Consider the following 143511-nt stretch of genomic DNA (forward strand, 5'->3'; position numbering starts at 1 on the left):
AGGAACAGAGGTTTTTCAAGTGTAAGATTTTTAAAGATTTTATTTATTTGAGAGTGAAAAAGAAAGCACAAGTTGAGGGGAGAGGGAGAAACAGGCTTCCCATGGAGCAAGGAGCCCAAGGTAGGGCTCAATCCCAGGACCCTGAGATCATGACCTGAGCCGAAGGCAGATGCTTAACCGACTGAGCCACCCAGGCATCCCTCAAATGTAGAATGTTTCAAATGGATTATGATCCCAAGTGAATTGTGGGTAAACTAGCAACTTTGACTGTAGGCAAAGTCCTATTTTCAGGAAAGACCTAGATTTTCCTCTAAGACAGGAAGAGCATGTGTGGTAAAAAGTGGGATATAGAATAGTTTCTGCCAAAACAGAGATAAGATAAACTAATGGGAGTTTAGGGGAAGAGGGATTACTTTTGTTCACCCTATCCCATCTGGGGAAATAAAAAGCTTCACAGAGACCTGGAGCCAAGCTTTAAATATGGATCCAATTTTGAGATGTAGAGAATATTCAAGACAGAGGGAAATGCAAGCAGTAAAAATGAAGAAAAGCAAGCAGTAAAAATTCTGAAGTACATTCATGGATATAGTGGCAAAGCTATATGTAAAAAGCTAATATGCAAAAGGAAGTAGGAAGAGTATTAAATTAGGTTGGAAAAGTTCATAAGGCTAATGATAGCTTTGATAAGAAAAGAAAGTTCACTTTTTATTTATAGGAGGTTTATCTAGCAGGATCTTAAAATGAGACCCATATTTTTTTTAAAAATATTTTTTGAGAGACAGTGAGAGGGCTATATTTCTTAAAATAAACTAGAGGATTTTTTAAAAATTGTTTGACAGTATAGAAACTTGAAGAGTTAAGACAAGCTAGTGAGCCAAATCAAATTCAGTAAACAGTGGTGAGTCATGAGTAGCCTTCCCTGATGGCAATGGGTCAGGTGCCTTAAGATGGAAGTGGAGCCCATGGAGAGATATTGGAGGTTACTTCTGCAGATCTTTTCCTGCAGCATTGAGTATCAGACCTAGGAGAGATCATAAAGTTCTGGCCCAACTCACTTATTGTACAGAAAATTTAGAGCCAAAATTGGTCCTTTGCACAAGATGATAGAACTTTTTAGTGCCAGATGGGCAATTAAAACTAAGGCTTCCTGATAGCTATTTCTGATTGGTGATTCTTCTGTATGTAATATTGGTGATTCTTCTGATGTTGGTGAAGATTATTTTTTAACTGAGACCAATAAGCATTTAATTAGACCAATAAACATGTTCTTCCCTTCTAAGATTACATGAAATTTGTAACATTAAGATGAGTTATAAAATGTGAAAATGGCATGAAAAACGAAAAATGAGAACTAGCCCTGAACAACTGTTCCACAGAGCATCCACAGAGGATGCTGTCATGTCAAGTTGCTGAAGAATTTTTCTTCTTCATAATTTTATATATTTTAAACACTATCTACAGGGAATATGTATGATACTTGTAGTTGAAAGCATTAAGTGTTTTCTTTTTACATCTTGATGAGACTACATTTGAAAAAAATTAGTGATTTAATATATAATTTCATCTTCTTAGGTGATCTATCTTTGCCGGAATGCCAAAGATGTAGTTGTTTCTTATTATTATTTCTTTCGAATGATAACTGCTCATCCAGACCCTGGATCTTTTCAAGAGTTTGTGGAAAAATTCATGGATGGACAAGGTAAAGGCAGCTTCTTTTCTCTCAATTCTTTATACAAGACAAATGACATTTCTGAGCAAAAATTTTTGTTGTCTGCTCTGATCTGTTATCTTCCCTGATCCTTAATTAAAACACAGAAATTCCCAAAGCCTTTGAACTCTAGAACAAGCATAAGGTTTCCAGATGTGGATGGCAAATTGCAGAATCTGGACACTTCAGTTCAGTGCCTAAAAATAAATATATAAAAGTGTGTTTGGAGGTTGGAATAAGAGATTTTCCTCTCTAAGACAGATTCAGTGTTCAATTCTTTCATTTCAGTTGGGAAAAAAAAAGGTGTTTCACAACTTTACAACTCTACTGAATAAGGGGGCAAGGAAATAGAGAAGAGAGAATGCTCACTTGTTTCCAAGGAAAGTTTCAAATGCTTTATGGGGTCAGAATTCACAAAGAAGTCTGAATATCTACAAAGTTCTTATTTTTTTTCCACTCAGGGTATAGTCTGAATGTTTCAACTAGATTTCTCAAAACCATACAAGAATTACTTGAGCAGAAATTCTGGGAAATTTTACCTTTTTATTTAACTCCAGACTAAGCAACTATTTAAAATTGAGGAAGAAAGTGTTCAGGAAAGTCCAGTATTATGTAAAGAAGGCCATTCTGATCCTGTAGCAATAATTGCAGGAAAATTGATAATAATATCATCTTTATATCCATACAAGATATTATTGACTCATAAAAGTAGAATATATGTACTTTATGTTTGTTGCATTTTGGAAAAAATTCTGCTAAAGGATCATGAATTAAACATATGCCTCAAGATCATCAAAATTCCCATCGTAAGGCAGAGAAAGATAATATTGCACCTCTGCAAAATGGATGAATAAGATCACTATAATTATCATTATCTCACTTTTTCTGTTAAGAACAATTGCCAATAGAGTCAAACAACAGAAGTGATAGTTAATGACAATACAAAGCAGAATACTTTGTCTCACATAGCATTACATTATTTTGTCAGCAAGTTATTGGGTGAAACACTGGGATATGCATGAGACAAGATAAGGGAAGAGAGATACAGCATTTCAGCTTATCACATCAACTTCAAAATCTTCTTTTTTGAAATGAGAATAACACTAAAGGCCCTGACAAAACATCCCTACTATATAAACTGCAAGTAGTATAACAAAAAATTACATAGTTACTAGCTTTAGTTGCCAAAGCTAATTTGTAAATGGTAAATTGGAGACCTAGACTGAATTCAGATTATAAAATTATTAATAATTCTACTAACTCAACTCTCTTCACTGACAACTTGATTTTACACACACACGCAAACACACATACTTCAAAAATGCTCCTATAAGCTCTGAATCAAGTTAATGGGACAGGGATTTCCTGCACTTTTTATGTGTCATAAACAATTTCAGAATGATGAAGGTTTAGAGTAGGTTCCTGCACATGGATTACTCAACAAACTTTGCCTCTCTTGCTGCAGAGAAATTCGCTTAAGATGTGTGACTGATCTCTGGGTTTCATTCCATGATCATTTATTTGTATTTATTTGTTGCTTCTGTTGTTTGAATACTCATTTTCAAGCTGTATAAGGATGATACTATGCCCTTATATTATTTTTATCTGACTTTAGTGCCATATGGTTCCTGGTATAAACATGCAAAATCTTGGTGGGAAAAGAGAAAAAATCCACATGTGCTATTTCTTTTCTATGAAGACATGAAGGAGGTGAGAAATTGAAAACATATGGGCTATTGTACATCTGAGACTAATATAACATTTTATGTTATTTAAATAAACATTTTACAAAAAGAAAACATATGGGCAATTTAGTGATTTCTAAAATATTAGCATTTGACAACACTCTAGATATAAAAATCTGTCTTTAAATAGATAATGCAGCCACCTCCAAATAGTATTTAACTTTAGTAATTACTTAATTACTAAAGTAATTAATTACTAATTAATTAGTAATTAGTTACTAATTAACTTAGTAATTATTTAAAATAATTAACTTTAAATACCTCCAAAATGTATTTAACTTTATTTATTTATTTATTTATTGGTATTTAACTTTAGTAATTAAGTCTTCAAAATATTTTTTCTTCTTAGGATATCAGAAAAGAGGTGATAAAAGTGATGCAATTTCTTGGAAGGCAGCCGACAGAGGAGCTTGTGGACAAGATTGTACAGCATACTTCATTCCAGGAGATGAAGAACAATCCATCTACCAATTATACAACAGTACCAGATGAAATCATGAACCAAAAGGTTTCTCCCTTCATGAGAAAGGGTGAGAAAGTCATGCAATTTGCCTCAGTTGCTATCAGAAGTTACAAGTTGAAATTGTTATAGGCAAACACCTATTAAAGTCTATTCTTGCCTTGTAGACCCAGTTGGTTTTCTTCAGAGCTGTTGCACATTTGACCAATCTTTTTACTGAGTTACCAGTTCTGTAGAGGCATTAAAATGGTACTACTACTACGGCTACTAAGCTGCTACTACTTCATGATTACTTATTATATGCAGCATATTAAGAATGGCCAGCAGCCACCCCAGCCTCAGCACTAATACCACACCCTACTAGCTATTATAAATAAAGCCTGTATGCCTTGGTGATGTACCGTGTATGTTATATAAATGCATATAATTTTAAAATTCTAATTCTCTTCAAATTAAAATCAGACACTCAAAGGAAAACTTCTATTATTATCTCATTTTGAAATGAGGAAGTAAGCCTAGAATAATTAGCTTTTCCTTGACCAAGTGGCAAATATTTTTCAAGACCAAGTGGCAAGACCCAAATTCATCAAATTGTACAAATATATACAGTTCTTTGTATATCAGTTAACCTCATTAAACCTGTTTTAAAAAGATTACATTTCAAAGCACTTGCTGGAAAATACAGCTTTGTTTAGCAAAATATCAAAATACAGTGAAGTGACATTCTATTGGAAGGAGGAATGGTCTGATGAGATGTGGTCAGTTTATAAATCCAAAGGCAGGTAGAATATGTAGAGTATTGGGGCATGGGTCTACTTGTAAGTGAAGCAGAAACAGAATAGAGAAAATCTTGCTCTTTAGACCAAACTTTTAGTGACAGTGTCAGAAATTTTTAAGATAGTAAGAATAACAAACCTGCCACTGGCACCAACAGAAAGCCCCTGAAAAGAGAGTTGGCATATGGATTATATTTTAATTGTTTAGTTTTCAGATGATCTCAGTCTTCTTTTTCATAATGTCCACATGTATTTTTAAGATGACATAATGGACTTAAAATAGTTATCCTTGTAAAGGGCTGCTTTGTGCTATGCCCTTAGACCCTACCCAATTCTCAACATACATTTTCTGTCTTTGGGGGTTATTTTACTGGGAAAGTTTAGAGCTCCTTGAACTAAGGGGAAGGGAACTACTAATTTAAAATACTCCTTCTGCTAGGGGAAGGTTAGATGTGATGGAAAACAAAAGAAAAGGACCTACTAGTCTTGCAGTAACACAAGGTGGAAAATGCTGAGAAACTTACATGTCAATGGCAGCAAAAATGGATAGAAAGCAATGGATAGGAAGAAAGTCTGAATATGAGTATAGAATTAGATGTAGTTGAGGACAACTTCCAAATTTATGCTTTGGATACCTGGTGCTGACTTTAAACAGGTTATGGAAAAGGACACAAAGAAAACACAATTTTGTGGGGAAGAAAATGAATTTAATTTTGAACTAAGTTGAACTTGAGCTAGTTGTATGGAATCCAGGTGGAAATATCATATAGACAGTTGGCCATGGAGACATAAGCCTGGATTTGAAGTTAGTATGAAGATGATAGTTGAAATTTGGAGAGCGTGGCTAAGCATGGACCTCATCTTAGGAGCTCTAGTATTTCAGGGACAATTAGAGAAGAAAAATTAAGTAGCATAAGAAGAAAGAATCAGAGAAAGAAATTTGCTGGGTCTTATTTGTTAAGAATCAGGACAAATCTTTCTTTGCAAGCTTGAATATACATATTTGTGCATATATATATGTATGTATGTAAACACACACTATTTATGGTATATATTTTATTTATAATTGAAGATTTAAAAATAGAATTTGATCAAGTATTAATGAAAGTAATGAGTATTAGAAAATTTCATAATTCTGGCTAGAAAACATGATTTTTTTACTGTTTGCTCTTCTGTTATAGGGATTGCTGGAGACTGGAAGAATCACTTTACTGTAGCCCTGAATGAGAAATTCGATATACATTATGAGCAGCAAATGAAGGGGTCTACACTGAAGTTAAGAACTGAGATTTAAAAAGGATTTTCTTAATATACCTAAAATTAAATATATCTAAGATTTCTTCTCATATTCTTCACTTTTTTTCAAATTTTAAATTGTTAGGTGCTTAGGTGGCTCAGTCGCTTAAGTGTCCCACTCTTGATTTTGGTTCAGGTCATGATCTCAGGGTAATGAGATCAAGCCTTGCATTGAGCTCTGCATTGAGTGTGGAACCTGCTTCAGAGTTTCTCTCTTTCTCCCTCTTCTCCTGTCCATCCCCCCACTTGTGCTCTCCCTCCCTCTTTCTCTTTCTCTACAAAAAAAAAAAAAAAAAAATTCGATTGGTAGAGAACTATATAAAGGATCATGATCAGATTCACATGATTATTAAGATGCTCATATAAAAACAAGAAGTTTTTTCCCTGTTATGATTTTTTTTCAAATATTACACAAATCTCTAATCTATAAATTATTACAAATCTCTGATTTATGTGTATGATGTAGGAACACACAGATAGTTTGAATTGTCAGAATCACACTCCAAATTATTTATTTTTGTAGTTACTTTTTTCCACTTAGTAACACATTTAGCATATGCATATATTTATATATACATATATGCACAAATATATATATTAATAACTGTGCCTGAACTTTGAAGACCTTGGGAGAAAAAATTAAAGAATAAATACATTTGGGGTAATAACTATACCTACTATTTCCTTCTTGATATCCTTTCATTTTCTGCAAACTGGCTCAATTTGGAATTTACCTTAGTCTAATATAAATTTGGACAGAACAGATTTCCAGATGTATATCAATAATCCTAGTGAGTACTATTTATGCTTGAATGTCTTGAGAAATATTTATGCTCCAGAGGTCCTTTTCTCCTATATGCAATGTAATGGATATAAGTTCGGTAAAGTTTTAAAGAACATGATATTTGCCTGTAAAACAAAGCAAAAACAAAAGTAAGAAGAGGAATTATTATTTTCTATTTAAGCACTGTTTTGGCTTGTGTCTCCTATTTTTCTGTATTTTATTGATGATTTTTTTCTATATTATGCTTATTATAACACTCAAAGCTTCCTTTGGAAGACACACAAGATCACAATTGTGAACACAATCACAATTGTGTCTTTAGAATATTACATCTTTTATTATTAAGCTAAAAGATAGAGATAAACTGATAGAATTTGTGCTCTTATTCCTTGAAGAAAAATTCAGGGATTTATCAGCACTCTGTTCAATAATTATAATTTTTCAGAATCAAAGCAATTTTAAAAAAAATGTATAACAGTTACACATAATGCAAAAATTGGAGAATCTCAAAAACTATTAAGATTTGGTTGGGGTGGGATGTGAGGTAGAATTTCAGTCTATAAAAGAAACAATTGTTATTATTTTTTAAATATCTATTCTGTCATGGTTGTTTTTCATTTATCATTATAGTTTATAATAACAGCTTTTTAACTGTGTAGTTTGTAAAACTAATTGTTGGTTTTGCCTACATATTAAAACTAAACAAGAATAAACTCATGTATCTTTCTGACTTTAGTTCTTTAGTGAACCAATGTATTCCAAATTGGCCTGACTGAAATTTGGACCAATCATATTTCCCCATAGCATGTCCAGAAATATTTGTAACTTTCTTGGAGAAAGAAAGAGACTAGGATCTGCTTAAAATTCAAATAGGAACTTAAAACCCTCTGAGTCCCTTTGTCGTCTTCCTTAACCTGGACTTAACGTCTGTGTGAGCTGGAGACAGTTTAGAGCCTTGGACAGCATCATGAGGTGAGGTTACAAGGGTAGCCATTGTAGCTTTGTTTCTGTGCCTCCAGGAAAGCTAGAAATGTCTGATTATCTTAGTCTTTAAGGCTTCCCAATAATTAAATCTCTAGAACAATATCTTCAGGACAAGTGCTAGATATTTAGAAACACAAAGGCTTGTTGACTGATTGATTAATACCATGTTGAGACCAGAAAGTGTTTAGTAAGCATTTACTTATGAGTATTTTAACTGCATATAACTTGAACCATACCACAGAGTTCCTTTATGTGACTAAAACACCTGAGAATTCAATTTGGACAACAAAATAAAAAATAGAATAGTACTAGATTATAATCCACATAGATATAAATATCTACAAATCCATACTGATATAAATTAATTGAATAAGTAATTAAGTGATATATATATATATATATATATCCATATAGAAGAATTCCAGCTATTGGACAACTCCCCATTCTATCCCTTAAGTGCAGGATTCAATAGTGACTTCCCTCAAAAGAGTATGGAAAGGATGAAGGATAGGATAGTGTAGAAAAAGTAACTTTACAGTGGAGAAACTTGACAAATACTATCTCAGCTCGTTGATCAAGGTTAAGATCTTCAATAATAAGATGTAATTATAGACATGTCCTTGGTATATGATGAAAATGGCTCTTAACTTTGTTGATCTTCCCTCTCCTCCAAACCTAAAACCATTGTATAACTATAGAAAAAAACATCAGATAAAATCAGGTTGAAGTAAGGACAATACAAAAAATACCTGACCAGTTCTTTTCAGTTTTATCAAGGCCATCAAAAACAGGGAAAATCTGAGAAACTGTCATAGTCAAGAGGAGTCTAAAGACATTACTCTTAAATGTAATGTGGTACCCTAGATGTAATCCTGAGACAAGAAAAGGAATTAGACTAACATTTATAAAATTCTAATAAAATATGGCCTTTAGGAAATAATAATGTGTCAACTTTGATTCATTAGTATGCAACAAATGTACCATAGAAGTATAAGAGGTTAATAATAGGGGAAAATGGATGCTGAACATACAGAAACTCTTTGGAGTTCTTTCTTTCCTATAACTTTTTTTTTTCTGTAAAATTCCAGATAGTAAATATTTCCAATTTAGCAGGGTATATGGTTATGTTACAAATATTCGACTCTGTCTTTGTAGCTTAAAGGCAGCCATAAACAACAACACATAAATGAATGAGTGCGTCACCTTTGTTAAAATAAAATTTAATTACAAAAACAAATGGAAATGCAGATTTGGCCTAAGGGTTATAGTTGCCAGCCTCTCCTCTAGATAATAACTTTTCTTTCTTCCATTTTTAGAAGTGAAGAGATATCTCCCATTTTTAGAAAGCCTAGGAATGCATCAAATGGTATATTTTATCTGGAACTTACTTGCTCTTTGTTGACTGTCTTTCAGAATATCTAGATAGCCACATTGCTAGAAGCAAGTGTCTTAGAGCTTATATTAAGTACATGAGTCTATTAAGACAAGTGTTGGGAGTTAAAACCTTTATCTTGACTTAATCTGTACCCATAATTAAACATCATATTTAAAAAAAAATTATAAGTATTAAAATTAGAATGAGTGCTACAGGGATTTTTGCTATTTCCTTTAACCACAAATGAAAGAAAAATAGCTCTTCCACCATCAACAAGAAATATGCTCTTTCCTTAAAATCTGAATTTCTTATACTATGGATGAATAGTCTTTGGTATCTGAGTAATGCCAACTCTCTACTTGTGCCCTAGATTCAACTGTCATCTACTCTAGCAATTAACATTTCTCTTCTGTATCCTCACTATCTTCTCCTCTTGCATGATCAATTCCCATCAACAAAAATGTTGGAATATCTTACAAATGAAAGCACAACAAATATTTGCATCTAATATTTTCCAGATATTCCTACATTTTTCTGTTCTTCTGTATGTTGGAAGCATTAAAGAATTCTCTATAATCACTGTATCTAGTTTTTCATTTTACTCTTATCCTACTCTTCTCCTACTGTATCTTTCTGAATGTTTCATTAAATCATTTTATTAAACATTTACAAATACAAAAGAATATACCTATTCATACAAACATATGCATTTGTCTAAATATATATGGTATAAAGAATAAAAGCAAAAAGAACATCACTGTGCCACTATCAGCCTAAGAAATGGAGCACTAATCAATACCAGTGAAGACCCTCTGCATGTCTTCCCAGTCCCATTCCTTTATATCTCCTGTGCATATGTAATATAACCACTATGTTTTTGTTTTTGTTTTTGTTTTTAAGATTTAATTTTTTTAAGTACCTCTACACTCAGTGTAGGGGCTTAAACTTAAACCCTAAGATCAAGAGTTGGATGCCCTATCTACTGAGCCAGCCAGGCACCCCACATAATCACTGTTTTGAATTTTGTATTTAATTTTCCTTGGATTTCCTTTATAGCTTAACACACTTGCATGTTAACCCATAGCCTTTTGCTGATTGGCAAATTTTAATTGCATATAAAGACTATCATATTCAGTGTGTTCTTTTGTGACTTGCTTTTATCATGGCTCAAGGTCATGTTATTAAGATTCTACTTATCTTAACATTTATTTGCACTATGTTTGTAGTACTATATTTACTCATTTTCATATTGATGGATATTTGATTAGTAGGAAACTTCCTTTTATGCAATAACATTTTGAATATTTATGTATATATGTTCTTAAAAAATGTCTTGTTTTTCCACATACAAGTCAATTGACTGGGTTGTCAGTTCTGTAGATTTTCATTGTTTTTTTTATTTATTTAAAGATTTTATTTATTTATTCATGAGACACACAGAGAGAGAGAGACAGAGGCAGAGACACAGGCAGAGGGAGAAACAGGTTCTATGCAGGGAGCCCAACACGGGACTCGATCCGGGGTGTCCAGGATCACACCCAGGGCCGAAGGCAGTGCTAAACCGCTGAGCCACCCGGGCTGCCCAATTTTCATTGTTCTTAATCCTGACTTATTTTCTCGTGGATGCTAACATTTATTGTTGTCATATTTTTAATATTTGCTATCTTCAGGGAATAAAATTACATTTCACTGTGGTGGTTTTATTTCATCTTTCCCTAATTAATTATGGCTATTCCAGAACACAGGAGTTCAAGTTCAAGGAGAAGTTCAAGGAGAAGGCTATACATATTGCTGGTGTCATGGCAAAGGGTAATTAGATGGCAGAAGCATGAGCTCTTAAAGCTTTGGTACAACAATGCTATCTCTCATTTTTATCACATTTTATAGGCCTAAATTCAAAATCTGTGATAATATTTTCTTCCTCTAGTGAAAAATATTCATTTATTTCTGCCATATGCCTAAGGAAATGCCTAAAATCATTTGACTTCTAGGGATTGAGATATTTCAAACATTTTTAAGTGGTTTATTTCCAATTTAGCCCTACTTCTTTTTTATAATAATTCATTGTAGCATAATTTCAAACTTAGAGAAATTAAAAGAGTGATATGAATATCCTACACCTGCTTCATGCATGTTTTTCAATTATTCGCATCTCACTACATGCATTCTCTCTCCTACTCTCTCTGTGTGTATACACACCCACCCTCACTCATTTGTTCACACACACACACACACACACACACACACACACACACACACACAGATATGTTCACAGCCATTCACTATCACTATTCTTTTCCTGAACTGAGATCAAGCTTTATATAATCACCCTCAAATATGTCAGCATGTAATTCCCCCAAAAAGGGGCATCCTTCTACATAACCATAGCTACCCAAATCAGGAAATCAACACTGATGTAATGCCATCATGCAATTCATATATCATATTCAGATCCATCCAAACTGTTCCATCCATTTTCTTTCTGTTCTAGGATCCAATCCAAAATGGTGTGCTCCATTTAATTGTTATATTTTTATTGTTTCGTTAAAGCCTCAGCCGTTACTCTGCATTTTCTGTGTCTCACAACTTTTGTCATTTTAGAATGTAGAGTTTTAATTTTGTTGAATATCTCTCAACCTTGTGCATCTCAACACTCAGGAGATACATTCCAGGCAGGAGTAGAAGAGAAAAGATATTGTGACTTTCTCCACATTGTATCAGGGGGTATGCAACACTGGCCTGTTCCATCACTGATGTTGCCAAACTTGATCATTTGGTTAAATTGGTGCCTGACCCATTTCTCTAGCACAGTGCCACCTTTTCTATCTTTAAAATTTTATTGATGGTTTCTATTTCTGTCATTCTTAATTTATTACAAGGCAATATAAGAAACAACTTTTCCTTTCTCCTCATTTATTCATTCATATCAACAAGTTCATGACTCCCTATTTAGTTCAAAGCTATAATATAGCATATCATGATTTATTTTGATACCCTATCCCAGATCTGTCCAGTGGGAGTCCCTTCAAGCTGGCTTTGTGTCTTTTTTATATTTCCCATTATCTTTTGAGAATTCCTTTATTTTATGGCTTATTATGTATTTTCCTTCACTCAACTCTGAAATCAGCTGTTTATTCAAGAAATTTGAGTTCCTTTTAATGGAGGATAAAATTTAGAAATCAAGACCTGGGTGATTTTTGTGCTCCTTGTTACTAAGTTACTGTTGCTTCTAGGCCATCATAGTGCATAGCTACCTGACACTGTTTCTCAATATTTCAATCTCTCTCTTTCTTCATATATATATATTGATTATATCAATATTTACAATATCAATCCAAAACCCCAAAGATATTGTCTAGCCCTCTTATTTTCTAAAATTGTAAATATGTTTCCACTATCTTTACTGTATTTATTTGTTTCCTCAATTCCCCCAACCCCATGATCATGCTGGCCACTTTCCCTATCCTCTTACTTGACTTCTGGCCTCACTGCCACTTTCTCATTCTACAGCACACTGTTGTCTGCAGGACCCCAGTACCTTCTTAGCCCTTAGCAATGCTACCACTTTCAAGGCGGGTGGGGGGTGGGGGTAGGAGATGAATTTACACTTACTTTTGTGACCTAAGGTTTTCAGGATTCATTTAAAAACATAGGGTTATACAAAACTTCCTCCTCAATCCCATCTTTTTCTGGGATCTGGAATCCAACTTTTATATTCCTAAGCCCACAAGGCTCTCAAAAGCTCTGTTCGATTTCTCAGTCATCTTTTAGAAAATCAGAAAAAGGCCTGTGGGAATAGCAGGGCTCAATTTTGTAGATTTTATTTCTTTTCTATTTTAGCCCAGGATTTTAAAATTTTATAATTAATTCACCAAAGTAAAATAAACTCAAAAGAAGCAGAAAAAAAAATTAAAATCACACAACATGAAATAACCTGAATAGTCCTTAACCAGTTCAAAAAATGAATTTTTAATTAAGAGACTCTTGAAAAGAAAATGCCTATTTTCAGATGGCGTCAGTGCAGTATTTTGCCATACATTTAAAGAAAAGTTAAGATCAATTTTACATAAACTTTTCCAAAATATAAAAGAAAGAATACTTTCCAACTCATATTATAAACCCAGCATAACTATGGTACAAAAAACAAAGACAGTACAAAGAAAGAAAACTATAGACCACTATCTCTCCTGAACTTACAAAATTTCTTAACAAAAATATTAGCAAACTGATTCTAATAATATAAAAAGTATTACACACTATGTCAAACTGGAATTTTAGTCACATATGTAAGGTTGTTTCAGTATAGCCCGCTATATTAATAAACTAGAGAAGAATTATCATAATGTCATAACAATTGATGCAGGAAAAGCGTTTGATAAAATTCAATGTTTGGTGATAAAACCTCAGCAATTTGGGAAAGAGGAGAACTACATCAACTTGATCCAGAATTTCTAAGAAAAAATAATCTATGGTTAACATCATACCTAATTGTTGAAGACAATTTCATCTTAAAACTAGGAACAAGGCAAGAATGGCTGTTTTGATCATTTAAGTTATTAAACTTAATAGAAGTTTTGGACACTGCAATAAGGCAAGAAAAAAAAGAAATAAAAATTGTACAAATTGTAAAAAAGGAAATAAGTCTGCCATGTTGATAAATGGTGTTGGAAAAACAACACAGCAACATGCAAAAGGATGAAACTGGACCACTATCTTACACCATACTAAAAAATTAACTTAAAGTCTATTAAAGACTTGAACATAAGATCTGAGATCATAAAACTCCCAGAAGAAAATGTAGGCAGTAAGCTCCATGACATCAATTTTGGTGATGATTTTATAGATTTAACTTTAAAGAAAATAAAAATATATATTCCAAAAGATATCTACACCCTCATGTTCATTGCAGCATTATTCTTAATAAGCAAGCTGTGGAAACAGTGTATGTATGGATGGATAAAGAAAATGAGTGGATATATATATATACATATATGCACACACACACATAGTGTGTGTAGTATTTATATATACATACATTATACATATACATATATGTAGTATTATTTATCCATAAAACATAAAGTTTTGCCATTTGGGGCAACATGGATTAAGTTTGAGGGCATTATGCTTAAGTGAAACAATTCAGACAAAGAAAGATAAACACCCTATGATCTCATTTATTTTGGAAACCTAAAAAAAAAAAAAAAGAACCTAAACACACAAAAAAACCCATAAGGTCATAGATCAGAGAACAGATTTGTGGTAACCAGAGGCAGAGCTGGGGATGAACAAAATGAGTGAAGATGGTCAAAAGGTACAAACCTCTAGTTATAAATAGTTATGGGATGTAATGTACAGCATGATGACTATAGTTAATAATACTGTATTGTATATTTGAAAGTTGCTAAGAGAGTACATTTTAAAAATTCTCATCATGAGAAATAAATTATTCCTATGTATGGTGACAGATGTTAAGTACACTTATAGTAGTGATTTTTGCAATAATACAAATATCAAATTATTATGTTGTATACCTAAAATCAATATAACGTAATATGTCAATTTTACTTCAACTAAATAAATTATCTTTTTAACATCTGAAAATAAAAACAGATTACAAATAAAGTTGCCATGTCTACTTTATTTGACATAAATATGAATGTCATATTTATGACATATAAATATGTCATATTTATATCTCTGTAGATAGACCCTAATGGCAAAGAAATGAAGTCATCTGTCATTGACTAGAATGGAACTGAGGCTTCTTGCCAACAATCAAGTCAAGAATCTTAGAATTGAATTCTCCAACACAAATGAAGCCTTAAAATTATTGGAGCACCAACCAACAATTTGACTATAAACTTGTGAGAGCCCTAAGAGAGAACCATCCTGCTAATCATTTCCAGGTTTCTAACTTTCTGAAACTGTGTAAGATAATAAATATTTCTTGTTTTAAGCCACTGTATTTTGGGGGTAATTTGTTACACTACAATATGTAACTAATCCAATGTGGAATAGGATATTGCAAATACTAAGTGTATCTCTCCAGAGAATACTAATTACAAAGAAAGAGAAATGTTAAAATTAAGATATAAAAAGCTGTCAGACTCTAGCTTGACCAAGCAATCAAGGACAACATTTACTTTGTCTCTCTCTAACCCAAATCAAGTTAAACTCCATAAAGGCAGAGAGTTTGTTTTATACAGTGATCAAAGCAAAGAGTATGGGAAGACTTATTCACTACAGTACTAATGAGTATTTGATGAATGAATGTCTACTCAGGTACATATGCATATCTATTATTAGCAAGAATTTAAAAAAATAAATTCCTTACTCATTTACCAGTGAAAATGTTATTTTTTTCATTTATGTCAATTTTTGAAACCATTGGACATAATTTTAACTGAATTATGTAGTACTTTTGTTCAAATCTCTAAATATCAAAGCCAAAATTGTCTATAAAAGGCCATATTTATTTCTTTTTCTTTTGTATTCGAGTTTTTATTTAAATTCCAGTTCATTGACATACAGTGTAATGTTAGTTACAGGTATAGAATTTAGGGATTCATCACTTATATCAATATACGCCCAGTGCTCATAACAAGTGCCCTTCTCTATATGTATTACCCATTTAACCCATCTCCCCACCCACTTTCCCTCCAATAACCCTCACTTTGTTCTCTATAGTTGAGTCTGTTTCTGATTAGTCCCTCTTACACCTCACCCCATGTTCATTTGTTTTGTTTCTTAAATTCTGCATATGAATGAAATCCTATGGTATTTGTCTTTCTCTGACTGGTCTATTTTGCTTACGATAATACTCACTAGCTCCATCCACATCATTGCAAATGGAAAGATTTCATTCTCATTCTTTTCAGTGACTAATATATATATATATTAATACATATATATTATATACACACATATATACATTATATTAACATATTAATTATATATAATATACATGATTATATATTATATAATTAATAATATAATAAAAGTAATATATATGTGTGTGTGTATATATATATGTATATATAACTTCTTTTTATCCATTTGAGTCTTCTGATAATTTGGCTACTGTTGGTATTGCTGCTATAAGCTTTGGGATGCATGTATCCCTTCGAATCAATATTTTTTTATCCTTTGGATAAATACCTAGTAGTGCAATTGCTGAATCATAGGGTAGCTCTGTTTTTAACTTTCTGAGGAATCTCCATCTTTCTTTCCAGAGTGGCTACACCAATTTGCATTCCTACCAACAGTGTGAGAAGATTCTCCTTTCTCTGCTTCCTCACAACCCCCTGTCATTGCCTATGTTGTTAATTTTGGCCATTCTGACTGGTGTGAGGTGATATCTTATTGTAGTTTTGGTTTATATTTCCCAGATTATAAGTAATGGTTTTTTTTGGGGGGGGGGGGCTGGCAGCAGCTTTATTTGGGAAAAGACACTTGAATTGGCTTTCAGTTGGGGGCATGGACAGAAGGGGTACCCAGAGCAGTAGACTCCCCCTAAGGGTAGGCTGAGGACTGGGACTGAGCCTTAGGTGGGTCTCTGGTAGGCAAGGCTCCCCTGCATAGCGCCTTCCCCCAAAGACTTTATGGGGGCCACAAGAGCAAGGAGGCTGGGAGGGCCCACGGTGGCTGTTCACTTGGGCAGGGCGTCAGATGACTCATACACCAGCTTGCCATCTGAGTCTTGATCTTTTTCACAACCACAGCCTTGCAGGAGCTGTTGCAGCTGAAGGAACCGCCAGAGCCAAAGCTGGACTGGAAGGAGCTCCGGCCATAGTTGAGGCCAGGGCTTGTGAGGCCCCCATAGGCCAAGTTCAGGCCACCTGAGTAGCTGCTGGTGGTCAACGTACGGATTCTCATGTTCTGCATCCCAGACTCCAGCCGGCTCTCCTCGCCCTCCAGCAGCTTGCGGGGGGTGGCGATCTCGATGTCCGGGGCCAGCTTGACATTCATGAGCTCCTGCTACTCGCAGCTGCTGGGCCATGTCCCGCTTGGCTCGCTGCAGGGCGGCTTCCAGCTCGGCCAGCTTGGCACTGGCGTCCTTGATGCCAGCTCCCCGCGCTGCTCGGCATCCGCGACGGCAGCCTCCTGGGCAGCCCCCTGGTTTTTGAGGGTTTCGATCTCAGCCCGAGCTGATGCTCCGGTTCGCCTCGGAATCTCTGCGTGCGGCCGAGGTCATCCCCGCGCTTCCCGGCCAATGTCTGCAGCTCCTCGTACTTGATCTGGTGCATGGTCTCGGCCTCCGCCCGGCTGCGGCTGGCGATGTCCTCACAGTGGGCCTTGACCTCGGCGGTGATGCCGTCCAGGTCCAGGGAGCAGCCGTTGTCCATGGGCAGCACCGCGGACGGGTCCGAGATCTGGGACTGCAGCTCCTGGATCTCCTCTTCGTACAGCTGCCGTAAGAGGTTGATCTCGTGGGTCAGCCCTTCCAGGCCGGACTCCAGTTCTATCTCGTGCATGTAAGCTCCATCCACATCCTCCTTGATGAGGACAAATTCATTCTCCCTGTCTGCACGCAATTTGATCTCATCCTTGTATTTATTCTTGAAGTCCTCCACGAGCCCCTGCGTGTTGCCAAGCTCCACTTCCAGCTTCAGCTTCCCCTGCCCCAGGGTGTCCAGCTGCCTCCAGAGGTTGTTGATGGAGCTCTCAGACACGTTGTCTGTGTTGTTCCGAGTGGTTTTCTGCTGCAGCAGGAGGCCCCACTTGGTCTCCAGGATTTTGTTCTGCTGCTCCAGGTGTCTGACCTTGTCGATGAAGGAGGCAAACTGGATGTTGAAGGCTCTTGATCTGCTCCCTCCTGGGTGCGCACCGCCTGAATGTTGGGGTCCCCCTCCAGCTTAAGGGGGCTCAGCAGGCTCTAATTCACTGAGACAGCCGTGATGCCCCCCATGCTCTGGGCCTGTCGTAGCCCCCGACCACACTCATGCTGCTGTTCAGGCCACCCCGGAAGCTGCCGCTGCTGCTGCCCACCCGGGAGAAGGTGGAGGAGCTGATGCGGGAGTCGGGCCCTGTCACGTAGGAGCGGCTGCTGAAGACCTGGGGAGCGGAGGTGGACACCTTGTAGGACTTCTGAGTCACCCTGATGGCCTGGTGGAGGCTGCTGCTGAGGCTGGTGTGGAGGCAAGGAGGCTGAACCTGGCAGAAGTTCCAGAAGGAGTGCGAGGAGCTGCTTCTAGGTGGGGATGATGAGTAATGTTGAGCATATTTTTATTTATCTGTTAGCCATCTGTATGCCTTCTTTGAAAAGATGTCTATTCCTGTCTTCTGCCCATCTTTTAACTAGATTATTTGCTTTTTTTGGATGTTTGGTTTTTTAAGTTCCTTGTATATTTTGGATACTAACCCTTTATCAGATATGTCATTTGCAAATATCATCTCCCATTCTGTAGGTTGCTTTTTAGTTTTGTTGATTGTTTCCTGTGCTGTGCATAAAATTTTATCGTAATAGTTCATTTTTGCTTTTATTTCCCTTGCCTCAGGAGACATATTTAGTAAGAAGTTGCTATGACCAATATCAAAGAAGTTATTGCCTGTGTTCTCTATGATTTTGATGATCTCCTGTCTCACTTTTAGGTCTTTCATACATCTTGAATTTATTTTTGTTGTCCAGTTTCATTCTTTTACACTTTGCTGTCCAATTTTTCCAACACCATTAATTTAAGAGACTATCTTTTTTCCATTGGATATTATTTCCTGCTTTGTTGAAGATTAGTTGGCCTTATAACTGTGGTTCATTTCTGGGTTTTCTACTCTGTTCCATTGATCTATAAGTCTGTTTTTGTGCCACTACTATACTGTCTTGATGACCACAACTTTGTAATATAACTTGAAGTCTGAAACTGTGATGCCTCCTATCTTTGCTTTTCTTTCACAAGATTAATTTTGTTTTCCGGAGTCTTTTGTGGTTCCATACAAATGTTAGGATTTTTTGTTCTAGCTCTGTGAAAAAATGTTGATGGTATTTTGATAAGGGTTGCATTATATGTGTAGACTGCCTTGGGTAGCATAGACATTTTAACAATACTTGTTGTTTTGATCCATGAGCATGGAATGTTTTTCCACTTTTTTGTGTCATCTTTGATTTCTTTCATTAGTGCGTTATAGTTTTCAGAGTACAGATCTTTTGCCTCTTTAGACTTATTCCTAGGTATCTTATGGTTTTTGGTATAATTGTAAATGGGATTGACTCCTTGATTTCTCTTTCCTCACTTCATTATTGGTATATAGAAATGAAACAGATTTCTGTACATTGATTTTGTATCCTGCAGCTTTACCGAACTCATGTATGAGTTCTCGTAATTTTTTTAGTGGAGTCTTTGGGTTTTCTATATAGAGTATCATGTCATCTGCAAATAGTGAAAAGTTTGACTTCTTCCTTGCTGATTCAATGCATTTGATTTCTTTTTGTTATCTGATTGCTAATTACTGTGGCTAGGACTTCCAGTACTGTGTTAAACATCAGTGGTGAGGAACACCTGGATAGCTCAGTAGTTGAGCATCTGCCTTTGCTCAGGACATGATCCCTGTCTGGGGATCAAGTCTTACATCGGCCTCTCTGTGAGGCTACTTCTCCCTCTGCCTATGTCTCTGCCTCTCATTGTGTCTCTCATGAATAAATAAATATTTTTTTAAAAAAATTTTAAAAATAAACACCAGTGGTGAGTGTAGACATCCCTGTCTTGTTCCTGACAGTAGAGGAAAAACTCTCAGTTATTCTTCATTGAGGATGATATCAACTGTGGGTCTTTCATATGTAACCTTGATAATGTTGAGGTATGTTCCCTCTATCGCTACTTTGTTGAGGGTTTTTTATTAAGAATGCTGTTGTACTTTGTCAAATGCTTTTTCTGCATCTATTGAGAAGATCATATGGCTCTTGTCCTTTCTTTTATTAATGTGATGTATCACACTGATTTGCAAATATTGAACCACACTTGTAGCCCAGGAATAAATCCTACTTGACTGTGGTGAATAATTCTTTTAATGAACTTTTGGATTCAACTGGCTAGAATTTTTGCAGCCATGTTCATCAGGGATATTGGCCTATAGTTATTTTTTTAGTGAATTCTCTGTCTGGTTTTGGAATCTGAGTAATGTTGGCCTCATAGAATAAGTTTGGAAGTTTTCCTTCCATTTCTATTTTTTGGAGTTGTTTGAGAAGAGTGGGTATTTACTTCTTTAAACATTTGGTAGAATTTACCTGTGAAGCCATCTGGCTCTGGACTTTTGTTTGTTGGGAGATTTTTGATTACCAATTTAATTTCTTAGCTGGTTGTGGGTCTTTTCAAGTTTTCTATTTCTTCCTATTTCAGTGTTGGTAGTTTATATGTTGCTAGGAATTTATCCATTTCTTCCAGATTGTCAAATTTGTCGGCATATAGTTTTTCATATATTCTTATATAATTGTATGTTGTTTAGTGTTTTTGGTTGTTATTTTTCTTCTCTCATTTGTGATTTTATTTATTTGGGTCCTTTTTCTTATCTTTTTGACAAGTCTGGCTAGGAGTTTATCAATTTTATTTACTTATTTTTATTTTTTGTGAAGAACCATTTCCTAGTTTCTTTGATCTGTTCTACTTTTTTTTTAGTTTCTAGATCATTTATTTCTGCTCTAATCTTAATTATTTCTCTTCTGTTGGCTTTGGTTTTGTTTATGTTCCTTTTCTAGCTCCTTTAGGTGTAAGGGAAGGTTGTGTATTTGAGATTTTTCTTTCTTCTTGAGGAAAGTATGTACTTCCCTCCTATGAACCCTTTGACTGCATCTCAAAGATTTTGGATTAGCATGTTTTCATTTTCATTTGCTTCCATGTATTTTTTTTTTTATTTCTTAATTTCCTGGTTGAGCCATTCATTCTTTAGTAGGATGTTCCTTAACCTCCATGTACTTGTGATCTTTCCAATATTTTTCTTGTGGTTGATTTCAAGTTTCATAGCATTGTGGTCAGAAAGGATGCATGGTATGACCTTAATCTTGTTGTGCTTATTGAGGCCTGATTTGTGACCCAATATATGATTTATTCTAGAGAATGTCCCATGTGCACTTGAAAAGAATGTGTATTCTGCTGCTTTAAGATGAAATGTTCTGAATATATCTGGTAAGTACATCTAGTCCAGTGTGTTATTCAAGCTATTGTTTCCTTGTTGATTTTCTGCTTAGATAATCTGTCTGTTGTGGGAGTGTGGTGTTAAAGTCCCCTACTATTATTATCAATGAGTTTCTTTTTGTTATTTAATTGCTTTATATATTTGGGTGCTCCCAAGATGGGGGCATAAATATTTACAATCATTAGATCTTGTTGGATAGTCCCCCTCTTTATGATATAGCGAAGGGTCATATTTATTGTAGACATTTTAGAGCAACTGCTCATAGAAAAAACATTAAACTAGTTTCCAACCTAGCAACTGCTTAGGGAAGTTCTATGAAAAGAGACTGTATTAGTCTGCTTTACTAGAGAAATGAAACAATCTCAAATTTCCCATTAACTGCAACAAAGGGTTATTCCTTGTTCATGGTGCTTTTACTCTGCCATGGTTCCAGACTTTAGACAGGCTGAAACTCTGACACATGTGTTTTTCATTTTAGGTCTCAGGCTGAAGGAGCAGCCCTTTTATGAACATGTTCATTCTCAAGGTAGACAAAAAATGAGAGAATCATAGTAAAATGCAATGTTTCTCAAAGTGTCTTTGGCATGTTCTGACTTCTATTCACATTTAATTGGTCAAAAAAATCATGACCTAAATCCAAAGTCATTCATTGGGCAGGAAAGTATTCTCCTTCCATAGGCAAAGTGGAAGACAGTAAATATTTGCACACATTAATATATCAACTCTCATGGTTTTCTCTCACATTTTTTTTACAGCCTTTTATTATCAAAATTGATGACATTGGGGATCCCTGGGTGGCGCAGCGGTTTGGCGCCTGCCTTTGGCCCAGGGCGCGATCCTGGAGACCCGGGATCGAATCCCACATCGGGCTCCCGGTGCATGGAGCCTGCTTCTCCCTCCGCCTGTGTCTCTGCCTCTCTCTCTCTCTGTGACTATCATAAATAAATAAAAATTAAAAAAAAAAAAAAAAAAAAATTGATGACATTGATTTGATATCCTACAGGAAGAATTTTACTATCAAGAGTTCAAGCATTCCCCAGTTCTGCTCTTAACCCTTGCCAATACCTAAAACTCAGTCAGTTATTTATTTTCTTCTGGTGAAAATGCTGGAATCATTACATAAGGCTCACACAAAGGCCTGTGAAATTCCCCATACCATACCTTACCATAGCATACCTTGCTCCATACCTTAAAGATTATTCAGAGTACATACTACATACATACTAACATGATTATAAGAAACCGGAGATTTAAGCTTGAGATATCTTGCCCTAAGGTTCAGTCTTGTCCAAAGATTTATGTGAGTACTATGTGATGAGTTGTTTAAAGAGGGTAGGGTTGATGAAATCCACTGTTGTGTTACCACCATCCCTCAAACACTTATAGTCTCATGCAATGTATAATTTATCTTTAAAGAATATCTTTCCACTTATTACAATAATGATTTATGTCTGTGCATTTTAAAAAATATTTTATTTATTATTCATGAGAGTCAGAGAGAGAGAGAGAGAGAGAGAGATAGGCAGAAACACAGGCAGATGGAAAAGCAGGCTCCATGCAAGGAGCCTGATGCAGAACTCAATCCCAGGACTCCAGGATCACGCCTGGGCCAAAGGCAGGCACTAAACGGCTGAGCCACCAAGGGATCCCTCTGTGCATGTTTTGTGTATAGTCACACATGTTCCGCATTCACAAAGTTCTGCAAATTTGTAAAATTTATTCCTAAATAATATTTATTTATGAAATGTATCCCTACAAGAAAAGAATATTTAAAATATTGTTTCAGTGATCTAATTGAAATGCTTTTTTAGACAAATAACAATTAATAACAATTAGAGTTTGGGAAAGTAGACCCTCTGAAAAGTGGGGCAAGTTTACTATGCTGGATACCTTTAGTTTAGCCCTCCAGATTCCATCCTGCTTTCTGCCCTGCAAGGCTATTGTGTATGGATTACATCAACAGGATGCTAGGCTCTCCAGTTTCTATTTGGCAGGAGATCTGAAGGAGAGAGGAGAATAGTGTTAAGTTGATTATTTCCCTGGGTCTTTCTCATGAGGTCAAATTAAGTGGGCTATATTCTTCTATCAAACTAACTTGAAGGGCCTCTCATCACTTAATTATCTTTTCATTAATGACACATTTTCCTCAGCAGCATCTAGTGACGCTAAATCCTGAATCCTAGAATTGCAATTATTCTAGAACATAAATCTCCAATATCCTTCAAGGAACATAACTGGAGGCATGATAAAATCCTGAGGATCATTTTCTAGGTGCAAAGCCTGAAGGGGAGGCACACTAGAAATATTTCCCCCTTTTTTCAGATTAATCTGTAAAAAGTATCCAATTGTCTCCAGGTATTTTGCCTTCCTGAAATTCCATAGCAATGTGACATTCAGGCTGTTTCTTAGTTTCTTCCCTAAGCAGACTACAAGATAAAATCTTAACAAAGCTTTTTCCACTAGTGTCAAAGGCACTCTTTGAGATGTTCACAGAGGATGATAATATATCTTTATACTTAATCACATCTTTATATTTTGTTGAATGATAGGCTTCAACTTCAAATTCCATTTTTGTGCAGATTGATAAACTCATAGATTTAAATAACTTTGACTTTTGTTAGCAGCATAATTTCAAGACCTAGAGACAAAAAGGAACCATGTCATAGGTAATATTTTGATCATATGCAAAATGACAAGAGTTTCAAACTATTTTTTCCTATTTTGAAACAGAGTTTTTACCACAATCACCACTATTACTAGGTGGCTAAAAAAAGTAATATATAGATCTGCCTCTGAATATTACAGGCATCATTTAAAGAACAGAATATATTACAACTTTCTTGGCCTCACAGCCTTCTCCCTTTGCTCCTATACAGGGAACATGTTCTTGCTGGTCTAACTTGCCCATGCAGTTCTAGAGGTACAGATAAATCACCTTTAAGTGAGGGTTTCTAGTAAGAGCACTTGAGTCATGAAACAGCATCTGTGTTTTGTGTGGATTTTACAGTTGAAATGAGAAGCAAAAGTAAAAGTAAAGGGCTTCATTTACTATACATAATTATTGAATAGCAGTTAATTCCAGAGGCCAGGCTTAGATATCCAAGGGCTCTTTGTTTCTTTCTACCACCACAAGTAGCAACAAAAAGCCTCCCTTAACCATTTACCACTTAAACCAATAGCAGTCTTTGTAAAGTTAATCATTAATCTCATACAGCTCTACAGACTTCTTTTGCCTTCTTAATGCTTAAAACAGATTATCTTGGCTGACTGAACAATATAGAGAGGGAAATTTCCAGTAACCAATTTGTAGAAACAAAATCTGGACCTCTAGTTCTTCAAGACAGGCATCTGGTAAGTAATTCATCAACTTTAAAGTGCCCATATTTTGTATAAAACTAAATTTAACAACTGAAAAATTAGAAAATGAGAAATGGAAAATTCTAGTGTGGATGTTTTGTTATAAAAAAAGAAATATTCAGAAATTCTTAGGTCCAGATTTTCTATAATAAATTCACAGGATTATTTTTCATATTTAAGATTGTGTGAGGTAGTCTGCTAATTTTAGCTTCATAAAGCTAAAAATATTTTTAAAGGTTATTTATTAGTCTTCCATCTTCTCAGTATTTCTGTTTAGTTCAAAGAAATATTCTTGTATGGTTCACTGCTAGGTTAAATTCTTTAAAAATCTTTATGTAACAATATGAAGATCAGATCTATATACAATCAGATACAAGTCAGCTTTGGTTTACTTCTTGAGATTACCAAAGAATTGTATTGTATAGATAGATGTTAGATAAATGCATTTTCCATTGATAACTACCTTATTTTCTTTTTTCAAAAGTAATGTGATTATGTGGCATGTTTTTCACTACAATACATATGTGATCTTTTTTATCTTTAGAGAACCACTACAGTAATGTGTTCTTCAATTTCTAGAAATTTATTACTTTCTTAAAGGTATCTTTCTTTTTTTTTTTTAAAGATTTATTTATTTATTCATGAGAGACACACACACACACACATAGAGAGAGAGAGAGAGAGAGAGAGGCAGAGACACAGGCAGAGGGAGAAGTATGCTTCATGCACAGATCCTGATGTGGGACTCGATCTCGGGACTCCAAGATCACGCCCTGGGCGGAAGGCAGACACTAAACTGCTGAGCCACCCAGAGATTCCCTCTTAAAAGTTTTGAAACAAAATTTGAGATATGTTATTTTTTTTTAAAATGCACCCTTCTATAACCACTTCAGAATGGTCTTTTCTATATCTATTTGATTTATTATCAAAGCAATATTCTAAGAACCCCACATCAGTAGAGAAGTTATTTTACATCATTAAATTGTAGTAATAAGAATATTTAGCATTATATTTTAATAACAGATAAAAAGCCAAATATTTTAAATTGAAGCAATTCTAGTAAGTCAGATTAATTTATTTAGGCTAATTCCTGTGACCACTCAATACAAGTTTTTAAGTGGATAAATGTTTACAGTCACTTTCATTTTTCTAAAAAGATAGAAATATTTTCCTCAGGTGCATGAACATTTATAAGCCCAAGTGTTCTGAAAATGTGCCAAAATTATATTTTTACTTTTTGGTATGTAGATTTTTAGTTATCAATATTTATAAAACTATATTGAACTTCACTTTTATTATATCCCCCACTGAATATGGGGACAAGTAGTTGAAGCCTGTGATATTATATGACACCTAAATTTCCAGATATACTAAAAGACAAAAAGAAGCATTTTATGTGGTTAAAAAAAAGTTCACTTGGGGTCGCATGACTCACTTACAATTTTGTGATAGCTCAGAGTACGCAGAGGGTATTTTTCAACAACAATTGGACTCTGTTTTCTTTGGAATGTTGGCAAATTTATATCTTTCTTCATTGCATCTAAGAGCAACTTCCTCTTGTGTTCTGAAACTTGATAGAAATAAACTTGAAAGAGTTTGAAATTGATTTCAAAAGTCATTAGGAAGTAGCTTTCCAAAGCTTTTATAAATTTGTAGAATACTTTCAAGGATCTGTGTCCAGGCAGAACCTAATATGTTCCAGTCTAAGATGCACAAGTAAGACAAAGTCATCTACTTCTATGAAGGACTGAAGCTTTACTAAGCTTCACAATGTACACATCTCATCAAATCTCATAGTACCACATCCTGAGAATAGACTTTAGAGAGGAGGAGGAGGAGGAGTGGAGAAAACACTAATCTTCCTTAGAGAAAAGAAACTCAATGTTTTGGAAAAGATTTATTGATAAGGGATCTGACATTGCCCAGGTAATTTTCTTTAGGTCTCATCCAGCTCACTATGGACAACTGTGCTCTTGGCAATGTGGATTTAAGGCTTGATATAACTCCAGTCTTCTCAAGTTAGCAGAAATCAATGCTTTCAGCCTGTATAAATGTCATTATTTCTCAAAGACTGGGAATTTTGTATCCTAGCCTCCAAAGAATGTTTTGCTACAAAAATTACATTTCTCATGGAAGTTGTAGACAGACAAGGAAGAAGGAAACATTTTAAAGGAGAATGATGAAATGCTTCTGTTAACAGAAGTGCTTGAATTGGTTTAACATTCAGACAGAATAAATATATGTGTGTATATATCATACACATATCATATATCAATTTTTATTTTGTATTTTTATTGATTGATTGATTTAAGACACACAGAGAGAGAGATAGAGAGAGAGGCAGAGACACAGGCAGAGGGAGAAGCAGGCTCCATGCAGGGAACCCTACATGGGACTTGATCCTGGGTCTCCAGGATCACACCCTGGGCAGAAAGCGGTGCTAAACCACTTAGCCACCCAGGCTGCCCCATATATCAATTTTTAAAGGATGGGTTTAGAAACAGAAAACAAATAGAGGCCAAAAAAATAACAATGCTATTATCTCATAAGATAGGAGTCAAAACAAAAACGATGAAGTAAGGGGAGAGGCAAGATGGTGGAAGAGTAGGGGGTCCTCCTTTTCTCTGGTCCCCCAAACCTACCTAGATAACTCTCAGACCATCCTGAACATCAATGAATTCAACCTGAGATGTAAAGTGAGAACAGCTGGAATGCTACAGAGAGAAAAGTGATCACTTCTGATAAAGTAGGAATGTGGAGAAGAGAAACAGAGGGGATATATCAGAAGATAAATGTAGGGGAGGAGGGTAAAGAGCCTCTATAAGCTGCTGCAGGAAAGAAGTGCAGCATATAATCAGGACCTTTAGAATCTGCTCCTGAGAAAGTCTCCCCTGCCTGAAAAGTGCTCAGTAGGGAAATAGGGAAGAATCACAGGAGGTCAGTGAAGTCTCAATATCTCAGAGACACAGTAAGAATAGGGGCGCCAGGAAGAAAACTCAACTAGTGTCATAAACTGCAAACCGAGGTCAGGTTGTGGGACTGATGATGTCCTAGGTCCTGGTAAAGGACTGGAACACAGCAACCCTCCCAGGTCATCTGGAAGAGGTGTACCGGATGCACAGTCCATAGTCTAACAGCTGAGCACTCTCTACTCCCAGGGCTTGGCAACAAACAGAATTGTGCTATCCTCTGTTCCCTCCAGGAGAGGCAGAACCAGGGAGTGCACAGGATGATGAAAGTTCTCCCACTGTTAGCTTCCCTCCAATTTGTATGAATCAGGGCCCCCACGCCTGCCCCCAGGAGGATCTGAGCCAGTGTGCACTGAGAAACTGCAGTTCAGTACACATGGGGAGCTCTTGGCTCTGGGGCTAGAGATCTGGCCACCACCATTTTAATTTTTTTCTTTTCACATTTCATCTGGGAGAGGTGTGGCCTCTAGGGAACAAAGGTCTCACAGGATAAACAGCTCACACTGAGCCCAAAAAGAGATGGGATATCTCTACCCAGGCACAGACACCTGAGAGTCAGTATAGCAGGCCCCTCCTCAAGAAGGCCAGATGGAAAAACAAGGGATGAGCAAGTTTACTGACCAAGCAGCCCTGGAAACTCCAGGACTGAGGAAAAATAGTATATAGAGATCTCAAGGTTTCTTCCTTATGATTTATCTTTTAGGTTAAAAATTTCCAATATTCTTTCATGCAGCCAAGAATACTTTACCTGGCAAGGCTGTCATTTAGAATAGAAGGAGAGATAAAGAGCTTTCAGGATAAACAGAAACTGAAACAATATGTGACCACCAAACCAGCTATGCAAGAAATATTAAGGGGGACCCTGTAAGCAAAGGAGGGAACCCAAGGAAACAATCCTCAGAAACAGGGACTATATAGGTAATGCTATGACACTAAATTCATAACTTTTTAAATAGTTACTCTGAATGTGAATGGGCTAAATGATCCCATCAAAAGACACAGGGTATCAGACTGGATAAAAAAGCAAGATCCATCTATATGCTGTCGACAAGAGATTCATTTTAGACCTAAGGACATCTCTAGACCGAAAATGAGGCAGTGAAGAACAATTTTTACCATGTATATGGTCCTCAAAAGAAAATTGAAGTAGCAATCCTCATATTGGATAAATTAGATTTTAAACCAAAGATTGTAGAAAGAGATGAAGGGGGACACTAAACCATACTTAAAAGGCCTATCCAACAAGGAGACCTAACAATTATGAATATTTATGCCCCTAATGTGGGATCAGCCAATTATATCAATCAATTGATTACCAAAGTAAAGAGATACATAGATAATAATACGCTAATAGTAGGAGACTTCAACACAGCACTCTCCACAAAGGACAGATATTCTAAGCAGAGGATCACCAAAGAAACAAGAGCCTTGAATAACACACTGAACCAAATGGAATTCACAGATATATACAGAACATTCCATCCTAATACAACTGAATACACATTCTTCTTCAGTGCACATGGAATTTTCTCCAGAATAGACCACATACTGGGTCACAAACCACATCCTAACTGATACCAAAAGATTGGGATTATCCCCTGCATATTTTCAGACCACAATGCTTTGAAACTAGAATCAATCACAAGAAGAAATTTGGAAGGAACTCAAACACTTGGAGATTAAAGAGCATCTACTAAAATATGAATAGGTCAACCAAGAAATTAGAAAAGAATTAAAAAGTTTCATGGACACAAATGAAAATGAAAGCATAACTGTTCAAAATATTTGGGATACAGCAAAGGCAGTTCAAAGAGGGAAATACATCTCAATAGAAGCCTCCCTCAAAAAATTGGAAAAATCTCAAATACACAAGCTAACCTTACCCCTAAAGGAACTGGAGAAAGAATAGCAAATAAAGCCTAAATCGAACAGCAGAAGAGAGATAATAAAGAATAGAGTAGAACTCAATGAAATAGAGACCAGAAGAACTGTAGAACAGATTAATGAAACCAGGTAGGAGCATGGTCTTTGAAAGAATTAATAAGATAGATAAACCCCTAGTCAAAAAAGATCAAGTATTAGGTGAATCTATGATAATAAATATTATATTACATAATAAGCACAATCACCATTTTATATTTCAGAGAGCATATATTCAAAGTAAAAAAAAAAACTCACATACTGTGGATGTTAAAAGTTTTGAGAGAAATTGACAGAAATGTACAGAGGGAAGTCTTACACAATATTAATCTGAGAGATTAAATTTTAAAAATATTTTGAAAATTTAAAAATATGATATTGAATTCATTTGTATATATACATATATAAACACACACATTTATGCTTATACTACAATAAATAATACAACTTGCAGCAAAATGACCATGTATTAACATGAAATCACAATCGCATATAAAATACACAATTTATGATGTTTACATTCTCTAGACCAACAAATAGAGAATCTAATTAAAAATTGTAAAATAAAACAAATTAAATTAACAATTTAAAGCTGAATTAAATACATTTTCCTTAAAATGCTCTATTGGGTTAGTAATCATCATATAATTAAATACAAATTATATAGTAAATAAAAAAAACTGGAAATATTAAAGTCTCTGGGATTTGGCCAAAACTGACCAGGGATAAATTCAGAAATTTAAATGCTTTCATATTAAATTAAAGAAAAAAAACCCTGATTACTCATTGAAAACTAACAACAACAACAAAAACAAAAAAGGAACAGGATGGTCTTCAGAATCCATGAAACTGGTTATGATTGGTTTTGAGTATAGATAATATACAGTGTTACGTTAATTTCAGGAGTACAACTCAGTGATTTGACAAGTTTAGACACTATGCTATGTTCACCACAAGTGTAGATACCATCTGTCTTATTACATCACGATTAAAATATCATTGCCTATTCCTTATGCTATACATTTTATTCCCATGATATATTCATTTCATATCTAGAAGCCCATATCTCCTTCACTCTTTCACCATTTTGCCCACCCCTACCCCCCTCCCTTCTGGTAACCATCAATTTGTTCTCTGTATTTATAGTTCTGATTTGCTTTTTGTTTGTTTATTCTTTTTTAAAAAAATTTTAGATTTGAATCATGTGGTATTCTCCAACTTATTTCACTTAGCATAATACACACTAAGTCCATCCATATTGTGTCAAATGGCACAATCTCGTCTTTTTTTTTATGGCTGAGAAATATTCTACATCCTCTTTATCCATTTGTCTATTGATGTACACTTAAGTTGTTTCCATATCTTGGCTATTGTAGATAATGTTACAATAAACATAGGATAAGCATTTAGCTTTTCAAACTGGTGTTTTTGTTTTCTTTGGGAAAATACCCAATTTTGGAGTTATTGGATCATATGGTATTTCTATTTTTAATTTTTTGAAGAAACTCCATACGTTTTTCTGCACTGGCTGCACAAATAATACATTCCCACCAACAATGTACATGGATTCCTTTTTCTCCACATCCTCACCAACACTTGTTTCTTGTCATTTTGATTTTAGCCATTCTAAGTATTGTAAAGTGATAGCTCATTGTGGCTTTGATTTGAATTTGCCTGATGATTAGTGAGGTTGAGCATCATTTCATGAGTCTGTTGGGCATCTGTATGTTCTGTTTGGAAAAATGTTTATTCAAGTCCTCTGCCTATTTTTTAAACAGCTGGCTTAGGGTTGTTTTTTGTTTTTTGTTTGGTATTGTGTTGTATAAATCCTTTTATATTTTGGATATTAACCTCTTATTGTATGTATCATTTGCAAATTTCTTCTCCTATTCAATAGGTTGTTTTTTTGTTGTTGTTGTTGGTTTCTTTTGCTGTTCAACAGCTTTTTATTTTGATGTAGTCCTAATAGTTTATTTTTGTTTTGTTTCCCTTGCCTTAGAAGGCATACCTAGAAAAATGGTGCTATGGCTGATGTCAGAGAAATTACTGTCTGTGGTTATGATTCCTTTTTTTTTAAAAATTTTTTAAAGATTTTATTTATTTATTCATGAGAGACACACACACACACAGAGAGAAGGAGAGAGAGAGAGAGAGAGAGGCAGAGACACAGGCAGAGGGAGAAGCAGGCTCCATGCAGGGAGCCCGATGTGGGACTCGATCCCAGGATCCCAGGATCCCAGGATCATGCCCTGGGCTGAAGGCAGGCAGGCGTTAAACCGTTGAGCCATCCAGGGATCTCCCTGTGGTTATGATTCCTTATGTCACTATGTACATGTTGTTTGACTTTAGGAATTGCTCATAACATCTCTAAGCTTCAGTTTCCTTTTCTTAAGAGAAGGGTAAATAATATCTATCTCAAATATTACTAAAAGGTAAATTATTATTATAGTTACTTTTTTATTGTTAATATTTTATTGATCTTTACTTTGTCAAGCATATTGACATGTTTCAAGTACTTTACTCATTTAATTCTTACAACTATCCAATGTGATGGGACATAAAATAATTCCCATTTTACAGATGAGGACAATATGACAAATAAAATTTACATAAATTATTCAAAATCACACTTGAAAGATCCTTTTGAAAAATGGCTCCAATCCATTTTATGTGCTCCTTAAATGTTTATTTCTCTACTTTCTCCCATCTGCCCTTGCCTATTTTTTATCTTACAAAAATAGGAAAATTTGCTTAACTTTCTAACCAACTCTGCAGATATTGACTATTTCTCTACAGGAGAAATCCAAAACTCCTACTTTTCAGGTAAAATCATATAGCACCAAGGTGACAGAAAAATCAAATTTTAAAAAAGAAACAAAGACAAGCACACACATACACAATTATATTTTTAAGGAAGATACATTTGTTATCCTATTCCTAACACATATTTCACTTAGGTTTACAAACAAGCCAGCCCTATTATAAAGCAGAGTTGTTTATGCTTTCAGGGACTGAGATGATGACCTCACTGATCTTTTTCATTACTATGGTACTGAAGAGCTGTTTTCTGGATTTTATTAGGCCCCAGGGGATCCCAAATGGAGAAGAGTATAATTAACTCTTCACCATCAAATACTTACATTAAATGATCCTGGCAATAAAAGAGTGCCTGGTAGCAAATGGCATCCAGTACTTCCTGCCTAAGTACAAAGAATTGCCTGAGGATATCAAGTAATCGAGTACATTTATTTTGGGAAGATCTGTATGAGATGGAGGAGACAGGCAAGTGCAATTATCTCAAGTAGCAAGCACTTTTGAGGTTAATAACTTTTTCAAGACTGATTATAAAGCACAGATTAAATATAAAAACTTAAGCTCCTAATCTCTTTTTTGGGACTGAATCAAGTATGTAGAATTGTTCTCCAGGTGAAAGAGAATGTTTTTTTTTTTGTTTGTTTGTTTTTATGATTTGAATCAGGATTGAAATTTTAAAAAGAGGGTGAATTTTGAGAATTTGATGGTATAAATGGTGATAATATGATAACACTATTAGAAATACATGCCAGACAGCATGTTGCATTTCATACAATTAACTTGCTTCATTTATGAGATTTTTTCAAGTTTTATTTAAATTCCTGTTAGTTTCATTTATGAGATTATAATAATGACAATGACACAGTGACAATGATTCTGTGAAATGGGTAATATCTGGTCAGATAAAGAATTGGATGCTCAGAACTGTTCCCTTGCCCAAAGCCACATTGTTGGTAAGTTCTAGATTTTTCTAACAGTGGCCTTTCCAGCAACAAAGCTGAGTGTTTTCACACATTAGATGTGTTAATACCCAGGATTTGAAATCTGATTTTACTGAATATACATTTTGTATCATAGGGCAAGTTACTTAAACTCTGAAATTTCCAATGGTGATATGAATTTCAAAGCTATTATTAAGTTGGAGTGGAAATAAACAATATGGAAATTATAATGCCTACAAGTGCACATAAATCTTAATATTCTTCATACATTACGCCTTAATGTTAACCTATGTTACTTTAGCCATTTATTTTGATAATATAAACCAAGATCATTTGTAAGATATAATGTGTGGGAAAAGAACATGGCCTCATTTCTACATATACAGCAAACAAACTAAAAACAACCATCAAAAGGCACATAATTGGATAATTGATTACACAGATAAACGGCAAGGGTCATGTGAAAAATGCAGAATACTCTGTATTATTTTTGATATTTTATAAATGAGAAGCTTTTTTAAATGTGCACTTTGAGTTTTGATAAAAGCAAAGCATCATTTTACTTAGTAGTATCCTAACAGAATTTGTTGGTAATAGAGGAGTGTTCTGTTAAATAGCTCCCCCCTTTCTTGTTCCTACTGTTGTGACTTAAAGCATATATTTGGGCAAACAGAGAATGTTCATTTTACTTAGAAGTATCATGCTAGAGGTGAAACAAACTGGAGTCATCATTTTGACCATTAAGAGACTCACATATATAGTGTTTCCATTGTTAAAATAGTGAGTTTTTATACATTTAAAAAGGAGTTAATAAAATTTATCCCATTTAGGTGAAGAATTTGTTGAATATCAAAATATTATCACTTCCCAGGAGAATAATGTATTGACTATTATGAGTTTAATATTATATTTTTATGATTAAAGCACATCATATCCTCAGGTAAATATTTCATTATTTTAACTCAGTAATGGGCATGAAAGTCAATTGTTTTGTTCAGGTTAAGATAGGCTAAAATTGACTTTTATCAGTGTGAAGAATATTAAGGAGTTTCCAAGGGCTTATAATTACCTTCCAGAGGAAGTTATATTCCAAGGGACATTTTCAGAGAAGTAAACAAAAGAGACCTGAGGGAAACAACCATCTCCTTTCAACATATCCTGAGCTCTCACCAACTCAATTTCTCTCACATAGTAAGTTATATGCAACTCGAAGGTATTATTCTTTTAATGATTTTTTGGCTCTAATTCTTAACTTTAGGATACTCATTTAAAGCTCTTGAGAGTTTAAAGGTAAGTTAAATTTGACTGCATATTTTACACAAATACTTTAACTTGGGCTTTTTTAGGAGTCATAATGCTAATTTAGAATATTGAACTCATGCAAAATCTGAATCAGATTTAGGAGATATTAAAATACAGACATGTAATTAGTTCACCTTTATCTAAAATAACCAAATATTGTTAAAAACACAAATATTGCAAAAGTTACAAAAAAGTGTATATAAATTAAAACATTTCATTATGTAATTTTCACACATGAAACAAAGTTAAAAATGTACAATTTCTCCTGTTAGAAATGGTTCCAAATAAAATTTTATACAATCAGATAAAATATATGAGTAAATGAGGATAAACTATTAAATCATTAACATGATTCAGTTTTTCTAAAAATCATTTCATATGCATTTTAGTAAATAATATCTCTATGTACTTATAAAGTACTTTAGTGTGTGTGAGATATTGACCAAAAGGAATACTATTTTTTCCTCTTTTCTACCTAGAATATTCTTCTGTATCTTTAATTAGCTAAATCTCATGGTCAAAATCAAATCACACCATTTGTACTACAGATCTGGTGACCACTTCCACATTATTGGACACTTTTTAAATGTCATTTTATATTAGAATTTAAGTCTTCAGTGTTTATATTACAAGGTAGTATAGAATAGTGATTAAGATCACTGGTCCTACAGTCAAACTATCTGGGTTCAAACCCAGTCCTGCCACCACTTACAGTGTGCCCAGGGCAAGTTACTTAAGTTTCTCTGTGTTAATTTCCCCTTTGTAAATGGGTATAATAGGATTTAGAAGGTTTTTATGAGAAACAAATAACAAAATATGCGCACTAAAAGCAGGGCTGTGTGTCTGTGTACATGTGTGTAAATGGGTGCGCATTTTGAATAATGATTTAGAATGTAAGTTTCTTGTTGATTGAGTTTATGATCTACTGATACTTTTCAGCACATCCAAAGTGCTAGCTTAATAATTAAAATTACAGTGGTAAGATAAAAAAATAGTCTCTGATTATTCTACCTAGAATACTGCAGAAGCTTCATTTTATTTTAATATACATTTATTAACATCAATAAAGTGAAAACTTTAGAATTACAGAATCAAATATATGTTCCAATATTGGGACAATGAATCTAAAATTCTAACTAGGGAAACATACATTGTAAACACACTAAATATGTAAAATAGTATCAGTATATTAAGGATATGGAAATGGAGAAAAGACAGTAATTAATTTTTTCTTTAGGTCATGAGGAAGTCTTCTCAGAGGATGTGAAATTTGTGCAAGATTTTGAGGAATGAATGAGTTTCAGATACACAAGAGTATCAGCTCAAAGACAGAAAATGCAGGTGCAATAGCTAGATGTGGAGATATCTATACAGATGTAGGTATAGACATAGAGATAGAGATATTTCTTTTATTGCTTTGTTGCTAGAGGCTAATGTCCAAAAGAGGAAGAGATAAACAGAGGGTCACAGAGGTTGATGTGAAAACCGGGGAAAAGCTCTTTCAACTCTATCCTTTCGATTTTGGGGCCAGTTTTAGAGATCCCACTTGTAGTTGGCATGTGGAGGGGAGGAACTGAGCTTGGAGATAAGAAACTAAAACTAGTTTTAAGATCATTGCTACAGTACAGGGTGGATGATGAAAAGGACAAAATCAAGGCAAATTTGTAGGCAATTGTAATAATGATAAAATTAATAATGGCTACTACTTACCAAATATACCCCATGTCTTATCAATATACACATTATATCCATCCATCATCTCATTTCAACATCACAATAGCTCTATAAACTAAATAAATCATTACTTCTGTTTTAAGATTAGGAAATTGAAACTTGGGTTTATGATTTGCCCAGTGTCACAGTGGTAGTACATGACAGATCTGGCAAATGTATCTAGAGACCTTATAGTCTAAACCACTAAGCTAGTTCATAAAAAGATGATACTTTTCCTAGGAATACATGAAAGATAAAAATAATCAGATCTGTGAGACAGTTGGATTTAGGAGATTCAAGAAGAAGGTAGAATCTAAGACGACTTAATAGATTTTTTACATGAATGGTGGGATGAATGAGTTACACAAAGAATCCAGGATGAGAACTGGTTAGTGGAGAACAAGGCTAATGAGATAAACTGTGGTTACTGAATTTTGAAGAAGTTGAGGAACACTTGGATAAAAATGGGCAATGGCAGTTGAATAAATAGGTCTAGAGCTCAGAACAAAGGGGATCTCTGGGTGGCTCAGCGGTTTAGCGCTGCCTGCAGCCCAGGGCGTGATCCTGGAGACCCGGGATCGAGCCCCATGTCATGCTCCCTGCATGGAGCCTGCTTGTCCCTCTGCCTGTGTCTCTGCCTCTCTCTCTCTCTCTCTCTCTCTCTCTGTGTGTCTCTCATGAATAAATAAATAAAATCTTAAAAAAAAAGTTTGTTTAATAAAAAATTATTAAAAAGTTTTATGGCACTTCCCTAAATAGGATCACAAATTATTATGAAGCAGTACTTAAAAGATATTAAATAAACTTTTACTGGAGGCCAAAAGTCCAAGAAAATTTTGTCCATTAGCACAAAGAAAACTAAATTTTAATTTTGTACTAGCTTATTTTGATATTCAAACTCATTTTTAAATAAATTCATTTTAATCTTAGCTAGCTTAATATATTTATATTAACTGTAATATATGAAATATAATAATTATATTAGCTTTATATATTTATATTAAAATTTCCTCTCAGGTTCCTGGGTAGCTCAGTGGTTGAGTGTCTGCCTTTGGCTCAGGTCGTAATCCTGGGTCCTGGGATTGAGTCCTGGATTGGGCTCCTGCGGGGAGCCTGCTTCTCCCTCTGCCTATGTCTCTACCTCCCTCTGTGTCTCTCATGAATAAATAAATGAAATCTTTAAAAATAAAATAAAATAAAATAAATTCCCTCTCAAAATTCTTTCCCAAGACCTTCTACAACTTTTTTTTTTTTTTTAACATTATGATTTTTTCCTTTGTTTTCTCTTTAAACAACCAGCCTTGCTTTAGGATGAAATTACTTTCTTTTCCCTCAACAACAAAAAAATGCATTTCTTTTCTCAAACCTTATCTTACTAAAAATATATCATATTTTACTGGCAAAAAGAAACATGTTTCTTATTTCTAGTAGCTTTAATTATATATATTAATTAGAAATTTTAACCCTTAAAAACCATAATTTCTAGTGAAAACTAAGAAATAAGCAATTGTGAACTGTTTGCTATACCAGAATTCTTTAGATTGGCAAATTTATGAATATACTTCATAATTGCTAAAAGCATATGCCTTTTTCAGTTTCCCAATGTAGTATTAACACATCCAAATATCTTTTAGTTTTTGACAGAGAATGAGAGGGAGAGAGAGAGAAAGCACAAGCAAGGGGAGCCACCAAGGGAGAGGGAGAAGCAGGGAGCCTGACATGGGGCTACATGCAGGACCCTGGGATTATGACCTGAGTCAAAGGCAGCCGATTAACTGACTGAGCTACCCAGGTGCACCTAGTGCTGAGTGTTTTGTGTAAGTGATGAATCACTAAATTATACTCCTGAAACCAATATTACAGTATATGTTAGCTAACTAGAATTTAAATAAAAACTTGAAAAAAAAAAACTTAAGAAACTCAACACTCAAAACCAAATAATCCAGTCAAGAAATGGGCAGAAAACATGAGCAGATATTTCTCCAAAGAAGACATACAAATGGCCAACAAGCATGAAAAAATGCTTCACATCATTTGGCAGCAGGGTAGTACAAATCAAAACCGCAATGAGATACCACCTCACACCAGTAAAAATGGCTACAGTTAACAAGTCAGGAAACGACAGATGTTGGCAAGGATGTGGAGAAAGGGGAACCCTCTCACACTGCTGGTGGAAATGCAAGCTGGTACAGCCACTCCAGAAAACAATATGAGGATTCCTCAAAAAGTTAAAAAAAAAAAAAAAGCTACCCTACAACCCAGTAATTACAACTACTTGAGCACTTGCAACCTAATGTTTATAGCAGCAATGTCCACAATAGCCAAACTACGGAAAGAGCTGAGATGTCCATTGACAGATGAATGGATAAAGAAGACATACATACAATGGAATACTACTCAGCCATCAAAAAAAAGAAATCTTGCCATTTGCAACAACATGGATGGAACTAGAAGGTATTATGCTAAGCGCAATAAGTCAGAGAAAGACAGCTATCATATGATCCCACTCATATGTGAAATTTAAGAAACAAAACAGAGGATCATAGCGAAAGAGAAAAAAAAGATGAAATCAGAGAGGGAGACACACCATGAAAGACTCTTAATCATAGGAAACAAACTGAGGGTTGCTGGAGGAGCAGGGGGTAGGGAGATGTGGTGACTGGGTGATGGACATTAAGGAGGGCATGTGATATAATGAGCACTGGGTATTATATAAGCTTGATGAATCACTGAACTCTACCTATGAAACCAATAATACACTATATGTTAATTAATTGAATTTATTTTTTTTAACGAGAAAAAAAATTACATTTCACTGGCTTCTACTTCAACCTGTGCCCACTAATTTTTATATCTTTTTGGTCTCCAAAATCCCTCTAGCAAAGCCTTTATTTACACAAAACAAGACAAACAAACTTGTGCACCTTAACACACCTGCAGTAATCAAAACGTGTCATTGTGGACTGGCCAAGAGAAGTCCCCATGCACTACATCAGCAATCCCGAATGTGGACTGAACCAGCAGACTCCATTCAGGGAGACTTTGGGCAGGAAATGGGGAAAGGACCAAACCAGTAAGCTCCAGTAAATAAGGACTTTATTCTGGAACTGGGGAAGAGATTCCAACATGGACTTATGGACTGAATCAAGGGCTAGGGACGTGCTCCATTAAAGCCTCCTGTGAGTCTAGACTGACTTACTAACCCTGGACTGGAAAGCCAATTAGATCAATAGCTTGAATGCAAGAACAGAGCTGAAACCAAGAGGACTTACCAATAGCCCTCTGAAAGGGCAAGGGCAAGAAAAACAGTGAACTCAAAAGGGCTTTTGGATGTTATACCTGTGTTTCTCGTCCCTGAATGTCATTCACTTTGGCTCTCAAATCTGTTAAGAAACAAAATTCAACGGAATAAATTTTAAGATCTAATTTATTAAATGATTCATGTTTTGCATAGCTTCCCACCCAGCACTTAGAGAAGAGCTCTCTTGGCTTACAAAGCGATAAAGGTGTTGTGAATACATGGCATTTTCTCTGCCACAGCCTGGCAACAGTGTTTGGTACCCAGTACTTCCCAGCAAATACTATTTTTGAAAAAGAATGTTATTTATCAGCTGGGGGGAGGGGGCAATGTTTAACCATGAACTTTTAAAACTTTGTTTCTTATATTTCTTATGCTTTCTTTTTACAGGCAGATACCCTTGAAAAGTAACAATTTTTTTAAAAGATTTTATTTATTTATTCATGAGAGACACAGAGAAAGAGAGAGGCAGAGAGACAGGCAGAGAGTGAAGCAGGCTCCATGCAGGGAGCCTGATGTGGGACTCGATCCCGGGTGTCCAGGATCACGCCCTGGGCTGAAGGCAGGAGCTAAACCGCTGAGCCATCCAGGGATCCCAAAAGTAACAAATATTAACAGGAAATATGGTAGTACCAATACCATCAAATCATAACCCAGTGCTGTCATAAATTTACTTTTGAGGCCTGGCAAACCCAAGATCAACTTAAAATTTATTACCTATTGTATTGGAACTCTGTGGTATTTATAAATCCCAAGACTTTTGGTAAAAGCAAAATAATAATAATATTTAAATATATACTCCTTCCCAGTGATGCTCAGGAACATCCCAGAACCACTAATGTATTATTACCCTCTCATATTAGGACAAAACTATTGTTAAAATTATGCATGGTGGCAGGTCAGTGGACTCTCTTGTTTGGGTGGAGAAGAGCCAGAAACCTACTATATCTCAGACACGCTTAATTACACAGAAAAAAAATCCTGAAGTCTCTAGTTTCTTACCACATAATTTGGCAAAGTATTTACACACTCCTCATCAGCACTCCATGCTCATAGGCCTTATTTTTCTTTGTCAGCTTAAGGTGATTGCATGTGCTTTTTTCCTGGCTGGAAAGTTCGCCTCTTCTCCAGATTAATTCTCCCTTATTTCCCAGGGCAAACATTTCTAAGCAGCTTGACTCTGTCAAGTTCCTTCTATTTATAGATATATCCCTGCTTCATAGCACTTACCACCAATGAAAATTTCAACTTGTTGGTATGATTGTTTGGTCAGTATCTATCTTTTCCCCTCACTTCTAAGGACCATGAAGATAGCCACAAGTTTTAATATTCATTAGATTCCGCAGTGCACAGTGTCTGCCAGATATTCAATAAGTATTTTTGAATTAATTATTTTTGCCTTCACAACATTGTCCTTTATGTTAGTACGTACAAGTGTAATGAAAAACAAAGCAGAACAAATAACAAAATCAATAGCAGCAACACTTTGTTCTAGAAAACAAAAAGTTGGTAGCTAGCCAAGCAAGGACTTGCACATTTCCTCTTTTGTTCTATGATACATTTTGACATAGTGAAGAATATAGCTGGGATTAGTCTGGGTAGTATGGACATTTTAACAATATTAATTTTTACAATCTGTGAACACAGAATATCTTTCCATTTATTTGTGTCTTCTTCAATTTATTTCATTAATGTCGTATAGTTTTCAGTGTACAGTTCTTTTTACCTCTTTGTTAAATTTATTCTGAGGTATTATTTTTGATGCAATTATACATGGGTTGTCCTCTTAATTTTCCTGATAGTTTGTTAGTGTATAGAACACAAAAGATTTTTGTATATTGTTTTTGTATCCTGTACCTTTGTAACTTTTTAAAATAAAAAGTATTTTGCATGAGGCAGGATAGGGGTGGAGTTGGAAGACTTGAAAAGAAATAAAGGTAAGAAATCGCATATCAGAGAAGGTGCAGGTTAAATCGTGGCCACTGACTCCAGAGACTTCTGATTTTAATCTGTGAAGAGAGGTTCAGCAAGTGCTGGTGGGCCTCATGAAGCCTCATAAACCTGAGCTTCTTGGATAGTCTCTGTTTTTCTAGAACTACAGAGAAAGCAGAATAACTGCTTCGGTTCCTGTGAAATTGGGAAAACAACATCTTTTGAAGTAGGACTTAGGATATATACCCAAGCTCTAGCACTTCTTATAATGAGAGCTAAAGAGATATGAAAGTATCTTCATTAGAGCAATGCTCAGAATAGGAAATGACATGTCACCAGTGTTAAAGTTCATCAGAGCACTCTATCTCCTATACTTTACCTACCTCCAGTTTGTTTCTTTTACCCAGCCTTTGTGTCAGTTCCTCTTTCCCACCCTTCCTCTGTGGTCTCCTCCTTGTGGTCTGTTACATATAATTTAGATAGAATAATTTACCTGTCACAGCTAGTAACTTAAAGGAAGGAAGTACTGTGTGTTAAGCTACTCTTCAGTTTTCAGTTAAGAAGACCCAGTGCAGTTATGGGGCTTGTTTAAATCCCCCCTGCAATGAACGGGCAGCACGTTGGTTACACTCCCCTTACTCCAAAGTCCAATGCTTTTATTATCTATCCCAGCAATCTTTGCCTGAGGAAATGATGTGTATAATTCAATAGACCAATGGAAAGTGCTGATGATATTTAACATGTAAACAGCATATATGAAATAAATCCTGTGAGATCTTATTAATTTTGAGACTCTTCCTTCTTCCACTCTTTCTTAATGCCCAGGAATGTGATCTAGTGCTGTTGGACCTATAATAATAAAACTAATTTATTTAATAAAATATCTATTTTTTAATAGATATTTTTTTATTTGAGAGAAGAGAGAAGAAAGAGAGAGACAGCAGGAACAGGGGTGGGGAGTGACAGAGGGAATGGGAGAAACAGACTCCCCCGCTCAGCAGGGAGCCTTAGAGCTCTATCCCAGGACCCTGGGATCATGACCTGAGCCTAAAGCAGATGCTTAACTACCTGAGCCACCCAGGAGCCCCAATTTATTTTTACTTTTATTAATGTTATTAAAACAAAGACTTCTTAACATGCTTCCCTTTGTTTAAAATCTAGTTTCTGAAAAATGGACGAGAAGCCGGATATCTACCGGAGGGAGTTAGTGGATGTTCAGGGTGTCCCCCTCTTCTGGAGCATTGCTGAGGAGTGGTCCCAGGTGGAGTCATTTGAGGCCCGACCTGATGACCTTCTGATCTCAACCTACCCCAAATCTGGTATGATCTTTTTATTTATTTGTACTCACTGATGCGTACTTTTACACATAGACCCATATATATATATAAGCCCATTGATCTTCTAATCATTAGTCAAGGGAATGCAGTAGCAGTTGCTGGGAGAATTTTGTCTCAAATCAGATAAACTGACTATTCTAAAAGGCCTGCAAACGAATGGGGGCTAACCTGTGGGAAAATTAATGCTGTCATTTTATTTTCCTTTTCAAATTCAAATAAAAATTCTTAAAACTGCATATCTTAGATGATTTGGATACATTGGAATTACATACCTATACCTTCTATGCATTTTAATGTTTACATATTTTATCCATTGTATTTTAAATATATTTTGTAAAATGTTAATATTTTATTATTTTAAAATTTTTATTTTATAAATGCATTTAGAAATATTTTGTTACAAAGTTAAACAGCTGCTGACTCAATAGATGATCTCAGAAAGGAGAAATTAAGATGACTCAATAAGAATCAATAATTTTTATTTCTCCAGATCTTTTTATGACAGTCTTCTAAATTATCCAGTGATAAAGGTCAGAGAGATATCAGATAATTGTTTTTCTCTTGCCTTTTATCCAATTAACTTACTTGAGCTCCTAATCAATCAACTGTTCCAATTGCTAAATTCTCTAACGTCTACTTTCCTTTATATTTCTGCTTCATTTCTTAAAGGAATTAAGGACAAGAAGTTTTTAATAAGTACATTGACTACTAATGGTTTTATATTATAAATATTAAAAATACTACATAGGGCTATGCAACAAAGCCTGGGAAGAAACACCTGAATTTTTGAAGGTTGTAATATCAAAATTATAATACTCCAGGAAACCTATCAGGAAATAAGCAAATGTACAATACAGACCTTTGAAGAAATAGAAAACAAGCTTGTTTTGGTAAAAGCTTTGTTTTTTCTTTCTTACTATTTATATTGCTCTCCGAGCTGATTCACCAAGCCCAAATTGTTTGGGACCCAAACTACCTTTCATCTCCTTGTTGAGATACAAGTTGAGAAAAGGCAAGGCACCTACAGAAAAATGCACATGCTCTTTTTGTTGTTGTTATTTTAAAAATTATGTTCGCAAGCAGGAAACCATTAAAATCACCTTTGGAAGGTACCATTATACAAACAATTCATTTATGAAAGTGCTCTTTGAAGCTGGATTTCTTCTGACATATTCAAAGATAGGTGGCTACATGGCTACACATAAAATAATTATGTGGTCATTTTTTTCTTTGATTTTTTTTTCCTTTTACTAACTGTTGAGAACATGTCTTAAAGTTATTAATATATCAATTCCTTGTTAATTTTGTTGGAAAGGATCCAAGCTAACTTACTCCGTATATGAGGCAAATCATGTGCTTCTTTTTTTTTTTTTTTGCAAAAATTACAGAATATCAACATTTCCAATTTGAAGCATAGCTAAAATGGCATTTCTTTCCATTAGATTTCAGTGGCTACAATTTGAACCATCCACCGACAGGAAATGAAATGTATTCTACTGTACTTTAGAATATAGGTTTCTTTTTCTTCAGACTACAAAATCTTCAAGGATAGTATCAATTTGACCCACCTTTTTTCTTAGCACTGTAATAGTCTGTGTTATAAGGATGAGAGAGATAGTCTCATACTAATGATTTAGGGATAAGGAAGGGGCACCTGGGTGGCTCAGTACTTGGCTCACCCACCCCTTGGCTCAGGTCATGATCTTGTGGCCCTGGGATCAAGTCCCACATCAGGGTCCCTACAGGGAGCCTGCTTCTCCCTCTGCCTATGTCTCTGCCTCTCTTTGTCTCTCATGAATAAATAAATAAAAGTCTTAAAAAAAGAAAGTATGAGGAGGAAGAACTGTCTATCAGAAAGGACTAAAAGAGAGGCCTAAAGTACTGTAATTTATGGAACCAATCCAAAGGCACATGCTTATGCAGGTCATTCATCAAATATCTATTCAGTGCATAGATTAATTATTTAATTTAATTTTTTAGTTTCCACTCATGAATATTCAATTTAGAGACTATCATTCATTACATGTTTGGTAAAGAGGAAGGGATGGAAACAGTTAAAAAGATTTTTTCCTCCTATCTTTTAATTGATTTTTTAGCCCAGCATCAATAACCTGATCATTGAATACTGTAGGAAGTCAAATAGGCCAAATACTTATATAGAGATTTATGATGATATTATCTCTCTATAAACTTATAAGTGGAAAATGTATTTAATAGTGAACATCATAGCTTAGCCTAGCCTACCTTAAATGTGCTCAGAACAGTGACATTAGCTTGCAACTGGGCAAAATTACCTAACACAAAGTCTATTTTAAAGTAAAGTGCTGAATATCTCATGTAATCTATTGAATACTATACCATAAGTGAAAAAAAGAATGATTGTGCGGTATAGACTGGTTATAAGGTTTCCATTGTTTGCCCTCATTATTGCCTGGCTGCCAGGGAGCTGCAATGCAACATCACGAGAGAGAGAGAGCTTCATATTGCTTATCACTAGCCCAGAAGAAGATCGAAATTTGAAATTCAAAGGTCATTTCTACTAAACACTTGAATTACACATAATTGTGAAGTTTAAAAATTGTAAGTTGAACTATTGCCAAGTAGGGGGGCTATCTATATTTTGAATACCTTTCTCAAGATTAGTGAGACACAATCTTATAAAGACCAGGGTGACTCCAACCACTTAATGATCTACTGTCTTATGTTTGTGAATAACACACTATTCATCACAAATGCATCACAAAGTTCTCTTTTTATCCTTTTTTCACACCTCCACCAAATGTTTTTTTCCCTCAAATACTCTTCAATCCTAAAGTCTAATAATATTTTTAATATTAATAAGAAATTTACAAATTGCTAGTCGGACCAATTGAAATCCACCTCTTCCTTCTCCATTCCACTCAGGAGGGTGTGCTACATGATTTATACACTGTCTCTTAAATTACCCATGTTTTACTTCCTTATTATGGCTTAACTTTATGATTGTTTTAATCAAATTTACTCTCTCACATTCACACATACACAATACATATGTATACGTTCAAGATAGATAAAAATGTCTCGTTGGAAAAGGAGAATGGAAAGGAAGACCACATTTTTGTTTTTGATATTATACAACTTCTCTACCTATATTGACCCTCTTATGCTCTTTTTGACAGAAAAGTTTAAAGGTGTTCCATTTTTTTTTCCTTTAGGGACAACCTGGGTCAGCGAAATATTGGATTTGATCTATAACAATGGAGATGCAGAGAAATGTAAGCGGGATGCAATATACAAACGAGTGCCGTTCATGGAATTGATAATTCCTGGATTCGAGAATGGTATTTTCCTTGAATGTTCCTTTTCATCATAGGAATAAATCCCCCTAACATTTTGTGGTGACAAGAGGAGTCATGATGGAATTGATATAGACAGACCTTGGACATTTGAATCATAAATGTCTATAATAGAAGAAGAACTTGATTCTACTAATAACCATATTATATGCCTCTTACACTCAAAGACAATATCTGCATAAGGGAAAATTTTGATGAGTATATTTTTTTCTTAATAGCACAGATGGAAGTCTTCAGCATTTAAATGTACAATCATTATATACAGAAAATTCAATGTTTGTTCCAGAATAAGATCATGTCTACTGCTTATTAGCTGATATTCACAGACTTGAGAAACAGAATTATGGATGGTCTTGCATTATTAAAATTTTAAGGATTAGTTATAAACCTTATGGCTTAGTTTGATCTTATAAATTAAATAAAGAAAGCTGGAAAGGGATTTTGAAATATTCTAGTTCAATTTCCTCATATTGTAAATGAGTACAAGAGAAGATAAATGAAGGAAAATTTTGGATGTCTTGACATTGGCCTATTGATGTTTCTACCTCAGCAAGACATTATATATGAGGCTGGCTGCCTGGGAGCCTGGCCCATTAAATATGTTATATATATAATATGATTTTACAGTTATTGTCTGTTATACATAGAAAATAAAATATACATATACATACATTTTCTATGCATAGAAAATAAAACAGTATAACTAACCAGAATTTATCATTTTTTAATCTTGTTATAGATATTATAGATGTCCAATGCTATATAGTCATTTCAAGCCATATAGTGCGGTTAATGTTTACAAAGCCTTAGATTATATTGTAATTGACCTTTGTGATTCCACATTTATAATAGAATTTAACTTTTGTTCTTGCAGGTATAGAGTTGTTGAAAAAAATGCAGCCTCCTAGATTAGTGAAAACACACCTACCTGTTCAACTTCTCCCTTCTTCATTTTGGAAGAATAACTGCAAGGTAGCAAGTTAAAAAAAAAAAAAAAAAAGAAAACCTTATTTGTGTTGAAATTTCTTTTACTCATCATGCAGAAATTATGATGGGAGATTCCCACCTCTGGATAAAGCATGCCAAAAATAATGATGTGGTCTCTATATCCAATGGTTGAAATAATACCATTGGAGACCAGTGCATTATATAGATACAGACTTAGTGCCCAAGCACTGGTTATCTCTAGGTTTTCTGTTCTCTAAAATTTCTCTTTCTATCAAAATCTCTTCACTATCTACTTTAAATATTTAATTTAATTATTTAAATAATACTAGAAATGCTTCCTCATGAATTCAATATAATTGTAATTTATAAATATGGATTTATAATTATATATAAGTGGATTTGTTTTAGGCTTCTTTTTAAAATAACCATTTTAATTCAAGTATAACATTTATGGAAAAATGTACATAAATCCTAGGCACACATCTTGATGAATTTTTACAAAGTGAGTGTACCCATGAAACCAGCACCCAGATCAAGAAATAGAACATTACCAGCCACCCAAAAGCTCGGTTTTTTCACATTCTGGCAACAATCCCTATCTTCAAAGATAACTACTATCCTGATGTTTTTACCATAAATTAGTTTGCCAATTTTGTTTGTAATAAGAAAATATATATAATCTTGAATATTTAATTTATTTCATTGAACATAATATTTACTAGATCAATTCTTATTCTTGTAACTTTGTCTTTGTTTTTTTAATGTAACCTGCTGGATCACAAAATGTGGTACCCTGAGCAAAAATAGCAGGTTAGAGAAGCAAATCTCAGGCTAAATTCAGACTACCGAATCAAAGACTGTGGGGATGAGGTTCAGATCTGAGTTATAATAAAAACTCTAGGTGAATTTGAGCCATGATAATGTTTGAAAACCACTGATATAAGGCATTCCATTATGTTTATTTGAATATTTCACGACCTACTTACCCACAGTACTATTATTGGTGGACAGTTGGGTGGTTTCTGTTGTCAGTAATTAAAAAAGTACTTCAATGCACATTCTTATATAAGTTTCCATTACACATACACATACATATACATATTTCTCTTGGTTTTATATCTTGGAATGGAATTAAGGTGTCCATTTGTCCAGCTTTAGGCGATCGAAGACTTTGCTGAGTTTGATATTTTCAAATATCTTTTCAAATCACTTGGATCAATTTACACTTTGACCAGTAGTGTGAGAGTTTAAGTTACTCTATATCCTCATTAACAAACATATAGGTACAAATATTTATTTTTAGACATACTAGTAGATGTATGGTGGCATTTCATTGTGGTTTTCTTTGTATTTCCCTAATGACTAATAATTAAAGGACTTTTACATAGCTTAGATACCTTCTCCGAGGTATCTGTTCAAGTGCCATGCCTTTTTTCCTGTAAGGGCTTCTTTTTTTCTATTAGTAAGGTAGAAATTCTTATATATTCTGGTACAATTCCTTTGATGAAATCATTGGACATTTTATATCTTAATTCATTCTATTTTTCCTTTTTTTTTACTTTCTTAACTTCTTTTTAAAAATTCTTAATTTTGAGGTTGGTCATTATATCAGTTTTTCCTTTATTTTCTATTTTTTGGTGTGTCTTTGTTTAAAAAATGCCTTGCCCAAAGTTATGAAGATATTCCCACTTCTGTTTACTTCTATTGGCTTTATTGTTTCGGTTATCACGTTAGATCTAAGAATCTATTTAATATCTATAAGTATCAATGTCCTTTTTAAAATTTTCTGATATAATAGTAATTCTCTCTTTTCCTCTCTCTCTTTTTCATGCACACACACACAAACACACTATTTTCTGAATGTTTATTACTAGCATATGGACAACTAAATCTTTTATCCTGTAAACTTGCTAAATTCACATAATAGACCTAACAGATTTTTTTTGGTAGATCCAATCATTGTTCTACATAGATGTTCATGCTTTTAGAAAATAAAAAATACGAAATATTCTTACTTCTTTTTTCCTAATCTGGATGCTATTTACTTATTTTTCTTGACTTATTGAACTGGATAGAACATCTAATATAATACTGAATAGGAGTGAGGAGATGCTCTTGTCTTGCCCTTGATCTTAAGGAATATTCATATGGTGATGTCACCCAGAGGTTTTTTGTTTATTCCACTGACCTAACTGAGAAAGTTCTGTTCTATTCTTACTTTGCTGAGTTTTTAACAGGAATACATGTTGGATTTTTGTCTAATGTTTTTTTCTGTGTCTATTAAGACCAATCATATGATTTTCCATTATTTTAGTCTGTTACTATGATTAGTTGTCAGTTGACTTTGAAGTGTTAAAACAATCTTTCACACCTTTTATTTAATTATTGATTGTATTAATTTATGATATGTGTTAATAGTTTTCTTTTATATATTATTGGGGCCAATTTGCTGATTTTTAAAATAATTTGTGTCTTCGGGAGATACGGACCTGTACTTTCTTTCCATTGTAATATCTTTATCATTAGAGAATAATCTCTTTGGTATTAGAGTAATTCTGGCTTCATTAAATGAGTTGGAAGGTATTTATTCTTTTTCAATTTACTGGAAGTATTTGGTTGGAATTGGTACTGTTTCATTCTTAATATTTTGTTCAATTCACCAGCAAAGTGATCTAGGCCTGGAATTTTCTTCATCTGAAAAGATTTGTAACCACAAATTCAGTGTCTTTCATATAAATATTTATGTCTTCCATGTTCTTCAATGTCTTTCATTATTCAGATCATGTATTTTTCCTTGCATGCTCTTTCATAGTTTATGCATTTTAAAGACTTGATTCATTTCACTTAAACTGTTAAATTTTTGTAATAAAGTTGTTCATGATATTCCTTTAAAATTCTTCTCATATATGCAAAATCTGTACTAATGTCACTTTCTCATTTTTCATATTTTTCTATCAGCTATAGAGAGAAGGATGTTAATATCTGACTATATTTTTTTAATTTCTCCTTGGAATTCCATTGTAATTCTGTTTTAGCTTCCTGTAAGCGAAATTCTTAAATAAGTACATAATCAATAAACATTTATAGAAGTGCTACTGTGTATGTACCAGATATTGTAATTGTCATTATAAATGCAAACACAAATAAGACATCCTCTGCCATCTGAGTATGTTATCTTGTTTAATTTTTATGAATACTATTGGGCTTTGTCTTCTTGCCAGTCACTTCCCTTTGCCCATATTATGCAATGGTTTAATATGTCAGTGATCTCTGCAGTGTATGTCATATGGTATAAGAAGTAAGCTTAATGGATTTCAGTGGACTTGCCTGAAAACCTAATTACCACTGAGACATAGCAATGTCATTTCTATTGGAAAATATGTTCCTGTTTTCAAACAGATTTAAGGCTCTATGCATAAAGTAAATTTTAATCTCACACAAAATTATAAACAGCAATAATTGGTATGTAGCCATGATCATGAACAGAATGAAGAATGTTTAATCATTGTTGATTAAATGTACCCAAATTATAACTTATTTTCAGTTAAAAATAAGACATTTTTTTTTTCAGCTTTAAAAGTTTTACTTTAGGGATACCTAGGTGGCTCCGTCAGTTAAGGTTTCAACTCTTGATTTCAGCTCAGGTCATGATCTCATGGTCTTGAGATTGAGTCCAGCATTGGGCTCTGTGTTGGGTGTGAAACCTGCTTGGGATTCTCTCTTTCCCTCTCCTGCTGCCCCTTACCTTCTCTTTATCCCTCCTCTAAAGAAAAGTAATAACAAAAAAAATTAAAAATAAAAGAATGTTTATCTTTTTCATGTTTTGTAACTTTTATGTTTCTTTTTACATGTCTTAATAAGTGATATACAAAAATTCTAAATTTAAGAACAATATTAGCTCATTTTTGTTAATTTAATGTTTACTGCAATTATTTGGTTTTCTGTGTTTTGAGATGTTCTTTTCAAAGGCTGAAGAGAAACAGGGTGTGAAAGTACAAGTCTTATGTTAAAACAATATATATCGTGAATATTTCATGTCAGGATATACATGTAAATGCTGAGATCAGGAAATAGAAAAGAAATAATCAGCATTCTTGCAAGATAAGCAAAAGTTTACCAACTATTAAATAATATAAATGAAATGACGATTGCCATATCTCCCCACAGATGGTGTATGTTGCACGAAATGCTAAAGATGTGGCTGTATCTTACTATTATTTCTACCAGATGGCAAAAATACACCCAGAGGCTGGCACCTGGGAGGAATTCCTGGATAAATTCATGACTGGGAAGGGTAGGTTCAACTCTTACTTTAATCAAGGAGTTCTATGGTGAAAAGTCTTTTTGCCAGGAGATAGAACAGTTAAACATAAATCTGCGTTTATTATAAACCTAATATTTGCCTAGCACTCCACCAATGTATTAGGTAGACTATAGAGGAAGCAGAATATATAGTTGTCTCTTCCTTTTGGGAGGGACGTGTGGGTGGATCAGCGGTTGAGCTATCTTTAGCTCAGGGCGTGATTCCAGGGTTCCCGCATTGGACTCCCTGTGAGGAGCTTGCTTCTCCCTCTGCCTAGGTCTCTAACTCTCTCTCTGTCTCTCATGAATAAATAAAATCTTAAAAAAAAAAAGAACTTTTGGGAAACATGTTAACACAGATATTTCAGTTCTTAGTCTTATTGTTTCATTAGTGCTTAGTGACAACTTTTCTTCTCTTGCTGTGCGTCTGTTGTATTGTTTTGATTTTATTCATATTTCTTGGATTCTCTTTTCTTTACCATTCCCTTATTTTTACTATATAAACCGAAAATTCTAGGCTGATGATTTTAGCCTCAAGGCTCTGTTTCTCTACCTTTGTATTCTTTCTTTCAGGAAAACATTTATGCCAATAGTAGTAGCTCTACTTAAAATTCTCATATAAACATTCTTCTATTAAAAACTCTTTTCAAGGCAAGAACATCTCAATGATATCTTGCAAACCTTTACTCCTGTTGCTACTTGGACTATTCTCTGTCCATAGAATGTCTACTCACTCTTATCATTATCAAAACCTAATTCTTCTTCTTAGACCCAAATACACTCTCTTCCCCCACAGCCCTTCATTAACTTCTTCATCTCTATGATTTTCTTTCCCTTTCTCCTTCTTCTATGAACTTCCCTGCCACTCCCTCCTAAATAGATTACAAATTCAATAAGAACAGGGTTAATTATCCTACCATCCCTCTTTCTTGAACTAATAAGTGTGTTTGGGTTGATAATAATGACTTGGAATAATATTTAACAATTCTTTACATAAATAGTTTTAATTTTCCAATTACTGTGTCTTTCAACTTAGTGGCTTTTGGTTCTTGGTATGACCATGTGAAGGGCTGGTGGGAGAAGAGAAATGATTATCGTATCTTTTACCTATTTTATGAAGACATGAAAGAGGTAAGAGGCAACTATAATTTTTTTTTAATTTTGGGGGGAAACCTCAGATTCATCTTTCTTTGTATCACTACTGCTCCTGCTCTAGTTCAGGCAACTATCTTATTTGAAGTACCTCATTTTGCTTCTATTGTCCATTCGGAGAAAATTATCTGGAAATCTAAATGAGAGTATGCCCACTTCTTGAAATCTGTCAGTGATTTCTGTTTCTACGTGAAATACAAAATCATTAAGATAATTTAAAGTTCAGCATTATTTAGTCCCTATCTCTCCAACCTCTTCTGCTGTCACTTTTCCTTTTCTTACTAAGTGAGCCTGCCCGAAATATTTTTTTCCCACTATTTTCAAATTATCTTTTTCTCATCCTTCATGTCTTAACTTAAATGTTAACACTCCAGAGTTCTTTCATGTCCATAAGGTCAAATAATCCACTTTATTATTATCTGTTAAAATCTCTTTTGCTATTGTTCTTTTCATATCATTTACTACCACTCATTATTTGACATATGTGTTTCTTATGTTTTCTTGCCCTACTCTAATATAATGTAAGCTCCTTGGATGTAGGGATTAAAATGATTTTATTTGTGATTGTTTCCCCAAGAGGTAAGCACAGTAGAGAAAAGATGTAATTTAATTTATAAGACATCTAGTTTTTATTTTTTCATCTTCTATCTGGTTATTAGTGTGAAAATTAATTCATTCTCCAATTTTATCAAAAACTTATCCTGATCTGATTATTCAAATAGTCCATTTAAGAAATGTTCTGCATTTCTTAAGTTGAATGTGTTTCAGGAAGCTTGTTCACACCTAAATTCCTTTAGATAACTATGACTACCCTTCATCTCTTATTTGGGAAATCTGTTCCATGGCATCTAGGGAAATTGCCTTACCCAGCTAAAGTGACCCCCTCTGGCAGATTCATTAGATTCCCAGCTTCTTCTACATCCTGTTTAAACCAGTTTTTACCCGTCACTCTGGATTAAAGGGTGACCAATTACTCTAATTATGTGTCTTGAAGCAACAAGGGGGGTGGGTGGGGTGGATCTTGAAGAGGATAAGTGTTATCAGGAAAGAAAACCTCCCACGTTAGATCATAATAAGGTCTTTAAGCAAAAGAAGTTTAGTGTCCTTAAATATGGGTGGAGAGGCTCAAAATTACTCAAGAGTTCCAGAGTCTCTGTGCCATCAAATCCATCCCAAATATTCCCATTCCAAGCCTGAATGGTGTACATTTTTCCCATCACTTTCATTTAACTTTCACAGGATAGACTTGACACAATTTGGATTTCAATTTTCACTGTGATTCTTCTCCTTGAATAAGATGTGTGCTGATCTCCAGCAAGTTTATTTCTGCTTATACAAGAAATAGATTATTTTAGAGCCACTACAGAAATTCTCTGATTCTGTTTCCATGAATTGAGATGGGTAGCTCAATAAACCTAAACAGATTGCTTTTCTGCCAGATCATGAGGTCACTAAGATTACGGCTTTCAGCCTCAGTTTGATTTGGACCATCAAGAAGATCATCTCTGTAGTGGGTAACAGGGCACAAACCATTTGGTCTGAATGCTACTTTTTCACTATTCTTACAAGGTATCCTATGGAGTCTGGAGCACAATGGAATGGAAATCATAAGAATACATCAAATGTATCTCTCCTTTTCATTGTTGCCTCTTTCTCTTCCATACCATTCCTTAGGCTGGAAATGGACAGGATTTTGTTTACTTTCCTCCTCATATATTTATATTATCAAAAAATCTAGGTAGGAGGGAGAGATAGAAAGAGTATTTTCTTTCCACTATAACTGTCTGAGATAAATAATCTGTTTTTTTAAATTGTGCCATAATTGATATATAACATAATATTAATCTAATGATTCAATATATGTATATATTATGAAAAGATCACAGTAATTCTAGCTGATATCCATCAGCATACGTGGTTATTTTTTCCTTGTGATGAGAACTTTTAACATCTACTCTTTTAGCAGCTTTCAAATATACGATGCAGCATTGTTTGTTAACTACAGTTATTGTTGACTGCAGTTCCTGATCTTAGAGGAAAAGCTTTCAGCTCTTCATTATTGAGTATATTAGTTGTGGGCTTGTCATATACGGCCTTCATAATTGTGGTATATTCCCTCTACACCACTTTGTTGAGAGTTTCTATCATAAATTGATGTTGAATTTTGCCAAATGCTTTTTCTGCATCTTTTGAAATGACCATATGATTTACACCCTTCATTTTGTTAATATCGTCTATCACATTGATTGATTTGCTAATGTTTAACAATTTTTGCATCACTGGGGTAAATCCCATTTGATCACGGATTAAAACCTTTTAATGTGCTGTTAAATTTTGTTTGCTAATATTTTGTCCAGGATTTTTGCATTGATTTTTACCAAAAATGTTAATCTGCTATTTTCTTGTGTTATTCTCATCTGGTTTGGGTATATGAGTAATGCTGGCCTTGTAAAATGGGTTTAGAAGTATTACTCCTTCTACTTTTTGGAAGAGTTTAAGAAGGATGAGTATTTTTTAAATACTTGGTGGATAGGAGTGCTTGGGTGGCTCAGTCGATTATGCATTAGGCTCAGGTCTTGGGCCCAGGATCCAGCTCCCTGCTTAGCTGGGAGCCTACTTCTCCCTCTCCCTCTGCACCTCACCACCCACCCCCTCTGCTCGTGTTCTTTCTCCCTCATCTCTCTCTCTCATAAATAAATAAATAAATAAATAAATAAATAAATAAATAAATAAAATCTTTAAAAAAATATTTTTGATAGGTAATCTATTCTTGATATTAGATATGATTTTAAAAAGGAGATCAAGGATTTTGAAGATTATACCTTATAATAGTAGTAGTTTGCTTTATTACCACTTGTTATTCTACAGATTAATTATATTTTTGAGTGTGAAAGATTGAATATTAACCCATTTTTCTGCATTTTTTGAAACAAAATTATGGATATTAAGGAGAGCACTTGCTATGATGAGCACTAGGGGTTTTTTTTAAGTTTTTTTTTTAGTTTTTATTTATTTATGATAGTCACACATAGAGAGAGAGAGAGGCAGAGATATAGGCAGAGGGAGAAGCAGGCTCCATGCACCGGGAGCCCGACGTGGGATTCGATCCCGGGTCTCCAGGATCGTGCCCTGGGCCAAAGGCAGGCGCTAAATCGCTGCACCACCCAGGGATCCCTAGCACTCAGTGTTATATGTAAGAGATGCATCACCAAATCCTATTCCTGAAACCAATGTTACACTATATATTAACTAACTAGAATTTAAATTTAAAAATTTGAGAAAGAAAAAAAAAAACAAACAAAATTTACTCTTCTTTTTAGCAGATGATTGCCTGGCCAAGACTAGGACATGTACTTTGGAATGCAAAATAAAAAGTGCACATAAAAATATAAAATAATTTCCTTTACCACATTGACATATGTAGAACTTTATTAAATGCACTGCCTATTTTATGATTAAATCTCTCTGAAATAATTCTTTCTCTTTATATTTTTTTTAGGATCCAAAACATGAAATTCAGAAGTTGTTACAGTTTCTAGAGAAAGATTTGTCAGAAGAAACTGTGGATAAAATCCTCTATCACAGCTCTTTCAATGTGATGAAACAGAATCCAAGTACAAATTATACCACTGTACCAGATTTTGATATGAATCATTCTGTATCTCCTTTCATGAGAAAGGGTGAGAAATCATATACTAGTTTCTATACAGCTTGCTAATTACAGTCATGGAGAGTATAGCCATATTATAGGAAATGGAAAGAGATTGAGTATGCTGGCAAGAAAAAAGAAAATTAGGAACGAAAAAAAACTTAGGGGAAATAATTTGTGGCAAATAAACTATAATTTCTATAAGCCTAACATGTAAGACAAACCTTCTAAGGAGAAATGTTTACTCAAGAGCTGATGTATTGATTAGCATGAGTCTTGGCCTCCTTTGCTATATCAGAAGAATGCCTTTCATTTGTCTGAACTCTCTAAATATTCTTCAGATTCCTTAAAATTTTTGCTGTGGTGAGTAGTCAGCTTAAATGATGTTAGGCATACCAAGTGAATGATGAAAAGTGTCAATTCCCTGAGGTTGTTGCTATGATATGGTAAATCATTGCATCTCTAGCATTATCTCAATGTATATATAACTAGCATCTTGCAAAAATAGTCACTTAATAAAAATATGTTAAATTGAATTGCATGTTGAGAGAGAGAAAGAGAGAGAGACAGAGAGACAGAGAAGCATAGATTCTGTTACTTATGTATGTATTAGCTCTGCTGTGAAACAAACAACTCCAAGGGGCACCTGGGTGGCTCAGTCAGTTAAGCATCTGCCTTTGCTCAAGTTATGATCCTAGGGTTCTGGGATGGAGTCCTGCATCAAGCTCTCTGTTCAGTGGGGAGTTTGCTTGTCCCTTTTCCTCTGCCTCTCCCCCTGCTTGTTCTTCTCTTCTTCTCTCAAATAAGTAAATGAAATCTTTTTTTATTTTTATTTTTTAAGATTTTATTTATTTGAGAGAGAGAGAGAGAAAGAGAGAAAGAGCATGAGTGGGGTGGATAGGGAGAAGCAGGCTCTCTACTAAGCAGGAAGCCTGATGTGGGGCTTCATCCTAGGACCCTGGGATTATGACCTAGAATGAAGGCAGACACTTAACTAACTGACCACCTAGGCACCCCTGAAACTTAAAAAAAAAAAAAAAAAAAGGACTTCAAGAATCTCAGTGGCTTAAAACCACAAGTTTTATTTTTTGTTTAATGTTGGTGAATGTGGGTCATACATCAGTTTTGCTTATTCTTTTGAATCTGTTCAGTTTTACTTGGTTTTCATGGTCTCAGTTTCTTATGTCTTCTCTTTCTGAAATCCAGGCTGAAAAAGCTACCCATTTGTGGGATATGCCCAATATTCTAGTAGACAGGAAAACAAAAGAGGTGTTGGAAACTTACAATGCCTTTAAAGTTGCTATTTAGATGTGGTATATATTGCACATATTCAAATTCTATTAACCAAAGCAAAAGAAAAAATTGAAGCCCAAAGTTAATGAGGCAAAGAGGAGTCATACAACACATGTCAGTGGGCCGAGGTATAAAATCTTACAGTAGAGAGTGGAAAATTATTAATATAATCTAAGATAATTTTGGAGAAACAAGTACTGAGGTAAGAACTTATATAGGGACTATTAAGGGTAATTTCATTAATTATGATGTATCTTTGTGCATCCAGAGTTTTTTTTTTTTTTTTTTTTTTAGAAAGTTAGAAAGTATGCCATGGGTAAGTCTTTCCAGGAATATTTGGATCTCAGCCAGGTATGATTTTTGCCTCCCAGGGAATGTTTGACAACATCCAAAGACATTTTTGATAGTTCTGACTAAGAGTATGCTATAGGCATCTAATGGGTACAGGCTGAGAATCCTGCTGAAAACACACTATAATACACAGAGCAACTCCCACATCCATCCAGCCAGTTGTCTGGCTTTGAATGTCACCAGTGGAAATATAAACAAATAAAATAAAATGCCAAAGTTGAGAAATCCTGGGACAGATGAACAAAGTTATTTTGTCATATTTTCTCCCCCACTCCTTTTTTTCTCCCTAAAACTAGGCTTGCAATTGAATTCTGGATTACCTGTTAGAAATGCCGTTGTTTTTATCAGAAATTCTTTGCAAATACTATGTCCCTTGTCTTTCCTTAAAGGTTTTAGATATGGTTAATCTTTTGAAGACTGAGCAATCTTGTAATAACACATATGTTTAATTACATTTAACCCAGTCATTTCCAAATCTTACTTGATCATAGAAATTTTTTCATAAATTATCACTTAACATTGGAAAATATAGTTTTAAAAGGACTGAAAAATTATCTCTTTTTTTGTTAACAAAGCTCTTAGGGCCAAAAAATAAAGATTTTGAGACATTGGATTTTCTCCCAGTGACATTTCTTGAAACTATTGAAGGGATTACTTCTTTATATAGGATACTGGAAAAAAATCCCTGGGGATTTTTAGAAAACTAAGAAGGCCCAAGAGTTTGAAAGGATGGAGTAATGAAATGGATATGAAAACGTTGAAGATTTAAAAATACACGTGTGGTAATTCAAACGAAAACTGATCTAAGGAAATTTTATAGTAGTCTCAAATGTACATTTTATCTTTCTTTTCAGGTATTTCAGGAGATTGGAAAAACCAATTCACCGTAGCCCAGTATGAAAGATTTGAAAAAGATTATGAAAAGAAAATGAAAGGTTCTACACTGCGGTTTCGTTCGGAGATTTAAGAAGTCCTGCTCTTTCTCCGACTTGTTTAGCTGACACTTAAATTAAAATTAAATTAATTAATTTTTTTCTTGACTATGATATATATACAGAGTAGAGATTTAATATTTCTTTCCTATTTTGACTTACCTTATCCCTTCAAACATTTAGTGACAAGAATTCTGTATGTTAATTTTCTCTATTTACTAATATTAGTGGTTTGTAATAGAATATTCAAAGAATTTCAAAGTCTACATATAAAAAAACAATACTGTCTGTATGATTTTAATTACCTTCCACAATGTTCTTACTCTTCTTAAAGACAAAATAATAAAACAAAGTTTAAAATCTATAAATACACCTGCTTTATTTTTTAAATTCAAGTTTTGGGTCATTGGACTTGCACAGCAGATATTTAGGGGAGTCTTCAAGTTGGGTGAATTAGAACCAAATATTCCCTTAAAAAGGCTTTAATTTCTCCTTGTTATATGTTTAGACTGATAACCAGAGTAATATAAGAACAATGACATTTTTGTGCAAGGAATTTACTGAAGTATATTGCCCTAGAATGGCTTACTGAAGATTCCATTTGGATAGTTTATCAAAATCAATCTTAGTCTCCTGCTATAGTTTGTATGTTCATGATCTTAAACAGCAACAAGAAAGAACTAAACAAACGTGTTACCAAAGTATTGCTTGCATAATAATGCAGTAGTTACATAAACAAAGTCATCAGCTACCATAATATGAAACTAATAAATTGTGTATAAATATTGTGCCTCAGAGATGACAAAATATAAAACATGGGTCCTGAATTCAAAGATCTTTAGGCCAGGATAGCAATAAAAAGAATATACAGAGAAATAATTGTAAGAAAAACATAAGAAATAGCCACAATATCAAGAGCTGATATTTACTGAGAGCTGTGTGTCATACATCATGCTATACAACTTACATGGCTTCACTTTAACTGATCTTCATTCAATTCTTTAAAAAGGTATTCTAATTTTTCCTACTTTTCCTAGTCAGTAACCTGGCAGTGCACTTAACCACAAAAAGCAGAAAGAAAGGACAATTTGGTTCTGATCTTTTTTTTTTAAACAGGTATCCACTCTTATCCCCACATTCCATATTAACTTACCCTATACTGTCTCTCTTCCATGTTTGCAAATTGCTGCTACTGCACGTTAATCGTACCTCATGACATCCAGCCAATCCAGGTGTGTTTACACATTTACAAAGATCATTAAAAATGTCCTCTGATGGGGAAAATAACAGTTGTCAAATTTCATGCATTTGAAAACAATAAGAGAAACTGCTTTGTTTCAAAAACCTTCACATTGGAATAAATAATAACTATTCTTTGATTTTGTTTTTATTTTTTTCTTGACTATGATATATATACAGAGTAGGGATTTAATAATAAAATAATCTATATTGGATGTTACAAGCTGAGTTTTCAAACTTCTTTTATGACTGGGGAGTCTGGATGGCTCAGTTGGTTAAGCACCCAACTCTTGATTTTGGCTTGGGTCATTAACTCGGGGCTGTGAGATGGAGACACCCCCCCCCCCCACAGGCTCCCTGCTCAGCAGGGAATCTGCTCTCTCCTCTCCTCTGCCTCTCCCCCTGTGCTCACTCTCCAAGAAAAATAAATAAATCTTAAAAAAATAAGTTTAAAAATAATAATAGTAGTGACGCCTTTAAAGATAGAGAAAATCACAAAGAATTTAAATGATTTTCCCTAAATCATATATTTAGGATGTAGTGAGATTTGTTCTATAATACAAATAACTGACACTGGTTTTCCAATACAATGTCGTTGAAATGAACCATCGGGAAGTTGTCATCCCAAACTTCTGCCGAATATCCTCTATGTCGTCTGTTTCCTTTATTTAATGAAGATTTAAAATTGTATTTTAAGGGACACCTGGGTGGTTCAGTGGTTAAGCGTCTGTCTTTGGCTCAGGGCGTGATCCCAAGATCTGGGATCGAGTGCCACATTGAACTCCTTGCGGGGAGCCTGCTTCTTCTGCCTGCTTCTTCTGTCTGCATCTCTCTCTGTCTCTCATGAATAAGTAAATAAAATATTTTTTAAAAAAATGAATAAATAAAATTGTATTTTGAATACATCAAGATATTACTTTTGGCCTAAAATATGCTAGTTTTCAGGGGTTTTGTTACGCTTTGGTTTTGGAGAGCAACAGTGGAGAATCAAAAAATATAGCCAACATGCAACTGTGGACAAAACATAATTCGTATTCAATATTAGTGCTGCAACTATAAACATGGTAGGCTTTGATAAGGCAAACAATCCCATAAACTATAGCAACCACATACCCTGGATTTTCATAACAGTCTCATTTCAGATGTTTGCCTTCTTTTTCTCATATATATGCAGGTAATTTTCAGATCACATTGCCAATATTTTGATTCAGAAAACATTAGCACTGCATTTGTAATTCTTGACTTAATATAACAATCACACTTTTTTGAGCATTAAAAATATTAAATACTGTCTACTTACAGCACTCAGTTGAAATGGAAGAGTTTGAGAGGACTTACTTAAAATCTACATTTGATTTGCTCTGCAAATGATGTGAAGTACCTTTTCACTGATAAATACTATAATCTCATGTAATTTCATCAACCTGGTCCTTTTCAAGTCTCAACTATTTTAGTATTTATAATAACCATCAAGAGTTTTAATTTGAAGAGAGGAGATTTCAGTTTATTGAAAATAGCAGCTGAGTAATTGAGTTTGGTATGTTCATAATCTCTATTAGGAAATGTGGTATTGTACTTTGAGTACCTTACATTCACCTAAAACAATTAAGACAGTTGCTGCAATACTATTCTAGACAGTGTCACATGACACTTCTCAAAGTAAAATAAAAAAACAATAGATATTCAAGATCAAGACTGTAGGTGGCTGCTTTTATGTTTCAGTAAATGATGTGTTTTCACTTTTATTGTGATATTAATTTAGCAAACTAATGACATAATTTTCATATCTTGTGATATTGATTTAGCAAACTACACATAATTATAAATAGACTTATTCTTGTTGATTAAATATAATTGTATAAAGCCTGAAAAGTGTTTAATAAATTCAGTAACTACATAATATTAGTTATAAGATTACCATATAATGGTAATAATGATATTAATTATAAATTATAATACGATATAATTATATTACGTGTTATAATAATGCATGTGTGTGTGTGTATACCAACCTAGGTATTCTCTTGGGATATATATATTGCTATAAATATATTGATTATACAGAGCCTAAAGAAAGAAAGAAATCAGAGCTGCTCCTCGGGAAGAAGAATAGGAATAAAAATATATATGATTTAAATTAATATATATTCTATTCAGAATGGCAACATTTAGAAAAATTAAAACCATAAAAATAAATAGAATTCTTAAGGGATCACTGAAAGGGACTGTTTCTCTAAAGCACACTATCCCATACTTGATTTTCACTGGTTTCCATCAACCAATTAATGAACAAATTAATGATCTATGTTCCTATCACTACGCTAGTCAATGTTAGAAACAAATGCAGAGCACATGGCTCCTTTCTTTGGGAAGTTTACAAATGAATAAATCAAAGAGAGATATGGGGCTACATATTAAGTGTCAGTTTGTTTTGTTCAGACGTTAAATATCTCAAATTCTGATACGGTATTATTTAGCTGTGAGAGACAGTATATATTGCCTGTCAACATTGTTTTTGTCTCTAGAAGGAAAGAGGGGGCATTTTTCTTTAGAATTTTTTAGAACTTTCTAGACAATTAACTATCACTAATCTATACACCAAAAGATAGAGACCAGGAAGATATGGGGAGAATTATTAGAATCAAAATAATAGATACAGACCAGAATGTCCATACTAAATGTTAAAACAAAGGAAGATTTAGTTAAGGTAGTTTTAAAGAATTAGTAAGATAGGGAGAGAAGGAGGAGGAAAAGAGGAAGAGAAACAGAGAAGATTAAAGAATGTGATAGAGAATTCCATTTTATATATATGGTTTCTCTCCTACAAGATCGCATCCAAAGAGGGAAAGTAACTTATCTTCTATTGTTTCCAATTTCTTAAGGAGATAAAATTTTTCAACATGAAAAATCGGCATTTTTTATACTAACTAAATCTTTTTAGTAAATATAGAATTACATGTGATTCCTTGAACAATTTACACCAAAAATAAACTAGCTTTACAAATCATGTCCATTAGTATGCCCTGTATATTTATTTTTCAAAGTGGAAAGAAACATATAAGTACTATGCTGAAGAAAGTGAGAAAATACTCAAGTTTCAATCTCAACCAAGGACTTTAAGAAAGACTCTACTAATGAAAATATAAGGGTTTTTAACTTTAACCAAAAGTATGGGGAATCCCTGAAAAATTTTAACCAAAATTGTCACAGCCAGATTTATTCTTTTAAGGTAACTTAAAAACGGATTGTATATTTGGTATAATATTTATATATAAAATACATAAACATGTATATAATTTATGTATATAATTCTTTGTATACATATATCAACGCATCTACTATTCTCACACACAGTAGTTTTACTGTCCTAAACATCCTGTTTTGCCTATTCATTCCCTCTTCCGCACTAACATCAGTCTCGATATTTTGTCATTTTCAGAATGTCATATAATTAGAACTGTATAGTATATAGTATTTAGTTTTCCTCCATGTTTTCTTGTGGCTTGGTAGTCCATATCTTTTGAGTGCTGGAGTTTAATTATCCATTCTCCTACCATGGACATCTTAGTTGTTTCCAACTTTTGGTCATTATAAATAAAACTGTTCTAAACATCCCTGCACATTTTTATGTTGACAAAAATATTCAAGTTTTTGGGGACAGTGCCACAGAGTGTGATTGTTGGAGCATATGGTAAGAGTGTGTTTAGTTTTACAAGTAACTGCCAAACTGTCTTCCACAGTGGACGTGCCGTTTTGCATTCTCACAAGCAATGAATGAGAGTTCCTGTTGCAGGATTTGACGTTGTCAGGATTCTAGATTCTGATCATTCTAATAGGTTTCTATAGCAGTATCTCACTGTTGTTTTAATTTGCATTTCCCTGCAATTTAATTTGCATTTAATTTGCATTTAATTTGACATATGATGTGGAGCATCTTTTCATCATTTTATTTGACATCTGTATAATTTCTTTGATGAGGTGCATGCTGAGGTCTTTGGCCCATTTTTTAACTGGGTTATTTATTTACTTATTTTTAAATTTTAAGAGTTTTTTTGGGGAAAAAAATTTTTTTGGTTCATTTTGGAAAATAGTCCTTTATCAGATATGCCTTTTGCAAATACTTTCATCCATGCTGTGGCTTGTCTTTTTATTCTTTTGACAGTGTGTTTCAAAGACCAAAAAGTTTTTTTAATCTTCAGAATTCTAGTTTCTCAATTCTTCCTTTCATGGATTGTGTCTTTGGTGTCATAACTAAAAAGTTATCACAATGTGTAAGGTCGTTGACATTTTTTTCCTATGTTATATCCCAGAAGTTTATACTTTTTCATTTTACATTTAGATCTGTGATTCATTTTGAGTTAATTTTTGTAAAGTGTTTAAGGTCTGTGTCCAGTAGTTTGGAATTTTAGAATAAAATTTATATCATTATTCAGTGATTTGCTTTTCCTTAGAAATGGTAGGTGTCTTCAAGTGTTTTTTAACTAATCTAAATATACTGAATAATTTTTTTGGATTAGTATTTTGCAGGTATATATATACCTTCAAAATACTATATATAACATCCTTTTATTTCTAGTCTTACCATTCTTTATGCTTTATGTATTTTCTTGTAAAAGACTTTTGCTACATCTTTTTTCCTGATCTAGTCATCTGTATTTTGATAGTAAATTTAATCCCTTTTTATTATAATTGCAAATACATCTGGATTTGTTTCTGCCATTTTATTTTATGCTTATATTTATTCTTTCTCATCTTCTTTCTCTGTCTCCTTTCACTTTCTTTCCTCACTTCTTGCTTCTTTTGGATTGATTTTTCCTAATTCATGCTTCCACTTCTACTTGCTTCAAAGTTATATGCTTCATTATCATTATTAATTTAGTAACTCTTCTCAAAATTTTTCATGCGTAATTAACAAGATTTAAACATAATCAAAATCTTGAACTTTCCCCTCCAACTAATATAAGGAACTTAGAGTCCTTTTAAATTAATATCCTAATTTTGTCTTGTATTTAAGTTTTGTTATATAGTCTTAATCCTATAATTCCCAGATTGTTTTAGTTTTATACAATTAGGACTTGTTTATAATAACCGTCATGCTTTCTTAACATGCCTTCTTGAACATCTACCAGGATTGCTTTCACTCTTTAATTTTACTCTTTAACTTTTCTCGTAGTGGAGTTCCACTGGCGGTGAATGCTTGGCTTTTAAAATCATAAAATGTCTTAGCCTTGCTCTTAAAAAATTATTTTGCTACACACAATTCAAATTGCACAGATATTTTCTGACAGCACTTCAGTATGTTATTCTATAGCCCCTGCCTTTTATCATTGCTTGTGAATTTAATGGGCAGCCCAATTATTATTCCTTTATGTGTCATCTTTTTTTCTTGCTTCTAAGATATTTTCTTCCTTTTGATATTTGCAAGTTCACAACTGTAATTTTTAAAAATATGTATCTTTTCTGCAGCATGTTGTGTATCTTGAGCCTGGGAAGCCACATATTTCATTATTTTTGGAATTTTCATCCACAATTTCTTTAAATAACTTATCTCCTCTATTCTTTCTATTCTCTCCTGTTCGAACTTTAATTACACATATGTTAGAATTTCCCATTTTATCCTATTTTCTACATCTCTGTTCTTTTACTCTTCCTTTTCACAGCCTCTCTTGGGGTCATTCTTTTTTAGGACTGTTCCGTTATTTAGTGTCGTTCTGTTGTACTGTTTTGTTGTTCGACCATCCATTGAATTTTTTATTTCTATGATTTTAATTTTTAAAATTAGTTTCAGTATTTTCTTGCAGCTGTAGAGTAATTTGATAGTTTAATGTTTATTGATATCTTATTTCTTAAAATGTTTTATCTTAATTAGTTTCAACTCTGATAAAAGCAACACTGAACATTATTGAAAAACTTAGATCTTTCCACAAATCTCTTTTCTGTAGTGGATTATTTCCTCCGATATTACACAATTGTATTGTGAGGCAATAGTTGGACGAATTTTACAGATTGGAATCCAAAGACACTCATACTAAGACAGTATTCTGTAGAAAATATTTGTATTTGCACTTCTCAGGCATCAGTAGCCACTACTAGCCAGGAGGTAGTAGTGCAGCTTTAATACTAGGGCTTCCATTTGCAAGTCTGTGTAGAGAGTGCACATTTGATCACAGACCCACATAGAGGCAGGCTTCTGGTAACAAATCCTGACATGGTATTATTAATATTATCAACTCACAGTCTTACCAGAGAGGGGTATCTTTCATTGCAGGGTTTCCCTGACTTCATTAGCTCTGCAGTATCTGTTGCAATAAAGGTTTTTCTAAACGTTAGTTTGCCACAGTGCAAAATCCTATTTTGTGTTTTCATTCTTTCCATCTGATTTCTCACGACTCCTGGTGATTAGAGGTTACTACATAATGGCACAAAAAAAAATGTTTTATGTATTTTTTTGCCAAAAAATTGAAAGAAACAAGGACCACATAAAAATTTAGAAATGCAGTTTGAAGCAGCACTGGCTTTGGCACTGTGGAGTTTAGGGACACTCCTCATTTAAGGAAATGTCAAAAAAGAGTAACATCTGTGCCCATACAGTTCTGACAGTCAAATAACTTGCACTGATATGCGTGATCCACTCACATTGCCTTGTTAGATATCTGCTAAAGATTTTAAATGAGACTGATATATCAAAACCATATTTTAACTCAGCAATCCATGAGGTACTTTTCTTTGGAGAGTGAATACACTCTCAATAAAACAGAAGTTATAATTTTTATTGCTGTGTCTTTCATAAAAGCCCTGTCCAAAGCACTATGAGGACTTCGGAATTCCCATAAGCAATTTTGGTAACAGAAAATGTGAACAATGTGGGGAGCAGTGGATGCCTATAGTGTCTGAGTTTGGGGGGTTTGGCGGTTAAAAGAAAATAATAAAAAAACTAGAGAGAGGAAGGATACAGACAACCACTGACACCTTACACGGCCCATATAAGCACATAGTAGCAATCCCAGGTGTCCTGATGGAGCTTTCTGAGGCAATGGAGTGGAAAACTTAAAACACAATTTCGAAAGCCTGCTCTCTAAAGCAAAGCAGATTTAGGACAGTTGAGACAGAAGCCAGTTGTGGATGACAGTTTCATGGGAATAAAGTTACTCCTGTTGTGGACAAAACTCTGAGCATAACTGCATCTGGCTTATTAAAAATTCAGTGAAATAGCTAATTTCTGTCTGTCACTGCTCATAAACCATATCCATTGTCCCAACCTGTCCTGCTCTGAATTAGAAAGTGAACGCTGGATGATTAATGATAAGAGTTCATATTTGCATAGTACTTCCTACCACTAGAGAATGGTACTAAGTGCTTCATGAACACATGTTGAAGTTTGCATAATTTTTGTGAATTTAATACACATTTTTACATACACATGTGTTTTAATACACATTATTAAATTTAATAATTTAATTTAAATTTTGTGAATTTTCCCTTTTTATATGAGACACGGCTGAAACAGAGATAATATGCAGCTTCCCTAATGTCCAACAAAACTGGTATTTGAGTCTAGGCAATACTGCTTCACTACATAATCCTACTTCATTTTGGACAAAGTCAGTGCTTTATAAATTAGAAAATTGGCACTGGACAAATTAAGGAGTATTTCCCAGACTATGCAGATAGCAAAGTGACAACCACGAGGTTAGGAAATACTTTCAGTTCTGACCTTCAGCCTTAAATCTCTAATATAATTGGCTGAAAATGATGCAGACCAGATATTAAAGGGGATTCTTTTATTTTTTCAAAGATTTATTTTATTTATTTGAAAGAGAGAGAGCAGGGGGAGGGGCAGAGGGACAGAAATCTCAAGCAAAAACCCCACTGAGCACAGAGCCTGATTCAGCGCTTGATCCACAGCCCTGATATCATGACCTGAGCTGAAATCAAGAGTCCAACACTTAACCAACTATCCTACCCAGGCACCCCAGGGAAGAGGATTTAAAAAAGAAGTCATGACATAAGAAAACAGGTTATATTCTGGACAAAGGAGACACAGATAGCGTGAGTAAGGTAAGGTATGAGTTATAATACACCATTCTACACTTTCTATGCCTTTACCTCCTACAGATTTTTTTAAAGATTTTATTTATTTATTCATGAGAGACACAGAGAGAGAGAGGCAGAGACACAGGCAGAGGGAGAAGCAGGTTCCATGCAGGGAGCCCGATGTGGGACTCGATCCTGGGACTTCAGGACCACTCCCTGGGCTGAGGGCAGATGCCCAACCACTGTGTCACCCAGGCGTCCCTACCACCTACAGATTTTCAGTGGAGTCAGGTTGTCTCAGAGAGTTACAGTTCTTCAGGAAAAGTTAAAAATGATACCAAGAATAGTAAATACATGAGCTATGCATATTTACAGAAGTTTGAATCACCATTCTGTGTTTCTTTCCTGGTTAAATTTATTATTTTCTGGGTACATTGAGATATTCATAGGGTGTATATTCAACTTGCCACATCAATTAATATACTGTATAGTTAGGGGACATGATGTTAAGCTCTTTATTTCTTTAGAAGTATACAAAACCATTCAAAGATCTCAAGTGAATTTAAACTTTGTAAAGTTCAGTAACTATAAGACGTAGTATCACCCTGATTTTACCAAAAGCAAAATGAAAAATTTATTATTATACTTTCTAAAGGAAAAAAAATTATTTCATGAAGGTAAAATAAAAGCAACCAGAACATTTGTTCATTAAGCAAACATCTTAGACTACTTGCTCTGATATGTTTACCTCATCCAGTTATGAAAGTTAAAATTCTTAAAAGCACTAATACAACTTCTTCTAAAGCAGCAAATAATGGCAATTATTTGCAAAAACAATCTGAGTAAAAATCTAGAAGGTAGGTGCCTAAGAGGCAGCAGAAAACTTTTCTAAGAACTTATTCAGCTATGAAATTACAAATTCTAAAAATGCCTTTAAAAATTGACTAGTATAGTATTTTTTTTAGTATAGTATTTTTGACTCATTTGTTGATGTATGTCCAAAGAACTACTACTTAATCTAAAACACATTATTATTAAATATCTCTTTTATAAAAAACTTATACCAAGCAATGTATTCAATATTGCATTCCCAACAATGCATTTCCTGAGGTTGAAAGTGGACAAAGTTCAGATATGGGGTGGGGGGTGGGTGTCTCAGAAGCCATAGAGATCAGAGAGGAAGAAACAATGGAGCAAAGGTTGAGATACTAAAGCTCAAATTAAATGTTAACAGAAGCTATCATTTCCATGTTTTGCTGAGATAGCTATGAGGTCTCAGGCCAAAAGTTTACTTCCTTAAGGCAGCTTTTGTTGTTTCTTTTTCAGGAAGTGGAAACCACAGACAGAAGTATGGAGGGTGCAGGCAGTTGTCCCGCTCCGCTTTCCTAGGTCTGCTAAAGGAGAGTCCACCTGTGTTTCTTCCCCCACTTCCATCAAGAGGAGGGAAGGTCTCCAAATCAAGCCCTTTAACATTATAATGAACAAGGATGGGATCATGCTCTTTGTATCTTTCTGAATCAGACTCTGTGTGTGTGTGTGTGTGTGTGTGTGTATGTGTTGGGGTAGGGTGGGATGGGGTGGGGTGTGAGTAAATGGGAAGAAGATCGGTCATCAAGTAGCAGGTTTTCTTATTTCCTTCTCTATGGCCAAGAGAAGGCCGGGGGTTATACAAAACCCACAGCTATCAAACAGGACTTTTTTCCATGGCAGCTAAAAAAGTCAACACTTCTGTGGCACCCAAGATTGCAACTTTTGGTACTGAGACATTCACATTCACTATCTATTGTTCTGTAACATCACTGTAACTAACAAAGAGAAAGAAGAAAAAAAAAGAATACATATTCATATACACAACCCCAAGAACCTTGTCTTGCCTAACCAAAAAACCTCCCTTTCTTGAGAAAGAAAAGAATATATTTGATTGGTGGAAGTTATATATGAGAATTGACTTTTTAAAAAAGACTATTTGAGAGAAGGATAAAGAGCATGAGTGGGGGGAGGGGCAGAGAGAGAAGCAGGCTCCCCACTGAGCAGAGGCTGGATGAGTGGCTCCATTATGGGACTCTGGGATCATTACCTCAGCCAAAGGCCAATGCCTAACTGACAGAGCCACCCAGAGAATTTTCTTTTGTGCTCATTGTGGTTTCAGTAGAGTTTATCCAACAAGTGACAAACAAGTGGAAGAATTTGAACTTGTTCATGATCTTATCACTGTAGTATGTTCTTTTTATTTATTTTTGTTTTTGTTTTTGTTTTTGTTTCTGTTTTTGTGCTGTGTTCCCACTGTGTTCCCAAGGCTGATTACTTGGCCTTTGGACCAAATTAACAATTAGAGGTAAAATAACTGTAAGATTTATTACATGTTAGTATTTACCAAACACAATTGTCTAAATAAAATTAAGATACTTCTTATATTTAAGACTAAAAACTCCTATTACTATATCATATAACTATGGTTATTAACATAAATCTAAAAGACTTTCATTCATCAAAACATTTAGCAATATTCTGCATTCTAAGGGTCATGATTAGTGCTAGTCTATAGCACCAGCAAATACGTTGCGTATGTTGTGCACTCTACAATTCCAGGTCACTCATGTTGCAGTACACAACCTGGAGTCCCTAAGTGAGACCCTGAAAGACAACTGGCTTATGAAAAGGAATAAGACCCAGGTTTTGCCATCATCAAAGGACTTTGAACTACTGTTGAACAAGTTGACTCTTTTTCTTTCGAAGACATCTAAAGAAAAAAAATCCAGATTCGATCAGCCCACTTTGGGATATTTTCAGTTAGTTCCCAATTTAATAACTTTTATTTCTTGTACATATTTCTAATCCAATAATGACCCTTCACTGCTATCATTCTTCTTGTTCATTAAAGATGACTGAGGTAAACAGGGATGTCAATATTCAAATGAGGGACTTCTCCAATTCTGAAGAGGGAAGTGAGGAGAAAGAACTTTGGTGGCATGTGTCAGTGTAACCTGCTTTCAGACAAGGAAGTAGATTCATCGCTGTCCTAATCCCTGCCTTCTCAGGTAGATGAGCTATGATGACACAAGGAATTTCAAGGAAGTGACTCTTACCATTTTTTTTTTTTATCATGGAAGGAAAGAGATGACCTTATGCTCAAGAATTGCTGGGGAATTATAGGGAAACAGAAGTTGCACAAAAGATTGACTTCTTCTTCAGATTCACACATTCATAAGAAGGGTAACTGAGAAAAAATATACATGCAGAAACCACTGGTAGAAAAACAAAGAAATTTGGAGAATGTAGATAGATATTAGAATATTTATTTGCACACTCTTAGATAAGGAAAATAAAAATAAATGTGGTCAAAATGTAAAAGGGACCTAGGAAAAACATAATTTGAGAAAACTGTCACTGAATGAGTTAAGTATCACAAAATAGCACTTCTAGTTCTAACATTTCCTCTCACTTTCCATTTTTTAACTAGCTGTTTAAAACTTTTAGGACATGGGACACCTGGATGGCTCAGTGGTTGAGAAACTGCCTTTGGCTCAGGGCATGGTCACGGGGTCCTGGGATCAAGTTAAGCTCCTCAAGGGGAGGCTGTTTCTCCCTCTGCCTATGTCTCTGCCTCTCTCTCTGTGTCTCTCATGAATAAATAAATAAAATATCTTTAAAAACCCTTTAGAATGTTTATACAGTATTACTAAGTTCACAATTTTATAATGTTATTTTTATAAATATGCAGTAAAAAATACCATGCACTGCAGTCATTATAAGCATGCATGGCTGCAACCTTAGCGCCTCTTTTCTTTACCAATGCATATATAAAAAGCAAGTATGTATTCAGCATTTCTTTATAATTGCCTTTCATATGCTATTTTTTAAAGCATAAGATACATTATTTGTCTCAAAGGAACTTACCTTCTTATAAAATAAGTAATAAAAAAGTAAAATTTATTAATAAATACTAAGGTATTTTGCAAAGGTAAATTGCATGCCACAATTCCTTTTTTTTTTTTTTTAAGATTTTAATTTATTTGACAGAGAGGCAGAGAACACAAACAGGGGGAGCAACAGGCAGTAGGAGAGGGAGAAGCAGGCTCCTGGCTGAGCAAGGAGCCCCATGGGATCATGACCTGAGCCAAAGGCAGACACTTAACCAACTGAGACAGCCAGGTACCCCTGAATACCACAATTCCTGTCAAGAAAATAAACACAATTAAAATGACAAGTTTGGGAAATATTTTTTTCTATTTATGGAAGAAAAATTATTATTATCCTTAATATATAGAGTTCCTAAAATGATTGGAATGCAAATATTTTAATAGAAAAATAGGAAAAGATTAATAAGTTTACCCACTTCCTTAAAAACATTAAATCAGGATAGACTGAAAAAAAGTCAAGCTCAGACATAAGTAAGGAAATGCCAACTAAAATAATGAGATGATTGACAGTTTTTGCCAATATGATTATACAATCCGATAAAGTTTGCCATGTCAAATGTTGGTCACTAGGATAGATAAAAGGTGCATTGGTTTTTTGCTGATGAGTATTTAAAGTAGTACAAACTTGGGCTCAAGGCGTGATTGTAGGGTCCTGGGATGGAGTCTTGCATTTGGCTCCCTGCAGGGAGGCTGCTTCTCCCTCTGCCTGTGTTTCTGCCTCTCTCTGTGTGTCTTATGAATAACTAAATTACTTAAATTAATAAAAATAAAAATAAATAAAGTAGTACAAACTTTACAAAATACATAACTTTGATTAGCAATTCTGCTTCTAAAATTATTTCTGAAGAAATGATTTTTGTTTATAGTAAAATTCAGGGTGCTTGAGTGTCTCAGTCAGTTAAGTGACCAACTCTTGATTTTGGCTCCATCATTATCTCAGGGTCCTGAGATGGATCTCGTGTCAGGCTCTCCACTTAGCACAGAGTCTGCTTAGGATACTCTCTGTCTCCCTCTGGCCTTCTCTTCCCCACTGGCATGTACCTAGACTCTCTCTCTGTTTCTGAAAACAAAAACAGGGAAGCCTGGGTGGCTCAGCGGTTGAGGGTCTGCCTTCAGCCCAGGGCATGATCCTGGAGTCCCGGGATCGAGTCTCACATCAAGCTCCCTGCATGGAGCTTGCTTCTTTCTCTGCCTATGTCTCTGCCTCTCTCTGTGTGTCTATCATGAATAAATAAATTAAATCTTTAAAAAAATTTAAAAAATTTAAAAAATTAAAAAATGAAACAAAAACAGCAAAATTCAGTTCAAACTTCTCTGTGTAATATAATTTCATGTCGAGGGGAAAATATAAAGATTTTTTTAGAATATTTTTTAAATACCCCAATTTTTTTGGCTCTTTACCTTTCATTTTAATTTTTATTTTATTTATTTATTTATTTATTTATTTATTTATTTATTTACTTATTTACTTATTTAAATTCAATTAACATATAATGTATTAATGGTTTCAGAGGTAGAGGTCAGCGATTCATCAGTCTTATATAATACACACTGTAAATTACATCATGTGGCTTCCTTAATGTTCATCAGCCAGATATCTTATCCCCTCACTTCCTCCCCTCCAGTGACCCTTAGTTTGTGTCCTGTAATTAATAGACTCTTATGGTTTATCTGCCTCTCTAATTTCATCTGGTTTTATTTTTCCCTCCCCTCCCCTATGATCCTCTGTTTTATTTCTTAAATCCCATATATGAGTGAGATCATACAATAATTGTATTTCTCTGATTGACATATTTTGCTCAGCATAATATTCTCTAGGTCCATCCACATCATTGCAATGGCAAGATTTCATTTTTTTTTTTTTTTTTTTTTAGATTTCATTTTTTGATGGCTGAGTAGCAGTCCACTGTGTATATATACCACATCTTCTTTATCCATTCATCTGTCAATGGACATCTGGGCTTTTTACTTAGTTTGGCTATTGTGGACATTACTGTTATAAACATTGGGGTGCAGGTGGCTCTTCACTTCAGATCACTACATTTGTATCTTTGTGGTAAATACCCAGTAGTGCAATTGCTAGGTCACAGGGTAGCTCTATTTTCAAGTTTTCAAGGAATTTCCATCATGTTTTCCAGAGTGGCTACAACCAGCTTGCATTCCCAAGCATAGTGTAAGAGGGTTCTCCTTTCTCCACATCCTCTCCAACATCTGTCCTTTCTTGACATTCATTTTAGGCATTCTGACTGGCATGAGGTGATATCTCATTGTGGTTTTGATTTGTATTTCCCTGATGCCAAGTGATTTGAACATTTTTTCACATGTCTGTTGGCCTTGTGTATGTCTTCTACATGTCTATTCATGTCTTCTGCCCATTTCTTGACTGGATTATTTGTTCTTTGGGTGTTAAGTTTGATAAGTTCTTTATAGATTTTGGATACTAGCCCTTTATCTGATAAAACATTTGAAAAAATCTTCTCCCAGTCTGTCAGTTGTCTTTTGGTATTGTCAACTGTTTCTTTTGCTGTGCAAAAGCTTTTTATCTTGATGAAATCCCAATAGTTCATTTTTGCCTTTGTTTCCCTTGCCTTTGGACACATATCTAGCAAGAGGTTGCTGCAGCAGAAGTAAAAGAGAATTGTGCCTGTGTTCTGCAATTTTGATGGATTCGTGTCTCACATTTAGGTCTTTCATCCATATTGAGTCTACTTTTGTGTGTGGTGTAAGAAAATGTCTTCTGTGTGTAGCTGTTTGATATTCCCAACACCATTTCTTGGACTGCCTTTTTTTCTATTGGATATTCTTTCCTATTTTGTTACAGATTAGTTGACCATAAAGTTGAGGGTCCATTTCTGGATTCTCTGTTCTGTTCCATTTATCTATGTGTCCGTTTTTGTGCCAGTATCCTACTGTCTTGATGATTACAGCTTTGAAATATAACTTTAAGTCCAGAATTGTGATGCCACCAGCTTTGGCTTTCTTTTTCAATAGTTGTTTGGCTATTCGGGGTCTTTTCTGGTTCCAAACAAGTTTTAGGATTATTTCTTCCATGTCGGTGAAAAATGTTGATGGTATTTTGATAAGGATTGCATTGAATGTATAGATTGCTCTAGGTAGCATAGACATTTTAACAATATTCATTCTTCCAATCCATGAGCCTGGAACATTTTTCCATTTCTTTGTGTCTTCCTTAATTTCTCATGAAAGAGAATTTTTTCATAAAATTTCTCATGAAAGAAATTAAGGAAGACACAGATCCTTTGGCTCTTTGGTTAGGTTTATTCCTAGGTATCTTATGGTTTTGTGTGCAATTGTAAATGGGATTGATTCCTTAATTTCTCTTTCTTTTGTCTCACTGTTGGTTCTAGCAATTTGGGGTGGAGTCTTTTGGGTTTTCTACATTGAGTATCATGTCATGTGAAGCGTGAGAGTTTGACTTCTTCCTTGCCAATTTGGAAGCCTTTAATTTCTTTTTGTTGCCTGATTGCTGAGTCTAGGACTTCTAGTACTATGTTGAATAGCGGTGATGAGAGTGGACAACCCTGTCATGCTCCTGACCTTAGGGGAACAGCTCTGTTTCTCCCCATTAAGAATGACATTCACTGCAGGCTTTTCATATATGGCTATTATGATATTGCTGTACATTCCTTCTATCCCTACACTGTGAAGAGTTTTAATCAAGAAGGGATGCTGTACTTTGTCAAATGCTTTCTCTGCATCAATTGAGAAGATCATATGATTCTTGTCCTTTCTTTTATTAATGTAATGTATCAAATGGATTGACTTGTTGATGTTGAACTGCCCTTGCAGCCCAAGAATAAATCATACTTGGTCATGGTGAATAATCCTTTTAATGAACTAGTGGATTCTATTGACAAGTATTTTAGTGAGAATTTTGGCATCCATGTTCATCAGGTATATTGGTTTGTAATTCTCCTTTTTGGTGGGGTCTTTGTCTGGTTTCAGAATCAAGGTATTGCTGGTCTCATAGAGAGATTCTGGAAGTTTTCCTTCCATTTCTATTTTTTGAAATAGCTTCAGAAAAATTTTATTAATTCTTATTAAAATATTTTGTAGAATTCCCCTGGGAAACCATCTGGCCCTGGACTCTTGTTTTTTGGGAGGTTTTTGATAATTGGTTCAATATTCTTGCTGGTTATGGGTCTTCTATTCCTCCTGTTTTAGTTTTGGTAGTTTATGTATCATAGATACTTGCTTTTGCAACTCCAGACTTATCATCCCTTTTTAAAGGTAATATTGAAGATCTTCTAACAAAAGATTAAGGTAAATGTGAGCCTAGGTATGGAGAGGAGGGCAAGTTCTGAAGCAGAGCCCATATCATGTATGCCAAGAATAAAATTTTTTTAAAATATCATATTTCATCTTAAAATCAACATAAATTTTTGGGATGCCTGGGTGGCTCAGTGGTTGAATGTTTGCCTTCAGGTCTGGTCATGATCCTGGAGCCCTGGGATGGAATTCCATATTGAGCTTCTGGCGGGGAGCCTGCTTCTGTCTCTTCCTCTCTCTGTGTCTCTTGGGAATAAATGTATAGAATCTTAAAAAAAAAAAAAACTACATAAGTTTTAATTCTACATTATAATATATATTTTAAAATTAAAAGAAATGACAAAGGATAAAATTGTATGCAATTTATTTCAATCTGTTGAAATACCATTGTATTGAGATATGACTCATCTCATTGAATCTATTTTAGAATTTGGCTGAATTGAATTGAAAAAGAATACACAGCAGATTCAAACTTCCAACCAATTTAACTTCTATATTTGGGCATAATAATATTTTGATATTATAATACATGTATAAATACATGTATAACAATTAAAATATAATTTTTACTGGGATGCATGGTGGTTCAGTGGTTGAGCACCTGCCTTTGGCTCAGGGCGAGATCCTGGAGTCCCAGGATCGAGTCCCACATCAGGCTCCCTGCATGGAGCCTGCTTCTCCCTCTGCCTGTGTCTCTGCCTCTCTCTCTCTCTCTCTCTCTCATGAATAAATAAATAAAATCTTTAAATATATATAATTATATTTATATAATTTTATATAATTATTATATATAAATATAATATATTTTATATATATATATAAAATTTCTACTGGTTTGGTGATCATGACAAGGCCTATATACAAATGTCCAGAATTTTCCAGAAGTGGTGCATGAGTATTAATTGGAGACTCTTCAGGCATGTTTTGATGTTACTAAAAGTTATCTATGGGTCAGTTTTTATTTTCTTTAGAAATATTCATAAAAAATTATTTTCAGAAAGTGAAGATTGTTGATGATAAAGTTCTTAATTTTATTCTAAATTTAATCTCAAACTTCTCATAGCTTCCACAATCAGTTTTCTTCCAAACCTGTAATTTAATTTGTTTTGCAGCAATTTTCCCATATAAAACAATGAAACAAATACCATTTAGGTTTGTATTGTAGCAGTTGATTGAGATTTTATTCTTTAAAAAAACATTAAAAGTTCAATAAACATGCTTTGTAAAGACAAGTTAATTTGTTGTCTTAGAAATTTGTTCTTAGTTCGAACATTATTTTTGTGTGTGGAAAAAACCCAAACAACTGAGAATTCATCCCAAATAAAGAAACCCTTACCAAATAAACAACAGTGTACTATAGTGTCCATGGTTTTGTTATTAAAGAGCAACACTGAGAAGTAGGGAATGCAGTGAATGTTGGTGCAGTGTGAATATGGCTTTGATGAAAGGTCTCATTCACAGTTTGTTTCTATACAAAATCTCATTAAATCAGTGCATATGTACACACACTTATTAGTATTTACACTTTTTACAAAAGCAAATAAACAAGAATAATAAAAGCTATCTTTACCAGTACTCTTTTCTTCTTGTATATTTAACACAACAAACTAAGCTAGTTGGCACACTTTTCTCTTTGCTGCCCCAAGAGCCTGGCCCATGTCTACAATATGGAGCCTCACTGTTCCCTTGTAATCCTATGATGCATGAACTCATGAGCTAATTCTAATATGGATTTCAAGTAATAATCACTTTTAATTTGTTCTTTTAGAATTTGTTTTTTTCTTGTATTGATGCTAAACCTGAATTCATTCTTTCTTCTTCTTCTTCTTCTTCTTCTTCTTCTTCTTCTTCTTCTTCTTCTTTTTTTTTTTTTAAAGATTTCATCCATTCATTCATGAGAGACACACACAGAGAGAGGCAGAGACAGAGGCAGAGGGAGAAGCAGGCTCCATGCAGGGAGCCCAATGCAGGACTTGATCCCAGGTCCCCAGGACCCACCCTGGGCCGACAGCAGGCACTAAACCGCTGAGCCACCCAGGGATACCCCCTCTTTTAAGCACAAAAAATTCAGGTGATATTTTTTCTTTAGGTTTCATATAACTAGATTTTATATGCTACTAATAGTATGATTATGTTTTATTTAGAGAATTCTTACAGGACAGATACCAAGGTTTCAAGGTCTCATATCTCTGTAATAACAAATACTAAATTTTTAACAAACATGTTAATAATAATAATAATACAGTTTTTTTTAAAGATGCCATTGTCAGGCTATATTATAAGCATGTTGTTTGTGTTAACTCATTTAATAATCAGAACAACTCTATAGAGCAATTAGAACTCTTAGGCATTGTTAGTGGGAATCTAAAATGATGCAGATGTTATTGAAAATAGCATCTGTTATTGAAGATAGCAGATGTTATTGAAAATACAGCAATTCTACTTCTGAGTATATAACCAAAAGAATTAAAAGCAGAATTCCAAAGAAAAATGTATGTACCCATGTTCACTGCAGCATTATTCATAGTTAGCAAAAGACAAGAGCAGAACAAGTGTTCATCAATGGATAATTTGATAAACAAAATGTGAATTATACCTCCAATGGAATATTATTCAGCTTTAACAAGGAAGAGAATTCTGATACATGCTACAGTATAAATGAAATGAGCACATTATACTAAGTAAATTAAGCCAATTTAATATTGTGTGATTCCACTCACATGTAGTATCTAGAGTAGTCAAATTCATAGAAACAGAATGAAGAATAGTGCAGGGGCTAGGGGAGGGGGAAGTGGAGAACTTTTTTTTCACGTGTAGAGTTTCACTTTTGTAAGATGAAAAAGTTCTGGACTTGGTCATGCTGCAATGTGAATGTACTTAATACCATTGAAGTGTATATTTAAAAATGGTTAAGGGGTGCCTGGGTGGCTCAGTGGGTTAAGTATCAAGACTCTTGGTTGTCTCAGATCTTGATCTCAGGGTTGTGAGATCCAGCCCCACAATGGGCTCTGCTCTGGACATGGAGCCTGCCTGAGAGACTCTCTCTCCCTCTACCCCTTCTCTCTCTCTCTCTTCCCCTCTCTCAAAAATAAATAAATAATAAATCAATAAATAAATAAATAAAGTTAAGATAGTAGATTTAATGTGATGTGTATTTTCACAAAGCTAAAGAAGAAAAAAATAAAGCTAAAGAAGATGGCATTATTCATATCAATGGAGCAATGGAGGCATATAGAGGTTAAAAGCCTACCCTTGTTCACTAGGCTGTTGGATTACTGATCTAAAGCCCAAGGAGTCTGGTTCTGTAGACCATCCTTTTTCTCTTCCCACAGCTTTCAATATGCTTTGATTATATAAAGCTTGGCAGGAAGGGAAGGTGATTTGTGGAGTCAGTGGTTTTATGTGTCATCAAAAAGAAAAGAAGTCCCAACCTTAGTTTATAGAGTCATAAAACCATACAAAAAATGAACAAACTAACTCAGAGAACATCTCAGGAAAAGCAAGAATTCTGGATCCCCAATCAAAGATAAGAGAGCCAGATTAGTATTACTATGATCAATCTCGATGCTTTCCAGATTTGTGTGCATGATGCACTGAGGATTATGGTCCATTATACCGGCAACAAAATACAACTATACCATACCCTGAAGAGAAACATTTTTTTCTCCATGTTCTCTCACACACTCCTACCCTTCATACAAACCAAGAATGAAATAACTCCAGCTCTCCAAGAAAACCAGGAATCTGTTGGGAACATATTTTAAAGACCCAAATGCATTTTTAAAATGAACTTAAAGATCTGTAAGTAAAGTGGAGGATCTTAAAAAATTTGGATTAATTGAAATTCAATTCAAAAATTGAATTTCCCAGATCTGCAGAGGTATAATCTCCAGGGGAAGGGCTTTGTGGTTATAGCCATATCTGACTTGTTAAGAGCCCTTAGCTAAAGGATTGAACAGCAACTGACCATAAAAGAATCTCACAGGGTGGCTGAGATAACAGGGGTAGAGAACAGGAGCATATTTCTGGGGCAAAGTTTCTTCTCCTCCATACACAAGCTTCTTGTTTAATCCTTCTTTGTGTGTATATGTGACTCAGCATGCAAAAAAAAAAAAAATGGTGAGAGGTTATAGAAATGATTAGAGTGACAGAAACAATGGATCTCCCCTGTTTCTGCTTGCTAAAATTATTTAGTATTATCTTTAGTAAATGTTTGTATATATTTGCCTTTTCTAAGACATTAGAACTTAGGTTTCTTCCAGATGAACACACACACACAATGACTTTTCATCACGAACACAATAGTTAAAAGACATTCTTATAAACTGCAGAGGAGCAACAGGCTTCCATACACTGATGCTTCAGATTCTTCCCCTGTGCATTTCTCTCAGACCCTTTGAAGCCTTCTAGAACCTTCAAATCCAGGCCATCTGACTTACTACTGGCCACCACCCTGATCCATTTCCTTCTCAGTGCTTCCTGGCTCTGCCAGCTGTTGAAACAGCAGTGCCTGCCTGTGTGTGTACCTGTGTATAGTTCACACTTTTTGTGTCTTAACTGCCTGTCAAGTCACTGAGTGCTGCATCCAGATCAAATCCTGAACTTACTCTTTTTCCTGGAGATAGAATTGAGCCTCCTCAGATTCCCCTGGCCCCGTCCTCCCGGGACTACCATCAGCTCCCAGGGTTCTTGTCAACGCCAGCACCATTGACTGAACGTGAAAACTGAAAAAGGAAATTACATTGTGAGGTAAAATTTGCTTTTTAAAATCTCTTTTCTGGAAGTTTTAGTCTGGCATCTGCAGAGCATTGGGCTTCTCCCATGATTTCCATTTTGAACACATGTTTGCAATTTAAATGTTTTTGCCTAATTCCAATTTTCCCAAAGGAAACTCGGTATTGTTGTTTATGCTATGCACAATCTCTCAGGCTTCCCATGATCACTTTTATCTTTCTAGGTTCAATTGGACTTCTCTGAAGTATGCCAGGATTGGGGGTCTTCTTATGAAACTGTAAGCTTCATAAGGGAATAAAGCTGGACTTTATTAAGGTGAAACAAATGGAAGAAATACTTTTTTCATTAAAAGAACCACTAGGTTTTAATGTCAGATATTTCGGTTAGTTTTTCCTATGAAGGATGTTGTTTTTCTTTTTTTACCTTATTTACCATTGATCTTTTTAAAAGCCAATTCTGGACATTTTAATGTTCAGCTAGGAAGACCTGTGGTATCATGTAGACTATCATATATAACCACATTATATTGTTACTTTTTGGTAGAATTTGAGATTTTTTTAAAGATTTTATTTATTGAGACCGAGAGAGCACAAGCAGGGAGGAGTGGGAGAAGCAGGCTCTCAGTGAGCAGGGAGTCCTATGTGGGGCTGGATCTCAGGACCCTGGCATTACCCTAAAAGACTTTTTAAAGAGAGTTTATTTAGTTATTTGAGAGAGAGAGAGAAACAGAGAGATTGGGCAGAGAGGGAGAGTGGGAAAGAGAAGTTAACACCGCTGAGCAGAAAGCCCAACATAGGACTTCATCCCAGGACTCTAAAATCATGACTTGAGCCAAAGGCAGACATTTAACCAGTTGAGGCACCCAGGTGCCTCAGGATTTAAAAGATTTTTATAAACTAATTTTTATAATTTTAAATATCACTCATAAACCATCTTCCAGAGTATCTGGCTCAGTGACATTAGTTATGTTATGTCTTATAGCCTTACCCGCGGGCATCCATCTGCCCATGTAATTCTGAACTCATCATCATCCATGGGTCAAAATGAGAAGTGCAAGTCAGGATTACTACTCCTAGATTCCTGAATTGGTTACACCCTTTCCCAGATGTGACTAGGATGTATTGAGAATCAGCTGCCTTATTTTCATCTTGTTACTCACATCCATGCTTCTCTGACAACATTTTTGCAGCATGAAAAGTTTGAGGTTTTTGTCAGAGGAAGTTTGCTTTGTCCAAGTAAAACTTCTTTACGAATTGCGGATGTCCTCATTTGGATAAGAGAAAATCACAGAGACTTTGACTCAGTTTCAGGCCCACCCATGCAAGATTCATGGTATGAGCAAATAAATAAGTGTGTAGAGCTGGGAAAACTCGTCTATTTCTAGTTACCACTCACTTGTTGTGTATCTCTGGGCAAATTCTGAACTTGTTCCTTAACTTCATCCACAAAATGAAAGTAAGACTTATCATCAGCGTGGGTAGTCCAGTCAATACAATTTATTTTCTAGAAGACGTAAATTCATTTTGATAAATCACTTATACACACCCTATATTGTTAGAGAGCAGATGAAAGTAGTCTAATGTCATGCTTCCCACATTTTCTTGTGTATACCAATTACTCGGGGACTTCGTTGAAATATAAATTCTGATTCTGGATTGGGGCCTGAGATGCTGCATTTCTAACAAGCTCTCAGGTGTTGTCAGTATTACATGATGTTTGTACATGAACTGTATTTGAATAGCAGTTGTGAATTAATCATATAAATATAAAACTGTAGTACAAATAAATCCAAATTAATAAAGAAATAAAAAAGGATGAGTGAAGACATGAATGGACCCAAGAATGATGTTATAAATGTATAAAATAATGTTAACCACCTACTAGGTGGGGAGCAGATTTATTCATAGGATTTGTAGCAGACAGTATAGGAGATGGGGTGAGTTCAAGGTGGTGTGGCCATACACGAGTAGATAGTATAAGAAGGGGAACTGTGTCCTCAATATTTATTTGCTTTTCCCTATTAATCTGTATGTATGATAAGAATTGGTCAGTGCACCACAAAATTTTATGTTCTGGAGCCAGAGAAGAAAAAGAGAGCCTCACTTATTTTCCTCAATTAATTTAGAACATATAAGCATTCAAATGTTATTTGGGCTCAATATTTACCTTTGTATAATCTGGGAAGAAACAATTAGGTAAGAAATTAGTAGACCAAAATGTTTCAAAGAAAACTCTTTCATTTATTGTATGTAATTCAGGTCTAATATCCACATATACCATGTTGACTTCCATTGTCACTCTGTCCTATGTATATATCCAAACTGGGAAGTAACACTATCCTCAAGGTCTTAGAAGATTCTGGGACACTTGGGTGGCTCAGTGGTTAAGCATCTGCCTTTGACTCAGGGTGTGATGTCAGGAGTCCTGGGATCAAGTCTCGAATTGGGTTCCCCGCAGTGAGTCTGCTTCTCCCTGTGTCTCTCAGGAATAAATTTTAAAAATATATTTTTAAAAATTAAAAAAAGTGTATCTTAGAAGATTCTAAGTGGGACATGCAGATTCAGTCATTCATTCATTCAGTTCATTCAGCATCTACTTCATTCCCAGAGCAGAGCTTACTGACTCAATTTCACTTCTTTCCACTTCCTGCTCCTTACAAAATATTTATGGGATAAATTATTTATAGATATACATTTAAGAATGTCTGGTTAGCAATGTTTGAAGTCTAGTGACAGATTTTACGAGCAGCTATAAGAGTTCATCTAAGATACTATATAATTCAGATTGTTGTTAATTCAAACTCTATTTGTATGTAGTATATATTGTGTGTTATTGTTAATTGACAGATTCTCAAAACTAAATGGACCAATAGGTTATAAAGGATCCTATAACTTCTACATTTTACATTTCCTTCTATTTCTGAGATGTTTACATTCTGTGTTGGGAAGGGTGAGACGGTTGTGAAATGAGGAACAGTAGTAAAAGCAAAGTTAGAGTTTCGCATCAGTGGAGATGAAGTGGAAAAATAAACAATGAATAGCTCTCCATGATCGTCAATTTTATGTCAATTTGATTGGGCCACAGGGAGCCCAGATATTTGGTCAGATATTATCCTACATCTGTGAGGGTATTTTTGGATGAAATTAACATTTAAATTGGTAGACTGTATACTTCAGATTGCCCTTTCTAATGTGAATGGACCTTATCTGATCTGTTAAAGTCTGAACAGAACAAAAAACTGACCTTCCTGGGAATGAGGAAGAATTCATCCTGCCTGACTTTGAATTCAGACATCAGTTTTTTTCTGCCTTCACACACAAACTGAAGCACTGGTTATTCTTGGGTCTCAAACTTGCTGGCCTTCAAATTAGAACTAAACCATTGAGTTTCCAGTTTGCTCTCTACCGATCCAGGGGCTTTTCAGCCTTCATAAAAATTGCATGAACCAATTCTTCATAATAAATTCTCTCTCTCCAAATATGTATATATAATATATATAAGAGAACAGAGAATAATGATATAGTCTCCTCCCAGGACTCAAAATTTTTGGAAGACTTAGCAAAGCAAGAAGATTCTAATTCAGAGGTAGTATTATTAGTATAATTATGATGAGAAGAGTTACTAATCAAAAAGTTTGCAAAGCAATTTTTATTACAATACATATGTACATTATATAAAATATAAAATATATATAATATATGTGTACGTGTGTGTTCTAAGAGGTGCAGTTTCATTTCTTTAAAAAGCTTCCAGTAGAGACCTTTGTACTGCTTGTCACTGAGCCAGTTGCTGCTCTTGCAATCTGCAGCTTTATACTCACAAAACTGCCCTTTGTATTTAGATCTCTGCATGCTGAGTTAAAGGCCAATTTCACTTTGTATGGAGTAGCAGTGTTTTAATAGCATTAGTTACTAAGCTGCTGATTTTTACCTTCTTTATTTTCCCATGATTAGATTGTCAGAAAATATTCTGTTAAGTATTTGTACAATTTGGTACAAAAATGATTTCGCCAAAAGATTTTCTGAGAAAAAATCTGAAGATGATTCACGGCTATCCCATAATCTATACTTTTGCAAACAACTGGGAAAAGATTGAACAATTCCACAGCAGACCAGATGATATCATAATAGCCACTTACCCCAAATCAGGTGAGTTTTGTGGTCTGACAGATGCAGATCTATCTGGCTTCAGTATTAGTTTCCTGAAAAATCAACTTCTCTGTAAAATCAGTAGCATACTAAATAAAATTAATATTCCTATCAGCAAGTCTAGTCATGTATTTTGAATATATTTAAAATGAGCATTTGGGGCACAGAAAGGATAATTGCAGAATTAAGTTTCTAATAGAATGCATTCAGATGGCAGACTACCTGTAGATACTTTTCCCCCCAGATTCAAGTGATGGTTACAAAAACGTTGTCTTTCACCACAGGTACCACCTGGGTTAGTGAAATTGTAGACATGGTTCTGAATAATGGAGATGTTGAAAAATGTAAGCGGGATTTTATAACAGCTAAAGTTCCAATGTTGGAAATGGCTGTCCCTGGACTAAGAACTTCAGGTAATTTTAAACCACCTGGGAATTACAATTTTATAATATTATTTATACAGCATATGAATTATTGTATTTGTGATTTTCATTCAAAGAAAATAGAGTCAATTTGGTAATAAAATAGAAGTTTGGAAGCAGTACAGTCACCAAAACATATTGATAAACTGTAGTTTAATTTATGCATATCCAGGTATGATGACCTAAGATGAAAGTTTTGTTGTAGAAAATAACTAAAAATTTGGATGATAATTTTTAAAGTGTTCTTATCTATCAAATTCTACAGAACAAAAGTCAATAAAAGATAAAGATATCAGGAAAACTTCATTTAAAAAAATGTAAAAGTTCATGTCATGGGCATTGAGACATAGTGAGTTGTGGAAGACAATGATTTCTCATTTCCACATGCTGGGTAAAGTGGCTGTACCTACCAGGTCAGAAGTAGCATAATAAAATACTTGGTGGAATTTTATAATTAATGTATAATTAATGTTTCCAGATAAAATTTTTCAGAAAAAATTCAAGATACCAAATTAAATTTGAAATTCAGATAAGTAGCTATCTCATTTAGCAAAAGTATATCCTAAACATTGCATGGATGATACTTACACTAAAAGGTATCTGTTGTTTATCTGAAATTCAAATTTAACTAGGATTTTTTATCTTTATTTCCTAAACCAGGCAACCCTATCCACATTATAATTAAGAAATTCTTCCTAATACAACTGCATGCTACACATCGTTCTCTACAGAACATTGATTGGTAAAGAAATGAGCTACACCCCAGCTCTTGTGAAATCTCCATTCTAGTGTGTGTTTGGGGTGCAGGTGGGGATGGAGAAGAAGCATGGGAGCTGACAAAAAACAAAAAGTAAATAGACTATAAAATAAAAATGAGCATTATATAGAACATTGTCAAAAGATGTTTTAGTAGAGACTGAGTGGCTTTTTGGCATATGTAATAACTTTTTGTGAATAAGTGCAGTATAAGATTGTTTTGAGTGAGTCAGATGCAGTTTTAAGCAGGTGTGCCTTTGTATGCAAAAGGTGGAAAGGTAAAGTAGGATTAACAGGTAATCTAGATGTTAGACTAGATGTAAGTAATATTGCAAAAAAATGCATAGGACACTAAGAGTTATTGGATATGAAACCTGGAGATTTTAGGTGTTGGTGACTCTATAGCATATAACATCAATAAGAGATATATCTAAGATATAATAAAGGCTACTGAATGCATTAGAAGAATAGTAAATTAAAATGGTTGGTCCCGCTCATCTAATCTATGTCAGGAATTCTGAGTGTGCCTTTATCCCAGAAGTGCCTTCAGACTAACCAAGTCACTTATATATTTGTGAGATTTGGGCCTCTGGAATCATCCTAGCTCTGAATAGACAAAATAAATGGATATTCTCTGTCTCGGGGAAGTTCACATATCCCTTATCCAAAGACTTGATTTGAAACAAAGTTCTCCCATATATCAGTTGTTTGCCTTTGGTGAGTTCACTTAACACCTAAAAATTATACAACATTTTTATTTTGCATGTGTGTACACATGGCGCATAAAGGAAATAATGAAAAAATGCAGGTGCAGCAGCTGATGCTCTACAGGTGCAACACCATTTATACCATAACACCAGATACAAACAATAGCTGATATGAGAAAGAGTAGTTATCCATATCTCTTTCATTTGAGATACAGAAACTATTTTCATGATTATTTGTAATAATTCAAGGTATGATAAAACTCCAAATTGCTAAAGCTGATACTATTACTCTTACTCCTCATTCTAGAGGTGGAGAAAGTGAGATACAGAGACTAGCAATCTTTCAAATGTCTCACAATGAGTAAGTAAGTGACAGATTTAGGATTTGAACCCAAGGAGGCTAACCTCACAACTATGCCCCTAACTATTATGCAATATTGCATCCTCAAATCCAGATAAACACTGTGTGATTGCTTCAAAATTTAGCAGCATTATATACTGCTCAAAAATATTTTAAAAGGTTAGAGAAAATCAGGAAATTGCTGGCTCCTTGAGAACTCTAATGTATCTATATACCAAACTAAAATTTTCCCAGGAATAGAACAGTTAGAGAAGAATCCATCACCACGGCTTGTGAAGACACATCTACCAATTGCTCTTCTTCCTAAGTCTTTCTGGGAGAACAACTGCAAGGTACACTCTACACTAGAAGTCATTTTTTTTTTACTGTGACCCTCTCTATCCCTTTACTCATGCACATAGTAAGTGATTGTTCACATTTTTGTTTGTTGAGAACTACATAAGAAAGTGTTTGAATTAAAAATATATATTTCAGGCAACTTACGTAATCAAGTTTGCCAAAGGTATATAGCAACAGGATCCCCATCTTAGCACTGTATTGCTACTGTTTTTCCCCAAATACCCCTAGATATTCTGGCCTTCTCTGAAAACTCAATATAAAGATGTCAGTTCTTATTTGTTTGATAAAATTCTCCAGTGAAACATTTGTGCCTCATTATTTGCTTCTGGGGAACTTTTAAATGTGAAATTGAATTTCTTCAGTAATTGTGGGGCTATTCTGATTATCTATTTCTACTTTTGCTGTTTTTGATGTATGAGGAATTCTAAGCTGTTGAATTTTGTAATGAAAAGTGTTTCATAATTTTCTCCCTTTTTCTAAATATTTTATTTATTTATTTGAGTGAGAGAGAACAAGGTGGGGAGGAGCAAAGGGAAAGGGATAAGCAGACTCTCCACTGAGCTGGGAGCCTAATGCAGGTCTCCATCCCAGGACTTTGGGATCATGACTTGAGACCAAGGCAGATGCTTTACCAACTCAACCACACAGGCAGGCACCCCCATATATCTATTTTTATTCTTTCTTTGAACAGAATATTTTTACAACAATTTTACTTTTAGAACAGTTTTAGATTCACAGCAAAATCGAGTGGAAGGCAAAGAGATTTCCCATATATCCCCTGCCCCTACGCATGCATAGCTACCTATCAACATCCCCCACCAGAGTGGTATACATTTGTTAAAACTGATGAACCTACACATCATTATCACGTAAAGTTCATAGTTTACATTAGGGTTCACTCTTGGTCTTGTACATTCAGTGGGGTTTGGACAAATGTATAATGAAAACGTAGACCATTATAGTATCATACTGTGTAATTTTGCTGTCCTAAAAATCTTCAGTACTCCACCTATTCATCCCCCTCTCCTCCCAACCTGACAACCACCGATCTTTTTAATTGCCTTCATGGTCTTGCCTTTTCCAGAATGTCACATAGTTAGAATCATACAGTATGTAGTTTTTCCAAATTGCATTCTTTCACTTAGTAATATGCATTTAAGTTTCCTCCATGTCATTTCATGGCTTAATAGCTCATTTCATTTTAGTACATAATATTCTACTGTCTGAATATCCTAGGTTATTCATTCATATACTGAAGGACATCTTGGTTCCCCTCACATTTTGGCGATTATGAATAAAACTGCTATATATATATCCACCTGCAGGTTTTTGTGTGGAGCTTATTTTTCAACTTTGGATAAATTCCAAGCAGTGTGACTGCTGGATTGTAGGTAAAACTATGCTTAGCTTTGTAAGAAACTGCCACAATGTCTTCCAAGGTACCATTTTTGCAATCCCACCAGCAATGAATGAGAGAGCTCCTGTTGCTCAACATCCTCACCAGGATTTGGTGCCAGTTATCTGGATATTGGTCATTCTAATAAGTATGGAGTAGTGTCTCACTGTTGCTTTAATTTTCACTTCTCTGATGATATATGATGTGGAACATCTTTTCATACTCATTGTAATTTTAGTGGCTATCAGATTTGATGTGAAACCTATTTTTTCTTGATATTAGTTATTTGTGTCTTCTCTTTTTTCTTTGTCTTGCTAGATGATTATCAAGTTTGTTCATTTTTTTTTCAAGACAGCTTTCTGTTTCATTAATTCTAATTTTTCCTATTTTTAACGTTGTGGATTTCAAATCCACTTGGTTTTCTTTTTTTCTCTGTAGATGATTTATTTGGCTCGAAATGCCAAGGATGTTGCAGTCTCATATTATCATTTTGACTTAATGAATAATTTGGAACCTGCCCCTGGTCCCTGGGAGGAGTATTTGGAGAGATTCATGACTGGAAATGGTAGGTAGGCCCGGGCTTGAAATTAATAATATTTTCTTTTTAATAATACTAATAACTATTATGGGTGTGACTTTTCCTACCAAAACACTTTTCTGGATGCCTGGATGGCTCAGCAGTTGAGCATCTGCATTCAGCTCAGAGCATGATCCCAGATCCAGGGATCCAGTCCCTTGTCGGGTCCCCTGCAGGGAGCCTGCTTCTCCCTCTGTCTAGGTCTCTGCCTCTCTCTTTGTGTCTCTCATGAATTACTAAATAAAATATTTAAAAATATATATTTAGGGATCCCTGGTGGCTTAGTGGTTTAGCGCCACCTTCAGCTCAGGGTGTAATCCTGGAGACCTGGGATCGAGTCCCAGGTCGGGCTCCCTGCGTGGAGCCTGCTTCTTCCTCTGCCTGTGTCTCTGCCTCTCTCTCTCATGAATAAATAAATAAAATCTATCAAAAAAATAATAAAAAATTAAAAATATATATTTTAAAAACCCAAAGCACATTTCTAAGCCAGTAAAAGCACATTTAAGTAACATTTAAAGAATTAGATCAACTATCTAATATTTTACTATGACATTAATACATAAATTTGGTATTTAACATGGACTTGATGAAAATATTCTCAAATGTCTTTTTCAGTTACTAGAAATCCATTCTCATTTCCTGCTTACAATGCAAATTGTTTAAGTTGTCCAAATCTTTGGTTAGATCTGTTATACATATATTTATAATATTTAGATGAATAGTTAATACGAGTACTTAGTAGAATTGTTTCCTCCCATGTGAGGTGAAGTAAAATTCATATGGAGGCCAATGTATTTTCAATTGAAATGCTTCCTTTGTACTTTATTATTTTTTGTACTTTATATTTTTTAATCTAACTACATCCATAAATGGTTGATTATATACATTTTAATTGGCCTTATATATTCAGTTTCCTTGATTATTAATTCTACAAAATATTTGTACAATTTGGCTTACTATTTAGAAATAAATATTCAATTTGATGAATGCTTACAGTAATAGACTATTTCTCTGGTTTTAGTGGCCTATGGTTCCTGGTTTAATCATGTTAAGAGCTGGTGGAAGAAAAAGGAAGAACACCCAATACTTTTCTTGTACTATGAAGATATGAAAGAGGTAAAATGGTAGAAATCATTTTGAGTAATTGCCCCAATACATTCTGGGGTAAAGTGTTAATAAATATTTCCATTTAATGTGTGGAGTTAAAAAAAAATGTTGTGATTATTTTGCCTCTTCTCCATGCCTGCTTATCCAAATCTTGCGAAGATCGTTAGTGATTTCTAATGGTGAAATCCATGACATTTTTATCTTCTTATACTTTTTAACCATTGTGTTTATGAGCACCTTCTGTTGTTGAAATTCTTTCCTACACTTAATAGGTTATTATGCTCTCTTGGCTTTCCTGTAGATTTCCATCTGTTACTTAGTTAGCTTTTTTTGTAAGCTATTTGCTACATTTTGGAGATCATACACATGCCTACAGTTACCAAAACTCTTTATGTGCTAATGACCCCCCAAAATTCCATTTTATTTATTTATTTTTTTTTAAAGATTTTATTTATTTATTCATGATAGACACAGAGAGAGAGAGAGAGGCAGAGACACAGGCAGAGGGAGAAGCAGGCTCCATGCAGGGAGCCCGACGTGGGACTGCATCCGTGGTCTCCAGGATCGTACCCTGGGCCAAAGGCAGGTGCTAAACTGCTGCACCACCAGGGATCCCTAAAATTCCATTTTAATTTCTACCCTAATTCAGACCCAGGCTTTTATTTAAATGATCCTTAAATTTAACACATTCAAAACTAAACTCATCTTGCTTCTCTGTCTCTAACATGTAATCCTTTTCTTCTTTTATTCTCTCTTTGGTTAATGATGTTATTTGTCCATTAATTTTCTTTTTTTTCCTCTAAATTGTTATATAAATTCTGGTTAGTTGACATGCAGTATAATATTGGTTTTAGGTGTAGAATAAAGTAATTCATCACTTACATACATATTCATTAATTTTCAAAATCTGAAAATACATTGTCTTCATTGACTCTATATAGTGGATATAGCTCCACTATCTTATGGACATCTCATTGGTTCACATGCCCTACTTATTATAATTTTCAAATGTGTTCCTCTCTTTTATTCTCCTACTAGTTTGGGGATTCATCAGCATTCATCTGTTTCCTACATGACCTAGTAGCAGTTCAAATACTTCTGCAAAGTTCCAGGCCTATTCTGAGGCCATTTTACTTAAATTTGGCAAACACACACACACACACACACTCCTGAGAAATATCATTCTTGTAACTACATTCACAGTACAGAATATAGCACCTTACACATGCATCATAGAATCACTTGTATGAATAATTAATTGCTTGAATGAATAAATAAATGAATGAGCAGTAACAACAAACATTTTAGAGACATCAATCTTACTTTGCATAACAAAAATCATGTCATGTCGCAGGTAAAATTTCCATTGATCCAAGTATTTCTGAGAAACCCCCAGGACATTCTCACATTTTAACAAAAAGAGTCTGTGAATTTTTCTGCCCTGACCAGGATCCCATCTTCCATCACACTTGTTTATAGCCCATAGAGAATCTATGGCCTAAACTTTACTACTGCCCATTTATACAGGGCTTGAGGCAATTAATTTCCAATTTGCTGGCAATATGCAGCTGTGAAACAGAAGTGGTTTTATGAAAACACTTTTTATAATTGGTGATATCCCTTGAGTATTTGATTAGCAGAGTTAAGTCATGAATTCTTCATAAGGAGAAAACTGTCCTGTACTATCTTTCTTTACTTCCTAGACACAACTGTAGCCCTTAATAACTTTATGAAAAGAGCAATTTTATCTTCTAGGTATAGTCCCTTTCTTCCATAGGATGGGGAAATACACTTTCTGGGCCTACTTGGTATTTGCATTCTGTGTCTGACATCATGCTATCCCCTACATGACACTCATGTCAACCATTCCTCTCCTTATTCAGCTAAAATGCATTATTCAAATCCACTCATTCATACTGATTTACAGTCTGGCCCAATCAGCTTTATAATCAGCATATCTAGATATGTTGAAACCCACTCAAACCTGTTAAGTTCATCATACTTAATAGATGGTCTTTTTCTCCTGTCATACCGTTTTAGGCAATGTTATATAAAGAAGTTTAACAATAATAGAAGAAGATTATAATTACATATCAATAATAAAATTCAAGGAGAACCCTAATAATTTACATTGGTTTATGAGCATCTGCATAATTTCTCAATCAATGCAATGAAAAAGAAATACAGCAGAAAGAGATTCAGTAGTCACCAGCACTCTACTTTCATTTCTACAGCTCTACAAACTAACACGCATTGATACTTTGGCAGTGGCCATATTATTCTCCATACACTTTGAATCCCTAATTGAAATTGTTCTCTTTTTGCCTATCTGTGGTTTTCCTAATACCAGTATTAACTTTTCTTTGGCCTTTTTCCCACTATCATCCTTTCTGACCTTTTACTTATTCCAAGCACTGACATCCCTTAATTAGTCGGCTCATTCTGCTCTTATCAAGGTCTGAGACATAATATTTTGCCAGAACTTTCCTTGTAGGGAACTCCCTACCAAAACACACACATGTGTATACATGAGCACACACATAGTTAATGACATATTATTAAATGCTGTTTCTTCCCTGAATAAGAGATAAAGCCCAAATCCTTCATAGGACATCCACGGATTTTTTTCATTTTTCCCCAACTTATCTTTCCAGTTTTATAGCCTCTCTTACTTGTATGAACAACTCAAATCTAACTTCAACCACTTTGTGTTTTTTTCCTCCCTTCAACATATTATGAGACCCTATACCTCCAAGAATTTTGGCTATTTCTGTACTAAAAATTCACTCTCCAACAACTCAGCAGACTACATATCGTGGTAAATTCTGACTCACCTTTTTCAATTCAGCTTAGATATCACCTTATCAATATATTTCTAGACATATCCATATAGAGTTTAGTTTAACCTCCTAAAATTTACAAACATTAAGTTTATGTCATTTGAATCCGGAAAATTGGGGCACTTGAGTGGCTCAGTGGTTAAGCATCTGCCTTTGGTTCAGGTTGTGATCCTGAGGTCCTGGGATCAAGTCCCACATTGGGCTCCCTGCAGAGAGCCTGCTTCTCCCTCTGCCTATGTCTCTGCCTCTCTCTGTGTGTCTCTTATTATAAGTAAATAAAATCTTAAAAAAAAAATCTGGAAAATTATTTATTTCTCAGATTTTGTTCTTTTTATCCTCAACAGTTAATGAATTACTTAGGCCTTTATATCTTTGCATCTTTGTTGGAGTTTTTTTTTTTTAATATTTTATTTATTTATTTCAGAAAGAGAGAAAGAGAAAGAGCATGAGCAGGAAGAGGGGCAGAGGCAAAGGGAGATAGGGTCTCAAAGAGTCTCAAGCAGAGTTTACACTGAGTATGGAGCCTGACACAAAGCTTGATCTCACAATCCTGAGATTATGATCTGAGCTGAAATCAAGAGTTGGATGCTCAACTGATTATACCACCCAGGTGCCCCTGCAGTTTATTTTTACTAATTTATGTCCAAGCAAGGTCTAAGGTATAAGTCCTCTAAGGCAAACATACTTGAAGTAATTCACGAATTTATTATTTTTGTTTCCAAATATTGTTATTAAAAACAAGAAAGAAATTTTGATTCAGAACAAATAAATAAAGACAGGAAGAATAAAAACATGCTGGGACCCTAAATGTTCACTATTCAAATCTGATTACAACTTGAGCTGTTATTTTTCTCCAAATATTGTTAATATTTAGCCCAAGCTTTGTTCTTATTCTACTTTTGATATAAGCTAAAAATATGAAACTTGGAATAAACAAAATATTTCATCTATTTTTGCCAAACATAAATTATGGATGTTTTCAGTTTTATGATTAATTTTTTAAAAACTATTGATGACCCAACAAAATATGGATTGTATATTCAGAACCAACATTTAAGAAAACAGATTATAAATATTATAGTTTTCACAGTATGTTAATGATATGTTAATGATTTATCGTTTTCTTGGGTATGTCTCTTTATCCACTGATAGAATCCAAAGCGGGAAGTCCAGAAGATTGCTAGATTTCTAGAGAAGAATTTGAATGATGAAGTCTTGGATAAGATAATTCATCACACCTCATTTGAAATGATGAAGGACAATCCTCTGGTGAATTATACACATCTACCAAGTACAGTGATGGATCATAGCAAATCATCTTTTATGCGTAAAGGTAAGTACTTTGCCTAGTTTAATTTCCCTTTTCACTTTCTTCTGAATTACTCTAAAATGAGGATTAGTTTTGTGACCTCTAACAATTACTTAGCCAGTTTGGGTACCAATTTCTTCATCTCTAATATAAGGACACTAAAAATGCCTACCACAAAAAGTTGCTGAACTAGATTAGAAATGACTAAGGAAATAGTGCATTATGAACTTGTTATCTGAATACCTTGAATATTTGATGCATGTTTATTTTTCTATTTACTGTGCTACTAAATGAGAGTAGTTTTGTCAATTCTGATGTGAGTCATTCCAAAATTGTTATTCCTAAATCTTAAATCTTTGCCTAAATAGGCATAGGCTTCCCTCTTCTCCTCAGTGATAAATTAATGTCACTCAATACAGGAATATTTCCTTTAAAGACTTCATATCACTTAGAGAACAGTGGTCACTTTGTTAAGGATTCACCAGGAGAAATCACTTTTTTTACCCTATTTTGCTCCCTAAAAATGCTGTCTGAATTATAGGAAACATGGAATCTAAATTTAACTTAAAAAGATGTTAATAGAGGAATATGGCATTTGATATTGATTCCACTGATGCAAATCCTGCATATTGTGGCTTATTGTGTATGGTTTGTGTCAACAATGTTTTATTAATGATAAAAATAATACATTTAACAAATTATTAACTTAAAAACAAATTTGGGAAGTTATCCATCTAATAATGTCACCCTCTGTTTTCAATATTCTTTATTAAAGTAGAGACAAAAGGGATAGAATTTCAATTGGTGTGCTACAAAGTAAACATAACCCTAAAAATGTACTGTACATATGAACATATGGCTGAAAACCCTTGATTTTCAAAAAGAGTTATATGGTTAAATTTTTTCTAAAATATTTTTCTACATTACTTCTCAAAATAGCAAACTGCCCTAGTGCTTTCAAATTGTTCTTTATTTTCAAAAACATTGCACTTAACTTTTCACAACTAACCTTCAGTATAAGAAAGTAAAGTTTTCATTGTAAATGGTGTCTAAAACAAGACTGATGCTCACATGCACATATTTTGCTGGTGGAAAAAAATCAGGAAAAAAAACACCTTTCTTTATTAAATAAGGCAAATTCTCATTTTGTCAGATTATCTGAATGTAACTTTCAGAAGGGTTTCATTCCCAGTCATGTGAAAATTGATACCACTGCATGATATTTCATCAGGGCATAGAGTTAGATGAAACAACTTCAGTATCTGGATTCTATGGTTTCTTAAACTTCAAGCAGAAAAGAGTCCATTTGAGTCTCATAAGAGAGACGGTCTCTACATCCCCTCCAGAAGTAGAAAAAAACATACCTTTTGTGGTCAGATTGATCTCCAGTTTGTCCAGGCTGTGCCACTCCCTGAATCTATGACTTTAAATATGTTTATTCAATCTGTCAAAGGTCTGCTTACATCACCGAAAATATGGAGAAAGTAACAAGATCTCTGGCATAAGTTTTGGGGGAGGATTATGGTAAATGACATGTAAGCATTTCAAATATTTTTCCCACCATAAATAATACATTAAAAAGTAGCAAGTCTTATTAGTCTAAATAGTTCGAGATTTGTTTACCCGTTTATTCATTCATGCACTCAATAAACATTTAAAGAATGGCATTTATTCATTCATTTATGTATAGGAAACACTTCATAAACACCTGCATGCAGCACATATTTCCTAGAACATGCAAGGATGAATGACACATACATTTGCTTTAAGAAGCTCGTAATGTAATGAGAGAGGCATGCATGTAAATGGATGCTAATCAGGGTTCAAAGTGATGTATGAACAAAGGGCTGGGTACACTCAGTCTGGAAGGATGCCATGTTGGCTAAATCAATGTCATAATTTAGTCACACAATAGTAAAAGTAGTAGGGAGAGGATAGATGATGTCCAATGTTTATACTTATGTTCCACATTGCAACAAAACAGAAAAATCTAGGCTTTAGCCAGCATTTACTTAATCAAAAAAAAAAATTATACTTCCCTTACTCTTGTGAAGCAAATGTGTTTGTGTATATTATATAATTAATAGAAAACCATTGGAAAAGAAAAAAGAAAACCATTGGAAAACTTCATATATGACTCTTGATTGTTTAATTTGTGCTTTTTGTATTTAATGACATCTTTACAGATGGACTATTTCAAATATACACTACTGTCACATTTCAAAGAGCTCTTACCATCTGGTAAACACAGAAAAAAATATAATAACCAGGAATCAACATTGTTTATGGGGCTGTTTTTCAATAAAAGATTTGAAATCTTCATCAAGCCGTCATGGGTTAATGAAACTTGCAATTCAACAGGACATATTTTATATTTCATAAAATAACAAAGCAAATGTTTATCTCCAGGCACACTTGCAGTGCATTAAGAATTTTTCAAATATTTATAAGCATCCAAGTATAAGAAATTAAAAGCAAATCTGTTCCCAACAGTTTTGCTTTTGTAGAGACGGTTCAGCATTGTTATATGTTTAACTTTAAATGCTATTCATCTCATCTAAAATGCAAATACAGTATAAGTCTAGTGAACTGAAATAAAATGGTATCCTTCAAGTATCATACCATCTTTACTAATAAGTTCATGGGAAATGATACATCAATTTCCTAGTCATGTATTAATTGTGCTGATGACCAGTCCATTGTATGGTTTTTAAAACTAATTCGTGAAATAAAATCTGTCCTGATCACTGATGGAGTGTCCAACAGTAATCTTATGACCCATGGCAAACAGGAACACTAAAAGAATCGCTTTCAGGAAACTATTGTATGGTCCATAAGTTTAGATAGGAAAATGTATCTCAGAATGTATCTTTAAAAGTCTGTCAAAACCATGAGAAGGATGCCTGGGTGACTCAGTGGTTGAGCGCCTCCCTTTGGCCCAGGGCATGATCTTGGAGTCCGGGGATGGAGTCCCACATGGGACTCCTTGCAGGGAGACTGCTTCTTCCTCTATGTCTCTGCCTCTCTCTCTCTCTGTGTCTCTCATGAATAAATATATAAATTTTTTTTAAAAAATTAAAATAAAATAAAAAATAAAAAAAACATAATGAGATATCACCTCCAACCTGTCAGAATGGCTAGTATCAAAAAGACAAAAATAGCAAGTGTTGGTGAGGATGTGGAGAAAAGGAAACGCTTGTGCACTGTTTGTCCGATGTAAATTGGTGCAGTCACTGTGGAGAACAACATGGAAGTTTCTCAAAAAATTAAAAATAGAACTAATCTATAATCCAGCAGTCCACTATGATAACAAAAGTGAAAACACTAATTCAAAAAGATATATGCACCTCTGTGTTCGGTGCAGCATTATTTATAATAGGCAAAATATGGAAGCAACCCAAGTGATCATTAATAGATGAATGGATAAAAAAGATGTGGTATATACACACAAGGGCATACTACTTGCCATAAAAAATAAATAAATAAAACAAAATCTTGCCTTTTGCAACAACATGGATGGACCTAGAAGGTATTATGCTAAGTGAAAGACAAATACCATGCAATTTCATTTATATGTGGGATCTAATAAACAAATAAATAAAATGGAAACAGACTCCTAAATACAAAGAACACACTGATGGTAGCCAGAGGGGAGGGGGGTGGGGAATAAGCAAAATAAGTGAAGGGAATTAAGAGGAACAAACTTCTAGTTAGAAAATAAATAAGTCATGAGGATGCAGAGTACAACATAAGGGATATAGTCAATAATACTGTAATATTACAATATTGTATATCAATTTTACTTCAAAAAACAGGTTCTATTTAGCTCTAAGCCACCTTCCTAGATGACAGGAATGACCAATAAAGGGGAAATGGCATTTTATAGTATTCAAATACAAGGGAAGTCCTTCTTTAACTCTTTGAAACTTTTCTTTTGGTATACTAGGCTTCCTTCATAATGGAAATATGTTATTCCATGTATTTTCTTATTTATTTTTAGGGATTGCAGGTGACTGGAAGAATTACTTCACAGTGGCCCAAAATGAGAAATTTGATGTCATTTACAAGAAGGAAATGTCTGGAACCACCCTTCAGTTTCGCACAGAGATTTAAAGATCCTAGTGACCAGTCTGAAGAAGGAAGAACAGAGCTGTAATTTGTTAAAAAGGAGGCCATTAGGCAGTCAAATGGATTTATAGAGAAGGAGAAAATGTGCTTTTAAAATGAATTTGTGTGTGTGTGTCATTAATCAGGTCTCAATTTTGCTCCTGACTCTGAGCTTCCAAATTCCGTAGGGGTAGGGCCAATTGTTATGTTTTTGTAGGATATTCTTACCTTTTCCTAGACTAGTACAGATAGCAGAGTAAGCACTTATCTTACTCAACCTCTATGTGTTATGACTTAGAATGAAGTTCCCCTTCTATTAACATGGTCCAAGAAGTGTTGTTTGCACACTGACACTACATTTCCTAGCTCTGCCCCAATTCCCTTTGCTGAAAACTTGACCCAGGACACTCTGATCCCTGCTGTCTTCTGGGTCTCAAGCTGTTCCCTGAGTCAGAGTTCATCTTCTCGCAGTGCCACTATTTGGATAACGCAGCTCATGTCCAGATGATGGGGCTCAGATTTTGGAAATGTTGTTCCTATATCTAATTTCTAAGCATCAAATTTTTAATTGCTGAGTGTCTAATTTCTGGGTCTCCACAGATGAAAGGTTCTTCTACATTGGTCTCCTGAAGGTTCTTCCATGGGAACTGCAGCTGTGTCTGCTCTGAGAGCCTGGACTGAGGTTGCAACTTGCTTCCTATGGAGAATCCTCCCTGATCTCAACAGCCTCTTCAAAGATTCTGAGAACCACCGATTCCTGTGGTCTGTTCCCAGTTGGGGAACTTCAGATACTTCATTTTGTGAATTTCTTTTGGTGCAATTTCCCAAACTGGCACCTAAGGGAGACTTTCTGGGCTGAATCTCCACTATGCCCTCTAGACCCCATATCCCTTCTGTGTATTGTCCATATATGTGCCTATTAGCTTGGGCTCTTTGATGAATGCTTCCTTGGAACATTTGCTTCTCAGCCAGCTTTGTCTTAGAAGTAGTTATCTATCTCCCCATGTGCAGCAAGACCTTTTTGCCTGCAGATCCTATCAGCACGTGCCAAGTTGTATGCTGTGCTCAAGCTCCCAAACTCAAGCTTGGTTCCAGTGCCCTGGGCCTTATTCTGAAGAAGAGTTCTGACATGTGATAGACCCCCTAAATAGCTATAATAATTCGGGTGACAGTATTTTTCCTTCACAGGTGAATCTCCAACTGGAATAGCACCTCAAGCATGTAACTTTTCTCTTCCCTAGCCCCAGCAGAGGACTGGCCTAATACAACAGCAAACTCCTGGGAGTGAGATAGATATAGAGATAGACATAGATATAAATAGATATAGATATAATGATTTTTAGAGAGAGTTGTTTTGATAGGTTTATTATAATATGTGTTATAAATTATTTCAGAGCATGAAACTTTTTTTGGTATGTTCCTTAGAAATATGTTTAGAAGTAGTTAATCTTGAATACCTACAGGTATTGAGAACTACTTCCGACTTTCTAGAATACTCTAGACAACAAGGAAGTGAAGCCAATCAAGAATCTATTTGATATATTATCTTGATTAATAAGTTAATGTGATACATACTTCTGACTATAGGGTTTATTTTTGAAAAAAAAAGTGTCTCTCTGAACTAGTCTTTAATCTGGGTCATAGCTTGACTTCACTAATTGCCTTCACTAGCAGGATAGGATAATTTCTATTTTCTCTAGTTTTCCATAGTGAAAATAAGTTTCTGTAACTGAACTTTTTTTTTTCTAAGATTTCATTTATTTGTTCATGAGAGTCACACAAGGACAGGCAGAGACTTAGTTAGAGGGAGAAGTAGGCTCCCCGCAGGGAGTCTGATGCGGGACTCAATCCCAGGACCCCTGGTTATGACCTGAACCAAAGGAAGACAACCACTGAGACACCCAGGTGCCCCTTTAACTGGACTTCATTCAGAAAATTTGAGTAAGCTCAACTATGCCCCAGGTATTTTTCAGGCACTGGAAATAGAGTGGAGAAAAAAAGAGAATTTATATTTTCCTTTACTTTCTTATGGATTGTTGTTTCTAATCCAAATGTCAACATCCTGTTATCTCTCTCTCTCTCTCACTAACTCATGCTTTGCACTATATGGTAGCACTCCTACTAGAATTCCAGTTTCAGAAGGACCTGATAGCCTTTAAAATCATTAAAACAACTGCTGCCAAATTAATGTTCCTAAAATAATGCTTTTATCATTATTTTTCTTATTCAACAATTACCCATATAATGTTCAAACAAAAAAATGTAGAATAATCACATTCTATTTTTCTCCTACCAAAACAATACTATAAGAATCTTGATAGCAAATACCTGGAAATGATGAGATTGCTCCATATTCATGGCCCTTCACTAATTCAAAGACTGTTTCCCCAAGAAGCCAATATGTGTCTTGAAAAATCATTGCACATCATGGCATTCGAAGCAAATACTAGCACTTGGTCAGAGTCCATGCCTATCATAAACCTGCCATTATGGATAAAAGGAAAAGAGCAACAAAAACTCCCAACGGAAAAACATTTTAATCATGGCCCTTCCTTTAGCGAAATACTTGAACTTTAGAAAACCAAGCAAATAGGGGATGCCTGGGTGGCTCAGTGGGTTAAGCATCTGCCTTCCAGTCAGGTCATGATCTCTGGGTCCTGGGAATGGAGCCTGTGTGAGGCTTCCTGCTCAGTGGGGAATCTGCTCCCTCTCCCTCTGCCTCTGCTGTTCCCCCTGCTTGTTCTCTCTCTCTCTCAAATAAATAAATAAAATCTTAAAAAAAAGAAGAAGAAGAGAACCAAGCAAATAAGATTTTAGTTTCTTGTCTGTAAAATAATGTAATTGGTTTATGTTCCAAAACGCTATCGCTATCCTTGCCTCCTGCTTTCCTAATCAAACTGTCTTCATCAGTGCCTGAATGTTCATTGTGTTTCCTGTGCTGTTGCTTGTGCTCACAGCAGGTCTTTTTTTCCTTCCAACCTCATTCCCACAAATACCCAGAATGCTTTATTCCCACTTCCCTAGATTAAAAGCTCAATTCAAATTTCACTTCAATGCAATGAAGAGTTCTCTTACCATCCTCTCACAAAGAACCTTCTCCTTCCATCTAGGTCTTCTTGTATTTGTCCCCTGGATAGTTTACCTGACAGTCGCTAACTAAGGTGTAATTATCTTAAAGCACCCCTATTTCTTTGGAGCTACCTACCAATCAACAAATTAAGCTATGTTCATTGAAGATAAGGATTGACTTTTACCTTTTAGTACTTCCACAATGCTTGGTGCAAGCTTTGTAGATACTTGGCTCCATGTTCTGAATGATGACATTTAGAGTCACTTGAACTCAACTAAGAAAGTTCATTTGCAAACCTCTCTTTTGCAAATTCACAATCTATTTCAATACACAATACATAACACCTCCTACTGACCCCTCAGCTCAGAGGGTGGATGCCTTCTCAGGGAACTTGTGTGCCCCATCTCACCCCTGGACTGTTCACAGACTCCCTTGCAAAATGTTGGAGGCCACGTTCAGAATTTTCGCCCTGAGGAAAGGTGGCAAAAGCTCCACAAAGTCCCCTCATCAGTACTGACACTTGCATCTGAGGTTCTGGCAAAGGGTGGGGTTTCTCAAAATCATTAACCTGATTTGCAGAGGGCTGCTACACAGTGACACACATAATAGTGATCAGATGAATTTTGGCCACGTAATTCATTGTTGGCTGCAGTGAGAAGCACTGTGCCTTCAGGCCTCACTTACTCTGAAGGGGGACAATCAGCATAAAAATGTAACCGGGTCATGCAGAGTTTGTCCTGCTTCCATAACCAATACAGCCAAACATTTTCTCTGGAAACTCTAGGGAGGACACTATTTCTAGCTTGGGCTGTGGGATATCTTACAAGTCACTTTTGTTTCAAAGCCATTTGAATCAATAGAATTTTATTTCAAACTGTTCTTCTGGATTAAAAAGTGACCATTTATAGTATGTGGCACTTTAAAAAAAAAAAAGAGGCTTTAAGTGTAGAACTGAGATATCCCTGAGGAAGAAGAAATTCAGAAATTCCATTTAAAGAATGCAGTATCAGCTCTGTCTTAGAGTTTACAGTCTGAAGGTCTGCCTTACAGATTTCAGACTTGCTTAACTAGGCCCTACAATCATAAAGCCAACTCTTTGCAATAAATCTCTTGATATGTACATAAATATGCATGTGCATGTATGTATATACACATATATGTGTGTAGCACACATATGTACATGTATGTATGTATGTAGTGTGTGTGTTTACATATATATATCCCCATTGGTTCTGATTTATATGACAAAAATAAAATATCAAAACTCATTAAAAGAATCAGATATGTGAACAATCTATTGAAGACAACACTATTAGGTCTTCCTTGTTATTTCTTGAAAGCAAAGAACTGAAGTCCACCTGATGTTGAAAGAATTTTCTTCCCAGTAATCACAATAATACTTTGTCTCAATTTCTAAGAAGGATAAAAGATCTCTATGTTGAAAGTTATAGTACATTGATTAAAAAAATCAAGACACAAATAAATGGAAAGGTTTATCATGTTCCTGGATTTGAAGAATTAATACTGTTAAAATGTCATTACTACCAAAAGCTATCTATAGATTTAAAATCCCTATTAAGATTCCAATGGTAAATTTTACAGAAGTAGAAAAAAACACAAGATTTATACGGAATGACAAAAGATCCCAAACAGCCAAAGCAACCCTGACAAAGAACAAAGCAGGAGATATCACTCTTCTTGATTTCACTCTATGCTATAAAGCTAAAGTTATCAAAACAGTATGATACTGGCATACAAACAAACAAATAGACCAATGGAACAGAATTGAAGTCCAAAACTAAAACCGAGCATATGTCTCAACTAATATTTGACAAAGGAGCCAAGTATATTCAATGGAGAAAAGACAGTCTTTTCAATAAGTGGTGCTGGGATAATTAGTCACATGTAAGAGAATGAAACTAGACCCATATTTTATACCACTAACAAAATTATCTCGAAATGAATTAAATATTAAATGTAATATCTAAAATCATGAAACGCTTAGGAGAAAACATAGAAACAAAGCTCCTTGACATGGGTCTTGGTAATGATCTTTTGGTGATGACACTTAAAGCATAAGCAACAAAATAAAAATAAATAAGTAGAAATACACCAAACTAAAAAGCTTTTGCACAACAAAATAAATCACCAATAAAGTGAACAACCTACAGAATGTGAAAAAAATATGTACAAATCATATATCTGATAAAAGATTAATATCCTAAACTTATAAAGAAATTTAAAAAATCATAACACTCAACAGCAGAACAACAACAAACAAATAATCCAAATAACAAATAGGGAAAGAACCTGAATAGACATTTCTCCAAAGAAGATATACAAAAGGCCAATAGGTACATGAAAATATACTCCACATCACTAGTCATTAAGGAAGTAGAAATTAAAACAAGAATGATATATCACTTCATGTCTGTTAGCACGGCCATCATCAAAAGGATAAGAGATAACAAATGCTGGTATAGATATGGAGAAAGGGAACCTTTGTGCACTGTTGGTGGGATTGTAAATTTGTACAGCCACTATGGAAAATCTTCAAAAAATTAAAAGTAGAACTACTATATGATCCAGCAATTCCACTTCTAGGAATATATCCCAAGATAACAAAAACACTAACTTGATATCTGTACCCCATATTCTAAGTAGCATTATTTACAATAGCTAAAGGGTCCATTGATAAATGAATGGATAAAGAAGTTATAGTACATGTATATAAAACAAACATTTTTTTACAATATTTGTAATGGGCATGACATAGAAAGCACAAGCAAGCATTATTTACGATAGACAAGACGTGGAAAAAACCTAGTTGCCCATCAACAGATGATTGTATAAAGAAAATGTAATTATATACATATATAAAAATATATATATAATAGAATACTATATATATATATATTAGATATAATACTATATATATACTATACTATATTATATATAATACTATATATAATATAATACTATATATATATGTAAAATAGAATACTATTCAGCCATAAAGTATAAGGATATCTTATCTTTTCTAATAACATGGATGGAACTTGAGGGCATTATGCTAAGTGAAATAAGTCAGACAGAGAAAGACAAATACTGTATGATCTCACTTATATGAGGGATCTAAGGAAAAAACAAACAAACCATAGCAAAAGTGATGAGATTTGTGGTTACCAGAGGCAGAGAGTGGTGAGAGGGAATTATAGGAAAGTACTTAAAGGTACAAACTTCTAGTTACAAGATAACTAAGTACTAGAGATGTACTGTGCAATATGATGACTGTAGCTAACACTGCTGTATGGCAAATAGGAAAGTTGTTAAGAAAGTATATCCTAAGAAGTCTCATCAAAGGCAAATCTTTTCCCTTTCTTCTCTTTCCTTTTTTCCCCTAATGTATCTATATGAGAATACAGATCTTAGCTGGACCCACTGTTCAGTTTTACATTTTATGTAATCAAACCAACATGCTATATGCTTTAAACTTACACAGGGATTTATGTCAATTATTGCTTAATAAAACTGGAAGAAGATAAAATGAGAAAACTGAAACTTTAAATTAGGATTCAATCTGAGTTTGTTTTACTCCAAAATGTCATTCTTAACAATTCTGACAATATAGAGAATTATATATAAATTATCTCCTTCAGATATTAGATATTAATTAACTATCAAAATACTATCATAAACATATTCAAGTAAAGATGCCCCAGTGGGCAGTGTAAACGTTCCAAGCTCTATCCATTTTCAGAGACCTAATGTTGCACAGACATTGCCTGTAAGCCTGTGAAAGGTTAGATCTGTGAATACCTTTCTCTTATAAGCTATGGTATAATTGATATTTTTTAATCATTTTTTAAAAAATAGCATAGTTCAAGTTCATCTAAATTAATGTACCTTTTGATTGTTGATTTAAAAACTCACTAATTGAAAGGAATGTTTCTGGTACAATGCATAGAGTCCAAATACATGACTAACAAGATAGTTTTTATAATGCAGCCTATTCATAAGATGAGGACTGACTGTACTCTGTTCTGTTCTCTCCTAATCAGGGAGGAAGAGAACAAGCTGTAATAAATCTTATTGAGAAACTTCTCACACAAATTTGAATGGGGGAGGAAAAGGAAGAGAAAGGACAAAATATTTTCTTTCAAATTCTATCCTTCATATCTCCTCTTCCTCCAGTCCTATTAATAGGAGTACCAAAATTCTTGAGCATAATGAAAGTATTTGTACAGAAAGTAAAATTCTTGTGGCTCTCCCTATAGATTGTAAAGTAGTTTGGACAGTGTCCCCAGATTATGCATTTTATATAAACAGCAAAGATAATTTAAATTTCTTTTTTTTAAGATTTTATTTATTTATTCATGAGAGATAGAGAGAGAGAGGAGAGACAAGGGCAGAAGGAGAAGCAGGCTCCCCGCAAGGAGCCCCATACGGGACTCAATCCCGGACCCCGGGATCACACCCTGAGCCCAGGATCACACGCTGAGCCCAAGGCAGACACTCAACTGCTGAGCCACCCAGGTGTCCCAACACCAATGTAATTCAATACTTATATTACCGACTGCTATTTCCAAATAATGCAGATGAGCTAGTCTTGTTTTCCAAGTAACTACCAGATGCATAGATGCTAGAAAGGTAGATCGGATGATAGATGATGACGATGATGATGAAAGGTAGATGATAGATAGATAGATGATAGATAGATGATGATGATGATGATAGATAGATAGATAGATAGATAGATAGATAGATAGATAATAAATAGATACAACTGTCAAGGCACTCTTTTGTACTGACTGGATTCATATTTGGAAATGCAAAAATTTAACTAGATAAAATTTAAAACTGATAATTTAATATAATTTGAAAGGAAGAAGTTTAATGAATTATACAGCTCTACCTTGGGCCTTTAGCCAAATGTGCACTATATTTCAAAATAAAAGAAATTAGTAACTTTTCCAACACAGTTTGCTCAATGTGTGACCTATTCTTTAGCTTAAACAATTGGTGCAAATTCCATTTCATTAACATTTTTGCTTATTTCCTGTGTATTATTCCTTCCATTGGATAAAAGCTAAATTTCTAAATAGATTGATATGTGTGAAAACTACTCTTGCATTTTTTTTGCCTGAATTGTTCTTCTTGACATGTTTTGAGGTCTTATGCTTGAAGCACACTGGGCTTCTGCAACAAAGCCAGAAGAACACAAGGAAAGTAAACCAGAAAAAGGCAGGAATACATAACAAAGTCAATAGATACATGGTAAAAGTCAATGCAGCCTACCGGTGAAGGCATAATGTTCAGTGTTACAGAGGTTCCATGGCAATATGTGAATTTTCAATTGTCAACAGTTTTACATTTTGTGAAGTATAACATTCACTCAGAAGAGTTGTACAAATAGATATGCCAAGAACAATCGCAGCATACCAGAGCCTTCCCCTCCATTGTACTCCTTTTCAGTTAATATTCTCCATAATGAAAACCAAAATCCAGATTTCCAGCACTATAGGTTAGTTTTGCTTCTTTTTGAAATTTAAGTTATTGGAATTGTGCAGGTGAATTCTTTGATTTTTTTGACTTTTTTCTCTCAACATTATAAATGAGTGATTTATCACGCTGCTTGTACTATCAGGACTTTCTTTCATTTTCATTATATATATTTTTATTGTGAAAATATACTAATATTTATTTGCTTTTGATGGGCATAGAAAGGGTTTCCAGTTTGTTTTTTATGCATACTACTGCTATGAACATTCTTGGATTAAACTACCAGATATGATATGCAAAGGTTTAAGACATACTACAAAAGAGTTATAAGTCTATCTACCAATTCGTAGGCTTATCTGTTTTGTTATTTATAAAATAATTTCATTCAGACAGAATGTAGGCCATCCATGGCTATGGTCTATAGAAAAGTCTATAGAAGTTTAGATGAATAAATTTTCAGCTTTGAAATATTGTGAAAGAAAATAACTAAGACATGTAAACACAGATTCACATGATCACGCACATAACAATTTATAACTTTGTTTTTATTTGCCAAAGATATGTGGAAATAATCATTTCCTTGATTAACCTGATAGAGAATATATTGAGAGTACTTGGGGCCTGAAGTAATTTTCTTAGCTAACACTTGCACAGTGAAAATATGACTTATATTTCAAGGAAAATTTAGAGACTGCATACAGAAGAGAAAAACAACTTATATACTAAACAGACCTATACCCACCTCACCCACGGTGAATTTATGGCACTCTTCTCACCTTCTATGTCTTTCTTTTTTAACAGTAGTCTGTAATTTGTCTCAGAGCTTTGAGTTAGAAGAAAGTCTGAAGATGTAAGAAATATCATCTTCAAAGCAAATAATTCTTCTTCAAAGAAATCTAATAATAGATTTTTTTTAATTGTCACCATCTGTTATATACCCTGCCATCTGTCTCTAATTACTGGCTGCGGACTGTATCCAATATTCTTCCACTTTGTTATTTTTGTTACTATTATTTGCAATTTCTCAAATTGATATCTTGGACCCAAGATGTCTGTGTCACTTTTAATTGATAATTAGTACAATGGGCTCACACGAATAACAACAAAAACAAACAGTTTGAGGAATTTCATATAGTTCTTACACTTTATGCCTCAGGTCCATGCGAACTCTTTTGCTAGATGGTCCTGGAAGACCTATTTGACCTTCTATTTTATTCCAATAGAATTTATTAGCCATACCTTTTTCTTCAGATACTTTTCTTCATAAAATATTTTTTTAACCGTGCAAATAGAATTATATTATATGGGTTCAAAAAGTATCCTTCCAAGGATTTAGTAATACTAGGAACCAAGAAATATTTGAACTGCCGAACTCCTCCCAAATGTGTGATTCCCAGAACAATAGTACCTCTTATACTTTCCAGCTAAGCACCAGGAAATACCCTCTCAGGCTGGCCTATGCCATGTTAGGGCTGGCCAAAATCCCAAAATGATAAAAAATTAGCTGCTAGGATAGGTGAGTGAACTGATGAGTATTGCCCAGTGATAGGATACTTCTGAGATTTCCTCAACGTGAAAGGAGCTTGGTTATTTTAATTTTTAGTTGCTATTTTCTCCTTTACACACTCTGTTCCTGGAAAGGTGAAGTGTCTAACAAGTAAATTTGAGAGAATGGCTGGCATATTTGCTCATTACTACTCTCTTCTCCTGCAAGTGAGCCTGCCCTCTTTTAAGAGATAAATTCTAATATTGTGGTTTAGTAATTCTCTTTGGCTAAGACCCAAAGTTATATTTTCCAGTTTGGCTTCTGTCAATACTAAAGGTGATATTTTATATTCATCTTTAATAATTTGTTTTATATCTTAATATTGTACAGAAGTTGGGCCAAGAATAGTAGTCTTAGTTGGTCTGTAAAGGACCCAGTTGTGCTTGGACTGAGAACATTGAAAAGTGAAATAACAAAATTTTAGATAAAACACACATGAGGAGGCTTTTGGAATGAAAAGGGCATTTGTTTGTATTCCTAAATCTCTGATATAAAGGGAGAAATTTTTGACTTTTGTGATTTATTATCAACTGTCCATCTGGCTCTGTGCCTGAGGGGTGGTATGCAGATCTTCATAAAGAATCTGCCTGGCATGACCCCTGCAAGTGGAGCCCAGTGACACCATCAAAAATGTGAAGGCCAAGATCCAGGATAAAGAGAGCATCCCCCCTGACCAGCAGAGGCTCATCATTGCAGGTAAGCAGCTGGAAGATGGCTACGCTCTTTCTGATGAAAACATCCATTAAGAGTCAACTCTCCACCTGATTCTCTGTCTGAGAGGTAGCTGTTAATTCTTCAGTATTGAATTCTTAGTGCCCAATGGTGGCATTGCTCTGCACTCTAGCCATTTGCCCCAATTTAAGCTTAGAAATTACCAGTTTCAGTAATAGCTAAATCACTAGTTGTTTCAATAACTGTTCAAAATGTAAGTTTTGAAAAAAAAAACAAAAAAAACAAAAAAAAAAAAAAACAAAATGTAAGTTTTGTTGCATGGTAGGAAAAAAAAGGGGGGGGGGAGGGAGAGCAATTTTGACCCCTGCAGCCTTGGTAAGAAGCTTTGTAGCAATCATATGGTAGAGTGGCCTTAGCGATAACTGTAGCTTATGTATGATTTAACTTTGAGTGGTTCTTTTCAAACAAGTCTTGGGCAAAGGTGGTATAGCCATGAAAATGGCCTTGATAAGAGCCAGAAGACCCAAGCCAAAGGTAGCTAAATGAGAACACATGCAGGTCTGAGAGACAGAGTTTGCAGATGCCAGCAGAACTTTCTAACTTTGTCTTAGTAGAGTCAAAGACTCGGTTATAGGGCCAGATGCACAAGAACACCAAAGATAGGGCCTTAATAAAGTATGTCCTGGAGGCTCTGTAGCAGGCCCTGCTTTTCCTCAACTGGAATAGCTGAGACAAGTCATACAGAGAAAAGATTCTGTTAGGTTTTTCAGTCATTCGCAGGACAATATTGGCTACTTCCAAAGTGCAAAGCAGTTGAGTTTCTTGTTATTTTAGAAATCAGGTTCTAACAGGATCTAAACAACAGTAGAACCACTAATCCAAATTTTATTCTGTACTCACGGCCACAGAGGAACTGTAGAAAAACTAACTTTGGACCCATCTGGTGACTAACACAAACTCAAGGCTATTCTCCTCCCATGATATGATCTTAAGTTGGCTATAGATTTATTTAACAAGGGGAAACTTAGATAGATTCTCCATGTACTCACTTCTCTCTAATCTTGTGTGAAAACCAACATCTTTCTGGGTTTATTCATAGCTTAATTTAAGTTCACAGAACATGGTGTGATCTTTAATTTTATATCAACTTGGCTAGGCTATGTTGCCCAGTTTGGCCGAACACTAGTGTAAATGATGCAGTGAAGATATTTTGTGGTGTGATTAATGTTTCTAATCAGTTGACACACTAAAGGAGATTATCTTCAAAGTGTGGGTGGGGCTTACTCAATCTGTTTAAAACATTAAGAACAAAAAACTAAATTTTCCCAAAAGAGATTTTTTTTTTTGACAGGGAGAGAGGAGAATGAGAGGGACAGAGACAGAGGGAAGGAGAGAATATTAAGCAGGCTCCATGCTCAGTATGACACAGGGCTTGATCTCATTACACTGAGATCATGACCTGAGCCAAAATCAAGAGTTAGATTCTTAATTGACTGAGCCACCCAGGTGATCCCCTAAAAAAGAATTTTGCTCAAGACTGTACATAGAAACTTTGCCCTAGGGACACCTGGGTGGCTCAATGTTTGAGCGTCTGCCTTTGGGTACTGATTCTGGGGTCCTGGGATCAAGCCCCATATCAGGCTCTCTGCATGGAGCCTACTTCTCCCTCTGCCTATGTCTCTGCCTCTCTCTCTCTTTCTCTCTAGGTCTCTCATGAATAATTAAATAAAATCATTAAAAAAAAAAAAAACAGGAGAAAGATGGCGGTGGCAATACTGGAACATTTGGGAGCATTATGGATGCAGAATCTGAGGGGGAAGCTGGCCTTAGGGCTTCTTTCATCTCACAATGTTTTACTCCGGGTCATATATCCACATGAGTGGGTCTCTGGACATTAATCGAAAATAGGAAAAGAAGAATAAAATTATTTATCCTCCACAGTTGCCTGGAGAACCTCGGAGGCCAGCAGAAATCTACCATTGTCGAAGGCAAATAAAATACAGCAAAGACAAGATGTGGTATTTGGCAAAATTGTTATAAGGAATATCTATTGACCAGGCTTTGGCTCAGTTGGAATTCAATGACAAAAAGGGGGCCCAAATAATTAAAGAGATTCTCTTAGAAGTACAAGATATGGCAGTGAGAGACCACAATGTGGAATTCAGATCCAATTTATATATAGCTGAATCGACTTCAGGACGAGCCCAGTACCTGAAACGCACCCAATACCATAGCAGAGGACACTTTGGGATCATGGAGAAGGTCTATTGTCATTACTTTGTGAAGTTGGTGGAAGGCCCCCCACCTCCACCTGAGGCACGGAAGACGGCAGTCACCCATGCCAAAGAGTATATTCAGGAGCTTTGCAACTGGGCCATTATTCATACTCTGTGATGGGGGATTCAGACTCTAGAGTGTATATATTTTGCCATTTATTTCTTAAAAACAAACAGAAATTAGAGATAAATGCCTTTAAAAAACAAAACAAAACAAAACAAAACCTTTGCCCTAGTGTTCAACCTGCCACCTACATTTCAGACTCAGGACTGCAAAATCAACTCTTGTCTGATTTTTAGTCTGCCAACCTATGGACTTTGGGCTAGCCAGCCCCCAAAAATATGTGAGTAAAATTCTCTTTAGGGGTGCCTGGCTGGCTCAGGGAAGAGCATGTGACTCTTGATCTTGGGGTCATGGATTTGAGCTCCACATTGGGTGCAGAGATTACTAGAAAATAAATAAATAAGCTTAAAAAAATCTCTTTACACACTCACATACCCACAATCACCCATACCCTTCCATATAAATGGATATATAGGGATATACATGAGTATGTGTGTATATTCATACATACATATATATATATATACACACATATATATGTATGTATATATATATATGTTAGTTTTTGTTCCTCTGGAGAATCCTGAAAAATTCAAATGGTATCTGGGCAACTGGTATAAATTAATTGGCACCTTGGAAAAGTTAAAACAAGAAATAATTTCTCCTTTCCTTGGTTATCATTGAGTTTCTGTTATGGTCTTGATGAATGCTAAATATTGAGATTCAAAAGCCCAAATTACCTTGAATAATTGCTTTAAGGGAATAGTTTCTTTTCTAAATGTAGTATAGGTGGTGACAGGATTATGATATTATTTTGTGTTACTAACTCTTTGAACTTCAACATGCAAAGCACAGCAGAAACTGTCCTTAGATTTTCTGAGACCCTGATGAAACTAAGTCCACTCTAATGACAAAATTTAGGTTACACCTGCTGAAAGATTCCCAGGATCTATAAAATTACTAAGAACTTATCTGGCTGTGACTCATGGGAATTACAAATTGAGAGAAATTTATGCTTTGGATTATGGATTTCTATCAGAAAGGCAAGAACATTTTATTTTGGTATTTAGTTTCTTTGGACTTGGAGTTGCAATGGGATTTAATGTTTAGCCTTTAACTTGCCTTAGGAATTTGATAAGAAAAGTGAAAACAGTCAAATTTGGGATACCTTTATGCTGTTAAGATTTTTTAGGATTTTCTTTTTGGCATTTTATCCTAATTATATCATTTAATTTCATTGTAGAATATTTGATAACTTGAAGATAATCAGTAGGGCTGACTTATTTGGCTGAGAAATAGAATATGGAATAAATTATAGAATGGCCTTTCAGTTGACTTAATTCATGTGCTGTTTGGATAATTTCATAGATATCTAAAGGTAAAATCTAACTATCCACCAGCTCTCAAAGGATAGACTGGTATTAGAGAAGTGGTTTTGCAGAGGAGGCACAGGATAGTCCTGATTAAACTGCTAATCTCATCTGAGGGGAATGACCTTATCCCCAGTAGATCATAGTTTAATGGTTAAGCCAAAGTTAAAAAGGGAACAAATATTGAAAGAATATTAGTATGAAGTGTTTCCTTTTCTTTACGTTTTCTTTCTGGGAAGGAATTCTGATAGTTTACTCAAAACCTCTTCTACTTTACTAATGCTAAAGCTGAAGTTAAGTCCTATATCTAATTAGTAAATTTGGGGAAAATAACTGGGCAGGTTCTGTTCCCCTGTTCTCTTCTACCTTTTGACAGCTATTCTGGCCACTAAGATATTCTGCTCTGGTCCTCCAGGTATAGACTACCCGCCTTTCCTCACAATGGACCTATAGACCCCAGTTCAGAATTACCTGCAACTAAGTCTGCTAATTTCAAGGCCAGTATTAACAAGCCCATTTGTCTGACAAACATAAAATTGAATTCACTGACCTGGTTTCAATCAATACTAAAGTTATTTTAGCTTCTGTCTTTACCTTTTACGTCTTTTCTCAGAACTTAGGTGAGGAACAGAGATTCTTTAATTGAAGTCTGTTTAGAGATCTTAATATCTGGTTTCCATAATTGCATTATTTTCCCAATTATTCAAGGTACAACTATTTAAAAAATGGTCCCCACATCCTCTACTGTTTTTTTCCCTGTATAGAACTTTTAGCCACATTTCTAAAGCATGTAATTTTTCAGAACAATGAACTATCTAAATAATTCTCTCAATACCACTGCATTGATCAGATCACCCTTCCCTCATTGATTTAACAAGCCCATCTTTTTTATGTCACATACTATACATATACACATTTCTCGATAGATAGAAGGAAATAAAAGGAAAGTCATAGTCTTAAGTCATGAAAGTTTCTTTATACATGTATATATAGTGTGTTCATTATGTTATCATTTCCTGTTGAAACACAGAGCACATTTTTTAATCACTTTTTTAATCATTTTTTAATCAGAGCACATTTTAAACCACTCTGAATTATGCATTGATACATAAGTAATTTGTTTTAATTGTATGTAAATGACAGTATATCTTACCTACTTCTGTTTTTTTTCCCCAGTTCCTAGCACAGTGAAGTCACAACCTAAGCATTCATTAAAGGGTTGTTGAATATATTTACATAAACGGTAAAACTTTTAACAAATATAAACTGGAAAAGTGAGTATGGGTACTATGGATATAGTTTGTTGATTCTAGAATATAAGACAATTGTTGTTTTTGTTAAACCTTGGAATAAATATATTGTCAAATTTATGTTGATAAGGATCACAAAGTGGTTGGCTTTTTTTTTTTTTTTAAGAGTTTATTCATTCATTAATGAGAGACACCTCTAGAGGGAGAGAGAGGCAGAGACACAGGCAGAGGGAGAAGCAGGCTCCATGCAGGGATCCTGAGGTGGATTCGATCCCAGGTCTCCAGAATCATGCCCTGGGCTAAAGGCAGCGCTAACCCATTGAGCCACCGGGGTGCCCCAGTGGTTGGCTTCTAACTCATGAGGTGGAAGCTTTGTTTCCTGGGTTTTATTGGTAGAGGTTTTAAGAAAAGATGACACTAATTACCCCCATCCCCAAATCTTTCTACTATAATGAACCTCTAATATATGGTTATACAGATACTGCATTTAGACTTATCTGCAGGTTGCATAGTTATGCCCGTAGTGGCATTAAAGATTTAAATATGTTTACTCAGGAGCAAAAGAGAATCCAAGCCCAAACTTTGGTTCTTAGGCAGTTTGGGCCAAAGTATGAGAGGTGAGCTAATTCTCTGTGCTGCATAGGAATTGTCATTTGGATATGCCTCTATCTCTGTCATTCAGAGTTTCAAACCACAAGGTCAAATACAACCAACTTCTTGGTTTCACAACCATCCACAAACTGAATATACACTGGCGAGTGCTGATAATTTCAGGAGTCATGGCCTTTAGATGGCCACTGTAGATGATTTCAATGTGGACGTGGCATCAGAGGAGACAAGACTCCATGAGCTGGAATGAAAAAAAGAAAATCAGAAACTAACACAGAAGCCTGGGACTAGATCAGAGACACTCCCTGACAATTCCCAGAGAAATCCTGGAAGAATTTAAGGGCAACTAAAGTTCTTGCAAAGTAGGTGAAAACAAAAAATAGTGTTTTCATAACATATACAACTTTTTCTTTACCCCTGTGTTATTGTGGCCTAAGATGCACATAATCTCTACTTACAGGTTTCATTGTAATAATTTTCATTTGAATCAAAATGATTACCAATTTTGAATATCATGGGAAGTAGCAGACCCTCTCCCTAGTTCATAGAAGATATAAAGTTATTTTAAACAAATTGGTATTCCTTTCACTATATTGAGGAACATACACACACACACACACACACACACACACACACACATATATAATGTATACTTTTATATATAAAAAAGTCTTTTCACCTACTTCTTTATGGATCCCTACTGTTTTGTTTTTTTTTTTTAATTTTACTTATTTATTCATGACAGACAGAGAGAGAGAGGGGGGGGAGCACAGATATAGGCAGAGGGAGAAGCAGGCCCCATGCAGGGAGCCCGACCTGGGATTCAATCCCAGGACTCCAGGATCACACCCTGGGCTGAAGGCGGCACTAAACTGCTGAGCCACCTGGGCTGTCCTGGATCTCTAGTATTAATAATTCACCTTTGAAAATGAGATGTTCAAGATAAGAAGCTTTTGCACAGCAAAGGATACAGTCAACAAAACTCAAAGACAACCTACAGAATGGGAGAAGAGATTTGCAAATGACCTATCAGATAAAGGGCTAGTTTCCAAGATCTATAAAGAACTTGTTAAACTTAACACCAAAGAAACAAACAATCCAATCATGAAATGGGCAAAAGACACAAACAGAAATCTCACAGAGGAAGACATGGACATGGCCAACACGCACATGAGAAAATGCTCTGCATCACTTGCCATCAGGGAAATACAAATCAAAACCACAGTGAGATACCACCTCACACCAGTGAGAATGGGGAACATTAAGGAGGCAGGAAACCACAAATGTTGGAGAGGATGCGGAGAAAAGGGAACCCTCTTACACTGTTGGTGGGAATGTGAACTGGAGCAGCCACTCTGGAAAACTGTGTGGAGGTTCCTCAAAGAGTTAAAAATAGACCTGCCCTACGACCCAGCAATTGCACTGTTGGGGATTTACCCCAAAGATACAGATGCAATGAAACGCTGGGACACCTGCACCCCAATGTTTATAGCAGCAATGTCCACAATAGCCAAACTGTGGAAGGAGCCTCGGTGTCCATCGAAAGATGAATGGATAAAGAAGATGTGGTCTATGTATACAAGGGAATATTCCTCAGCCATTAGAAATGACAAATACCCACCATTTGCTTCAACGTGGATGGAACTGGAGGGTATTATGCTGAGTGAAGTAAGTCAATCGGAGAAGGACAAACATTATATGTTCTCATTCATTTGGGGAATATAGATAATAGTGAAAGGGAATAGAAGGGAAGGGAGAAGAAATGGGTGGAAATATCAGAAAGGGAGACAGAACATAAAGACTCCTAACTCTGGGAAACAAACTAGGGGTGGTGGAAGGGGAGGGTGGGGGGTGGGGGTGAATGGATGACGGGCACTGAGGGGGGCACTTGACGGGATGAGCACTGCGTGTTATTCTGTATGTTGGTAAATTGAACACCAATAAAAAATAAATTTATTATTAAAAAAAAGAAAATGAGATGTTGATTATTATCTGCAATGAAATGGAAAACTAGAATTTCATGGCTGGAATTTTACTTTCAAAGTATTTTGTTTAGCCAGCAGAATTCTTGATGCCATTATTGGTGCTGGGGTTTTATTTCTTTGATCTTTACTTTTTTATGAACTTCAATATTTTTAGCTGGAATGTATAGTCTCCAGTTCAATATAAGCCCCATCACTCCCTCTTGTTGCTTTATACATTTATGTGGCTTGCCTAATTCCCAAACATCATTTTGGCCTTTTGTTTGCCTAGAAGTGTCTCATCTAGATTTTTTTCTAAGATATATGGTCCCTTCAAAGCAATATTTTCTATTTGCACAATGTGGTATCTAATTTAATTTTTTATTTGAAGCTGAAACCTATTATTTTATTTAACCATAAAGTCTTCCTTATGATCATGAAACACACACACGAATATAAAACAAACAACAAGAAATCACAAAGTACAAAGGTAAAATGACTTCAGTCTTTAGATTTTTCTGAAGAAAAATCTTAGATTAGCATTTGGGGGCAGCCCAGGTGGCTCAGTCGTTTAGTGCTGCCTTCAGCCCAGGGCCTGATCCTGGAGACTCGCGATCAAGTCCCACATCAGGCTCCCTGCATGGAGCCTGCTTCTCTCTCTGCCCGTGTCTCTGCCTCTCTCTCTCTCTCTGTCTCTCATGAATAAATAAATACAATCTTAAAAAAAAGAAAATAAGAAAAAAAAGATGAGCATTTGGATGCTCCAGTTGCTAGCTACATAACCTTGGCCAGATAGTATGTCTGATTCCATTTCACCATGGTTAACAAATAATAATGTCATAACATTTTGAGAATAAAATAAAATAATATGACATATGCAAACCTCAAATGTAATACATCAAATCTTATGCACAGCACATAAAAAGCATGTAAGAAATGGTAATTGCTAATACTAATAGTACTGTTATTGAAGTTATTCAATGAAATAATATGTTAGAGTTGTTAAAATTGTAAACTTTGGAGTTACAGTGCCTATGTTCAAATCATGGCTGTGCTACCTATTGGCAGGATAATGATAGTCAAGTGACTTAATCCTTCTGCCTCAGTTTTCTCCTCTGCAAAAATGAGATAAATACAGTTCTTACTCGTAGTGTTGTGATGAAGGTAAAATGTGTATGTCAAGCTCTTAGAACTGTGATTCACACATAGAGGACTCAAAAAATGTTAGATATTCTTCTCATTAGTGAGTTCATTCTCAGAGGGAATTTCATTTCAGAAAGTGAATATATTGCTATCTTTAGACACTGGCTTGGCAAAAACATTTAATTCTGAAACCAATATAAGTTTTCTAAAAGCAAACATGAAATAATATCTAAAACAAACATGGCAGAATGGGAAACACACACACTCACACACTCACATACACAGAGGCAGCAGATTCCCATGGAGAAAATGAGTATTAAGAGGAATTTTAGGGCAGCCCAGGTGGTTCAGCGGTTTAGACCACTTTCAGCCCAGGGCCTGATCCTGAAGACCAGGGATTGAGTCCCACATCAGGCTCCCTGCATGGAGCCTCCTTCTCCTTCTGCCTGTGTCTCTGCCTCTCTCTCTCTCTCTCTCTCTCTGTGTCTCTCATGAATAAATAAATAAAATCTTTAAAAAATAAATAAATAAATAAAAGGAATTTTAATCTCCATGCTACTAATTTATATTATGAAAGAAGAGCCACATTTGAAAATGATATATTATCATAGTTTTTGTATAGTGTCTTGCAACAATAAATTCTTACTAGGTTGTAATGGAATTGTGTCTTCAATTTTTAAATTTAATATGTAAGTACAAATTACAAAATCCTTAACATGAAACCATGTCCAAATGCTTCATTCTGAAAAAAATATAAGAAAAATAAATAAATCTTAAAGAAACATACAGAGAGGATTGCCTCCTAATTGTCTTATCAAATCCATCCGTCACAGGTATACCATGAAAAACAAAATTAAATATGATTAATCTGGTGTAAATGTACACCTAAAATCACTTTCCAAAAAAAGAAGAAAGCAAAAAAAAAAAAAAAAAAAAAAGAAGAAAAAGAAAGAAAGAAAGAAAGAAAGAAAGAAAGAAAGAAAGAAAGAAAAAGAAAAGAAAAAGAAAAGAAAAAAAGAGGACAAGCACAGGCATGCCTAAAACTGGGAGGCATTTCTGAACCGCCTCAGGCAGCAGCTTGTTTTGTCGTGTTGAATCTGCCCCATTCAGCTACCAAGGTGTGTTTGGTTGAAAGCATTTCTCCAGTGAAATTTCCCAGATAGTGAGAACATTCCAACATGAGCAATAATGAGATACTATGTGATGAGATTGCCAGAAAACAATGATATCGCAGCCAACTTTTAACACTCCCACTTGAATCCTCTGAAGAGTAAGTGAAACTCCCAAAATAAACAAGTGTTGAACTTTATGTTTCATGATTTACATATCAGAGACAAAATAACTCTTGGATTCTGAAGGCCAATATGATAAGTTTGAGGTGAATATCTAATACATCACTACAGAGCTGTGAATGATTTCAAACTGAGATCATGTATGTTCTTTTTGTCTCTATATTCAAATGCCATGTAAAATGATTTACAAAGTCATGATACAGATGAATAAGTGCTGTTTGTACAAATTCTAAAATGGAAGAAAGTTTCTTCTTCCTTTTTCAAATTTCCTTTCTCACTAATATTAGTGTTAGTGTATTCTTGTGCCTTCCATCTCACTACACATACATTTGACTCTACAATTAAGTTATAAACAGCTGAATTACTTATTGTAATAATTGACATATATTCATACATACTCAAAACTCATACACACCAAGGCAATTGTTATCGACTATCTATTTTTAGATAACAAACTATTAAAAAATGTACTGGTGGAAAACAACTATATAATCTTCAAAGTTCCTGTGGATCAAGGATCCAGAGGAGATGAAGAGAGTATGGCTTTTTTCTGTTCTGTGATGTTAGGGCATTAAACTGGGAAGACTCAAATCTCATGTGGCTGGGTGCTGACATTTCCTTGGGGCATTTTAAACCACAAGTTGGGAGCCTAGGTTGTGTGAACTTGAAGACCACACTCAACTTGTAAGCAAAACCACGGAACTACATGTTCCTTCCTTGTAGCTTGAGCTGAAGTTCTTCACAGCATGGCAGCCTCATTGTAGCTCAACTTCTTACATGATAGTGAAGGGCTTTAAGAGCAAGTATTCTGGTAAACAAGGTAGTGGTTGCATATCATTTCATGATTTGGCATCAAAAATTAAATAGTGTCATTTCCAATGTCTTCTTAGCATTAAAAGCTAACGTTAGAGCATTCATAAAACTACCCATACTCAATGGGAGATAAAGAATACAACTCTTACTGAAATGAGTATTAAAAATTTGCATCCAGTTTTTCTAAAACCACTACAATAGTGTCAAAAATAAAAATTGAAACAAAATTTCCTATTATAGCTAAAATCTTGATTTCCCTTAATTTCATTCATTGAATTAAAAAAGGGGTTTTAAAGATATTTTATTTATTTATTCATGAGAGACAGAGAGAGAGGCAGAGGCAGAGGCAGAGATATAGGCAGAGGGACAAGCAGATTCCATGCAGGTTCCAGGATCATGCCCTGAGCCAAAGACGCTCAACCACTGAGCCACCCAGGCATCCTGTAAATTTTAACATTTATAATAATTTTATTTTAACTAATTCTTTTCAGTACTCTAGAGCATATTCAAGGGCATGTAGCTTGATATCTAAAGATTGCAAAAATAAGTTCTCCTCAACAGTCCTCTGTGAATCCTGAGTAAGCTGGCATGTTAAAGGTACTCTGTGTCCCTCATGGATAAGAGACGAGGGGGGCACTTGACGTGATGAGCACTGGGTGTTATACTATATGTTGGCAAATCAAACTCCAAAAAAACAAATATATATATATATATATATATATATATATATATATATAAAATAAATATATAAAAATCAATATATATATAATAAAAAAGAGATCTTACTCAAAGTGTCAACAAATAGTCCCTATGTGTACGTATAATGTATGTTTTACATTACCATGAAGTCCTCACAAAATTGAACCTGGCTGGATGTGCCTTAAAAGCTATGTAAATATATTTGCCACATGTTTGAGTTGATTGAATATATTGTTTAGTGCACCTTCTCCTCCATTTTTTTTTTTTTTTATTTCAACCAGGTATTTTATTGTTTCGGCAATTGCAAAATATACAAATTTCTGAAAAGCATCCCCTGTTTGAAAGCTGGCACAGCCTCATCCCAGGTCATTAATTCAGACAACATACAGAACACAGAGAAGTCTTAAGTCACACGTAAAAGGCCCCCAAACCAACCAATGAACAACTAAACCCAATCTATACAGCTTTCTATTTTCAGGCTCCCTTATACATATTAAATAAATAAATAGCACATCTGCTATCAAAATAATAAAAAAATAAATTTCAAGTATTACAAACAAAAACATCATTGGTGTGGTTGTGTCTCTTCTCCCCGCAAGTGATGAACTTCGCCCGTGGTCTCAGGACAGAATTGCGGGCAGGGGTAAACCCACCCAAAAACAAACTTATGCCAGGTTAACAAAATTGGTCCCGGATATTTTTCAGGGGGTGGAGTGGGGGGGGGGCGGTGCGGTGAGAGGCAAGAGTCCAGAGCAGCAGGTGCCCCGTGACTGCAGCTCAAACACTCCCTCCGTGCGGCGCCTCAAGTCAGATCACGGCTTTTATCTGGACAGCATCCTGTTCTCTCAGAGGTCTCTCTCCTCGTCCGTGTTTCTTCTCTTGCCCCACCTGGGCCTTTACAGCCGGCTGTTCAGGATGTTCGCTTCCATAGGGACCGACCTCAGCAGTCAGGCAGGGGGGGTGCACCTGCACAGGGCCCCACCTGGATAGCTGGGAAGGGTCAGGACTCCGAGTCGGCTCCGGCAACCAGCGTGAAAAGGATAAGGCCATTCTCAAAAGCAGAGCCGCAGGCCCTTCTGTCAAAAACTACGACCAACCTACAAGCACGTGCTGATGCACTGTTGGGGTTGGGTGTAAAAGATGGGGTCTGTAAAATCTTTCTTTCTTAGAAATTTATTTCCTAGTTCTGTAGAAATGGTTGTATTAGATGTTCTCTATCATTTAATAATATACTTGTGGACTAAAAGATATAAGTGCTGTATAAAATCAGCCAATTATGTTAAACTAGCATATCTGCCTTTATTGTGTTTGTCACTAGCCTGAATAGGAAGGCCTTTAAAATTGATTTTTTTTTTTTAGAAAGCATTTGAATGCATTTTGTTTGGTATTGTATTTATTCAATAAAGTATTTAATTAGTGCTAAGTGTGAACTGGACCCTGTTGCTAAGCCCCAGCAAGCAATCATATCTTAGATAGGGTTAAACCCCCAGTAAAATTGCCATATTGCACATGTCTTAATGAAGTTTGAATGTTAAATAAATTGTATATTCACTTGCAGCATAACTAGCATAAAAGTAAGTTGTTATGAATAACATGAATTGAAACATTTTAACAAAAAGGAATATCAGGAGTGGGGGCTTAAAAAATAAAATGGAGAATACAACAGAAGAAAATAGCAAAAAAGATGTGAAATGGCTTTCCAGAAGAGTGGGATAGTGGCAGGTAGAGAAATAGAAGGAGACAGCTGGGGTCATGGTCGTGGCCTTAAATTTAAAACAGTACCAGTTACAATGGTAGTGTGTTTTTTCTCTAGTCTTGTTTCGGCACAAAGCAGGTGGAATATTAAATTTAATCAGGGTTGGGCTTTTGCAAAACTGGTTAGGTTAAGGGTGAAAGAAGCAACAAAGCTGAATGAATAAATAAGGGGTGATTAGAATGAGCTATCATTGTTTACTAAACGAAGTCCTCAGGACACAGTTATTAAAATCGTAAGTGTAGGGGACACCTGGGTGGCTCAGCGGTTGAGCATCTGCCTTCAGCCCAGGGCGTGATCCCGGATGTCCTGGGATCGAGTCCCACATTGGGTTCCCTGCATGAAGCCTGCTTCTCTCTCTGCCTGTGTCTCTGCCTCTCTCTCTGTGTCTCTCATGAATAAATAAAGTTTTTTAAAAATAAAAATAAAAATAAAAATAAATAAAATCCTAAGTGTAACAATAATAACTAGTATGGATCACTTTCTATATGCCAAGTACCAGGCTGACCTTGTATCATTTCATTTAATCTTTAAAAAAAACCAAACTTTTAAATAGGTCCATTATTAGTTCCATTTTATAAAGAGAAAGACAAAGCAATTAAACACTAAATCAGGGCACCTTGGTTGACTTAGTCAATCAGGCATCTGCCTTTGGCTTGGGTTCATGACCCCTGGGTCCTGGGATTGATTCCCACATCAGGCTCCCTGCTTAGCAGGGAGTCTGCCTCTCCCTCTGCCCTTCCCTTCTGCTCATGATCTCTCTCTCTCTCACACACTCTCTCTCAAATAAATAAATAAAATTCCTTAAAAAGAAAAGAAAAACCTAAAAAAAAAAAAAAAAAGCACTAAGTCAGAGAGCTCATTCACTTAGCTATTAAGTATGACCTAGTCATAAAAACCCATAATAAATTGTACTAGGATAAAATCAAAACTGTAAAATTTTAAAACAACCAACCAAACAAAACTAATAAGACTTTGGGATTAAAAAAAAAAAAAACAGATCTGTAAGAAGTGTAGAAAATAGGAGATATATGTAGTAGTCCTTAGAGTTCAAGGCAAAAATAGAGCAAAACACTTTTGGAACCAGTTAGCCAGTGATTATTGAGGGTGCTATAAGAAAATGGGCAGCATAACTAGCATAAAAGTAAGTTGTTATGAAAGAACACTCTTGGAGATTTAGTCTGTTTAAGCAGGAAGTCCACATAAAAATATACCAACAAGAAGGTCTTCCTTAAGTAATATTAAAAGAACCTACAGAAGAAGAAGATCCTATTTAAGCAGACTTGATGGGGGAAACAAACAAACAAACAAACAAAAAAAAACCAGGAGATTTTTAAAATGTAGTGAAAAAATTCTTAGAAATGTAACAAAGAACAATTCAAAAAATTATAATTTCCAACCTTAAAAATTCAACAGCAGAACAGAAATAGACATTTATGAAAACCAAGTTATCTTAAAAGTTAAATGAAAGAGGGGCACCTGCTTGGCTCGGTCAGTTAAACATCTGCCTTTGGCTCAGGTTATGATCCCAGGGTCCTGGGATGGAGCCCCACTCATGTTGGGCTCCCTGGTGGTGGGGAGTCTGCTTCTCCCTCCACCCCTCCCCCTTATTCATGCTCTGTCTTCCTCAAATAAATAAATAAAATATTTTTTAAAAAGTTAAATGAAAGAACTATCCTATAAATAAAAATACCAAAGGGAAAAAAAAAAAAAGAAAAATGCAAGTGACAAGATAAGATACTAGAAAGATGGAGGAGAAATAAGGAGCATTCTGTAAGGAACAACAAAGGACTGATAGAGGCATAAAGAAATGGAAAAGCAAAATCAATCTTAAAAATATTTAAAAAATACTTTACTTGTGTGGAAAATGAATTGAAATTTCAGATGAAGTATGCCAGTGAATTTAAGGCAGGATTTGAGAAACAAAGTCTCACACTGGAAAGATTTCAAAATTTGAAAAGTTTATGTTCTGTCAGAATAAATTGGTTGCTTTGAATTCAAAGAGAGGAAAATCAGACCACTTTTGGATTCTTCATCCATACCACTGGAAACTATAAGGTTTATAATTCTGTAGAAAAATAAATGTTTGTGCCCTAAGAATCTTAGCCCTTGCCAAAATGCTATTCATGTAGTAAGATCTAAGTAAAATAGTGTTCCATTCATTTACATTTTTGAAGAAATCATTAGAAGTAGTTATACCAAAAACAACTCAACCAATATAAAGATCTCAAAACAGTAGAGGATGAAATGAGCATTGCTGAGCAGAAACTAATGAAATGAGTGATAAAGCATACATGTTAATATGCTTGGAAAGGATTCTTAAAATAGGAAAGGTAAATGTAGTATATTAATAAAAATATTTGTAACATATATGAATGTTAAAAGACTATATACTTTTATACTATATATATACTCAAAATATAAAAATTGACAAAAGTCTTCTTAAAAAATGTGAAGAGATGACTAGAAAATTTTTAAGAAGGAGATATCCAAATGTTCATTAAACTCACCCTAGTATTATAATTTCAGCAATCTTTGAACACACTGGGACAAACAATCCATTGATTTTGCCACTCATCACTGTCCATCATTTCCTTTCACATCGTTATTTACTTATTTACACAGCAGAGATTTCATGGTACATTATATTAATCACATTGTTGTATTGACCATATACTTATTAGCTCCTCTACACCCTCCTCATATTGTTATGGCAAAACCCCAATCTTGGCAGCAGAAGGTGACTGGAAAAATCCATACAATTATGCTGAATAATAGCATTTATATTCATAATCATGATCATATAGATGACACTTCTGCCATATTCTGGTCTTGATCATTAAGCACTCTTCTAGAAAACAGTTTCATACTGTCTGTGTTGTTCTCAAACCTCCAGAACAATCTTTCATTTCATGACAAAGGCAATCAGAAGAGAATTTCCACAAACTCCAGTCAACCAGCCTGCCTGCAACTCTTCATGTTCTTCCTACTTTTTCCTGTGGAGGTACAGTCCGTGAAGTTATATGATGCCGTCCCTTCCAGAACTGCACCAGCGCCCATGCTCCCTTACTCTTCTTGTCTCTTTACCAGTGTTTCCCTCTGTCTTGCACAATAATCATTCCCTCATCCAAATGAATATTTCATCCATGTTGAAAAAAATACAAAAATCTCTTTCTCCTACATTAGCCTCTAGCAATCACCTCATTTCTCTTCTCTCTTAGCAAACTCTTGGAAGGAGTCGACTATGATCACAATCTCCTTATACCTACTCCACTGAGGTTTTCACCTCTACCACTTCATCAGACTGCTCTTGCCAAATTCACCAAAAGCCTTCACATTGCTAAATTATATGGCAAATCTTAATTGACTTATTATCAGCATTGGACACAGTTAATTGTTATTTTCTTCTTGAAAACTGCCATTTGGCTTTTGGAACACAACAGTTACACATCAGAGATATTGCAGGCTCGATTCCAGACCACTGCAATAAAGCAAACATCCAAATAAAACTATCAAATGAATTTTTTGGTTTCCCAGTGCATATTACATGTACACTACATATAAATTATATTATTGTCTATTAAGTGTACCATAGAATTATATCTAAAAAACAATGTACCTATCTTAATTTAAAAATACTCCATTGGAGGCACCGGAGTGGCTCAGTCGATTAAGCGTCTGTTTTTGGCTAAGGTCATGATCCCAGGATCCTAGGATCGTATCTTGCATCAGACTCCCAGTCAGCAGGAAGCCTGCCTCTCCCTCTGCCCCTCCCCCTGCTCATGTTGTCTCTTTCTCTTTCTCCTTTTTTTCTCTCTCAAATAAATATAATCCTTAAAAAATTAGTAAAAATACTTTATTGACAAGACAATGCTAATCATCATCTAACCTTTTGGTGAGTGGTCATCTTTTTGCTGGTGAAGGGTCTTGCCTCAATGTTGATGACTGCTGGCTTGTCAGGGGGTGGCTGCTGAAGGCTGAGGTGCCTTTGGTGACTTATTAAAATAATATGTCAATAAATTTTGCCTCACTGATTGACTCTTCCTTTCTCTTGAACACTTAGAGGCCATTGCAGAATTTTTAATGGGCTTAATTTCAATACTGTTGTGTCTTAGGGAACAGAGAAGCCTGAGTAGAGGGAGAGTCATGGGGGAATGGTTTACCATTTATCAATTAAGCTGTCTTTTACAGGTGTGGTTTGTCTCACCCCAACATGATTAGAATAGTAACATCGTTGATTACTGATCCCAGGTCACAATAAAAAATATAACAATAATGAAAAAGTTAGAAATATTGCAAGAATGATCAAAATATGGCACAAAACAAACGCAGTTATAAAAATGCTATCAATACACTTGACAATATTAGCCATAAATGGTGCCCAACTCAGGGTTGCCTTTTAATTTAATGCCTTAACTGTCCTTTTAATTTTTTTTTTAAAGCGCTCTATCTTCAGAGCACAATAAAGCAAAGTGCAATACAAGGAGGTATGCCTGTTTTCACAGTTGGTTCTTTTACCTCCCTGGCTGCTCCCTCTCCCCATCTTCTTTGCTGCTTTCCCCTCATCTTGACAACCTCTAAATACTGGAGTTTTCCAGAGCTCTCACTTCAAGGATCACTTATCTATTTACACTTACTCCATAGTTGAGCTCATCTGATTTCATTGCTTTAAAAATCATCTGCAGGCTGATGACTTCCAAGTTTAAATTTCATTCTGGATTTTTCCTTTGAACTTAAAACTTCTGTCTCTAAAAGTATGCTCAGTATGTCTACCTGAATGTTTAATAAGCATGTCAAATATAATGTGTCCCAAACTGAACTTTTGATTCCAACCTCCAGACCTGCATCCACCACATCCTGCCTCATTTCAGCAAATGTCAACTCTGTCATGACATTGTTCAAGTAAACTAACATTGGAATCGTTCCCAACTTTTTTCCAAGATTTGTAGCACTGCCCTTAAAATATATCCCAAATCTGATCTCTTCTCCCCACATCTTCCACTAATACTTTTCCCCAAATTTCTGGTACAAATGGCTTCAATTATAACAACAATTTCCTAACTGGTCTGTGTGCTTCAGCCCTTGTGCTCTACATTCAACCCTCAGCCCTCAACCCAGCCACCAGAAAGCTCCCATAAAGCTGCCATTCCCCAGCTTTAAACCCTCCTATCACACTGCATGCTTCACTCAGAGTAGAAACCAACATTGTTGTAATGACCTTCAAGGATCCATGTGTCTTTCCTTTTATCTCTCAGACCTCCTTGATTCTCCTCTCCAGTCTTGCCTGACCTCTTATTATTCTTAGAGCATTTTAAGCATTATCCTGGCTCAGGTTAGAGCTCTTCTCTGTTATTTGTAAGTAATTGCTTGCCTCAGACATCCAGATGACTCACTCCTTCAGCTGTTTCAAAGGTCATTTCATTAATGGACTTCTCTGAGCATCCTATAAACTTAGTAGCTCACTCTCCCTTTTCCCTTGACCAAATTTATTTTTTCTCCACACCACTTATTTTCATCTAGCATAATCAATTTCATTATTTGTTTAGAGTCCGTCTTTTCCCAAACAATATAAACTCCAAGGGGGTAGGAAGTTGATCTGGTTATATACTACTATACGCTCAGCAAGTAGAATAATAAGTAGCAGGTGCTAAATCACATTCACTGAATGAACAAATGGACACAGAAAAAGATTCTCAAGCACCCTAATAGAAGACTGCTTTTTCAGACAGTACAAGATCATTTCACCTACTACACTGACAAAGAAAATTATTATGGAATCTACTGCTGAAGCTAAGAATATAACTATAACAGACTTTTTAAAAATGTTTATTATAATTAAAAATGCCTCTCTTTAATCCACTAGTGTCATTATTGGGAAATCCCTTCTAAAGAAATAGAAGCAAAAAAAAAAAAAAAAGAGAGAAAAGAAAGAAAGAAATAGAAGCAAGAGTATATATTGATTGTAGCATTGTTTGCAGTGGTAACAAAATTGCATTTTTATTGTCCCCTGGTATGGATTTGGTATAACAAACTGTGGTCTGTAATCTAAACTACAGAATAAGTCAATTATATTGACTTTGAAGAGGCTCATGATGTACAGCAAATTAAAAAAGCAAATTGTAGAGTGCTAAGGGACACCTACCAAAAAAGTGAGATCTGTTGGGGTTCCTGGCTGGTTCTATTGGTAGACCATGCAACTCTTGATCTTGGAACTGTAAGTTTCAGCCCCACATTGGGTGTAGGGATTACTTGTTTTAAAAATGAGATGTTATTTATTGCATCAAGAAACTGGTTGTATTTGTTTTAAGTGGTTTGGACAAAGGGTTCAGGAAGTTGGGGTTTGTCCTGCACTGGGCCAGTTGGAAAATGGGCGCAATTCTGTGATGAATAACTTAATATTTTATTTAGGTAGTGGGGCAGATGGAGTGAGGCTAAAGCTGTCATTGATAGAGAACTATTGATCACCCACGTTAGCTGAGAGAGAAGACTACTTCTCTCTCAGTTTTTGTTCTACAGTATTTTTGTTTTTGTCTGGGGTTAGACACAATTACAGAGTGATGATGTTTTTGTCCCCCTTAGCTAGTCACAGACAAACCTCATCTGATTTTGGTATTTTGTGAAATCTTTTGTGTTCATTAGGAAATTTGGCCAGGGTGATAATGGTAGAAGAGATCAGCTGACAACTGTCAAGGCTACTTTTTTTTTTTTTAAGATTTTATTTGTTAATGAGAGACATGCACACAAAGAGGCAGAGACACAGGCAGAGGGAGATGCAAGCTCCCTGCAAGGAGCCAGATGCGGGACTTGATTCTGGGACTCAGGGATCATGCCCTGAGCGGAAGGCAGACACTCAGCATCTGAGCCACCCAGGCGTCCCAAGGCTACTTTTTTTGTTTCAAGATTAATGTGCATTATTTGATATCATTTTAATAAAAACATATCATAGACAGCGACATCAACAAATTATAAATAAATAATACATCATACATATATGCACATATACACATCCATATTAAAGTGCGTGGGTACACATGTGTAGGGGTGTGTAAGCAGTCAGGAAAAATACACAACAAATGGCTAACTTTAACCATGGGGGTGAGGGAGTAGGAAAAGCTTGAGAAGACCATGAGAAAAAACTATCAAAGTTTTCATTAAATAACTTTGAAATCCTTCACTGATCATGTGTGTGTGTGGTAGTTTTTTTTTTTTTTAAGATTTTATTTATTCACGAGAAACAGAGAGAGAGAGAGAGAGAGAGAGAAGCAGAGACACAGGCAGAGGGAGAAGCAGGCTCCATGCAGGGAGCCTCACGCAGGACTCGATCCCAGGTCTCCAGAATCGCCCTGGGCAGAAGGTGGCACTAAACCGCTGAGCCACCCAGGCTGCCCTGTGTCTGGTAGTTTTAAATCCAAACAGGAAAGGTAACAAAATTTGAGGACAAAGGAAAAGAAGAATTCAGAGGCCTTGAGAATGAGAAGTATGTAATTGGTGGAAATGAGATATAATTCCAAACCTTTCAGTTGTCAGGAAATTCTTAAATTTCTCTGACTGTGGTTTCTTCATCTATAACATAAAGGTCACAGAAATTTGTAATGATTCAACAAGAAACTGTGTATAAAGCACCTTCAAAACTATAAATTCACACATGTGTTTCGCTTGATAGCTGTGTCTATTAGGCCTTAGGTTAAACCTGGATCCCACTCAGGACTTCTTTTCCTGTGGCTAGTTCATCTAGTTTTAGGATATGCTGCCCCCACGTGGATGGTAGTTGATAACGCTGACCAGGGATCATAGTATGAGTGAATTATTGGGATTTTCCTAAAACTGTTAATGGAGTAAAAACAAAGTTCATCAAGATGTATTTCTGTATACCATAGATTTGTTATGTTTATGCAAACATATAAATATATGCTTAAATATAAGATCACACAAATATGTAATATCAAATTATGCGTGTATGCCTGTGTATGTACATAGATACACAAAACCGATATGAACATACACAACATATTTAACAGAAAATTTCATGACTTGGGGCACCTTGAGTGTCTCAGTCGGTTAAGTGTCTGCCTTTGGCTCAGGTCATTATCCTGGGGTCCTGGGATGGGGCCCGGCATCCAGCTCCTAACATTATTCTGTTTTAATATGGTTTTTGGAAATCATTCACTTTTGCAATTTAATAAAAGAGAAAACTTTTCAGGCCTTAGGAATTCAAAACTGTTCAGTTAGGAGTTTAAATAGATTCAAATTGCAGAAAAACTGGTTTGGATATTTTAATAGATTTAATATGCATGTTACATAAGTTTCACAACTCTATGACAAAAATATCATTTCACATGTAAAGGAATTAAAGCTCTCATGTTAAGACCTTGTCCAAGAAAGTGTGTGTGTGTGTGTGTGTGTGTGTGTGTGTGAAGAGGAACAGTAGTAATGGTAGTAGTATAGTAGTAGCAGTAGCAGCATAGCTATAATTTGAGCATTTATCAACCGGCTACATATATTGTTCTTTCTATCACATTGTGGGCCAGAATCAAATGTAAAATTGTCTCTTCAAACTGGACAGCCACATGAATAGAAAAATGGGTCTGCAGGGTAGTGTTCGTGTGTGTGTGTGTGTGTCGGAGTGGTTATAGGTCTCTCGAAAATATTTTGAGAGCAGGAAAATAAATAGAGCCAGAAATCCAGGAAGTCAAATTCATCAATCCGGTGGGAGATTTCGTTGTAAAGCAGAGGGCATTGTCCCATGAGAACAGAGTGATAAAGATAAAAAATTTCTCCAACATTTCAAATTATAATTCTTAAATGTCCATCAATGGAACCACCCTTCATTTTAGAACTAGAACACTTCCAATAAAGAAGATCCCCTTATCACCAATCCTTTTCTTCTCCTTTTCTTTCAGAGGTTACCATTATCCTCAAGTTTTGATAATAAACCTTTTGTTTTCTTTTCATGATTTTACCAAATACAAATTCATCACTGGACAATGTAGCTTTATTTTGCTTGTTTTTACATGTTTAGAAAGCTATTTAGAAGAGTTTGTTTTCTGTAGATAACCTTTATCAGGTTAAAGAAGTTCCCTTGAATCCTAGTATTCTATATATACATATATAATATATATATATTTTTAAAGATTTTATTTATTTATTCATGAGAGACAGAAAGAGAAAAAGAGAGAGAGAGAGAGAGAGAGAGAGAGGCAGAGACACAGGCAGAGGGAGAAGCAGGCTCCATGTAGGGAGCCCAAGGTGGGACTCGATCCTGGGTCTCCAGGATCACACCCCGGGCTGCAGGCAGCACTAAACCTCTGAGCCACCGGGGCTGCCTATATATATATATATATATATATATATATATATATATATATATTAATTTTAAATCAGGAATAGATGTTGAATTTTACTAATGGCTTTTTGTACATCTGTAAAAATTACTCTATTATTTTTCCTCCTTTAATCTGTTAAAGTTATGGATTATATGAATTGATTTTTCAATGTTAAAGTCGAGTTCCGGGTATAATCCTGACATGTACTTGAAGATTATTATGCATAATGGAAAAAGTGTTGCTAATATTTGTGTTATTAATTGCCTCTATATTTATCAGCCTCTAAATTTATGTCATTTTCCTGTCATTTTTCTTTTGTGTACTGTACATAACATATTTTGGTATCACAGTTACATACCCTCAGAGGAGAAATTTAAAATTACCTGTTCTTTGAGTATTTGGTAAATCTTGCTCAAAAATCTGGTCTGGACCTGGAGTGTTTTTGTAGGAATTTATTTAACTACTGATTCACTTTCTTATATAGTTCTTGGGACAAAATGATTTACTCTTCCTTATTGCATCAGTTTTAGTTGACTTCTTTCTTCACTTTTTATTTAACTTTTTAATTAAATTTATCAATGCATAATAATCAGCATTTTCATTTTTCTCTTTTTTTTGAAAGCTTTTATTTATTTATTCATTGGACACACAGAAAGGGAGAGGCAGAGACATAGGCAGAGGCAGAGGAAGAAACAGGCTCCATGCAGGGAGCCTGACACGGAACTCGATCCGGGTCTCCAGGGTCACGCCCTGAGCCGCAGGCAAATGCGCTTAACTGCTGAGCCACCCAAGCATTTCTCATTTTTCTCTTGAACAATAAATTATCCTGTGGTACTTTAACTCCATTTACCCTTCATAACTCATCTGCTATTAGTATCAAATATTTTATTTTTCTTTTTTATGTTTTTCAGTTTCATGAAGGTTTTTCTAATGTTTCATTCAATTAATGGTTAGATCTAGCCCCATGTTAACAATTTTCTTTATTCTATGCATAAAATATATATATATACAAATATGCACACATATAACAAAAGTAACAATTGTATATAAAGACTGAAAAATATAAAATAATACCAAATGTTATTTAACAAGAAGAACAAAAATAATAATAGTATAAAGAAATTCAAGAGAATACAAAGAACTGAATTCATGGCTATAAGGGGCAAATGAGAAGGAAAGTATAAAGAATTGATTTAAAATATCTCATTTTTTTAGCTGACCATTATACAGATTAGTATTCGCTTATCTCACTTTATATGTGATATTATTTATAATATAGTATTAGAATTATTTTTAAAATACCTCTGAGGGGGAGCCCAGGTGGCCCAGCGGTTTAGGGCTGCCTTCAGCCCAGGTTGTGATCCTGGAGACCAGGGATCGAGTCCCATGTCGGGCTTCCTGCATGGGGCCTGCTTCTCCCTCTGCCTATGTCTCTGCCTCTCTCTTTGTGTCTCTCATGAATAAATAAATAAAATCTTGTAAAAAATAAAATAAAATAATAAAATAAAATAAAATACCTCTGAAATTAGAGTTAAAAATCCAACTTAAGGCTTTTTACAATAAGTTCATCTAAAAAAATTAAACAAAAATAATGACCTGGGCAAAAATGTATCAAAAAATGAAAGCAACTAGAAAGAAAAAGATTTTACAAAATTAATACTGGCAAAAAAGCATAGATAAAGTACCCTAAAGAGGCATGTTGTATATTGTAGACTATGACAGGATTCCCTAATTTTCATAAATATTTTTGCCATGATTACAGGTTCTTCTATTTATTAATTTTCTGTCAGCTTGTTCGATCAATTATTAAAAGAATATTACCGTAATCATCAAATATAATCATGGATCTATTTCTTTTTTTTACTTTCATGAGTCTGCTTTATGTATTTTGAAGCTCTGATGTTAGCTTCCTACACATTCAAGATTGTGATATCTTCTTGATAAATTGACACTTTTAATTATAAAGTGACTCTCTTAATACCCAATAATATCCTTTACTCTGAAAACCTACTTTATCTGATATTAAGAGAGCCACTCCAGCTTTATTATATCAACATTATCATGATGTGTGTATTCTTTTAATGTTTTTCTTTGTAAAGTGAATGTCTGTGGATAGCATACAGTTTATCTTCCTTTTTTAAAAAATCCAATCTGGGAGGCCGGAAGTGCTGGCTTTAGGGGCTCCGGGAGTTGAGGAGACTTGGTGGCCTCAGCCAGGGCAGCGAGGGGGTCACCGAAGTGCTCCGATTCTCGTGGCTGTGCAGGGATTTAACCGCCACCATGTCAAGCAAAAGGGCAAAGACTAAGACCATCAAGAAGCGTCCCCAGCACACAACATCCAATGTTTTTGCCATGTTTGACCAGTCACAGATTCAGGAATTCAAAGAGGCCTTCAACATGATTGATCAGAGCAGAGATGGTTTCATTGACAAGGAAGATTTGCATGATATGCTTGCCTCCCTAGGAAAAATCCAACCGATGAGTATCTGGATGCCATGATGAATAAGGCTCCTGGCCCCATAAATTTTACCATGTTTCTCATGATGTTTGGTGAAAAGTTAAACGGCACAGATACGGAAGATGTCATCAGAAATGCTTTTGCTTGCTTTGATGAAGAAGCAACTGGCACCATCCAGGAATTACCTGAGAGGGCTGCTGACTACCATGGGAGACTGGTTTACAGATGAGGAGGTGGATGAGCTGTACAGGGAAGCACCTATGGACAAGAAGAGGAATTTCAATTACACTGAGTTCACACGCATCCTTAAACAGAGCAAAAGACAAAGATGACTGAAAGGAATGTCAAATTCCAGCCAAATTCCAGCCAAACGTTCCTTGTTGCCACTTTGGGTATTTCTGAGACCTTCTCTTAGAGTCTGTTGCATGCCCTTAACTTTGCAGCTTTTGCCTTTCTTGTTGTACTTATTCTCAGCCATTTGGGGCACATGCATCTCTATAATCAGACTGGAAATGGGACATTTTATGAATTTTCAGAATAGAAAATAGGGAAATTTAACTTACCAGCCCCCCTCCCCAAAATAACTGCAGTCTACACAGAGTCAGTATATTTTTTCAGAGAAAGTTATTCACTCAATTTTTTCTGAACCATAATTAAACTTTATGATAAAAATAAACAAACAAACAAACAATCCAATCTGGATCGTAGAGTAGCTCTATTTTTAACTCTTTGAGGAACCTCCACACAATTTTCCAGAGTGGCTACACCATCTTGCACTCCCACCAACAGTGCAAGAGGGTTACCCTTTCTCCACATTCTCACCAATATTTGTTGTTTCCAGTCTTGTTAATTTTAGCCATTCTCATTTGTGTAAAGTCATACTTCAATCCATTCTAATTGGTGTAAAGTGATACCTCATTGTGGTTTTGATTTGTATTTCTCTGATAGCAGAAGATGTGGGGCATTTTTTTTCTTGTGCTTGTTGACCATGCTTAGGTCTTCTTTGGAGAAATGTCTGGTTATGTCTTCTGCCCATTTCTTAATGGGATTATTTCTTTTTTAGGTGTTGAGTATGTTGAGTTCTTTATAGATTTTGGATATTAGCCCTTTATTCAATATGTCATTTGCAAATGTCTTCCATTCCACAAGGTGTCTTTTAGGTTTGTTGTTTCCTTCACTATGCAGAAGCTTTTAATCTAGATGAAGTCTCAGTAATTCATTTCTGCTTTTGTCTCTCTTGTCTCAGGAGACATGTCTAGTAAGAATTTGCTACAGATGAGGACAAAGAATTTGCTGCTTTTTTCTCCTCTGGGATAGTTTCCTGTCTCATATTTAGGTCTTTCATCCATTTTGAATTTATTTTTGTGTATGGTGTAAGGAAATGGTCCAGTTTCATTCTTCTGCATATGGCTGTCCAATTTTCCCAACAATATTTGTTGAAGAGACCATCTTTTTTTCCATTGGATATTCTTTCCTGCTTTGTCAAAGATTAGCTAACCATAGAGTTGAGGGTCCATTTCTGGGTTCTCTTTTCTGTTCCATTGATCTATGTGTCTGTTTTTGTGCTAGCACCATACTGTCTTGATGATTACAACTTTGTAATACAACTTGAAGTCCAGAATTATAATGCCTCCAGCTTTGGTTTTCTTTTTCAACATTACTTTGGCTATTCAGGGTCTTTTCTGGTTCTATGCAAATTTTGGAAATGTTTGTTCTAGCTCTGTGAAAAATGCTGGTGGTATTTTAATAGGGTTTACATTGAATGTGTAGATTGCTTTGGATAGCATAGGTATTTTCACAATATTTGTTCTTCCAATCCATGAGCATGGTATGTTTTTTCATTTCTTTGTGTCTTCAATTTCTTTCATAAATTTTCTATAGTTTTTAGAGCACAGATCTTGTATCTCTTTGGTTAGGTTTATTCCTAGGTCTCTTATGTGTTTTGGTGCAATTGTAAATGAAAGCAATTCCTTGATTTCTATTTCTTCTGTTTCATTATTGGTGTAGAGAAATGCAACAGATTTCTGCATGTTCATTTTATAGCCTGAAATTTTGCTGAATTCATGTATTAGTTCTAGCAATTTTTTGATAAAGTCTTGGATTTTCTATATAGAGTATCATGTCATCTGTGAAGAGTGAAAGTTTGACTTCTTCCTTGCCAATTTGGATGCCTTTAATTTCTTTTTGTTGTCTGATTGCTGAGGCTAGGACTTCCAGTACTATGTTGAATGACAGTGATGAGAGTGGACATCCCAGTCATGTTCCTGATCCTAGACTAAAAGCTCTCAGTTTTTCCCTGTTGAGGACGGTATTCACCATGGGTCTTTTGTATATGGCCTTTACGATGTTGAGGTATGTCTTTTCTATCCTACTTTCTTGAGAGCTTTTGTTAAGAAAGGATGCTGTATTTGTGGAATAAATCACACTTGATTATTGTGAATAATCTTTTTTTAAAGATTTATTTATTTATTTATTTATTTATTTATTTATTTATTTATTATAGACAGAGAGAGAGAGAGAGAGAGAGGCAGAGACACAGGAGAAAGAAGCAGGCTCCATGCCGGGAGCCCAACATGGGACTCAATTCAGGACTCCAGGATCTTGCCCTGGGCCAAAGGCAGGCGCCAAACCCCTGAGCCACCCAGGGATCCCCAATAATCCTTTTAATATACTGTTGGATTTGATTAGTTTTGTGTCCATGTTCACCTGGGATATTGGCCTGTAATTCTCCTTTTTAGTGGGGACTTTGGTTTTGAAATCAAGGTAATCCTGGGCTCAAAGAACGAGTTTGAAGTTTTCTTTCTCTTTCTATTTTTTGGAACAGTTTCAGGAAAATAGGTATTAATTTTTCTTTAAATGTTTGGTAGAATTCCCCGGGGAAGCCATCTGGCTCTGGATTCTCATTTGTTGGGAGATTTTTGATAACTGATTCAATTTCTTTGCTTGTTTTGGTTCTGTTCAGATTTTCTAGTACTGCCTGTTTCAGTTTTGGTAGTTAATATCTTTCTAGGAATTTATCTATTTCTTCTAGATTGTCTACTTTGTTGGCATATAGTTACTCATAATATTCTCTTATAATTGTGTTTCTGCACTGTTGTGTGTGATCTCTCCTCTTTCATTCTTGATTTTATTTATTTGGGTCCTTCATCTTTTCTTTTTGATAAGTCTGGCTCAGGGTTTATTAATTTTATTATTTTTTTGCAAAGAACCATCTTTTAGTTTATTTGATCTGTTCTACGTTTTTGTTTCTAGATCATTTATTTCTGCTCCAATCTTTGTTATTTCCTTTTTCCACTAGCTTTATGCTCTGTTTATGTTTCTTTTCTAGCTCCTTTAGGTGTCAGAGTTGGTTGTGTATTTGAGACATTTTTTGCTTCTTGAAAAAGGCCTATATTGCTATCTATTTCCCTCTTAGGATTGCTTTTGCTGCACCCCAAAGGTTTTGGACTGTCATTTTTCATTTTAATTTGCTTCCATGTATTTTTTTTTTAATTTCTTAATTTCCTGGTTGACCCATTCCTTCTTTAGTAGGATGTTTTTTAACCTCCATGTATTTGTGGTCTTTCCAAATTTTTCTTGTGATTGACTTCAAGCTTCATGGCATTGTGATCTGAAAATATGCACGATATTATCTCAATCTTTTTATAACATTTGAGGCCTGATTTGTGACCCAGAGTGTAGTCTCTTCTGGAGAATGTTCCAAGTACATTAAAAAAGAATGTGCATTCTGCTGCTTTAGGATGAAATGTTCTGAATATGTCTGTAATGTCCATCTAATCCAGTGTGTAATTCAAAGCCATTGTTTCCTGTGGCTCTTTTGCTTAGATTATCTGTCCATTCCTGGGAATGCAGTGTTAAAGTCCCCTACTATTACTGTATTATTACCAATGAGTTCCTTTAAGTCTGTTATTAATTGATTTATATATTTGGGTGCTCCTAAGTTGAGAGTATAAATATTTACGATTGTTAAATCTTGTTAGATAGACCCTTTTATTATGATATAGTGCCCTTCTTCATCTCTTATTACAGTCTCTGGCTTAAAATCTCATTTGTCTGATGCAAGTATGATTACTCCAGCCTTCTTTTGATGTCTGTTAGCATGATAAATGGTTCTCTATCCCCTCATTTTCAATCTGGAGGTGTCTTTAAGCCTAAAATGAGTCTCTTATAAGCACCATATCAATAGGTCTTGCTCTTTGGTCCCTCTTTCCCACTCAAAGGGTCCTCTTTAATATTTCTTGCAGAGCTGGTTTAGTGTTCATAAACTCTTTTAGTTTTTGCTTGTCTTGAAACTGTTCATCTCTCCTATATTCTGAAAGACAGCCTTTCTAGATAAAGTAGTCTTGGCTCTATATTTTTCCCATTTAGCATGTTAAATATATCTTGGCACCCTCCTCTGGCCTGTCAAGTTTCTGTTGACAGGTGTGCTGCTATCCTTATGTGTCAACCATCTTTTGTCAAAGATCATTGTAGGTCAAAGATCTTTTGTCCCTAGCTGCTTTCAGATTCTCTCTTTATCTTTGTAGTTTGCAAGTTTCACTATGATATGTCTTGGTATTGTTTTTGTTGATTTTCTGGGGAGTTCTCTATGCTTCTTGGACTTGAATGCCTGTTTCCTTTCCCAAATTAGGGAGGTTCTCAACTATAATTTGTTCTGCCCCTTTTTCCTGCTCTTCTTCCAGGACTCTTATATGGATTATTACACTTTATGGAATTGTTGAGTTCCCTAAGTCTATATTCATGATTCAATAGCTTTCTTTCCCTCTTCTTTTCAGCTTCATTATTGTCCATACTTTTATTTTCTAGATCATCTATTCATTCTTCTGCATCTTCCATCCTTGTTATGATTACATTCAGTCGGTTTTGCATCTCAGTTATAACATTTTTTATTTTGGTCTGACCAGTTTCTATGCCTTTTTATCTACAGGAAGGGTTTCTCTGGTGTCTTCTATGCCTTTTTCAACTCCAGCTAGTCTTCTTATGACTGTAGTTCTAAATTCTTGTTCAGATATATTGCTTATATCTTTTAAGCAAGTCTGTGATTTCTTCTCAATCTTTCTTTTGGGGAGATTTCCCCCATCTTGTAATTTTGGCTAAGTTTCTGCTTTTTTGCATGTTATGAAAGCTTGCTATATTTCTTGCTCCTAAGAGTAGTGTTACATCAAAAAGGGTCATACACTGTCCAGGGCCTGGTGCTGCAGAAAGTGTTTCTGGTGTATGCTGCATATACCCCACTATTTTGTTTTGACTGCTCTTTCCCACAGGTCAGTACCCTACAGAGTTCCTCCTTGCTTGCATTGGGGAGTCTTTGGACCATAATGAGATGTGCTTTGATTTGTTTGTTAAGCCTGATTTAAAACAAACAAACAAACAAAAATAGGAAAAACCTTGTCCAAAAAAAGACAAAAGGAAAAAGAATAAAAAAGCAAACAAACAGATGAACAAAAAAACTGTCAGCCTGATTCCAAAGAAAAATTTAAAAAAAAAAAGAAGGAAAAAGAAGCTTTATTCAAAAAATGAGCAAAGGTAACAAACAAACAAATGAACAAAAACTATAAGCCTGATAGAAAGAAAAAAGAAAAAAAAGGTGGGGAGGGGGGAGCCTCATCCTATTTCTACCAGAACTGGAGCTGATGCTTTGGAACACTCTGTGATCAGTAGACTTGGTACATGGAGGGGGTGGGGTGGGGGAGTTGTGTTGCTCCTGTTTGAGAGAGCCCCATAGTACAGGCTTACAGTTGGACCTGCCCTGATAAGGATGCTCCTGCAGGGTTCAGGGAGGTGACGTCTGATGTAATCAGCTCTAGCCTCCACTGGAGCTGCTGTGTTTCTCTTTGAAGCCCAATTATAGTGTGGGGGGTGTTAGAAGATGGCATCATCCCACCCCATTGTTCCTGGGGATGGGAACTCAAGGCTGCCACTATTCAGGAGGCCCTCACAGAAAAATGAACAATCTCCCCTCCTATGTCCCAAGAATCAGTCAGATTTCTGCCCTCAACCTGTCCATGCCCAGGCCGTCAGCTGGTGCCACTGTTTTCCTGTGTTTTATATCTGTCTGGTGGCTGGGATTCAAAATGCCAAATCTTAAAAGACCCCGCAAGGTATGAACTTGCTCCCTTCCCCTGGAGGAAAGCCTCACAGTACTGGGCTGGACATGGTTCTCTCCCAGAAAAGCAGTCACATGTCTGCTCAGATGCCTGGAGTCTATGGTGAAGCACAGCGAAAAGCTGCAACCAGACTACCTGTCCTCTGCACATGCCTCATGTTGCATGCCCACTCAGTGGCGCCCCTCCAGGGCCCTTGTCCTTGGAAAGGCAATATACCTTTTTCCAAATGTACTCCAGTAAGGGGAATATTCTCCCCCAGTGTGACCCAGAAGATCTACACACCATGTTATCCACCATCTACTCCTGGGCTTCTGTCCTACCTCTTCTCAGGAGTGCTGCTGCCTACCCAGCTGAACTCCTCAGTCAATTTCTTCGTTGTTTAAAATGTTTTGATGCTAGTCTAGCTGTGTTCAAGGGACGACGCAGAAACCTGATATACTTCCATAGAACTGTATAGCTTTTTGTAGTGTACAGAGTGTTCCTCCAACGAGAGCCTCTCACACAGCAATGGATGCAGCAGCAGTGGGCTGAGCTCGGAGCAATCTGGCAGATGCTTAGTTGTTAACTCTTTGCATTGACAGTTGGGCTGTTCTAAAGGGACCAGCCCTGTGGCTTGGACAATGGAAAATCGAAGTATGGATGATCATAAACAAGCCTTTGTGGGGGAAAAATGTGTGAAAAGACATTTGAGTCTGCAAGAACCTGAGTCAGCCTTTACTTTTTTCCCATCACATCTCATAAGGCACTGACAGTCAAGAAGATGATCCATTAGCTCAGGTACAAGTCTACTGACCCTTCCATAGATACAGCAGATTGGGGACATCAGAGTGCCTGAGTAGGATTGTATATTGTCCTTGAGATTCAAGGACTTAGCTAATGCAGTAGAGCATGTGTATTCTGAACAAAAGCCAAGGCAACTGCCAAAGAATCTAAGACATCCTTTTTAGTTTTTAGTTCAGCTGGTGAGGGTTTGACAAATTCATCATATTGGCCTTCTCCCTCTGAGTGCAGGTTCTAAATATGTTTTGGTTTGTATCTGGCCTAACCCAAGATTTCCCCTGTCACCATGCAAACCAGGCTGCCACCACTAGGGATCAGAGAAACTGGCTACCATATATGGATAGTGATCGGTGGTCACATTTCAGAGGTCATTTTTTGCAAGAGTGGGTAATAGCATATTGACTTTAAGTGGAGGTTCTATCTTCACTATAATCCACACTCAGCAGGGTTGATAGAAAAGGTAAATGAGGGCAGCCCTGGTGGCTCAGCCATTTAGTGCCACCCTCAGCCCGGGGCGTGATCTTGGAGACCCGAGATCAGGTCCCATGTCGGGCTCCCTGCCTGGAGCTTGCTTCTCCCTCTACCTGTGTCTCTGCCTCTCTCTTTCTCTCTCTCTCTCTCTGTGTCTCATGAATAAATAAAATCTTTAAAAAAAAAAAAAAGAAAATGAAAATGAAATATTAAAGCAGCAAGTTAAATTGTTAACAGATGAAACCACTTTGGGTCAACTAAAATACAGTTCCAGGCTTTAATACATTTGAATGATCAACCAGCAGAGCCTGTTGCTCTATGTGCCAGATCAGGGACCCCTGCCAAAGTGTCTGATACTGTAAAGTTATAGAAATCATGGGAAACAGACTGCCCCAAATCTCACAGTGGATCAGTGGGGTATGCTACTGAGAAGCCAAACCCCATCACCCACTTGGGAAAGTCTACTGGAATTTACAATGGAATATCCCACCAAGATGGTTGTGTTACTTCCCACTCCTGAGATAGGGGGATCTACTCAACCTCTACTGGGATCCTATTATCCTACTGCAAGCTGCACCTGCTAAAATGCCCAATGCCTGGAATGTAGCATGTGCCATCAAAAGAAAGAAGATGGGTGTTCTCATCTGGCATACCTACTCCCAGTCCATCTTCTCCTGCCTGACAGTGTTGTCTCCCCTGGCCAACCTGTATTGTATGTACAACCAGCTCAAGTTTCTAAAGCTGCCAACTTCCCTGTTCTCAGGACCAGTGGGGAAACATTCTGTTTTTTCACCACTGTGATAATTTGGCTGCTTTTTCCCCCTCCATTGGCCTGGAGGACATTTTAACACACAGAGAAGCCTTTACTAAATTCATCCAGTAAGCCTTAAGGGATAGCCAACAAAGCCTGTCCTCACTGAATATCGAAAAGTCTCTGATGACAAAATCTCTCCAAAATAAAATTACCTTAGGCATTATCACTGCCTCACAAGGACAGCTGTACCATTACCCAAACAGAATGTTCTTTGTTCATGCCTGGTAGATGAGCCTACTAATGTATTATATTTATTAAATTTCATGAGGACACAAATTGATGCCCTGAATGATCTGACCCACAGGTTCAGGTAACTGATAAACCAATGGTTCAGATCATGGGTTTCTGTAGAAAAAGTTGTCACTGATTTTGGAAATTATTATTCTAATCTGTGTTTTCTCTTACATGTGTCTATATCATAGCTATGGCATTTGCTTTCAGTGCAGCCAAACA

The 143511-nt window shown here is 35.2% G+C and overlaps 3 protein-coding genes and 3 pseudogenes across 5 annotated transcripts in view; 5 read left to right on the forward strand and 1 right to left on the reverse strand.

Annotated features, from left to right (window-relative positions):
* The window catches only part of LOC112923635 (sulfotransferase 1E1-like), a 20096-nt gene extending 12610 nt beyond the window's left edge, over positions 1–7486 (forward strand). The window contains exons 5-8 of the mRNA XM_026003484.2: positions 1573–1699; positions 3324–3418; positions 3803–3983; positions 5871–7486. Of these exons, the coding sequence (XP_025859269.1) occupies positions 1573–1699; positions 3324–3418; positions 3803–3983; positions 5871–5983 (516 nt within the window). The 3' untranslated portion in view covers positions 5984–7486. The remainder of the gene's footprint in view (positions 1–1572; positions 1700–3323; positions 3419–3802; positions 3984–5870) is intronic.
* Positions 7487–16779: 9293 nt separating this feature from the next.
* Positions 16780–18735, reverse strand: LOC112923636 (keratin, type II cytoskeletal 8 pseudogene; annotated as a pseudogene).
* A 5804-nt stretch (positions 18736–24539) lies between these two features.
* On the forward strand, positions 24540–59126 carry LOC112923601 (sulfotransferase 1 family member D1-like). Its single transcript, XM_026003469.2, has 8 exons — positions 24540–24605; positions 42662–42819; positions 46032–46157; positions 47047–47144; positions 51288–51414; positions 52459–52553; positions 56074–56254; positions 58722–59126. The coding sequence occupies exons 2-8, from the start codon at positions 42672–42674 to the stop codon at positions 58832–58834; spliced, it is 888 nt and encodes a 295-aa protein (XP_025859254.1). The 5' UTR covers positions 24540–24605; positions 42662–42671; the 3' UTR covers positions 58835–59126.
* A 21650-nt stretch (positions 59127–80776) lies between these two features.
* SULT1B1 (sulfotransferase family 1B member 1) lies at positions 80777–103423 on the forward strand. Of its 3 annotated transcripts, XM_072748837.1 has the most exons (9): positions 80777–81031; positions 81240–81293; positions 84970–85164; positions 85449–85577; positions 87645–87742; positions 89584–89710; positions 90744–90838; positions 94822–95002; positions 98979–103423. In XM_072748837.1, the coding sequence occupies exons 3-9, from the start codon at positions 85017–85019 to the stop codon at positions 99089–99091; spliced, it is 891 nt and encodes a 296-aa protein (XP_072604938.1). In that variant the 5' UTR covers positions 80777–81031; positions 81240–81293; positions 84970–85016; the 3' UTR covers positions 99092–103423. The 3 variants fall into 3 exon arrangements, with proteins under 3 accessions (XP_072604938.1, XP_025859255.1, XP_072604937.1); XM_026003470.2 differs by lacking the exon at positions 81240–81293; XM_072748836.1 differs by lacking the exons at positions 80777–81031; positions 81240–81293 and adding an exon at positions 81313–81331.
* Positions 103424–111635: 8212 nt separating this feature from the next.
* Positions 111636–112269, forward strand: LOC112923604 (large ribosomal subunit protein uL22m pseudogene; annotated as a pseudogene).
* A 22439-nt stretch (positions 112270–134708) lies between these two features.
* LOC112923605 (myosin regulatory light polypeptide 9 pseudogene) lies at positions 134709–135222 on the forward strand (annotated as a pseudogene).
* The last annotated feature ends 8289 nt before the right edge of the window (positions 135223–143511 follow it).

Source organism: Vulpes vulpes, chromosome 2 (assembly GCF_048418805.1).
Source record: "Vulpes vulpes isolate BD-2025 chromosome 2, VulVul3, whole genome shotgun sequence".
In the NCBI taxonomy this organism is placed as follows: domain Eukaryota; kingdom Metazoa; phylum Chordata; class Mammalia; order Carnivora; family Canidae; genus Vulpes; species Vulpes vulpes.

Excerpts from the sequence above, each read along its gene's own strand:
- LOC112923601 (XM_026003469.2), top strand. The coding sequence starts at position 42,672 with ATGGACGAGAAGCCGGATATCTACCGGAGGGAGTTAGTGGATGTTCAG. Across the intron at positions 46,158-47,046 it reads AATTCCTGGATTCGAGAATG|GTATAGAGTTGTTGAAAAAA; the intron begins GTATTTTCCTTG and ends TTGTTCTTGCAG. Across the intron at positions 51,415-52,458 it reads TAAATTCATGACTGGGAAGG|TGGCTTTTGGTTCTTGGTAT; the intron begins GTAGGTTCAACT and ends CTTTCAACTTAG.
- SULT1B1 (XM_072748837.1), top strand. The coding sequence starts at position 85,017 with ATGATTTCGCCAAAAGATTTTCTGAGAAAAAATCTGAAGATGATTCAC. Across the intron at positions 85,165-85,448 it reads AGCCACTTACCCCAAATCAG|GTACCACCTGGGTTAGTGAA; the intron begins GTGAGTTTTGTG and ends CTTTCACCACAG. Across the intron at positions 89,711-90,743 it reads GAGATTCATGACTGGAAATG|TGGCCTATGGTTCCTGGTTT; the intron begins GTAGGTAGGCCC and ends CTCTGGTTTTAG.